The 144,179-nt window shown below is 39.3% G+C and overlaps 3 protein-coding genes and 1 non-coding gene across 5 annotated transcripts; 2 read left to right on the top strand and 2 right to left on the bottom strand.

Moving 5' to 3' along the window:
* Window positions 1-16,951: 16,951 nt before the first annotated feature.
* On the top strand, window positions 16,952-17,039 carry Trnay-gua (transfer RNA tyrosine (anticodon GUA)). The gene is given in 2 exon segments: window positions 16,952-16,988; window positions 17,004-17,039. It is a non-coding gene; the product is annotated as a tRNA-Tyr (tRNA).
* Window positions 17,040-29,037: 11,998 nt separating this feature from the next.
* LOC133520937 (serine/threonine-protein kinase tousled-like 2) lies at window positions 29,038-74,642 on the bottom strand. The gene is made up of 16 exons (XM_061855646.1): window positions 74,148-74,642; window positions 63,773-63,858; window positions 61,378-61,425; window positions 43,490-43,580; window positions 42,606-42,758; window positions 41,840-42,000; window positions 41,275-41,364; window positions 40,887-41,027; window positions 40,209-40,414; window positions 38,999-39,242; window positions 37,139-37,290; window positions 33,181-33,324; window positions 32,497-32,644; window positions 31,762-32,012; window positions 30,999-31,218; window positions 29,038-29,637 (listed from the first exon to the last, which is right to left on the bottom strand). Exons 1-16 carry the CDS (start codon window positions 74,218-74,220, stop codon window positions 29,416-29,418), a joined length of 2,430 nt encoding a protein of 809 aa, XP_061711630.1. The 5' UTR covers window positions 74,221-74,642; the 3' UTR covers window positions 29,038-29,415.
* A 5,416-nt stretch (window positions 74,643-80,058) lies between these two features.
* LOC133520928 (late secretory pathway protein AVL9 homolog) lies at window positions 80,059-98,051 on the top strand. Of its 2 annotated transcripts, none has more exons than XM_061855635.1 (7): window positions 80,059-80,190; window positions 84,460-84,657; window positions 86,626-86,842; window positions 89,123-89,312; window positions 90,279-90,994; window positions 95,429-95,612; window positions 96,683-98,051. In XM_061855635.1, exons 3-7 carry the CDS (start codon window positions 86,650-86,652, stop codon window positions 96,984-96,986), a joined length of 1,587 nt encoding a protein of 528 aa, XP_061711619.1. In that variant the 5' UTR covers window positions 80,059-80,190; window positions 84,460-84,657; window positions 86,626-86,649; the 3' UTR covers window positions 96,987-98,051. The 2 variants fall into 2 exon arrangements, with proteins under 2 accessions (XP_061711619.1, XP_061711618.1); XM_061855634.1 differs by lacking the exon at window positions 80,059-80,190 and adding an exon at window positions 83,237-84,193.
* A 260-nt stretch (window positions 98,052-98,311) lies between these two features.
* LOC133520936 (kinase D-interacting substrate of 220 kDa B) lies at window positions 98,312-142,863 on the bottom strand. Its single transcript, XM_061855644.1, is given in 29 exon segments — window positions 98,312-98,802; window positions 98,804-99,266; window positions 101,070-101,166; window positions 103,594-103,611; window positions 104,186-104,280; window positions 104,486-104,588; window positions 105,658-105,828; window positions 107,107-107,277; window positions 109,517-109,614; window positions 110,138-110,316; window positions 111,665-111,830; window positions 112,651-112,927; window positions 113,367-113,561; window positions 115,911-116,090; window positions 119,101-119,296; window positions 119,740-119,856; window positions 121,165-121,332; window positions 121,518-121,655; window positions 122,863-123,070; window positions 123,905-124,202; window positions 124,755-124,898; window positions 125,550-125,753; window positions 126,434-126,591; window positions 127,532-127,752; window positions 129,746-129,855; window positions 132,606-132,803; window positions 138,641-138,778; window positions 140,767-141,308; window positions 142,777-142,863. Coding segments are annotated over 29 exon segments (5,463 nt in total). The 5' UTR covers window positions 142,835-142,863; the 3' UTR covers window positions 98,312-98,450.
* Window positions 142,864-144,179: the final 1,316 nt, after the last annotated feature.

Genomic DNA, 144,179 nt, shown 5'->3' with positions numbered 1-144,179 from the left:
GGGGCCTGAAAATGCGGCGAAATGGTTCCAGTAAAGGATGGTACGGCAGTGTTTGCTTCGCGTTCGACTTGGCGGGGGCACTGCCGTGCCCCCAAATTCTGACACAAAATGTTCTAAACTGGTCAAAACATTAACTTCTAAGCAGCGGCAGCGGGCAACAGTATGTGTATATACCTACGCTGAATTAATCAGATGTTTTTCACCTAATTAACTAACGCTAAGTGCGTCAAAAATGAACAAAGAATACCTACTAATTTAATTACCCCTCGCTCCGGACAACAAAGTACCTAAATCAAGCTGTTATTCCATTAGTGGACACTGTCCCAACACAACATCACCGAAATAGAATCGAAGGGACAATCTAATCAAATATTAACCAGCGTAATTAATGCGTTTTACATACGACGAGGATTGTTGGGGAGCGGTGTGATGCGACAGCTTATTGATTTCGCTCACTAACGCAACCGAAACTTCGTCTCTGGCTAACCAATACTTACCTATCCAGGAGAAATCTGACCTTTGACTCGGATTAGAAGAAGTAAGACAAATTCGAATTCGTTGCAAGTGAACAAACTAAAGGTGACATTCGGATGGTAACGGATAGAACTGCAGCAGTAACTGCAGTAGTATTTTGCCTACAAGAAAATACCTGACTGGGATGAGTAAGCCACATCGGAGTCCCTTAATTCTTTTCGTCTATTTGAGATTTTAGATTACGCGGATGGGCCTTCGTATTCACCTTCGATGGCCCGACCATTCTACTTTTAGCTACTCTCAATTTGACCAACTCAACTCAACTTGACTTTCCCGTGGATAGACCGGAGCTTAACTCTCGTCTAACTGAAGGGAATACAAGCTCAGATCGATGGGCAGGCCGACTGATGGATGACCATTGTGACCGAGCTACGAGATATACACTCAAGAACGATGAAGAGGGCCACTTTGTGTAAAGATTCCATTCAAAAGTGACCCGTTTTTGTTGCTTTAGAGTATATAAAGCTAAGAAGACAAATTATGAATGACCTTCCTACACGTGCAGAATAACCTATAATTAACTATACTGTGATGGCCCCTTAGTCTCCTTCCCTACATTCCGCTTCACCGAATAAATTAACATCAATAAAACTACTATTTATCGATGCATTTAATTAGCCAATGGTTTTGCTTTTGTAATGTCTCATCTCCAATAAACAAGGAATGGATTTTACTTTGTATTGAAACAAACACTTATAAATAAAGGTCTTTGTAATGAGGGGTCGTTTGTTTGTTTAATATTGTTTTATCTTTGTTTCAATAGCTACATTCAATAGCTGACTCTCACGAGCATTATAAATAGGTAAGTATTCTGAATGTTTTGCTTTATATTATCCTTGGGATTTGATTGAATAGATATACTTAGGTAGTCAAGTAGGCATTTTAAGCAGCAGCATTTCCTTCCCCAATTTTACCGGCCGGCCGGCCGTGACACTGTGAGTCCAAGGCGCTGGGCATCGCGTTCTTTACCCGTGTTTTATTGCCGGAGACAGACCTTGCGGAACGCTGACTTAGGCGAATTGCGGGGCGCTAGGTATATTGGAAAATTTGGTTTCAAGGTATTGTGATTTTTAGGGTTCCGTAGTCAATTAGAAACCCTTATAGTTTCGCCATGTCCGTCTGTCCATCCGAGACTTTGCTCCGTGATCGTTAGTGCTAGTTTCTATTAATCTACAAGCTTAAGAGGATCCATTAAGCTTAAATTACTAATTGTTTTTGGTATTTAAAGTTAGTACCGACTGCGTAATTTGGCGGAATCAGGTACCAAATCAAATTAAGCCCATTCGAATTAATTTGCCCTGATGGGTTCACTATCAATTCATACTATTCGTCGAAATATTTTAATGCAAAATGATTAAATGAAAAAGATGACTTAGGTACTACTAAAGAAAAAATTACCAAGCGCTCCAGTAGCCGAGGCCCGATCGAACCGGCGCGGCGTCTTCATATTTAATAGCATTCATTTGGATTTGATTTAAAATGTTTTACATTTAATATTTTCGTCGCGTTAATGTGGTCAAATTTTTTGTTTCACTTAGTGGCAAATTTGTTTAACCCTCGTGCTTTGAAACCCTCGCAACGCTCAAGGTTCCATTTCCAAACCACTCACCAACCTCGTGGTTCAATTTTGATATCTTCTTTCGCTTGCTCGGGTAATATTAGCACGAGGGGTTAAACAACAACTTTTCCCCCTTGTAAAACAAATAACCAGTGATCGGGGTTTTGGATGCCACACCGCGAGATGTCAAGTAGAAATGGTAATATGGATACGTCGGCGTCGCTTGGCCCGCGATAGCTACTGTTCGATAAATAAACGCTATTTCCGTGTTGGTAATATGTTTATAAAATGAACTAAATTAAATAAGCAGTGTTGATTATGATACCAAAATAAGAATGATTATACAAAAAATGTATAGTTGTACAAATAATTATTTAGGAGTTACATAAAAAAACCGTACCTATGTATTTTAATTTTAACAGTTCTGACATGAGTGCATGATTGATGTTTGCACTTAATAATCAATGCAGCTGCAGTGCAGTTGGGGCCACTCTACACTAGCGTCTTTATCGGTATCTAGTCAGTGCTATAGAAAATAGCGTCGCTGCGCAGTTGCGCCAACGTTCCGTCGAGCAGCAGCCATAGAGTTAATTAGGCAACGACGCTCAGGAGACGCTAGTGTGGGGTGGCCCTAAGTAGTAAACACATTTATTTATGTAATTCGGTTCGTTAAGTTCGCACGTTGTGATTTATGGTTATTTTTTTATTTCGACGACTCTAGCTTGTTTTATGGACTCAGTGATTTAAAGATTATCCTATACGATTTACTACTGTGCCTTTTTCTCAACATTTTTATATAACTCACATGTTTTTTTTTTAATGGAACCGATTTAGAACTTATATGCAAATATGCAAAACGATTTTTTTGAAGAATGGATTTAACAGTTTATAATAACTTTTATTTAACATTTACCCATAATAGCAATTGATTGATTATCACCATATAATTTACCATTATTGATAATAATATGCCATGTATGATTGATAATAATATGTCAAAACACTGTCCTTTATCTAACCACACGAAGAATCCCGCGGCATATCCATGCTAGCATAATGATTGAGGTAATTCACCCCGAGTGCCATCCAAAACCCTGATCACTGCAAATAACTATGTATTGTATTTGTATTTCTAAAGGCGAGCAGAACGTGCACTTGGACCTGTAAGAATTAAAAAAAAATCATTTAAATTATTGGATTCGTCCCCTAGTTTAATACATGAAAATCATACCAAAAAAGAGTTGTTGCCTTACAAATGAGGTAGTTCTGTTTTATATATATATTGGTAGTGATGAAATGGTAATCACAAATCCAAGTTTTCGACCTCGAAAGCCCTTCGGATCATTGTGTGTATAATATACAGTACAGCGAGGGAAATTGTTATAACTCGTATCTCTTGTATATTGTTGATGAATCAGGCTGATCCTCTGAATCCACAGCACTCCTTTTGGGGCCAGCGTGTGTGGTAGCATTTCTTCGTCAACCTGATCAGGCCGGTCGAAATTGTCATTTGATGGTGGAATATCAATGAATGGTTTTTCAATGTTGGCACACATCTCCGATCCTGTATATTCTCGCCGGATTGACCATTGCTGTAGTTGCAAACAGCTGAGCATTTGAATCTTGCTTTCCTGCTACCACAACTGCTGGTACAACCTTTTTTGCAGTTACAGTTAGTTCAAAATTTTGCAAACCTTTGAAAAGCCGTATCTTAGAAACTATTCGGCTTACTAAGACTAAATTATAGTCAATTAATTGCAAATATCATCTTCTTAAAAGTGTGCATAGTGACTTTTGCTTTAACTCTGGTTCTTAGTGGAAAAAAATTACAAAAACTGAAAAAAATCCTAAAATTTAATGGATTTCCATGTACTTTACAATGATCCCAAGGGCTTTCGAGGTCGAAAACTTGGTTTTGTTATTACCATTCCATCACTACCAACATATTAAAAAAACAGAACTACCTCATTTGATGTTAGGTAAAATGTACCAATTCCATGGGCTAGTTATTTCGTGCAGAGCTTTATTTTATCGACAGCTCATTACTGCAAAGACTTGTTTCTACGAAAGTTTATTGTTGGGATGCAATGCATGTTACATAGCTTTGCTTCGAAAATATTCTGCTTTACTTTCACTTTTAATCGACATGTTCGAAATCAAAAACGCCTAAGATTAATCAACCATAGACTGAATAAAGATAAAGATAAAGATATATTTATTTGCAAAATGTAGTGGTAAACATAGTTGGTCTGTAAGTAATTTTAAGTGCGTACATTTTACTTAATGAAGCATGCAAACTTTCCTTATTAACTAGGTACTATAACTAAGTATAGCATATAAAATTTATTTATATCTAAGATTTACAAAATATTATAATCATTATTCATTATTATTTATTAGTTTCAACAAGTTAAGTTAAATATTCATCAATTCTATAATAACACTTATCCAAACAAAATTTATATAATATGTATGTAATCTATGTCTCTATCTAGGTCATATACGGTTATATATTCTATGGAGCTTTTGGATGTTGTGGTTTTTATAGAGTAAACTTTCATCGAGCTGCGCCCAAAGCAAATCTGATAAGGATAACATTGACATTGTGGATGTATAGCGGCAAGGAAAGGTCAGGGGGCAGGTGGTTATTGCACGCGATCAGTCAATTTTGGCGGCCGCTCGGCCCGGTCCAGATTTATGTGCGACGTAACACGAGGTTAGATCGCGCACTTAGATACTTCCCATAAATTGACCTAATTTGTAATCGTTAGTGTTGATGACTGATTGCGACCTAATCGCATATTGTTATATTATATGTTTACCCATCTATAAGAAATTAGGTATTATCATTCCGTTAACACCTCCTAACAACTCTTGATGTGCGTTTAAGTATAAATAAGTATTCGCATGAGAATTCTCAGACAAAACATGTAAAGAAACTCACGCAAAACTAAAAAGAAGATACTAAAATATATTATACTTACTAAAATTATAATATTATTATTTAATAACTTAATGAATAAAATAATTTTAATAATTAATTTTGTATTTTTTTATGTGTGTTGTGTAAATATTGTACAGATACGAGCAAAATAGCTTGAATTAAGAGTACATTATAATACAAGTGTGCTAAGTTGGTCATTACACCCGAGGCGAAAAATAAGAAAGCCGATGTGGGTAATGACCAATGCACACACATTTTTCAACACACTTGCGAGGAAAAAAGCAAAACTTATAAATTACTACATTTTTTTGTCAATACAGTAAGTACAATTTTCAAAATGATGGCTTACAGTTCTAACATCGAATAATTGCATCAAAGCGTGCTGGGCTTGTAGGCACTTATTCGCCACTCGCCAGTTCATTGAAGTAAGCTACCAACACGTTTTCCGAGAAAGACTGAGCGTTTTTGCTGATTTTCCATTGAATAAAAGTTTCATATGCCGCCAATTATTTTTCACCCGATTTTGATGGTAAAAGGCTATCGTTCTCGGCTCTTGCCTCTATTAGTATTACTGGCAGCGTCAATTTTTTATGTTCTTTATTTTCAATGCTTGAAAATCACATTTTCGTCAATATATTTAAACTAAAAACATGCAAAACTATTCCAATTTTATGACAAATACGGAAAATGGTTGGCGCGTTATTTTTTTTACGCACGATTCCAAGGCAAAGGCGCGAACGAAATCGACAAACAGCCAATTAAAAAAATGTCAAAAGCTAATATTTTCGTATTTCTATTCGACGGATGGAGATCAAATCGATAAAATGTTATGTTTATTCATTATTGTAATTTACGAGATAATTTAATCTATAAATTGTTTGGTGTGATAAAGCCTCTTTGAACTAACATTTGAAACCTAATAGTTGGTTAAAAAAAATGTAATACTCGACCAAATTAAGAAGGCTCCGTTTTCATGCATATTATTAGCAATCAGTTACCTTCTTAACTCAGTCGGATTATATAATGAAAAAAAGCACGAGTGTTATAATATGCTGAAACGGCACGCATGTTTAATATCTAGGATTATGAGCCAAAAATCGGTGGAATAAAAACGTCGTTTTGAGCAAGTGTGTTGAAAATTAATATTAATTTAATTGTCCTTGTAGAGGTTGTTTGATGGATGTTAGGTTTGTAGAGTCCTTGTCACTATAAATAGTTCTACGAACTTTACTTAAGTTCCAAAAAGACAAAAATGTAGGTAAAAAAATGTATTAATAGTCATATAAGTATACCCACGATTATGGTAGCAAGTTCATTTTATTATCTTGCTAAACCCCATTTTATTTGAATTCAAAGTATAAAAAGTTTCTTCTTAATTCAATTCCTCACCGAATCAAATATTGAATTTGCCACAGGAATGATAATGTAAGTAAGTATTCCATACCTACCGAGATAAAAGGAAATTCCTTACGGTAATAAATGCAAAATCAAAGTAATGAATTACTCCCCGAATCTACGAGCACCGAAGGGCAAATAAATAGTGCCACTAAACAAACAAACCGTGCACTTTATGTAGATTTTAGGTCGACGACGCTCAACGGCCTAACGGCAAGCATTTGCAAGGCATATAAAGGTCAAGTTCTTGGCTGCCGAGCAGGTGCTCAGTGGGGCACGCTCGGGGGCCCCCAAGGCCGCTGGGGCACATCAAAGCCTCGCAAATTATCCCCCTACACTGCCTCCGCGGGATTGCTCGCTCTGCCGATCGCCTTTTCTAAATATATGCACACGAATTTGTGTCTGGATTTTATTGGATGATAAAGTTTTTGATCGTTCATTGTAGACATAGTAATTGGCCTAAACCCGAAAACTCACGTTTTTATTTTGGTATCAACCTTTCACACGATGTGTTGGCAAACTTTTACGATAAACAGCTTGTAGGTTGTTCCTTAAACTAAACTAAAGTTTTTATTGCAGTGTAGCATTGAGAACTTTAGTTTCAGGAATTACAAAAGTCGCCAATTTTTCATTATCTAGTCTAAATATCCCTTTTTATTTTTTTCGAGAATTATTAAATTAAGAGGTTCATGCGGCATCCGGCTCACAGGCCGATTATGTGGGGAAGGCTGGACTTGATTAAATATCCTTGAAATCAGAAAGCAAATACAAACGAATTTCTAATTAAGTATAACATTTAAAACTTTCGCGTTTTGAACATAGGTATATATTAAATCATATTTATAAGCGGGTCTATCGCAAGTTAATTTTGTTACCTTTATTTACCAACATTTCGGCACGGGTTTCACTGGTCGTGGTCGCGGCTAACTGTCAAAACAGAGATTGTATAACTACCCGAGGAAAACTCTATGAAAAAGTTTGGAACATCACAATTTCAATCTACCCACTATGCATATGTTTAATTGTTGTACCATCTAGCTTTCATCGATAATACGAGTATATAATTATATATATTCGACCCAGAGCTTGCCGATCGTAAATTTAAAACAGTTTGTGTTAAGAGTACCGTCCGCCTGCGTCCATAGCATTAACTAAATTATCTTTTACTGTCGTAATAAACGGAAAAGCACTGAATAATTTAGGAAGACAGGAGTTAATTGCGAGTCCGTCGTAAAATATAAACTAATCTTTAGTAGCTTTGGATCTTCAAATTTCTTCGAGTTGTCGGGTCAACGTAGATAATATAGATTGATTTAAAAATTAAATTGTATTTGCCCGAAAACGGGAACACTAGAGGCAATTAGGTGCCTTGTGTGCTGCGCAGTAGAAATATCTAGAATTTACATCTAAGTCTAAGAGGGATTGGTGGAGTGTATGTCATGCTCTGTAACATATCAATACCACTTTTTTATTTACCGATAAGACCATTTTGTACCACCAGTCACCACACATCAAATGTCTATCAAGAGCATTATATAGATATAGGTCCGGGACTGTGTACCTAAACAACTAGTAAGGGATGTACCGAAAAAAAACAGTAAACTTCAAATGAAAAAAAAAATGCGACTGAGAACAAACTAAGGTTTTTAGAATAACTACAATAAAAAGCGACTTTTAATTAAGATTTTTTTTTTCTGTAGGAGTGATAGGCAGCTTCTTCGTAGCGCATTCAGAGGCAGCTTTTTACGGACCCGTTTTTCATATTTCCCTGCATCAGCCGGTCACCTGCTGGAATTGTTAATGTTTTTGGCTGTTTCATACTTCCCTTTTAATAACTTTTGATTTGAGCCCAATAATAGTTGAGAGAACGGCACTACAGGACGATTGGGGCTCTTAGAATAGAGATTCTGTGACAACTACCTGTAATCATCTATTGATTTAAAGCTCAGTAAATGGGGTTTATCATACAAACCACTGCATCCAGTTAATATTTCTTTGATTACATCGATACACCGTATTAACTAAGATCAAATCGTACATAATATCGGTCGACGGCATTCCGCCAAAATCTAACCGTTCTCTATATAAAACTAAAATGACCATAAACACAACAACCAAAAAGTATAAAGCCCGGTGCATACTACACGTTATTATCAGTATAAGGCCACATACAGGATATTAACTATTGTGATGCTTACAAACCAAATGCGATTTTTGTACGAAGGAAACTGTATGATTTTCGAGTTAGGCCTAGAAGTAAGTAACACACATCTTCTGTAACTTTAGTTATATTAACCTTCGTGCGAAGAACTGAACTGACTTTCATCGTAGTTCGTTCCACTTTAGCCGCATATGTATGTACCCTAGTTTTTACGATAATTATGACAGGTATGCTCCGTTTTCGTAAATCCTATTAGCAATCTTTGTGATGGGCCCGGGGTCACTTGTTCCTAGAGATCTGCCGCTTCGAGGCCTCTATTCAATAGACAGCATACTAAATTAGTTATTTATTATGAAATGCACGAAACTTCGAGGTAATTTTATGTGTTTCGAGATCAGGCATGTAGGGTGTTGCAAATGTTCTTGCTATTTGGAAAATACCAATTTTCAGTGATCTCTTCTATTTACCGGTATAAAGTCGAACAGCGTAAAATCAGAATTATTTATATTGGAATACTAATATAATACAATAATAAGTCTTTTTATTCAATTCAATTCAATTCAATTCAATACTTTATTGATAAAATAAAATTTTACAAGTCAGTTATCGCAGTAAGAATGCCATAGTTATCTTAGAAACAAAATTACAGCGGCTTAAAATTTACAGTTTATTTTCGGTACAGGCCTTAGATAATCGAAAAAAGTAATCAGGTCGACAAATTAATATAACATAAAATAAACATAACGATTACATATTATTCTAATAGAGATGCCCATTTTATGGTCTTTATCCTTTCTTATTTCTTTAGTTTCTCTTTTCATGACTTCTCAAAGGCTCAGTTACGTCCCAGGGCAAAAATTTGTGATTTAATTTCCCAACATGTTATAAAGTAGTATTATGAAAAAAAAAGTATATATCAATATTTTACAAGTATATGAAAGGTAAATAAATTTAGAGCTGCTCTAGCACACGAATAATTAGAAAACTAGATGCGGCTGTTCCAACACGCTCCGTTTCCAACTTTCCAATATTTAATTACTTCTATTTGAGCCGAAAGTAATTAAAACGAACAATACAATTTCAATTAAAATGTCGTTCACCGGGACTAATTCAATCGTTACAATACGATACGAGTATGAATTATTCAGTGACGATTATCTATGTCATATCCCTGCAATCTGGTTATCTATTGAAACGAGGCATTTTATTAAAAACCGATAACAACCGATTCATTGTAGAGTACGTAAGGAAAGTTAGTAATTAATATTTATACACTAATATTCCTTCATCGATATCCAACCGAAAGTTTAATTTCACTTATCTAAACTTAAATTTTGGGCACTAGTTGTCCACACTATAATTGAAACTCAACTGAAAGCCAATCGGGCGCTGCAGTTCATCTATATTCAATTAAATTACTTTTCTTAAGGTAGGTACCTAATTCTATGAGGATTTTATACGAGCGTGAGAGGCCACCGCACCTGAACGGTTCAACCTAAGAAAGCCCGGTTTTACCAGTTGCCTACATTCAAAATTTCATAATTTCTTAAAAACGATTGGGATCAAATTTAGTGCCCATGTTCGCTTAAGACCACAGACAAAACTACAAGTTCTAACTCAAAGAATACAATACTCACTAGGAAAAGAACGATAACTCCATACAAAAAAATGGCTTTTTCTAAAGTTCGTTTATACGTTCGTTCGATACAAAGAACGCGCCACTAGGCGTTCTTTGTATCTCAGTACTAAAATTGACAACCTATTTAGCCTGGTGGGTTTTGGTAGGTAGTGATTCTGGGTTCAACTCCCGGCGACGGAAAGTCTTTTTGTATTTTTTGTTTTTTGTTTTTGTTGGGGTGAGGTTCTTAAATTAGAATTTCACAAATAGAAAAATATTGTCCTAAGAGATAATGATTTCTATATTTTGAAGTTATTTCAATATAAAAGGTAAGATAACAGTTATTATCAAGTTATAAATATTTTTATTCCTATGTATAATGATCAAAAGAGCTTGATCGTTCGAATAACAAAAAAAAGGCATTTTCTATACAAATTTATGTATCGGACAGGGCTTATTGAAGTAACTGTGACACTTGCATATAATATCTACATACTCGTACCTATATAAATTTTATTCAATAAGACCACAGGTCGGTAATTATCGGTTCATTTTTGTTGTGGCTACCAAATAATTAACCTATCCTGTGCGTGTGATTACTATCTTTTGATTTTTTAAGCGTTATTTATGTTTAGGTCACCTATTTATTAGCGCATGTTTTAAATCCCTAATTACCTTGATAACAATAAATAGAAGTCATTAAAAATCTTTATGATAAAATAGTACATTACAATACAAGTGCGAAAAATAGGAAATTCGAAACGAGTGGCGATAAATTAAAACACGACCGAAGGGAGTGTTTTAAATCGACACGAGTTGCGAATTACCTATTCGCACATGTATCGTACAACGTTTTACAGTACATATGGCCCTTTAAATGTTCGACACAGTAACGTAATATGCTACTTCTCGCACTAGTGCTATAAAATAGCCCCATATGTACTGTAAACAATGTTATATACCTAAAACATGACCTTTGGCACATCTGGTTTACTTACTTGTTACTCCACATGTTACATCTGATTACTCCACAATTGCAATTAATGTAAATTGTAATCATATAGCATATATCAGGCCAAAAAACAAAAAATATATGGATATATGACAGCTAAAGTTGTTATTACATCTATCCAATTGTCGGACACTTTTTGCTCCACAGCTCAGTGCAGCGGTCTTGTTGATGGTCACCGGGAAACTAGTCGGAATTATGCGGCGGATCCGTGCCTTTTGATTTTGAGCCTTTCCAAGGAAATTATATGACGGCCAAGGGTTATTTTCTCACGTTCACCCTCTAAAACAAAACAGTCACATTTTAAACAATACTCTAACCAACACTTAAATCGACCGGGATATAAACCGTGATTACCTTTTATATTGTTTTGATTGTTCCGGTTTTTCGACGCAGTTACATATATGCATCTTGTTCACGGATAAGTGTAGTGAAACCAACCGTGAATCAATCAAAACTGATACTCTAACCTCTCTCAATTACTAACCTCTCGAATTGCTACCAGGGGTCTAAATTGCCAGCTAAAACAATGTTAGATATTACATCTATGATGAATTTTGATTGTAATTTTGGACGCGATATAGCGTCCGTGGGACTTAAGGGGATAGTAAGATTAAATTTATGTAACATGTGACATAAATCAAAATATTTGATAAAAATAATTTTATTTGTTCCCAAAGTTGTATAGTCAAAGCCAGATAGGAACAATGTTGCTGTAGCAAAATATTTTTATTTTAATTCCTGGCAATTATTTCCCCAGCATCAAACCACACATGCGCAATTATAAAGCGTCACGTCTTTCTAAGGAAGTCGACAGGCCTATGAATGACACTGACGAAATTTGTATCCGAGTCGTAGGCCAGAATTTATATAATAAACATATGTAAGATATTTATTATTATTTGTGATATTTGTTACAAGTTTCCTTGAAGTTATTTACAGTAATCCCGTTATTTATAATCTGATACCTGGCAGACTCGGTTGGTTGGCAGCTCTTGACAAGATTTAATCACCATCTTCGCTTCCGAATCTCATTTGTCACTCACTTTGGGCGATTTCCTTCCATTAAGCCCACGCTTTCAATCCGTTTACCAAACAAATCAATTCAATTTAGTCATCAATTTAGAGAGAAAATTGATGTATTTATTTGAACGTCGTGTAGCCGAGTGCCGCTTGTGGAAACCAAATTTTCTATGAATTTCTAAACAAAAACCGTGGCAAATATTTGTTTTGCTACAAGATTTTACGTGGATTGACATCTGCGTTTGTAGGAATTAATTGCGACCTTAATATAAGATTCGTAAATTCGCGTGATGCACAGCATGGGCGTCGCCAGGATGGGCTAGGGGGAGCAGTTGATATGTGTTTGATATGGCCTTTGGCCAAAGGGAGGGCATACATTTGGTTACAAATTTTATTCTCTAAGGGGAGGCAGCCGACTCAACCTGCCACCCCCAGACGACGCCCTGGGTGATGCACATTTCAGTTTTGAAAATCTATAAATAAAATAAATATGATAAGACATTTTTTTGAGTCACGGATGTTTTTTTTACATATTATATACATATATATATATATATATTATATCGTTGTCCGAGTACTCACAACTCAAGTCTTCTTGTGGGACTTAGTAAATCTGCGTAAGAATGTCCTTTAATATTTATTTATTTATTATGGGTCTTGTTATTAAATACAAACCAGGAGACCCTGCAAATATAATAATAAAAGTCTTTATTATTACCTCATCTCTGCCTGGTGTTACTCATTGTTAGCTGGAAGTATGCAAATTCAGGCCTGACTTGCTTATGCATCGCCCGCGGGAGATATCAGACACAACATTACTTGATACGCTACGTGATCGTTCTCAGAGGATAGCCCTGGGGGTGATGCTATTCTGATCTACGCGAAAATTGTATTATTTTTCCTTGGATTAGTACTTAATTGTACTAGTGTATGGTCTGTCTTTTTAGGGTTCCGTAGCCAAATGGCAAAAAACGGAACCCTTATGAATTCGTCATGTCCGTCTGTCTGTCCGATTATGTCACAGCCATAGATTTAAAAAGCATAGATTAGTAGTCCGCACATCCTTAGTGAAGCCACTTCAGGGGCGACATTATGTCGCACTCGTTCGAACGGCCGCGGCCCTCGTAGTATTCAAGGTCGAGTCGGTTTGTGTACACCTCCCGGTTGTAAATTAAAAAATACAGGAATGATGGCTGTTTGTGCGTTGAATGGGTGTCACGATTCATCACTAAATAAAAACAAATCACCTGATATTACATTCCACGCGTAAGCATCGAGTTTAATATGATATTTTTACGTAATAGTGAATACTAAAATCCAAACCTTCGTCAGCCGCCATTGCTTATAAATGTTGCCAGTTAAATAAATCATTTTTCCTCCACATGAGGCATGACGTTGACATTCTAAAATAAGTACGCTTACTTTAAGTTCATTGTATTATTAAAGGAAATTATATTTTTCGTTATTTTATTTCAAAATATTTTTTTTTTTTATATTTCAGTTTAATTTTTATTCCATGTAATGATCGATTTAGAAATCCGACACTATAGCGCCAATACTGAACAGGTAGATTACAGCAGCAGTCGTTGCCGCGCACCGCTATAGAACGGGTAATTATTGATATATTTTTATTAGGGTTCCGTACCCAAAGGGTAAAACGGGACCTACTTTCGGCTTTACTTTTGGCTGACTAGCCGCATAGCGACTATATGTCTCGGTGTATTATGTCTGTGGTCACAGCCATTTTTTTCCAAAACTATAAGAACTATACTGTTCAAACTTGGTAAGTAGATGTATTCTATGAACCGCATTAAGATGTTCACACAAAAATAGAAAAAAAATGATAAATTTTGGGGGTTCCCCATACTTAGAACTGAAACTCAAAAAAAATTATTTCATGAAACCCATTATATACGTGTGGGGTATCTATGGATAGGTCTTCAAAAATGATATTGAGGTTTCTAATATAATTTTTTCTAAACTGAATAGTTTGCGCGAGAGACAATTCCAAAGTGGTAAAATGTCTGTCCCCCCCCCCCCCCCTCTTTAACTTCTAAAATAACACAATGATAAAACTAAAAAAAATATATGATATACATTACCATGCAAACTTCCACCGAAAATTGGTTTGAACGAGATCTAGTTTCTGGTAATGCTGACCCCAAGTGCTTTATAAGACAACATTGACAACCAAGCAGATTTGTTTATCAATTATATTTACATTTGCAAGGATCATTATTTATAAACAGCTTATATTTTCACTATTCTTACTTCTATTTATGACAAGCTTACTAAAGAGTATTGATACTGGTTCCCGCGATTTTGAATTGTTATAAAAAAACGGGTAAGCAGTGACAAGCAAAGAGCATATAATCACTACGCGGCAGGTTCGAGTACGGACAAGTTATAGTGAAGACTTCATGGAATATTTTTTGGAATTAGTTGTTATTATGTTTGTAACAAATGAATAAAGTTAAAATATTGATATTGGCACAAGTATTCGTTTCCATCATCAACCCGTTGGGATATTATATTACACATTATATTTGTATTTTTTGTGCAAAATTTATTATAATTTTAGACCTATGTTCACGATTTTTTTCGAATACGAGCGAAAGTCAAAAACTCCAGATTCGAATCGCTGAAGTCCCTAGAGGAAGGCCTCAAGAATCAAGATTGCAAATTCAATTCTTAGCAACCGTATTGTGATCTAAAAAAACGCTACAGTTTTACAAAAGCTCCGCTCTCTGAGCCTACTGCACCTAATTAAAAAAAAACATGCTTATCGGTTTCTCTTGATACTTACCCTACAAGGGATCAAAACTAATTATGCGACAATGGAAGTGTACCTACACACATAGATAAACCTATTAAAACAAAGAACCAATAACATTAGCGTTAATCCCACGGCTTGCACCAATTCCTATCACTGTGTCAGCAATGTCCATCGGAATTAGGTCAGTCGTATTTGCTCTCACAACGGCTGTAGCTGTAACACTGACGGAGGACTCTGTCTCTGTCTCGGGGCGATTCCTCGAGCGAGACCGAGGAATAAATGACGTAACCGACACTTTCTTACTGATAAAACCTGTGCCTTGGGTTTTTGTATTATTTGTTTTAATTAACAATTTTAAAACACAATCGAGGTAAGTAAGTTTTTTATAGTTCATACTATATATTCTTCCTGTGTTTTAAATTATAATTGACCATCATCATGCATAGCATATCTATAGTTTATCCACGTTCTGTAAACAGCAATAACAATAAAACTTGTTACAATAGCGTTTTCACTTGGAAAGGTGATAATGATAAGTCCTAATACGAAGAATTGAATTTAGACCTAACCACCGTTTTTATTAAAGCTTAAGCTATACTCTTATTCTTGGCTCCTGTACCTGTACAGTGCCGGTCAAGTTATTCGTATTTACGAGTTTATGAGGAAAACATCTGCTAACGTCTGACTTAACTACCTATTTTATTTATTAAATTAGCACGTTATTTTATCGCGGACTAGCAAATTATTTAATAGTATTATTGTTCTAATGGTAATGAATATGGATTTCCGCAAAGTAACCGCCTGGATTCAATAAATTATTTAAGTACCTAAGATTTTTTTAGAACGATACCATTGATGAGTTAAATCGGAGGCTAAAATAAAAGTACATATTTTAGAATTCCGTACCTCAAAAGGAAAAAAACCGGAACCCTTATAGGATCACTCGTGCGTCTGTTTGTCTGTCTGTTACAGCCTATATTTGCTCCGAAACTACTGGACCAATTAAGTTGAAATTTGTTACGTAAGTCTGTGACCTTAAGACGGAAAAGTAAAGTAAATAAATGTTTTTTTTTTTGATGAACTAAATGCCAGCTCACGTTCCCACTTAAGTCGTTTTGTAGGAAGATCGCAATGTTCCTTTCCCTGTTCGTACGTGCCTGTCAGACACCCCTTTTCATTTCGCGGTCCATCGCCTCGCCTGCCACTCTCTTTTACGAAGCTCACTTGTACTGTGTCTTGTTATTTTTAAACTAGTATCGAACAGGCTTGGCTTCGCACGGGTTGCACAAAACGTTAACAAATTACATATACCAGGGGTGGCCAACAGGTCGATTGCGATCGTCCGGTCGATCGCGACTGTTAGTCCAGTCGATCGTGGCAAGGAAAAAAATATAAATACGTAGACCAGTTTCATTTAAGGTTTCAAGAAGTATGTAATTGGTAGATCGCACAGGGTTTCGTTAGTAAACAGGAGGTCTTGGGTCTAATCAAGTTGGCCATCCCTGACATATACAGTATACACATAAACCTTCCTTAAGAATCACTCTATAGAAAACCGCATGAAAGTCAAGTTCAGTCGTTTTTTAAGTTTACCACGAACTTATGTGACCAATGTATGGGACGTGTGTTTTCTGTATAGAGAAACAGACGTGTTTGATTATTAAATTGAATTAATTAATTTATCTTATGGCGACCCTCCGGAATTGTAGCGTAGGGTATGCCAAATACATAAATAAGATCAGTCTTAAGCTTAAGATATACATTGTAGGTAGCCATACAATATTTCTCTTAATCAATTATTTTTGTAACTTACTTGTCCATAATAATTGTATCTACTATGTCATCTCATCTTATATAAGTAAAACATTGTCGATAAAATTGGGTGACGTATTAGCTAGCGCAGCTAATACATAATTTCGGCTCAAGCTGTAACCCTTCGATAGCTCAGTTGGTAGAGCGGTGGACTGTAGAGGTAATCGGCTGTCATCCATAGGTCGCTGGTTCAAATCCGGCTCGAAGGAATCTTTTTGTATATATTTTTTTTTTTTTATATTGTATGACAATTAATTACACAATATTTTTAAAATAAATGCAAAAACATTTTTTTATATGCTCAATATGCTCGTATTGTGGCAAAAATCAAAGACTAACAGCAGTTTTTAATACCTACCTACAATAATACTGTACGCAACCCACTAACTATAGCACTTTTGTAAAGTCAAAAATATAACCCACCCCATTTAGCACCTATTTAGCATAGGCAAATAAGGTATTCGAGTAGTTACCTAACAATATTTCGCGAAGAACTGTTTACAGTTTGCTATACTAGTAAAATTGCTGTACCACCAAACCAAACCCCTAAAACAATTCCATTAAAGCAATAAAAACTGAAAATATTGTCGAATTCACACTTTCAAGCATGTAGAGCGTGAAACGAAGTACCACATAATGGTACCTACAATCAACCTGCACTTCGCGGACGCTACACAAATGCAATGCAGCGCGATCCGCAAGGGGGTGCCCTCCCCTCCACGAGGGCCATTCATAGAGAACAAAGACACTCCTTTCCGCACCTGCAAACTATGGAAACAAAACCATGCGTATTTCATGCTAAGCTCAGTGTAATGGATTAAAAACATTTACATACCTAGTCGTGCGGTAACACCGTACTTTATATACTTTATGAGAGTTTTATTCACAACTACAACATCGGTATAAGACAGGAGCGGTACAGGAAAAATTGTGCCTTCCGATAATATCACTGCTACTTTTATTATAATGTTTGAAAATTGTTCCATGTAGATATATACAATACATTACGATACAAGTACGAAATTCGCAATGAGTGGCGATAAATTAAAACACGACCGAAGAGACCGCGGTCAGTCCCTACCATAGCCAACATGCCAATCGCTTACGCTCCGTAGCGATCGAAACGCAAATGTCATTGTCGCACTAATATGGAAGAGTGATAAAGAAACAAAGCGTTTCGTTGGCTAGGCCGGCTGTTTTAAATCGACACGAGTTGCGAATTACCTATTAGTACGTTCTATAGTACAACGTTTTAAATTAAATTTTTTAATTAATTTAAATAATTCTTTTACATAAGAACGTAAAGTGATAATTACCGCACTAGTACGGTAAAGTAGCACCATAAATATAATAAAATGAAAATGAATTAATTAATTTATTATTTTTTATTCTACCATAATTCTGGTTTCACAAATATTACTTGCATGCAAAATCTCTTTACCAATAATATTTTTCCATTTAAGTTCCATTCCATTCCAGGTTTAGGAATTCGAATAAAAATTTCCAGTGTGGCTTCCCCAGCCTTTTTGGGTGAGAGTCAGAATGGCGGGTGTACCTAAATAAAATTAAATGAAAACCATACCATATGTTTGTACCTAATTTGTACTATTAAGTACCTCCTTTAAAAAAAATTGTACCTCACGGTACTTAAAGTTATCACCAAAAAACAGTACACCGCCATCCTGACAGTCAGAATGGCGGGTGTACTTTATTATGATATATTCCCGTGGCTATTGGTAAATTCTGTAAAAGCCAAATTTTTGTATCTTTTTTGTACCTTCATATTCAATTATAATATGAGTCATTTTATTTGTGGTTTCCAAGTTTTACTAATTTATATTTTGCTTGCTATTACACTTTTGCAGGCGTTATAATTTTTCAAGTTATCGATCTCATTTTTAAGAAAAAACGCTAAGGTACAATTATTTTTATTAAGCCAGGATTTAGTACCTTTAATGTTTAATCTGTTAAGTTCAAACAACTCAGAAAATCATGTCTGGTTGACGTAACTGGTGACCGAAGAGCTGACGGCTTCCTCGCACAACGTATCAGTATTGCGATACAACGAGGAAATGCCACCAGCATCCTTGGTACAATGCCTCAAGAGCCTATTGTAGATATAAGCTAGTTATAGTAATCATCTGTATATATCCATTATGTATATTGTTCTTGTAAATAAATAAGTTCCATTATTGTATTTTAATAAATTTCATGGTCATTATTTTTAATAATCTATTTTTCTTTTTAAGTAGCACCATATGTAACTACTATAAAGTTGTATTTATAACATTAGAGACTAAAAGGACACTGGCTCTTTAAGTATAGTAGGTACGGGGCATTGGGATAACTTCGAAAATGGCAAGTATTTATAAAACCAGAAGCATTCTCATAATATCTACTTTAGCAACACCTACCTATACGCTACCGCAACGCTTACCAAGACATCTTGCTCACTGTCACTGGTGCTACAATATTAGAGAGTGCTTCTAGTTTTGTACATATTTATCACTTTTAAAATTACTCTGAACGATAACTTCGTACTTTTTGACTTCTTTGGGATAACCGAATTCACTTAACCTACATCTTGCTTAACAAAACGTAGCGTTTTATGTGTAGGTACCACCCGAAACATAACAGCTAAAAAGTGTTGTCATAAATTATGAACAAAGTTTTATATTCCGCTTAACTAGACACGCGCATACTCGTATTTATGTGCAGAAAAAGTAAAGTTAGCATAGCAAGTTAAATAAAAACACAAATAAATGAAACGCACCGTCCTATCGCTCGTGTAACGTACAACAAATAAAACTGCCGGGATACACGATATTACACAGTGGATACGGTGGACCGATTCTCCAGTTACCTATATAAGTTCAGAGCGCTGAACTTTTCCCTATACTATATACGTTAAACAATCCTTCGTTAACGATCGAGCGCGAAAGTTGCAGTACCAGCCGGAGGCTCGGAAAACTATTGAGCGGATAAAAACGCAGCCGGGAGCCCTATTCCAGCTCTTTGAGCATCCTTAAAGGGACGTTTAAAGGATTCCATCGTAAAAATAAGGTGAAGTTTATTTATGTTGCAGCGAAGGCGACTGACAACGTTGAACTTTGAAAAGAGAAATGTAGTTTGAACTACACTTCGTTACGGATGAGCCTTAACAAAAACCAGTACCTATTGGTTTATATACTCTGTAAACAAGTTGCTACCGAGTGAAACACAACATTTTTCATCACACCAACGCGAGAACATACTCTGTATAAAACATTCCAAATTAAAATCCAAATGAATGCTATTGAATAAGTAGGTATATCTGATTATCATCACTTAAGTCTATTTCACCAGTCAACATGAGGAAACATCTCAATATTTGCATCTAATTACTTTGCCACTGTTGTGGAAAAATGCTTCCTCATAAATTTTAATCAAAGAGCCTTTACGAGCTGGTGTAGTGAAAAAAAATCTACAATGGCTGGAATAGTTACTCGAGCGCCTGTGCGCGCGACCTGAGCTACGGATCTGCAGTTTCAGGAAAACCAATTAGAGAGCTACGAGCAAATGAAAGGTGGTTAGCAAGACCTAGTTTTCAGTGTTTTCACTTAATAATAGGTGTATAATTCTTTGCTAAGTGCATGATTTGCGAAGTGTTGATGAAAGATTTCCTTACGATTATTTTTATAGGTTAATTTTAAAAGTCTCTACTTTATCAGGCCTGATGTTGGTGTCGATAGAGGTGTTTCATCAGCATACAATTTAGGTACCTACAATAAAATATTGCCAACTGTAAGGAAGGTTTAAGTCTTACATAAGTGAAATGTGAAAACAACAGCATAAGTACCTTCAAGAGCTCTCCCTCAGTTCAGTCGCAACGTATTTCATCGACATTATCATCCGATCAACCCATACATACTTATATCAGGATCTAAAGCTCGCAACAAGTGAAGTAAGCCAGTAAGCACGTAAATCCAGACTGAGATATTACGTTTCGAATTGTAGGTTTGGTGGCCTGGTGCTCGGAGACTCTAATTAAAATCGCCGTCTGGTCTCAAAGACCTGCACTGAATTGCAAGTCAGCGATTATGAAAAGTCCCCCGACTGAGCCATGATTTTTTGCTGGCCTAGGCAATACGAGTTGTACTTGCTTTCATTTCATTCCGTTGTGATTGTACGTAGTGGAGCGGTACCGAGTTCGTTAAGCCCGAGTGGTAGGTCTGCTGTAATTTATAAAGTAAATCCGCTTTGCCCTCGAGTTCATTGCCTGAAGAGCTAAGCAAACTGGTGCTAACGAATTACCGCTTTCCGTCAATGGTCAATTAATGCCTTAAGTGCGAGTGGTGTGAATAGTTAATGTTACAAATTGATACGTGGTTGGAATTAGTACTTAATAATAATAAGTAAATATTATGGGACCATCTTACAAAGATCGACCTAGCCTAGTAAGCTCAACTACTATTTCCAACTCAAATCGTCTGAAACTTATAACTTATAACACATTGAGTAAAAGGTTTTTGTGCTTTTTCCATAGAAACAATTATTTTTAGGGTTTCGTACCCAAAGGGTAAAACGGGACCCTATTACTAAGATTCCGCTGTCCGCCCGTCCGTAAAATCGTAACTCACCAATTTTAATTCCAAATCGTCTAAAATTCATAGGTTACCATAACAATGCTGGGCAAAACCTATTTCAATCAAAAAACATAAAAATAACAACTTCGGTTTCTATGTTAATGAGAGCTGAATTTCAGCCCACAGTGCGACGTCGGCCCCGAAGGTGGTTCGACTAGGTTACCCAAAGCTTAAACCTCACTGGATGGCGCCACAATTGCAAATTTTGAGTTTTAATTTTTTTGTGGAGTAGTCTTGGTATTTCTATACTGTAAATTATGTTTAGCGCACTCTTTAAATAAATATTGAACTATTAAAACAAACATTGAACACTTCATTGTACAAAAACTACCCCTTAATGTCGACAGAATGTTTCTTGACTCTATTTCTAAGTATCACTCACACATTCAAACAGTCGTACTGAGATCCTTGTAGTAGACAATTTGGCACAGCGTAAGTAGGCTTCAATAGCGTTGCGGTATGTACGTGGAAATACATGCAAGAGGATGTGGGTTCGAGACTCATTATTTTTTTTTTGTTATCAGTATTATCAAGTACCCATTATTAATAAATTATTTTATGAGAAATATGAGCGTTTTTCCATAAAAATATTAAAAATCTGATTCTCACACATCATGATATTTTTGGGTTCTTCCAACTCAGAATCACTAGCATAATCAATCCTCGTGCTAAATAAACCCGAAAATTTATATTGAAATTTTAGTTTTACACTGAAATTTCTTTCACACTAAAATGTGACGTAATGGTATGGATATTTTAGGATATCTTTTTTTAATGCTAGGGTGGAGAAGATTCTAAGTAGAATGAACCTAAGAAAGTCCAAATTTGTAAGTCAGATTTTCCGGTATATTTTTCAAAAAAAAAAACGCTGTTTTGTTCTAAAATTAAAGCAATCCCTTACTGCCCAGCCTTTAAAAAAGTAGGTACTATTTTACAGTAGAATTAAAACATTTTTTTACGATACATTTAATTAAATTACAGTGTGTTACAAAATTGCATGGCCTTCTATTTATAACCATTATAAAAAGAAATGAGATATTTACCATGTTTGTTTATATTATTGATTTCCCGATATTTTGACACAACTAGAAGTTTTACACAATGCCTAGAGATAGAAAATTATTTATTTATTTTATTTATTGTCAATTTCATTCAACGGATCACATCATATCCAATTTATGTGTTTATGTATTGCATTGTTTTCTACCTAGTTGGTTATTAAATTCTGTTACTGCAATAATCTTTATCTACATAAAATATACCAAAGAAAATTTAATAAAGTATATATTAAAATGAAGTACACAAAATCAAGAATTACATATGACAATATCATTCAAAATCGCCTCCTCTGGCTTTGACACAGGCCCTCAAACGACGAGGCCAGTCATCAATAGCGGCACGCACGATTGTCATGTCTAATTCCGTCACTGTCTTAACTATGGCCCGCTTGAGGGAGTTAAGATTTGTGTGGGGTTTAGCACAGGCTTTCTCCTCAATAACCTGCTATATGGCATAATCCAGGGGGTTAAGGTCCGGGCAGGAGGACGGCCAGTCTTCGTGGGCAATAAAGTCAATTTTGTTCCTTCGAAACCAGGCTTGAGTTGTTTTTGCCTTATGTGCAGGAGCTGAGTCCTGTTCAAAGATCCATGGCTGGTTTTGAAATAGGGTGTGGCTTAAGGGCTTCACTATTGGTTCGAGAACGGTTTCCAGTTTCCGGCTTTCACACCTTTTTCACAGAAATGAATCTGTGTTAGCCCTGAGTATGACACGCCCAAAATCATGTTTGGCGGGTGCCCACATTAGTGCAACGCAATAGTGTTGTTTCCATCTACAAATCTTAGGGCATAATTGTATCCCAATAAATTCTTTTGGATTATAAGAACATGTTAAACTACTTTTAGGGGACCTGTAATGACCATATTTTTGTAAATATTGAATTTAAAATATCTTTTGGCACACGTCACGTGACCAAACTCGAAACGTCATTGAAGATTCTGATGACGTCACAACTCTCGGATTGACACTGTTGACAGTTAGGCCAGGGGTTCCCAAAGTGTGCGCCGCGGCGCCCTGGTGCGCCGTAGAAAGTAAAGAGGGGCGCCGTGAGTTCTATCATTATCCGAAACCACAAATATTCGCGGGTACCTATTTGAGCGCTCGCATCGGTAAATAATAAAACGTCGTGTCACTTTTTTTCGACCGTGATTTTAAATTTACAAGGGCGCCGTTGCAAAATACTAAACTTGTAACTGCGCCGCATGTTGAAAAAGATTGGGAACCCCTGAGTTAGGCGATTAACAACAAATGACAAATATCAGTTGAAAGTTCGTATCTTCTACGTGTGTATGTAGTTATGTGTTTTGGGCGCGAAAGCATCTGTCAAAATATATTTTGTTAATTTAACATATTTAAAGCCGCTTTTAGTTAATATAGAAAGTAATACAAGCGTTTCAAAATATTGGAATACGATTCTCTTTTAGGCCCCAATTCATTATAGATACGACGAGATAAGCGTTATGTGTGGTATATAATTATAGCTCACAAATCCACCACATTATGTCATTTTTTATTTTTTCGGTAGCATTTGTTTTAACGGAAATAAAGAGGTTGCAAATCGAGTAACAGAACTTCAGAACAGATATCATTTGATATTTACCAGTCGCTTTTCGGTGAAGGAAAACATCGTGAGGAAACTGGACTAATCCCAACAAGGCTTAGTTTTACCCTCTGGGTTGGAAGGTCAGATGGCAGTGGCTTTCGTAAAAACTAGTGCCTACGCCAAATCTTGAGATTAGTTGTCAAAGCGGACCCCAGGCTCCATTGAGCCGTGGCAATATGCTGGGACAACGCTAGGAAGAAAGAAAGAAATCGAGTAACAGAACTTAGTAACCAACTAGGTATAATAGTTACGATGTAAATGTCCATATCATGTTGGAGTCATATATTAGCCAACTAATTATTCAAGATCAATACACTTAGCTCCCTTAGGTATTCGCCTAAGTACAATCTCGGGCAAAATTGAGTTTTATAAAAGTGAACTAGTTTCTAGGTCATATTTTCTATGAATTGGTCATTTTTGTAGACTCCAATTACAGTTACACTTTTCCTGGTTTTTCGCGGACCAGAATATCGATGATTTTTGTAACTTGATTTAGACGTTGCTATCATTTTCAATCCAAAAACACATAAAATCACAATTCAGAACATGCGGCAGCGTTGTTTTCTATCAAGTACCTCAAGCACCAGGGCGGCTACCGGGAAAATCGAAGTTCGTCAATTTCGGGCATTTTTCTCTGTCACTCTAATTACGTCTTAGTGAGAGTAAAAGAGAAAGATCCCCGCAATTTGCGAATTTCGGTTTTCGCGGTAGGCCCCAGGTCCTGTCAAGTTTCAGCAGTGTTGCCAGGTGAGCGGAAGAGAATTATCGTACTTGAGTGTCAATATTATTGTACCGTTGAAAAAAATATCGTACGCCAATCAAAAAGGCAGCCCCTAAAAATGTCTAGCAAAATAAGCTTAAATTTCCAATTAATAATAAAAAAAAGACAATTTTGGTCTAAATTGCGCAAAAAATCTGTATATATTTGTGTATTTTTGGAATAGACTCAAATGGTATACAGGAAATTGAGACATTTTAAACTTTAAACTTACACCAAGGAGCCGAACACCCAAAAGATACTAATTTTAGCCTATTTCTGAGAGAAAGTGTCATATTTTGCTTCAAATTACTAGACTTTTAAGGTGGCATCATCCAAGGGCTGAAATTATAGTACTTTAGTGTACGATAATGCTCTTTGGAACATTACGTCATACCGGGGCCCAAATTATCGTACATGTACGACAATTATCGTACGCCTGGTCACACTGAGTGTCAGTGTCGACAGAGTCGGCTAAAAACGCGTCAAACATCGCAACGTCGCGCCGATGGCCGTCCGAGGCATGGAGTGGCAACGCCGCAATGTATTTGTACACGACATTTGTCACACACACATGAGTAAAATTTATAAAAATATAACGTTGATTATTGCATGATTTCTGTATGAAACAAAGTTTTTCTATTAATTTAGCGCAAATGAATATTCGAAAGTAGATAGATGCGCAACTAGTTATGTAATAATATTGTGTAATTAATTAATAAATAGCGATTGTTTTTTGTATGAAAATCGAACGACCTTAAGACTATTTTTCCGTTTCTCTAAATAACTTCTACAATATTTGACATTCACACTTGCACGAAAAGATCTTATTTCATGCAGGTGTGCTGAAGGACAAAGGCCTATTTTGTTCCCACGGGAGTTATGGATTGTGAAAAAAAAGGTATAACTCTCTAGGGAGTTATGTCACTTATTCATACAAACCAAGTAGCATAAATGAGTTTTACTTATAAAATACTGAAGTTTATAATTTAATATTTTTGTTTATGTTTAAAATTACTTAATTTGATTAATTTAACAGCCGATTAAAATATTTTTAGATAATTTTCAGTCGTGGCTGAATGCCGAATAGGTCTGTGCCTTCGATGCCTCACCTGCTAAGAAATTACAAAATGGCGGACGATTGTTTGATATGTCACCGTATTTACGAATTATTTTGCTTAAAATTTAGTTTTTTCTTCGCAAGTGTGATGAAAAACATTGTGTGTAACTCCGGGGGTAAGAATATTATTATCAGTTATCACCCTTGTATCCAAAATTTCACTTACCCCCCTCGTTGCACAATGTACTATTGTCTCTATCTGCCACAAATGTTCAATGTTTGATATCTTTGCATATGAACCATTTTTATACATTTCAAATATTGTTAACGATGTGCTCATATTCCGTGATACGAAAAACGATTATCAGGCCCGACATCGGGACTGAATATCGGTAAGTGTGGATGTAATTGACTTTTCAGTATATCTCGAACACAACGTAAAAATGTTCATTATTTCTTGCGCCACCAGAGGGCCTCGCTAAATGTACCTTGCCCACATAAAATTTTGGTCTTGCCCCGCCACTGCCTCTATATATATATATTGCTGAAAGTAAAAAATCTGGATTAGCCATGTTTCATTTTCGGGCCGGGGTCGGCGAGTCTCTATAGTTTTTACGTAACGTAAGATCACAAAAATGTGCAAAGTGAAGATAATGTACCCCGTGATACCCCGGCAACCTCTGCCGAATTTAACCTTACTATACAACTAACTACGTGTTGAATTGTGAGGAAACTTTGCACATACAATGACATGATGGTACTATATCTAGGACTGAAATTAGTTTATATTGCCATATAAAACAAACAAATAGAGCAAAAATATGTTTTGTAAAAAAATCTTAAATTCGCTGTAGATATTTTTCAAACGAATTACCAAAGAGAATTTGAAATAGAGGTGGATTCTCAAAGAGAACTTTGTAGCCACAGTAAATTTACTGCCATCTCTCGACACATGTTTAAAACTTTTAGATATCAGTGGCGCCACTTTTTTGATATTTTAACACAAGTATTAGTGAAAGAATTAAGATCAAAGTCAAATGGCGTTCTAAGTTTTAATCATGTGTATTTTTTTTTTATACTACGTCGGTGTCAAACAAGCATACGGCCCGCCTGATGGTAAGCAGTCTCCGTAGCCTATGTACGCTTGCAACTCCAGAGGATTTACATGCGCGTTGTCGACCCTAAACCCGCCCCCCCCCCCTCGTTGAGCTCTGGCAACCTTACTCACCGGCAGGAACACAACACTATGAGTAGGGTCTAGTGATATTTGGCTGCTGTTTTCTGTAAGGTGGAGGTACTTCCCCAGTTGGGCTCTGCTCTAGATCTGGAATGACATCCACTAAAGTGTAGACACTGTGTAGAAAGATGTCAGTAAATTTACTGTGGCTACAAAGTTTTCATTAACAATCAACCTCTATTTCAAATTCCCTTTGCTCATAGGTACTTTTTTTTTAAAAGGCGTTATAAATTATAAACTTCACGTGACTTAACAAAATAACGCCATCTGGATTTAATAAATAGCAACATGCTGGTTACGTTACTATAGTAACAGGATTTTGCCTTATTAAACTTGAAGTAACGCCAATAAGCAGCAGCTGCCCTTTGCAACCTATAGTTCCCGCATGCTCTTTTGCGTGTTAGTGTAAATCCGATAGATGTCGGTACGATCTGATGGTATCACAAGTCCAAACAGTCTTAGATACTGCTATTAGACCAGAGATGGCCACACAAGCAAAGCAAAAGCGACAATTCTTGAATAATTATTTGATAACAAGATTCGTGGCTTGCGGGAGCGTCAAACACGACCACAAGCCAAGCAGGTGTAGTTATGGCTCGTTAACTTGCGAGTGTCAACCAGGCTCCATCATAGATTTTATGTCCGTCGAATATCAAGGAGTATTACTGCAATGTTCTGCCGCCAGAGTGCAGCACTAGTACATTTCGTAAACCATAGAGTAACTTATACATACTGGGCTATTACCGCGACAATCGAAGTTCGTCAACTGCGCGCATTTTTCTCTGTCACTCTAATTACGTCTCAGTAAGAGGAAAAGAGAAAGATCCCCGCAATTTGCGAATTTCGGTTTTCGCGGTAGGCCCCTGTACCTTCCAGTTTTTTGACAAGTTTTCACAGATAATAAAATATCACATTGATGCATAAAAGCGGTTTGTTTATACCCTGACTGATTCATAATTAAATTCCATCAAATCTAGCACTGTGTTGCCAGTAAAATGAAACGTTCCATAAATAGTAAATATATTATTGGCGAAAGAATGCACGTAAGTATATAATTTACTACTAATTTGAAATACAACATTTAAATGCTTAGTTCAAATTTGGTTCAAATAATCAAAGTTATTGAAAAAGCAGTCCCATTAATTAGTATTGAATTAAACTGTTTTGAGGTAGAAATGTTCGTTTTGAAATGGAAATACTTCAGGTCTAAACAACATTTGGTATTCCGTTTTAATACAATAACATTATCGTCTTAAGATGTGTATTATTATTATTACTATACCTTAAAACATAAATTCGAAAACTACAACTACAGGATAGTGTAATACGCCGTTATGGTTACCATGATAGATTTATGGCGGCCATGACACTCACTTGTCAAGTTGTCACTTCATTCGGCATCTGACTTCTGTTACTTATAGTATTTGTCAAACAGAAAGGGTAATCAGAACAGATGTCATCTAAATACAATTATGCGAGATTTGGCATTTTAAGATTATAAATTGCAAAGAGCATATAATCACTACGTTATAAATTGTATGGAGATGACACCTGTCACCGTACCCAGCATGTTTGTTAAGTACCAATAAAATAACTTACGTTTTCCTCGTTCAGCGTCTAGTGATTCTGTTGGTTCTTAACATCCCTCGCTATGCATCCTCGCGCATCTCTGGTGGAAACGCAGCCTTCTGCCGTACCATCTACCTACAGACGTTTTCTTGGCGTATGCCTAAAGTATGCCGGATGATTAAAAAGTCGTTTGTTTGGCTTACGCTGTCTAGTTTACAATATTGTGGGATTATCAGAGATCTCAAAAAAAAATTCACAACAAAAAACATCAGCTCGGAAGTTAAATAAAAGTCTCGTGAATATTTTTAACTTTTTTAATAGGGATAACTTATATAATATGCAAGGGATAGTCCCAAGGTTTCTTCTTCTCTAGTGATAAAAGGACAAACCCATTCATAAATGGAGAATCACATTTTATCACCCGCTCAATAAATACAGTCAACAGTAAGCATAATTCTTAAACAATTTAATCCGTAAATGATATTTAGTCATTTTACAACTCTGAATATTAACTGACAAAGTTCAAAACTAAAAAGTACAGTCTATCAAAAGTCCTCGGGCGACACGCACTCGCGGTAGACGGGTCTCGGCCGCACCCTGCGCGGTCCCTCGACACGACAGCGCCGCGGCCCTCGGCGGTCACTGCGCCGCCGGCTGGCGGGGGCGGCGGCGGCGCGGCTAGGAGGACGAGCCGGCCGCGAACATGTTGGCGGCGCTGAACGAGGCCGGCGCCGCCGCCAGCGCGCCGCCCGCCCCCGCGCCCGCGCCGCCCGCCCCGCCCGCGCCCGCCCCCGCGCCGCGCGGCTTGGGCACGGGCGGCTGCAGGTACTCGTGCCGCGCCAGCCCGAACACGTCGATGCGCTCCTCCTTGCGGTACGCCAGGCACGCGCGGATAAAGCTCTGCCGAACGAAAACACAATCAACCTCTGGAATATGCCAAACCACCATAACCTTTCTAGGGTTGATATTGACTCGGGTTTGAAATGGGATAAGCACGACGACAAGTTATGCAGCAGAGTAGCTTAGTGCCTGTTTCGCTCTAAGCCGAGTTGCTAGGACAGTGACTCCAGGGTTGCCCGTACGTGTTACTCTACTACCGTACACTCTCTGTTGCAATATGGGGCTGAACTCTGAGGTCGCTGTGCTGAGTGGGAAAGGATCTTTCGCATATTACAATATATTTATCAATCAACAAATCTAATAATCGTTTGTCCCTTTCCGACGTATTGGTATGATGGAAAGGGACAAACGATTATTAGCGGCATCGTAACTTTAGTACACGTTTATGAATAAGGGGGTTAAAATTACATTCCACCTGACCCCGCACCAGTAGCCGCTAGGGGCTAGCGGTGAATTCTCACGACATTCTCTAAATCAAACTTTTTTTAATATCGATATGTACAGTACTGGCCAAACTGTGGTATCGTTTGTGCCAAAGAGATTGAGATTGTAATAGAGAGGTAAAACCGAAGAAATAACGTGCCCCTTAGTTTGACATTCAAAGCAGATGGCGCTGTACTGCTTCATATATTTTACGGGCACTGAATTGTCAAACGTCAACTTTTGACAGTCAAAGTTACCACAAATTTTATGGATCCGTACAGCGCCATCTTGTTTGCCTGTGAAATTAGAAGAACGAAATTTTCTTAGATTTTACAAGTACTTTAAAAGTCTTACTCAATCTTTGATTTGTGCACACTGACTTGTCAATTTAGTTCGCCTGATTTTGGAGGCAACTTTATTAGTAACATGAGGGAAGCTAACTTTGAGTTCGAATGCCAGAGTTCGAATTAATGCCACGTCAAAAATTGCACGTATACAAACCTGATCATAACCACGACTTGATATAAAGTCGTGGCGTGTGGGGCACGAAATGTAGTGACATATCAAATCAATGGCGGTGAAAAAGTTAATAGCCGGGTCCACACAGAGCGAGCATACGCGCGAGGCAATATCCTCACGCACAAACCGGCCAGTGTAGACGTGCCTCGGCCGAGGCGCATGCGTTTTCCTCGCCCGAGCACGCCGCCTGTACGTGAGGAAATTGCCTCGCACGTACGTGCTCGCTCGCTCGCTCGTGTGGACCCGTCTAATGACCAAAAAATTTGCACCAGCAGTAAACAAACTACAAGCTAGCTACAGAGATAATCAAAATATAGTTCTTAGTATACGCTATTATTTTTTGAACGAACAAGTATTGATGGATTTGTGCCATTATTTCCATTTCCCATCATACAAGGTACAAAGTAAGAAAGACTCACCTTAGCCTCATTGCTGACAGTGGGTTTGTTGGCGAACTGCACCTCGGTGGCCTTGAGGATGGTGTTCTCCTCCAGGATGGTGGCCTGGCTCTGATTGTGGCCGAACGGCTTCTTGCCGTAGAGGCACTGGTAGAAGATCACGCCCACGCTCCACACGTCGACTTTGCTGCTGATCTTTGGTGGGTTTTTGCCGACGACGAAGCACTCGGGTGGTAAATACCTAAGAGTAGAAATAAATTCACATCAGTAAAATTGATAGGCCTTGACCTTCTGACTTTATACTATTCTTAAATGAATATATTAGAAGGGTATAACAATATTCCTACGTTGCGGTGATTGTGATAAGGAATTTTTCAAAATTTACAGGACACAACTAGGCATAGTGTGTAGTCAAATAGAAAATATTTTAATAGTTTGTAGAAAACAAATGTCCTTAATCCTTCGAAGGCCACATCTATCGTATATTGGGTTGTAGCCGCACGCGTCAGTTGACGTCTGTGGCGGACAAAGGTTTACAAGTTCTTTAGCGGAACAGTTTTCTCAGCACAATGTTTTTTGAGAAATTGTTTCTCCAAATTGTGTAAGGGCCACTTGCACCACCCCACTAACCCGGGGTTAATCGGTTAACCCAGAGTCAAATTGTACTGGTAAACATGGTAACTCCAGGTTTAACCGGTTAACCCTGGGTTATTGATCGGTGCAAGTGGACCTAAGTGTAACCGAAAGTCCTGTAACACTGAACTTGAAGATAGAGAATACTGACCAGTAAGTGCCCGCGCCCTGGCTCGTGAGGTCCATGCCGTGGTCGGGGTTATAGTTCTCCTCGTCCATGACCTTGGAGAGGCCGAAGTCCGTGATCTTGATCTCGCCGCAGACGTTGCCCTCGGTGAGCAGGATGTTGCCGGGCTTCAGGTCGTAGTGGATGACGGGCGGCTTGATCTCGTTCAGGTACTTGAGCGCCGACACCACCTGCATCACGATCGAGCGCGCCTCTCGCTCCGGGATCGTTTTGTGCTGGACAAACGATTTTGTAAATTAGTACTAAATATTGTAGTTCTATCGTAAGTAACGTATCGCAATTTGAAAACCCCAATAATACCAGACAAGTCGCCAATAGGTGGAGGTGGACATTTATGAATACACATATAACTAACTATGCGCCATGTTGTGGTATTTTTTTGTTGGTACACATGGCGAGGACCTTTCCGTAGTCCTATTATTGCAAGGCGTCCCATTTCCCATTTTTCAGGACAGTGCGTGCAGCGTAGGAAAAATACCACTTCAAGGAAGCGACATTATCCATTACCGAAACGTTGCACCGGAGGTTAACTATCCAATAACGGCCAAGCACGGTATGGACAGACATTATGTTTCCTTTTCCAAGAAATCAGTTTATTTACAGTTGTTTGTTATGCGATCGCACATGACGCACAAGTGCCTCAAATATAAAAATTCAATGCAAACACCAGCAAAGTTGCTGACAAACGCTGCCTTTTACCTGTTTGAGATAGAAGTCGAGATCATGGCCGTTGCAGTACTCGAGCACGGTGCAGAAGGAGTTGCCGTCGATCTCGAACACGTCGTACAGCTTCACGATCCGCGGGTGATCCAGCGCCTTGTGGATGTTGTACTCTCGCAGTGCATGTCTGCAACAATGCATGTACTTTATGACTCACTACTTACTATTAGAAACTGCGAACGAGCATGCCAAAATAGGGGAATTATAAAATATCTCTGTTTATATACTCTCTCTGTCTCAGTATAGCTGCTTTAAGTCCACGCACGGAACACACACTATCACAAAATAATGTCCGTTGCAAAATTTTCGTCATTTGGGTTACTCTGAAGCTCAATGTATTTGATGAAGCTTCAAACAATTACTAGTTTTATTTTGAGATTAGGCGCCCACGGTATTTAAAGGTTAATCCATGGTAACTACAAGTAGTTAAGACTTTTAGCAAAACAACCACGTTAAACATGTATAAGCAACAGTTATTAAAACAAAACCTTTTAACACTCACTTCAAAAACATAAAAACACTGCATGCAAAGACATTTTTTCCAAACTTAAAGGCATTAAAAATAATAAAGGTCACCATGAACCTGAATATCAAGTACTATTGCGAGGTCTGCTCAGTAATGACACCGATAAGACATATGGCGTGTCGTTCATACGGACTCACTTAATATAGTTGGCCTTCTTGTCCTCCTTCCAGTCCTTGTTGAGCTGGTGCACCTTGCAGGCCGTGTAGCGCTGCTCGCGCAGGTCGAAGGCCTTGTGCACCTCGCTGAACCCGCCCTTGCCCAGCAGCATTAGCAGCAGGTACCTGGTAACAGGAATAACTCATTCAATATTGCTCATTTTAAATTGGCTGTATGAGACTACAGGTCGGACTACCTAGGACAGTCAAGACAGAATCAAGAAAGATCAATGCTCCGCAGTGGGTGAAGGCTGAAATTATAATAGCCTGAAAGTATAGCTAAGTCTTCTGAGGCAAGTGCTGAATTACTCAATCTTTACCTGTACAGAGAATTGCTCTATCTATAGCATTGAGAATTGCTAACTTCAACTGTTGCAGCCGCAGTTCCAGCAACATGATCATTAAAAGTAGGTTTGTATTATTGAAAAGTAGGACTCTATTATGATATCAAATATCAATGGGGTTGTCCGGTTGTATATCACAGATGGCACCAGTATAGGATTGCCCTGTCAGACCTACTATAGGGAGCGTGCATGAACTGTAGGAGGCAGCACAGGAGCCGTCAGATTTTAGGCGCGAGGCGTAAATGTGATGTTGTTTGTTCCGATGTAGCTCACAAGATGGCAGAATCTATTATGCACAAGAAAACACGTGACGTGTACATGTACACGTTTATGGTTCCGATTCAGGCCACAAGATGGCAGGCCCTCCAACGCGCACGGTCCCTATAGGTAAAAAACTTAAGTAAGTCACCTGTTGTATGTAGTTGTGACGTGTTCGAATAGACATTTGTTTTGTTTGTGTGTGTCTTTTAAACATGTATTGTCTATCCGAACACGTCACAACTACATACAACAGGTGACTTACTTAAGTTTTTTACCTATAATAATGTTAAATTCTTGTTTTTTTTTAGTTTTATGACCTGGAGTTTTACATGCCATAGAAACAGGGGAAACCTATGCTGGCGCCATCTACACCTACAGTTTCCATACACATCGCCTACAAATAATTATTTTTTTCCTAATATTCCTTTAATCCTAATATTAAAATAATCAACAACATCATGTGGGCTATATTTTGAATACCAAGCAATAAATCAAATATAATGAACGTTTCTACGATATGTAACAAGCATTAGAACGACGTCGATCGAGAAAAGGGGACATAAGAGAAAGGGCAACCTCGTGTTTACAAATACGCCAAACCCCAGCCCAGCTTCCAAACACATTCGTGTCCTTGCTACTTTTGCCTTTGTGTAAATATTTATAGACGCGATACTTGTACTTCAACCACGAGTACGACGTTGGCTATCAATTCGGTGTATAATTTGTAAACTTACATAAATACGACTAATAAAATGATAAACCCTTTCTTCTGACTTTTCTTTGACGTAGTCTGTTAAGTTTTGTGAAATAGGGGGTAAACATTACCCCTACTATGTTGAAACGCGGCTAAGAAATCAATTCTGACAGTTTTGAATTGATCTTTTTAAATATGACACTAACGCTATCGGTTAAACGGTAGGTCTTAGCTTCGTAAATGTAAAGGTCAATTCATGACTGTCAGAATTTACTTTACAGTACATATGGTGCTACTTTATCGCACTAGTGCGAAAATTAGTATATTACGTTACTGTGTCGAACATTTAAAGGGCCATATGTACTGTAAAACGTTGTACGATACATGTGCGAATAGGTAATTCGCACTTGTATCGCAATTTACTTTATAGCAGCGTTTCACTATAATGTTTCACTGTAAACCCACTGAGATGAAATTTGGTACGGATATGGTAGTTTGTATCCTGGATAAAGACATAGGATAGTTTTCAAATTAACAGCCTACTTGGTCCTACACAGTCCAAGTAGGATGCAGAAGTATATCTAAATGTTAGGGGAGATCATATTTAAAATTGCAATAATAACTTAACAAGGCTGCAGTAGTGAATAAACATCAGTAAAATACCTAATTCCTAATGTTCAGTGCAACACTCTCCTTATCAAAACAACCGCATATCGCTGTTCAAGGATACTGTTATCTACGCAGCGAATATTAGATTCAGTTGCAAAACGTTTCGCGACTTATTTCCATCGACGTATAAGCACAGGGCCGATTGTAAACAAGACACGAGTAATCATTAACTATGAAGCATCAGGCTAACTTTAAACGCCAATTTTCTAAATTGCATTTGATTCTTTAATTAATATACTCTTTAAGGATCATGTCTAGCTCAAGTGATATTTGTTGCTACAATGTTTATGATTTTATATCGCTAAAATGAAAAGTGTAAACCCAATGTTGTTGTTCTAGATTTGTATTGGTATTCAGAAATATTTACTGGGGCAGTTCATATATCACGTAAAAGTGAAGTCACGTTTTATCATAATATCATATGCCAATTTCTATTGTAAGTTACCTTCCTCAGTGATGTTACGATAACCTATTCATTTTCTAATTCCCGTTTTCTTCAGGGCTAGTTGCAATCGTAAGATAAAAATGCTCAATTAAAAAAGTTTACGCTCAGTTTTCTTACTACTATTCTAAGACTAATGTGCGGCAAGTATGAAATATGTAGTTTACGAAATACATTTTTAACGCGCCAGGCATAAACCCCCGACCTCAGGATATACATTTAAGTTATCTACATTAATCATATGATATGATACAGCCGCTGGATCAACACTAAACCATAGAGAAATAAGTAAGCATAGAGTATTCACTCCATACATTACAGGGTTGGGCAGATAAGTGTCCTAGTTTTGTACTGCCATTTTACTTAAATATACCAGAACTTTTTAACTATATAATTTTTTATTAATCGAGGATTTATGCGTCTTTATGATTTCTAGACGTCAGCTTGATATCTATTGTTTTCAACATGGACGCGAAACGCCAGCTCGTTGTAAATTTATACCAGCACAAATTTTGACCGTGCGAGATATTTAAGAAGCTGAAACATTTAGATATTAATGTAAGGCTCATATCTCGGACCATTAAACGATTAAAAAAAACAGGATGTTCAAGAATCAGGTCCAAACATGGTCGAAAATCATATGTTCGTGTCAAAAATATAATTTGCGGCAAGACGATTTGACGACCAGTCTGGCCTAGTGGGTAGTGACCCTGCCTATGAAGCCGATGGTCCCGGGTTCAAATCCTGGTAAGGGCATTTATTCGTGTGATGAGCATGCATATTTGTTCCTGAGTCATGGATGTTTTCTATGTATTTAAGTATTTATATATTATATATATCGTTGTCTAAGTACCCTCAACACAAGCCTTATTGAGCTTACTGTGGGACTTAGTCAATTTGTGTAATAATGTCCTATAATATTTATTATTATAATTAAAAGCGTTCGTGAGCATATTCGGCGTAATCCAGCCCAAAGTGCAAGTAAACTCCTAAAGATATGAAAATATCCCGACGATCAATGAGTCGTATATTGGGACATGATCTTGGATTGAAGGCCTACAAAAAACAAAAAATCCATCGATTAACAGAAGCCCAGAAACAAGCTAGAGTTAAAAAATGCAGGGACTTGTTAGCTTGGCATGAGGGCGATGAAATTAATTTTGTAAATATAGACTATGCTTAAAATAAAAACAAGTTTAATATTCAGATTTGAAGTTGTGTTTTCATTTTATGGCTATTTTAAACAAGGACACCTTATCTGCCCAACCCTGTAGTTTTCTTACTAAAACGCTTATTATTTTCGTAGTCGACATCTATCAGTAGCAGTAATTTCGACATAAGTAACGGTTTATTCACGATCCCATATGACATATTGCAGGTGTAGGTGGTTAGGCCCCACCCCCTCTTGTTCACTAGAATGAGCTGCAAGAGTCCCACATATCCTTTACGATTGGGTCCACGTCGGGACTGGGGGAATGATGCATAACTGCTGTCCCACAACGTTAAAAAAGAAAAAATGTGTGAACTGACCGCTCGGAGAGCACGGGATGCTGAGAGAAGCGGCTCTGGTCCTCGTTGTGTATCCGCTTGAGCTCGCGGATGTGCAGGTTGCGCTCGCGCTCCAGCTTCTCCATCTCCAGCTGCAAGTCCGCGTCCTCCTTCTTTAGCGCGCTTTGCCGCAGCTGCAAATAATCGATTACATGCACTTTATTCAAATCAGGTTGTTTTTATATAGCTGCACTCAATCATAGGACTAATCAGATTAGTTGTGAATGGTGAATTGGTTCGCAATCATTACGAATATGCCCTGACGTCTCTAGCATCTCGTTTGGATTGCTTAGCCCTCAAGTGAGGGGTCGGTAGGTACCGTGATTTACGTGGTTATCATCATTTTGAGCCAGCAATAAATTTCCAAATAGTCATCTATTTCACTGTTGCAAGTGAACAGATACAGCATACAGCACTAACGGGTGCAGCAGAAGGTAGATAATGTAATATCAATTTGGGTTTATCAAAGGCATGGTATAATCAGAATGATGTGTAGGGTCCATGCTTCTGCCCCAAATAGACTACAAAAGCTGCGTTCACCAATGAAATCAAATTCAGGCGCCTTTGTCGGCCCAAAATTGTCCCAGAATAGTGTAACGTACCTTGAGTATCTCGTCGGCCTCGTAGTACTCCTGCCAGGTCATGCTGGGCAGCGGGTCGGGCTTGAGGAAGGTGGGCGCGTCGGTGCCGTTGTGCAGGAGCGGAGGCTGCGGAGTGCTCGGCGCCGCACTGGCCGTGCGCTTGTAGTGTAACGTACCTTGAGTATCTCGTCGGCCTCGTAGTACTCCTGCCAGGTCATGCTGGGCAGCGGGTCGGGCTTGAGGAAGGTGGGCGCGTCGGTGCCGTTGTGCAGGGGCGGAGGCTGCGGAGTGCTCGGCGCCGCACTGGCCGTGCGCTTGTAGTGTAACGTACCTTGAGTATCTCGTCGGCCTCGTAGTACTCCTGCCAGGTCATGCTGGGCAGCGGGTCGGGCTTGAGGAAGGTGGGCGCGTCGGTGCCGTTGTGCAGGGGTGGAGGCTGCGGAGTGCTCGGCGCCGCACTGGCCGTGCGCTTGTAGTGTAACGTACCTTGAGTATCTCGTCGGCCTCGTAGTACTCCTGCCAGGTCATGCTGGGCAGCGGGTCGGGCTTGAGGAAGGTGGGCGCGTCGGTGCCGTTGTGCAGGGGCGGAGGCTGCGGAGTGCTCGGCGCCGCACTGGCCGTGCGCTTGTAGTGTAACGTACCTTGAGTATCTCGTCGGCCTCGTAGTACTCCTGCCAGGTCATGCTGGGCAGCGGGTCGGGCTTGAGGAAGGTGGGCGCGTCGGTGCCGTTGTGCAGGGGCGGAGGCTGCGGAGTGCTCGGCGCCGCACTGGCCGTGCGCTTGTAGTGTAACGTACCTTGAGTATCTCGTCGGCCTCGTAGTACTCCTGCCAGGTCATGCTGGGCAGCGGGTCGGGCTTGAGTAAGGTGGGCGCGTCGGTGCCGTTGTGCAGGAGCGGAGGCTGCGGAGTGCTCGGCGCCGCACTGGCCGTGCGCTTGTAGTGTAACGTACCTTGAGTATCTCGTCGGCCTCGTAGTACTCCTGCCAGGTCATGCTGGGCAGCGGGTCGGGCTTGAGGAAGGTGGGCGCGTCGGTGCCGTTGTGCAGGGGCGGAGGCTGCGGAGTGCTCGGCGCCGCACTGGCCGTGCGCTTGTAGTGTAACGTACCTTGAGTATCTCGTCGGCCTCGTAGTACTCCTGCCAGGTCATGCTGGGCAGCGGGTCGGGCTTGAGGAAGGTGGGCGCGTCGGTGCCGTTGTGCAGGGGCGGAGGCTGCGGAGTGCTCGGCGCCGCACTGGCCGTGCGCTTGTAGTGTAACGTACCTTGAGTATCTCGTCGGCCTCGTAGTACTCCTGCCAGGTCATGCTGGGCAGCGGGTCGGGCTTGAGGAAGGTGGGCGCGTCGGTGCCGTTGTGCAGGGGCGGAGGCTGCGGAGTGCTCGGCGCCGCACTGGCCGTGCGCTTGCCACGGCCGCCGCCGCCTTCGCTGTTGGAGGGCCGCTTCTTCAGCAGCAGCTTCTTTTGCCGGTCGATCTCCTCCTTCTCCGCCGTGATCTCCTCCTGCCGCCTGTCACAAAACTGGAACGGTCTAACACTCTGCCTGTACGTCAGATTCTTCCATTAGCCGAGTGTGGGAGACGACTTGGTTAATTGAGCGAGGTTGACATTTATTTAATGAGAACTATAAAAAGATGAAGGGGTAGATGAACCGATCCAAAATACAGTACCGGCCAATAATATATCACCTCCATGTTTTTACGGTATAACTTTTATTTATGTTTGTGAGTGACTTCCACCTCACTACTTTAAGTAGTCTAGAAGTATTTTGTACGAGCGATGAGAAAAATTGGTCTCATGTAATGGTTTTTTCATAGAGGTTTTTTATTTTAATGTATTGTCAACATCACTTTTTTACCATATCTTTTTTGTAATATGCTGAGTTTCCTATTGTAATTCACAGAATTTGATTGCCTAATCATCATATATTTGTATAAAATTACTAAAATTATGCAATCTACAAACTAACCTATATAGTTTACTCTATACAAGTTCATACAAAAACACACAAAGGTGATATATTATTGGCCCATGCTGTATATTTGTAAATTGTAAGAACATATGTTTTCTTTCTCTAAATTGGCAATCGTGTAGCAAATATAGCAAATATGAGGTTCTAGCAAATATATAACTAAACATTAGAGCATCAAGAACCAACCAAAGTCATCTTTAAGAGCTTACCCCTCTGTCAAAAACCGCAGTCAATGGTCATACTCTCGTCATACTTATTGTATGGACTGACGTTTATCTGACATACATTTGACGTCCCCTCCCCCGCAAAAATCGAGAGACTGTGATGTACAGAAAATTACGGACTAAGCGTTTTCAGTTGATTAAATGCTCTAAGAACTAAATGATAGCAAAAATGATTTAGTTTTCCCTTCTCATACAAAACGCAGTAAATATCAAAACTCAAATTAGGGTATGGAAAACCTAGAAATTCCTTTATGAGTAACAATACACAATGAACAATCACCTCGTTAATTCCTGGAACGCATATCCATCAGTCCAATTCTCTTGAAACGTGGCACCGACGCGCTGCGTGACGAACTGGCCGAGCCTTAGCCGGTTCTGCATACACCGCTGCCGGGCTTCCTTCTTCTCTATAGTACTTTTCTCATTTAATAGTTTCTTCACAACATCTATACACTTATTAATGTGTGACTTATGTTGCTCTATTACCTGTAACAAAATTTAACCGTACAAGTCTTTCTTTATATATATATATATTTCTTTATATATTATATTTGTTATATATATATATATATATATTATATATATATATTTTTTTTTTTTTGTTATATATAACAAAAAATTAACACATTCACTGCCAGACTAAAAACGGCGCACTACCCCAGAAACCGGTGGTCTATAGCTGCGTACAAAACAACCCGCCCAGCGGGTTGTCCGGCATCTGAACAAAGTTCACGAGCGCCCACCAGGTGGGTTCCCGGCAGTGAATGTGTTAAAAGAACTTACAACTCACATAAATAATAATATAGTTAACTAAAGTAGTAGGCCTCAGTAATCATTGTCAGTCTTTAATACAGTTGTCTTAAAAAAGAGACTCCACTATGAATTCTAGCAAAACAAACTATTTCTGAGGCAGAGCCACCATACATATAAAACATTTAATGCCTTAAATTTCACTTACTTTGCTCTGTGCTTGAACTTGATGCTTCAGTTCTTCATTATTCCTTGTTAATTCTTCTATTCTATTATTCCTTAGCTCTAAGTCAGACGACGCTTGAGTTTCTAACTCTTGTATCCTCTGGCATGTCAGTTCAGTTTGAACCTAAGACAAATAAGAATCACATTCAAGGGTTTCAAGGATCTAAGACAAACTAGGTAGGAAATTGATTATGGATAGTAGACGTAGTGGCGAGGCGTCCAAAAAATAACATACAGCCTAATTAAATACATAAGCAACAAATCCTAACACGTGGGTTACCGAAAGATACGTTTGACGCCGCGCCACTGATGGATAGGTATAGTTAAGTCATTTCAAGAAAAGTATTGTTTGTAATGTATTTAGTATTAACCTGTTTAACAGATGTGTGAGGCCGCTGCTGAGAGGTGGAACGTAAAAAGTCCGCTCCCGAAGGCAGCAATGAAGAGGGTGACGGTGGGTACTGTCAGAGAGACACAACTTTTGATATAACAGTCAGGACCACTAGAGCCTGCTATTATAGTTAAGCTTATATTAATATAGGGGTTAAGGCATAATTTGCCACATATGCGCGTATTTCATGAAGCAATTCTATTATGAAAGCTGTGTTCATTCTTGTCTCATTAAAAATGTTTCCCGGTTAAAAGCCTTAAGTCTTGATTGTTGCTTTTTATTAAAGTAATGATTATATTTTTATGATGAACACAAGTTTTCTTTTTATTTACTTATGTTTTATATTTTTATTTACATAATTTAACTTTACTGTTTAGTACCCATAAAGAGTTTACTTGTGGGACCACCTAGGTTAATATATCGCCCAATACTAAATTACAAATATGAATACTCTAAAATAATATGACAGAATCACGCAAAATAGGTGCCAGTCTTCGAGTTGCGGAAAATCGCCCGTATACAATACAATATGACAGGAAACTCACCATAGGATAGTTGCCGCCCTGAGGCGAAGGGGATTTAGCGCCAGTAAGCCGCACAGGACTGGAGGAGGGGTGCTTGGAGAGGTGATCCCGGATGCTCTTGTCCGAGGAGTTGTGCCTCTGCTTCGCTCCCACTCCTCCTCCCCCACCAACACCTTCATCCCCTGAAATGATTTACAGATATCTTTAAATTCTTAAATCCATATCCCTAAGGGTCTTTAGGGTGTAATAATCGAGTTAATCTTTGAAACACATTTAAACAATTTGCTTAAACATAAACTAAAGCTAAGGAAAAATCATCTTATGATTATGACATCACTAGATGTAATTATCAAGTGGCCTCCTTTTCATGAGTAATTTATTAGTAGTATAAAAATGGCTCAAGAGTAATATATAAATATGACCCTGTTTATCTGTGTATATGTATAATACATATGATTAAGATTGCTTTGCAAAATATTTGATTGAATGTTTTTACTTTTTGCTAAAATATTGTACTAAAATAACATTTTAATCAACAAGGATTACAATTAACATCCATGCTATTAAAAAAACAATTTATTTGTGTTTGTTAGTTGTTTCCAATAGTACTTTAAGGAATAAAACATTTCGCAGTGCCAATTTGGAATGAAAAAAGTAATAACTACTGAGTAAGTGGTAAAATGAACCAAATTTTTATTTAAAACTCAACAACTATATTGGTAATGTCCCATCATTTTCTAATTTGAAGCAAACTGAGATACATGCATGATAAATCAGTGATACAGACCTTTCCGTTTCCTTTTCCTCTCAGGTACAGCTATTGTTGGCGTGGCTCCACTTGGCGGGACCAGCGCTATGCCTGGACCTACAGCAGAGCCTCGCATAGCTGCCGTTTTCTCAGGAGTTAGTGCATCAATTTCCTTATCACTATATGATGACCCTGAAAAGTAGAGTATCCACATTCAAGCTATGGTTATATTTACATTTCAACTCAAGTGGGATATACTTTAGGTAACAGTATCCAAATCATAAAAAATATTGTTGAAATTTATGACTTGTTTTAGACAGGTTTCAATAACAAATTGTCCCTGGTATGGTTTTGACAATTTTAGTAAAACTAAAAAATATTGCGATCCCTTTGGAGTTTGAGACATTCAACAGTTATCAAAGTATGTATGTACTTGAAGTAAATAGACATGACAGATTGAAAGAAACCTGTTTCAGTGTGAATACTTTTGTCTCTATTAATTGGATATAAACATTGTGGTACATTCTCAATTTTGCACATGCAAACATTACTTGAATAAAGTAACTCCATAAACAGTGAACAGAAAGTGGTTAGGTGGCAGAACTCACTTTTTGACAAGGAGCTCAGTAGGCCGACGTGGTTAATGATAGCTCCACTTTTATAGTCATGCATTTTGGCACACGGCAGTCTTGGATCTCGGAAGAAAATACAACACTTTCTCGCTTTCTGTCCGGCATAATACACAGCAATGTGACGTCACGGTCCTTCGTTCGATTGCACTTTTCCACATTTATTTATTTCATGCCTCATAAGTTCGGGATTAAAGGTTACACACTGATGAACAGGCCGGCATATCGTAAACACTGGGGGCACTGTCGCGTCACCACTTTTCACTGCACACGAAGCACTAAATCACAATTTACCTGTGCTCATATTGGAGTCCTGATTGTGTAGTGGCTGCCCCGTGTTGACAGTAGTTTGTGGTGCCATTTGAATTTGTGCCCCAGCTGACATCTGTAAAGAAAGATGGCGTCTTTACATATGAGTCGCCCAGTTAACTTAATTTCACTCACGTACACAAAATTTTAACTAACTGCACACTAACATTTATACTCACTAATTAAATGTTATAAAATACAACCATATTAATGGTTTTTTATACATATTTTCACTTTATTAATCGGAATAACCTAACTAGTTTGACAAGTCGTCGTAAACTCCAGTCGCGACAATCCAACGGAACGGACGGATACGCATCCGCGGGGTGAGGCGAGGGGGTGCGGACCGTCACGAAGTTTGCTCCGGTAATAATAATAACGACGGGCGAGGCGCCATTTTACAAGGATACAAGGCCAAAAGAATTGTTACCCTACTAAAAAATAATATTTGTCTGAACATTGATCACGAAAATAAGCACAACCGTAGAGCGCTAAGGATTTCGCAAGCTATTTAACGCGAAACAACGTTTTGCTCGTAGAAAACTAAGCGGCGAGGCGGAAGGTCAATAGCCCGCGAATCCCGCGATTGCGATCGGTGCTAGCTGTTGACCAATGTGAATTTTGCGCAAATTAGAGAAGGGTCAGTGGGTAAAGTGTATGTGCAAACCAAATTTATGTTTTTTTTTTCTTTGAGATTGGAATCAATGTAAAGTTTAATATGACAATATGACTCTTTATATTGGTTTTAGATACGGAAATAAATTGACTGATTCTTCCGACAAAGGTTGCGGGCGGCATGCCACCGACCTGCGGCGAACAAGAACGTGATATCGGTGCTCGTGCCCCACAACAAACTGCTTACTGGACGTGTTACGTAGGTAGGCGTCGGCGTTGCCGCGCTGAACATATAAACATAGGTATGTGTACTTACAACTGATATATAGGTAGGTATAGAATCAAGCATCGCGCGCGATAAACTTGTGTAGGTACCTACGCCGAGCAGGCAAGGCAATGCTGAATATTTTATATTCAATCTTGGACATGAGTTGCTAGTAGCAGTTTGCGGTTCAATGTAGAGATGTCCTTTCAAAGCAAACTAGTTATTTCTAGCCTACATGATACACATTCATATCTAACTTTATTTAAATGCAGACCAACTGTAGTGTACATTTTTAACCCCCTACGGAAAGGAGTGTTATACGTTTGACGCCAATGTCTTTCTGTGACATCATAGCTCTCTAACGGATGGACCGATTTCGATGCGGTTTTATTTTATGTAAAAGCGAGTTTACTTGTGGTGGTTCTGAGCTGTATATAAAAAACGATCCGGCAGTCTGAATAGTATCAGCTCTTGTCCAAGATGATGCTGATGATGATTAGCGTACTTAGCGTAGTGGCAGTAAAGCTAAGGTTTTTTTTTTTTCAATTAATAAGGGTCTTTTGACTAGAATCGTCACATTAATGAGTATAGAGAATCACGTGATTCATGCACAACCAATTTTATTAAGAACGTAGCTATGACTATGTCATGCTAACGAGTTTCACCAATTGCTGACAAGGTTATCTGACGTAATGTTTGTTCCATTTCCAAACAACCAGATAACAATCATTAGATATAGGAATCTACCAATTAAATCGAAACTTGATTCCCGCATGTACCGATTATTAAGAATTGAAGCAGAAAAATGGTAGAGTAAAAAATATAAAATACCTCTCAAACAATTTACAAATCAACCAATGATTAAACGGCGCATTGCTTATTGTGTCGCGTCTATTTTTAGCTTACCCACCTAGCATCCGACGAATGGAAAGTTAGCAAGTTGGCAACCTACGGATACGGACGCCAGCAGGTAGATGTGTATTCAAGTAGGTACGTATTGGGAGCGTGCACGACTGTCACGCAACCTAGTGTCCGCAAGTCTAGGGGAAACGTCAATTCACTACATCTTATAAAACGACTCCAAAACTAAAAACTACTGTACGGATTTTCATACGACTTTCATCTATCAATAGAGTGATTCTTGAGGAAGGCTTAAGTATATAACTTGTTAAGGTTTTGTGTAAATTGTTTGAAATATAACGATGTTGTCGGACAAAATCACGCTGGCTAGGAGCTTTCATCGAAAACGCTTCTTAATCCGTTTGAGCTATAACAACACAATGTATGGTGGGGTTGTTTCTCATTCATAGGTCTACAAAAAAGTCCGCGATGTTAAATGTCTATCTTTTAAGGATAACTTACTACACATATTCGTAACTTCTAGAAAAAGATCACGTAATATGTGGCATTTGCAAAGCTTTTTACATGGATACATTATTAACAATTATCAAAATAAATACGTTAGTTATATTAAGCATTTCATACAGCTTACAATGGTCCCTTACACCATACAATTTAAATGAATATTTCAGGAGCAATCGTAAATCAAAGTTTCATTTCGAGCCATATAATTGTACGAAATGTTAAAGACGCTATCCGCAGTTAGTTCAAATTTTTACCACCTTATGCGCTGGGATCGCTTTACTTACCCCCACCACGCACTTCGCACGGTCCCAATATAATAATATTAATAATATTTTACAGCGAATCATGGATCGATGCGAGCGTTATGTTAGCAACATTGCGTGATTGTGCCGTACCCGTTTATGTTAGAAAAAAAATCTCATATAAGTAATACAATTATAACAACTACACACAGATTTAGGGCAATGTTACAACGAGCCGCACGATTACAAAGCTAACGTATGCAAACTGTTCAATACAATTGTCATGATCATAATTCTAAATATAAGCAGGAAATAGCATATGGCATACTCTGCTTAAGCTTAAGAAAATATATTGGCAGTAATTGCCAATTATTGGTTATGTATGATTAAATTAATAAAGCTTAACATTTTAACGATAATTTTACTGTAATTAGCTACCAGTGTTTTACTGTCCATCCTATCTAGACTACACACACTAACTAGCAAAGTTTAATATCGATACGACTTAAAATTATAGGTTTGCAAGATTATAGATTCCAGTATGTAAGTAGTTAGTTCGTTTTACTTATTTACAATAAAAGTGTGTTAAGAAGCCCATTATTACTGGGTCGAAGTGGCCATCGGCAGGGCCAAACAGGATGAGGCTTCTTGTAGGTATATTTTCTGCGCCTACTAACTTAGTTATTAAGTCAAAATTGTTAGTAACATCCTATGGGTCATTGAACTGCAATAAATGATTTTTATTTTATTTATTATCTACACTACACTAGTACCTGGGCCGATCAACTTGTTTATGTTATTGAAAAAGATTAAAAGAAAAACTTGAATTCTTATTTGTTTTAGGATATTTGACGTAGAACTATAATTAAATTTTTGTATGCGAATACGAGCCGCGCATAAATATTATTATTTTGACAAAATTTGCTGTTTTTTGACAAATGTTGCGATGACTCAAAAATTGTCCCCTACCCACGATATATCTAATACTTAATTTAATCGAAAGAAATTATTGTCTACTATATAAAAGAACACAAACGCTTTTCTTCTGGTAACTCAAGAATGGGGAGATCCTGTTTGATTTTAAATAACAGTACTTCTCCTAGGTCACTCTAATGACAAAAATCGCCAGAAAGTTTGTATATTACTTAAAAAACGCATTCAAGCATGTTCTATCTATCTTAGTGATATGTTAATGCAATCAAACATTCATAAAAAATAATAAAAATCCAATTTATTTATTCCTCTCCTTCAGAAAAATACAAAATGTACGTAAAACTTTTAGGTACATCGTAGTTTTCTCAGAGACAAATTTAGTTTGCCAAGAGACATTTTCAGTTATTTGGGGCCTGTACTAAAATTCTAATATAATATGATAAGCACTTATTAACGTTGGGAGTGCACTGCAGCATACCAAATTATTATCGCAAAATATCAAGACAGAAAACAAGAAATTAAATTTCCATTCACTTCCACTCATCACTCATCAGCAAAGTAATAAATCAAAACTTACATATAATTTTATATTACAAAATAAATAATTGCAATACAAAGGAGAAAAATAATCAAAATGTATACAAAAACGTCTCCTGAGTCACCGTAAATGTCTCTTGGGTCACCAGAAATGTGATTCCGGAGAACGGTGACCCAGAAGACATTTGATGAAAAAAAAAATATTTTGTACTATCCACAAAAATATTTCAATAAACTAAGTTTCTATAACATATTAGACCCAGGGTAGATCTATTTCAGCTTCAAACGAATATAAACGACTAAATTACGTTCGAAATATCAACGGTAGTGGACCGACAATTAAAACATTCTACCTCTTTTCGTATCCCGGACGAAATGGTCGGCGATAAGAACGTAACCGCAGTGCTGGCCACTGTCACGTGATACTTAGATCGGCTGCCTATTGAGTTAGCGATACCGCGTTGTACCCTTGCTTTCGTTGCAATTGTATTGTTTGGTAAGTCAGAAAACTTAAAAGTTAGCCATTGTTTTGGGACACAAACAAATATTTTTTTAAATAAATACATTTATGTTAGCGGACTTTTAGCATTGAACTGGTAAATTAGATGTAAATAACTTTTAAATAAGTGCTAATATGATACATGGTAGACTATATTCTTTACACTGAACCGAACCCGATACGCGATTGGGACATGACATGCTCTTTTTGTATGGGAGTCTAAATTGTTCTCCTGGGTCACTAAGAAAAATCGATACATTTCAAGAATTCTGTTTGTTTTTAAATTCGAGTTAGATAGACTTGATAGTGGTTGATTCATTATAACATACCTGATACACAGAGCCCGGAATTCTCGTAGCATTTTTGAGCTGTCATAGGGACTTCTATCGATAACTACAGAATACAATATGTATTGTCAATATGTGTTGACGAACGGTCAAAAAATCTTGAAATTCGTGTGACGTAATTTATAGATGACCTCTTTTTAGTACAAAAACGAATCTATCAAGGTTTTTACAAACTTGCTCAATATGCTCCTTCCAATTCAAGTGGTTGTCTACGGTTATTCCTAAAAATTTCAAGGTGCCAACTTTCTCGACTTCTGCATTATTAATGATTAATCGTATATACGAGTAAATGCGTTATATGAGGAAAATTGCATACATTTAGTTTTACAAATATTTATTTGCTTCATTTCACTTGCACCAGGTAATAATGTCCTATAATGGATTATTTATGTCACGTTCAAAATCAGTTTTGTTATTGCAATTGATTATCAAAGTTGTGTCGTCACTACCGTCAGCAAACATTATTATAACATTATAGTAGATCATTAATGTCAGTCATAACAATCAGGGTAGCGTCTACAGATTTTTATAAATAAAAATATCAGGAGTTACTCGAGCGCGTCAGATATTGGTAGTTTTAGTCGCGTAACATGTCTCTGATAACAAGGGTATGAGTATGTTAATCTGCTGGTTTACATGATCGGGGTGGTCATATGGAAGAGTAGAAAATTAGGAAAAAAAAACTCGAGCGCGTCAGATATTCATAGAGGATGTTAAGTGGGCCCTACAAAAGACTGACGATTCGGAAGTGACGCAAGCTTGTAGTGAATTTTTAAAGCTGCATAATAACAGCATCTTGAAATACTCGAGAGTGGCCATTTAGTTATTATTACTATAGAGAAGCCATACCAAACAATGAAATTGTCGCAATCGCAACCTGTACCTCGCGACCACCATGAAATTTACGGCGCCTACGCGTATAGGTCGTGAGATTTCAGCTTCTATAGTTTGTTGTCAAAACAACAACAAAACATAGCGCTAAATACTGGTTCTCTGTACCGGTTCTATACGTAGTAATAGTTCAATGCGCGTGTCAGATTAAGATTGATGACCCAGTTGTGTAAAACCTAAATCTAACAATAAAGTGGAGCAGTATCCTTATTCCGACGGTTTGAATTTTTATTTTTTAAGATAATTACCAATATAATAATCTAATCATTCCAATCTAATCTTAAAAATAACTGGCTGGATTTTCAGCTATGGCCTACAGGGTACAATTTTCTATTTGTTTTAAATAGCCATCGTCTTCCGAGGAAATATCGTTGTACTGCACTTCAACTAGATCCATTCGGTCGTCGATATTAGATTCAGCCTCAATATATCTTACAAGAAATCATTATTACACTTACTAAAACTTCATTTACGATTTTTGCTACTTCGGCTAGTGCAAATCGGCAGATTTTTTATTTCGTTTTTCTAACATTATTCCCTTCAAAATATATGAAACATTCGACCTCGCTTGAATAAGTCAAGGTAACTTTTTGACCCTGCCATTCGCTTACGGATCGCTGAAATCGTCAGATTATTGAAATGGGCACTTTTTAACAAGTAATTAATCCACTATACCTTAGGGTAAATCCACGGTGACTCACGTTACTTTGTAGTCACTATTCCTAACAATCTTGTCGTATATTTGAGATCAAGAGCTTTCTACCTTGAAAACTTGATAATAATATCACAGAGTACATTACTGCGAATGAATTGTCGAAGTACTTTTTCTCCAACAAATTATGGAAATTGGAGAAAAGTAGAAAATAACTCTGTGACTCACGTTACAAGAAATGGACACGGAGATTTTCGCCTTTTGTGTTTATTGATTTCCCTTTGATTATTGAATGAATTTGTTTTAACAAAATAACAACACAATTACATAAATAATCAAGCTTCTTTAATAGTTAACCAAATGAAATCAAAGATACACACTTATTAAAATAAACTATAAAACCTCACGAACTCACGTTACAGCGATTTCGTGAATCACGTTACTTGCGACTACCTAGAATATTTTGATATTTTTTATCATTTCTAGCAAACAAGTAGCATATTTTTTACTTATTATTATTAGAATTAGATAAAATAAATTGTATATTATATTTTTTTTATTCAGCTAGTGGGTTTATGTCATCTTGTTTTTCCATTTCGGTATAATGTATAATTTGGGGTTAATAACCTGGTTTTTCTTTTACACCTTTGTCGAATGCTTGAGATATTTGTGCTTTTTTCAACTTACCACACTGCCAATACATTATATGACACTTTGATATGCCAGTGACGGCAAGCCTATGTTTTTAGGGTTCCGTAGCCAAATGGCAAAAAACGGAACCCTTATAGATTCGTCATGTCCGTCTGTCTGTCCGATTCTGTCACAGCCACTTTTTTCCGAAACTATAAGAGCTGTACTGTTCAAACTTGGTAAGTAGATGTATTCTATGAACCGCATTAGGATGTTTACACAAAAATAGAAAAAAAACAATAAATTTTGGGGGTTCCCCATACTTAGAACTGAAACTCAAAAAATCTTTTTTCATCAAACCCATACGTGTGGGGTATCTATGGATAGGTCTTCAAAAATGATATTGAGGTTTCTAATATCATTTTTTTCTAAAATGAATAGTTTGCGCGAGAGACACTTCCAAAGTGGTAAAATGTGTGTCCCCCCCCCCGTAACTTCTAAAATAACAGAATGAAAAATCTAAAAAAAATATATGATATACATTGCCATGTAAACTTCCACCGAAAATTGGTTTGAACGAGATCTAGTAAGTAGTTTTTTTTTAATACGTTATGAAATTAAAAAAAAAAAATTTTTTCATCATACCCATACGTGTGGGGTATCTATGGATAGGTCTTCAAAAATGATATTAATGTTTCTAATATCATTTTTTTCTAAACTGAATAGTTTGCGCGAGAGAACCTTCCAAAGTGAAAAAAAGTGTGTCCCCCCCCCCGTAACTTCTAAAATAACAGAATGAAAAATCTAAAAAAAATATATGATATACATTGCCATGTAAACTTCCACCGAAAATTGGTTTGAACGAGATCTAGTAAGTAGTTTTTTTTTAATACGTCATGAAATTAAAAAAAAAAATTTTTTTTCATCATACCCATACGTGTGGGGTATCTATGGATAGGTCTTCAAAAATGATATTAATGTTTCTAATATCATTTTTTTCTAAACTGAATAGTTTGTGCGAGAGAACCTTCCAAAGTGAAAAAAAGTGTGTCCCCCCCCCTGTAACTTCTAAAATAACAGAATGAAAAATCTAAAAAAAATATATGATATACATTACCATGCAAACTTCCACCGAAAATTGTTTTGAACGAGATCTAGTGAGTAGTTTTTTTTTAATACGTCATAAAATTTAAAAAAAATTTTTTTCATCAAACATATACGTGTAAGGTATGTATGGATAGGTCTTCAAAAATGATAGTTAGGTTCCTAATATCATTTTTTTCTAAACTGAATAGTTTGCGCGAGAGACACTTCCAAAGTGGTAAAATGTGTGTCCAAAGTGGTAAAATGTTGAACAAGATCTAGTAAGAAGATTTTTTTTTAATACGTCTTAAATTGTACGGAACCCTTCATGCGCGAGTCCGACTCGCACTTGGCCGCTTTTTTCTTATACTCTTCATACTTTTCTTCGTCTTTCAGCTTCTGTCTTCCTCTTTTTGCCCTTTCTGCCGCTGATAGAGGCATTGTAGCTCCAAAATACATTAAAATATTTAGTTACTCTCTTTACAGTAGCAATAACGCGATTCACTGTGACTCACGTTACAAGTATCTCAAGTCAAGTATTTCTTTAAAATAACACTTTTGCGGAGAAATAAACCGCGAGAATGACATCATCTAAGCCAAATCATATACTATGTGTTCAATATAAGTTCATTTGTCCAAAGCTTCAGTACAGTAAATGAAAAATATTGTTTTTTGCGTTACTCACGTTACTCAACGACATGAAATTTTCATTCTCCTCTTACATAATTTTCTTTCAACTTATGATAATTGTAATCAAAGTACCGCGTGAATAATTTAATAGACAACAGATAAATAAAGGTTACTTACCTCTTCTTTGCGTAAAAATCAATTAAAGTCGTAATATTTATAATCACTTATTTTACGTTCGTAGTTGATTCCGCAAGCAGCACTTACAATGTCGGAAATTATGACAACCGTTGACTTATTATTGACTTAAGGTTATAAAATTTGTTCTGCTACCCTCATTTTTTATTCTACATTCAGACACATTCTAAATTCAATAGTTTATTTTTTCGTTGTCATGTCCGAGTTACGCGGAAAGACCCCTTAGTCTGACGCGCTCGAGTATTTCTGACGGTCGATTTTTTAAAACTATTTTGACGAGCTGTCCTGGACGCGCGCGCGGCTTTATTTTAAGGACTCATACATGGAGAAGTGAAGGTAGTCACAGAAGGTAATCTGACGGGCTTGATTAACTCCAAAAATTCCCTCTTAGGCTCTCCTATCATAATGTACTCATCGGGCTGGTACAAATCCGAACTTCTCACGTTATTACTTGATTTGATAGATGAGAGTTATTATTTGCTATAGGTACTATCATTCTTACGGAAAGAAGGATAGTATGGGAAACTAACTTCCAAGTTTCGTTGCTCTCATACTCATTTTCCGGGGCTACCTTTCATTATCATTCTTTAGGGCTAGCTCTCCTTTAAAATTTAGGTAAGGACATAAGTCGCACTCGCATCCACTCTACAGTGCCGTCCTCGCATCGGTTTTAAAGCCAACAATGACAATCATAACAATTGCGTAGTAAGCTACCAAAGAAACGGCACGATTGTGATTATTATTGATCAAATGATCATTTGTCCTCTTTTAATACAGGGAAAATCTTTGTTGGTAACTAACTCGGTGTTGGTACTTGGAGATACAAGGAGGTATCTTGTCTTCATACTTTGTAATGTAAGCAAATTGCTAACTCAATTCGTGTTTTAGTAAGGAAGTAAAAATTTGAGCAATTGCGAAATAAAAAGACAACGGCAGTAATACATGTTAACTTTCTTTCTTCAATGTGGATTTCCTATAAAGTTGAATGTAAGTAGTCTATATAGTGACAGTGAGGCGTATCTATTATAATAAATTAATAATTCGCGATTATATTTACTAATCCCAAGAGCACAAAGAACGTTGGGTACGAACTATATTGGTTGATAGGTATGTATACGGACTTATGGCGTCGCATGAAACTTGGTTTAGGTTCGAAGGACAATCAATACTCAGTCACATCTCCGTCCCGCATTCGTTGGAAGCGCAGTTCCGCGGACGCCCAAAATCCCCTCTTCCGGTGCGGTGTGCAGCCGGTTGCCGCGTGCTGTTTAACCTAATTTTCTAGTACGAGGGGTGCAGGTCGAGAGGTGAGGGGGAGGGCTCAGCGCAACTTCAGCCGCAAGTGTGCAGCGCCGACGAGGCGCCATGAGATTCAAACCCCTAGCTTGCAATATTGATTATTCCTAGTGCCGACGCCTTTCCTCATACAACTCATGCTTAACCTATCGAAAACAATATTGGGGTGTGCGTAGTTCTTTATAATAAAACAACACCTGTACGACTCTAATACAACACAAGCGAGCGGCTTTGATGAATTCAAATTTTTGTTCAGTCCCATAACATAATATACTATTATTTATAGAATTTGGATTTGCAAACATAACCCCCGGGGGTTACTAAACGGGTGAATGCCTAATTTATTTGAAAAATATTTTGAGGAAGTGCTTTAATTTAATACATTTTGATTGTTTTTCTGGTTATTTGGTAGCCGGTAGTCGGAGACCTCTATCAGACAATCAACAATATTATGCGTCGAATAATGTCGTAAGTCTTCGTCAAATATGTATCCATCCAAAGATATTGGGCAGACATAAACGTTCTGGTATTTACCCCTGGATATTATGTCAAAGTTCTTGGCCATTTTTTCCATTAATTTAAAAAAATTTAGGCAAGCTCGAAGATGTTTCTCCTTGATAAAAAATTAACCTAGTCATTTTATTCTGATGAATGTTTACAGACTCGAGAGCGACAAGATCTCACAAAAACAAAGAATCTCTCTGAAATAGTAAAACAAAACTAACTCTCAATGAATGTGAGTAGAGTATAGTATATGAGTATGACGTACCTGTCTACACAGTTATAGAGTAATGAAAAAGTACTTAATAACAGCAAGTAAACGAAATAGTAATAAAATAATATTTATAATAGCATGTATCTTACGCATGCGCAACGATCCATTCACAACGTGACGTGTCGCGCCGGCATGACACCGCTCACAGTCCTAGCAACACTTCAAAAACAACCTATGGTTTATTTAGTGAGAATGTTATATTCGAAGTTATGGTGGTTTGTCATAGGGTGGTTGCCAGCACCGCGCCGGCAGCCGCAGTGGGTCAGGCTGGCGCGGCAGGCGGTTCGGGCGGACCTTGCAATGTCGCGGCGGCGTGACGCTCAGCTGACTGGCCGCCCGCCGCCGTCGCGCCACCCGCGTTCATTGCCTCCGCGGCGGCCGATATGAACGGTCGTCCCGTATGTTTGCTGCTAATATAATTTCTACGCTACTAAATACGAACGTTGGAAATGAAACGAATGTGTATTGTGATTATATATCAATATTATAAGTGAGTGCGCAGATATATATAAATTTAGTTGGAGTGTAGTGACGACCGGTGCGAAAGGTCGGGCTGTGTAAATATAACTGCGGAACTGGGCGGTGGAATGAGGTTTGACGGCACATTGTAGCCGAGGCGGGGCGAGGCCGTGTGCGCCATGTTATTATTTCCCTTAGCATCGAATGTGCAAACCGACTGACAACACTGCGCTTTGCCTACTTCTCTTTCTCTCAATGCGCAATGAGCATATTTGTGAGAGACAAGTCGTCTTCCTCGTCTCAAGTCATCATCGGCCTTATTATGCGATTGTCTGATTCGGCCTGAAACTGCACGCTGCTTGGTAACAGTGGATTGTTTAGTGATGTATAATGAAACAAAATTTAACACGTTGATTGGCTAGGTTTAAAGCTAATTTTAACATGCAATGATGTAGCCTTGGATTATCTAAATCTATAAATTTACAATACCTACCTTTTGGATTTCGCTGCTTGGTGAACGATAATTTACAAATATTAGAAAGCACTTGGCAAACTTGGGTTATAAACGTTGGGTATGTTTTAACCCTAAGCCTTTGACAACAAAAATCTCTTGACCGTGTGTTTATTGATCAATGAACCAGGATCACAAATAAAAGATGCACTGGGCACATCCACAAAAATGCGTTGAATTGATATGAATAAAAAATGTCACCTGCTCAATTCCTAAGTGATCGAGACACGTAAGTACAGTCAGCAGCAGAAGTAGCTAATTAGGTAAAGGAGTCAAAATGATCTGCATACGCCCTGTAAGTAACACACGCCTTTACTCTTTTAAAATTAGTTTGTGCTCAGATCATATTCTTTCTGTTGCTAATACTATCTGTAACCGTTATTGCCATCTGGTCATCATCAAGCGTTATAATGTAGCAGACTATACTAAAACTCACGTTCAGAGCGGATTTTTCAGAATCAGGTAGTCCACAGCACCTTATCTACTTACTAGAGGTATACGGCACGTGATTTCTTGCCAAATTACTTTCGCCAGTCCACGTACGATTGTGTAGGTAAAGGGGCCTATTTAGGTTGTGCGTAGTGTAATAGATAAGTGCGATGCCGATTCCGCGCCGCGACTCGCGCCCGCGCCGTGTCACTGACCCCGCCCCGCTCACGATCCTAACTTGCTGCGCATCCTGATGTTTACCGAGCCAAACGCTCTGGCCAACTCGCGTGATTGTGACCTCGAGATCCGTAACAGTTATGCATGATAAGATAGAGAACTTATACTGGTTAGTCAGCGTTTGACGCAGCGACATAAGCTATTGGATTAACACTTGTTATTCAGAAATTCCCGACCGCTACGCACACGTAGCTAGTATAAATCTGACCCAAGATCGCGTGTATTTGCTGCGAGTCTCTGGGTCAAGTTATAGCAGGAGCAAGCCAAGCTCTCAGTGGAGACAAACAGTTTTGTAATAGGCAGCTTACAATCTGAACAGGCCAAACAACCAGCCTTCCGACCAAACCGTTCGCATCATCATAATGACTGTAAGCTACCATATTTAATAATAGTAAAAGTTGCTGTATTTCACAATCGTATAGTATGATAGCATATGATAAAAGTTCTTGTCAGTAGGTAACTTTAGCACCTACGTACTTTGGCAATAAAACAAAAACTGCGAGGATAGGCCTCAATATATCACAATAATTACATACTTAGAATCGAGTCTACGCATTTTAGTTAGGTTAGACCAATGAAAACAGTACGGGTAATTCCGAAAATTATATCATGTTTTCGCAATTATCCGATATTCTGTAGTACCCGAATACATCTTACGGAAATTTGTGACCCAATTTAATTACACTCAAGTCAGTCATTGTTTATTCCTTTTTTACTACTCGTCTACTTATAATCCTCCAATTAGTGAGATATAAATCAGATTAAAATGGTATGCTTTTTTAACCGTAGTTGGTAAGTCTATGACGCTTATGTCTGAGCTGAAATGTTAATTAATACCTATAATTTAATCAATGACTTCGATATTTAAATATAATATTCATTACTCTCTGTATGGAACAAAAGACATCAACGAGCTTCTAACCCAACAGGCCTTCACTTCGTTTTATGCAAGATTTTGAATTTATCTACCTAATTTGAGTAGTTTGTCTACAATAATGACATAATTAGCTTTTATAATCTTGTACTCGTATTCGTAGCGTCATCTAGTAATAGCAGTAGACTATTAAGGGCCACACTAGCGTATTTTGGGCGTCGGCATCGGCATCTAGTCGGCGCTATGGCAAATGACGTCGCTACGCAGTTGCTACAATGTTGCGTCGAGCAGCAGCCATAGAGTTGGATAGACGCCGACGCGCGACGCTCGGGATACTTTAGTGTGGGTCTAAATGCTCTACGTTTTGTCAAATTCCTATAAATATTATCACCCACAATTTTGTTAGAGTCAGACCAAGCTATGTTGGCAGCGATTTTGATAGCCCTGCCTGTGCAAGTGTTAAATAAACGTCATAATTCCATAGATTCTTGACGTTTAAAATAACACTTACACTGTCTAGGTTGTTAAAATCGCAACCAACTTATCTTGGTCTGGCTCTACATCTTTTACAATACACTAAGTTTTTGAAACTAGTTTCAATTCAAAAAGAAAATATCAATAAAATCCAACGTTTCAGCCGCATATTTAAGCTATCATATCTACAACATGCCACGTACTTCATTATTCATTAAACATCAAGCACACCGATAGGTGCCGATAGCGATCGATCATGCAACTCGTCGTCCGTGTACACGTAGGTAAGTATTAGGTATATCCATACGACAGTGCCGTAAGTACTTAAGTTAAATAACTATAAATTTGGAAAAAAGGACATGTGTAATAGCTAAGTATTAGGTAACTAATGTCACGTGAATGCCACTAATGGTTGACGGCATACATAATTGTATTGTTTTCATGCCAAAGGCGTCACTTATCAAGAGATATTGAGACCGTTTTTTTTTTGTTTGTATCGCAATTATCTAATGATTTTTCTAATTAAACTTTCATTTCAAGTCAATACCTGGAGCCTTTAGCATAGACGAGGCGAAAAATGTATGCATGTTTTTGTAGAGAACTGTACCCTAGGCGTATACCTAATTTAATATCGAGCGCGATAGGGAACGTATCGCGGCCACAAATAGGTATGTACGATAATGAATGTTATTCTGTACGCGCTATTTATAAGCTATTTATGCTGGCTGTTGTAACGGAGCTCACGGCGATAAACTCAACTAAATGGAATAAGTTATAACTGGATTTATAAATATTATTGCTAGAAAGTAGCGGTCACGATAACATCGGCAATCATCGAGCCTAATCAGAGCTACGTAATAAATGAACACGAGGGTGAATCGATACCGATATCGACTACACGGGTGTTTGCTGTCAAAAGAATAATCGACATCAAGGTGAGCGGAGCTATAGAGGTAGTCTTTAAATGATAAATGCGCTCCATTATATTTTTTTCTGTTAAAACAAGTTTGTTAAAAATTAACAAAGTAGGTCTAACTCAAACCGAATTCTACTACATGCACATATCTTAAATTTATATGAAACTGGTAAGATATTATTTTCTTAACTTTTGCAGTGGATTATTTCCTGTTAACATACAATTAAGGATACTCTAGCATTGAGTCATTTTATACATACATACATATAATCACGCCTATTTCCCGGAGGGGTAGGCAGAGACCACGGATTTCCACTTGCTACGATCCTGACATACCTCTTTCGCTTCCTTCACTTTCATTACATTCTTCATACACGCTCGTCGGTTTAGGGTGCTCATGACCTGGCCTTTCTTCAGGATTTCCCCCGATTTGATCAGAGAAAGTCCGCCGAGGTCTACCCCTTCCAGCTCCCTCTTCTACTTCTCCCTTATACACTCTCTTTGTTAACCTTCTTTCACTCATTCTTTCGACGTGTCCAAACCATCTCAACATACCTTTCTCAATTTTTGTCACTACATCTTCATTCAGTCCACACTTTTCCTAATTCTATCTTGTAATTTTACACCACACACACTTCTCAATGCTCTCATTTCCACTGCATTCACTTGACTCTGATGTTTCTTCTGCTATACCCAACTTTCGCTACCATACATAAGTGTAGGCACCAACACCCGTCTATGCACAGCCAACCGTGCTTTTTGCGACACCTTCTGGCTGCTCATAAAAGCGTTGAGTGCTCCATTCACACGATTTCCAGCATTCACTCTCCTGTCAATGTCTTCATCATGTTTACCGTCCCTAGTGAACAAGGTTCCCAGATACACAAACTCTTTCACTTGTTCAACTCTTTCTTGACCAATCAAAACTTCACAGTTTGTCATACTTTCTCCCTTTTCAAATACCATTTGAGTCATTTTAAAATAAGATATTTAAATATATCTTTAAAATATCATTATAGATCGTGTCATTCAAGACGACACGTGCCTTGACTCGTATTGCCATGTTATTAAAGATTAGACTTGACAAATGGATGACACGAATTATATCATTGACTCAGTTTTACATCACCTCTATCGTCGGCGGAAAGTCTTATTAATTTATTGGATAACATAAAACTCTTGTAAGATATTCATATCCCTTGACGCACATCACGTTGTTGTTATACGTAAAAATGAACTAATAACGTATAATGTTACTCTATCATCGGCCGGAAAACTTATTAATTGATTTCATAACATAAAACTCTTGTAAGATATTCATATCCCTTAACACACATCACAACATACGTACAACTAAAGTAATAATTTATATATTTTAAGTTTAATGCTTAAGTGAAAGTTAAAGACATTCCTAACTGTTTAATTTTGTGTTGTTTGGTTTTTAGAACAATAAAAAAATGGGAATATCAAATGTGCTACATTTATAAATCAAACCAATGACGCGTCTTAATAATCAATCGCAACTCTCTTAAATCTGAAAGCTATTCTAGTAATTATTGCAGAAATAAATATTAGGTGCAAAGGTGCAAAGCTGAATCAGTGGTCCTCTCTATACATCTTTTCAATGATTCAGTTTGCCGCCACGCCGTTTGTTCACAATAACTGTCTGTAAAATGTATTCGATCCAATCTGTTATTTACTTATTATATATCCAGGTAAATATTAATTTCTATGATTTAAGAGGCTGTCAATACCTAAAGCGCGCACACTGTCTATTTGTATCGGAGTAAATGAGATAGCACTAAGCATAAGAAAAATATTTAAATAAAAAAAAGTAGATTATTAGTGTAATATTTTACTCAACCAAGGTTTAGATATAAATGTTTTGAAATTATGATTTTAATTGCAGATCCATAAGTCAAAACAATAAAGACATAAAACCGTTTAATTGTGATTTTAAGACCAATCTTAGCAATTATTTTCTATCGAGCCGATTTCGTTCAATCATGTATCGAGTACAACCACGGTCTTTGAAATATAATTAATATGAATATATATTTTTCTTACTTGACTAAAACAAATAGTCTTTCTTAAAAAACTGTTTAAGTAACATCAATTTCAAAGACATTGGGTGTTGAAAGCCTCTTAACAATTTTAGGCGTTAGGTAATTTTGGGGGTTATAAAAGTAAGCATTTTATAGTTTATCCTTTAGCGTAAGTAAAATCATTCAATCAATCAAATAATCCTGCATTTGTGGACTCATTGTGAGAGCTTTTCATAATCTGTAAGTTTGTTTAAACGTATCAATAGCCGTATCAAAAGTCGATATAGAATTAATCACCTACCCACCAGTGGCGGCGCGTCACAAATATTCGTAGGGAACCCGGAGCTGACTTTGCTTCCCTTTTTTCCATGAGCCGATCGTGAAAGTACTCAACGGGCTAAAATTAGACAAGCCGGTGGGAATCGAGTTCTTTGAACGGTCCGCCACTGCTACCCACATAACTATAGATATCTGATAGATCAAAAGAAGGTAAGTAAACTGAGTAGGTACCTACGTGTATCAGTTGATATTATGAAATGAAACATAACAAGCTTGCTCTAAATCAGGAGTTCCGTAGCCAACCAGCAAGGGATGTGCACTCTGAATGAAGCTTATCATTTGTACTAATAAAGAAAAACCTTTTCATTTTTTCGTCTATGACCTCCACAAAATTTGAGGGGCCGGCGGAAAAGTATCTACGCAAAAAAGCTCAGAAACCCCTGCACTACATTTTTTTTCTTAACAAGAGCTTGCTGTACAACAGGACACTACATATTCGTAGAGGATATTTCATATTTTCCTAATTTAAAAGGCAAGCTCACTAACAGACATGCTGTTGCTATGGCATACGGCGGCGATACCAAGTATACCAACCCTCGGGTATAGCAACCCACCTAACAAGTCAAAGGTATTTCTCAATAGATATAAAATGTAGCTTACAGATGGGCTGTAGATATGTAAATAGATAACTCACCGCCTTGTAATCGGGGGCCCGCTGGGTTTCTATCTCCCCTGCGCTGACCTGCAAACAGGCGTCACTGCGCTCAGTCCACGCTTGCAAAATGCAGCACATGATTCATACGCCTACCCATAAAATATCATGAGTATTTCATTACCTAATTACGTATACAATGTATCATACATAATATACATGTCTACGTATTACGTGGCACTAGTGACAGAAACAATAGATAGTTACTTTTGGTCGTACCCCACCCCACCCAACCAACCTGATCAAGGTATGTCACATAATGTCAGATCCGCGCTAAACCTCATCATCATTCCCTTGTCCAATCCATAACTATCAAAAAACCACGTACGTAATTTTAATATGATGATAGTCAAAAACTTGAAAAACAGATTTAAAACTAAGGTGCCGAGTTACCGGTAAAGTTTTTGTAGGTCGATAAGTCAGAAATGTATATTAGCTGGCAGGCAGACTATTTATGTCTGCCGCCATCTTGTCGTTCGAGTGACGAAATGCTAGCTTACATACCCACTCGCATCGCAAATCGCAACCACCAATGCAAGCGATCAATAACGCGAATCAAATTAGCATTTGTTACTCCTTAATGAGGTATAAAATCGTAAAAACGATGATTTTATTTCAAGGTGACCATGTTTTATTTTAATTACAAGTATCACGATACTGACAAAATCTTTAAGAACAAAAGAAAAACGTGATCAATAACGAAGATCATTTGAATAACAAATACGTAAGTCGGCGAGTGGTAACAATCCGATAGCCTGACTGAGCCTGGCCCGGCCAAGTGTCGCCACGCAGGACGAAACGGGGAAATGACTGGCGGGTGGAAGGGCGGAGGTGAGACATAATGGAATTACATATCTACCACATCACAAACTGCCCTGATATTACCACAGCATACTTCAACCATCGACTCAGACAAACCAGTGTAAATGTTATCTCGAGATCGAGTACAACTGTATGAAATTAAAGATGACACATAAATTGGTTTTCCCGAGGCGATGTGCACGGCACGGAGAAAAATGAGAATACATGGCTTGAGATCACAATGCGCACATAGGTATATACGCCGCAGTATGCTTCGAAGCGGCCGTGTCGAAGCCAGGTGGGCTAACACAATCTAAACCTACTGTTGTGATTTGTGCATGATCACGGTTTTCTATCTGAGTTTGAGAAATATCACCTGCTAATTAATTGGCATGCCTGTTTACGAAAGCAACAAGACCAATGAATGTAATTTACTTGGAATGTATGACCCGATTCATTGTTGCTATTGCGTTGCTTGAAGTAGTTTGATGGTATGTACCTACCTATTCAAGAATAACAAATATTTGCAATCTGCTCAGGCATATGGGTAGTGTTGTCGCGAATCGCGGCCATTTTCATTTATAACACGTAAGCGTAAACGCGGGGCGGCCATGATCGAGTGACGTTAGCCAGTTTTTAATACCGACTGATAAACCAGATGGCATAACTGAATTACTGAACCGATATAACGATCGGAAAAAATATAACAAAGAAATTGAATAAGATTTTACACAATTCAACCATTTTACACACAAGTCGTGAGTGTAAAAGTTAGTGTGCACTCACGTCGGATGATCGAAATGTCATCTTCCTCATTGAAGTACACAAACACACCATACAGACAACCATATACAATACAACTTATTCCATAGGCATATTAAGTATTGTTGCTAGTGAGTAGTTAACGGGGCTCTTTGGGATGCACTAATACATTGACAACGAGACCATGCTTTTATTTTGGATCTTTTTAGAGACAAAGACGCTTGTTACGCACAAAAAACCCCTCTGGAGTTGCATACATTACAGTTTAAGATGCCTGCTCATCAAGGGCCTACCTAAAAATTACTGCCATCTGTACTTCTGGCCAAAATAAAACTAATAGCCTTCTTGGCATTATGTACATACAGCCATACACTGATATTCAGAATAGTAGTGTTTTGACGTTTGCGGGTGAGCTAAGAATTTCATAAGACGGTATGTTATCAGTTATCAATCTATTAAGTTTTAGTGAGTTCAAATACTTTTATTTTCATGGTTCTTCTCATAAACATGTTCAAGGTGCCCAAATTGGAAAATATTCATACAAGAATTGGAAAGTCAACAGTAACTGTAGGCCTGTTTTCTCACGATGTTTTCATTTACCAACAATCTAATACATAGTAAATGAATACCTATATCAAATATTCCTTAGATTTGACAGACGTTTATGAAGAACGCCATCTTTTAAACCCTATTATGGAAATCAAAAGACTAAAAATCATCGGCGTAGCATTTTCAGAAGAGTAACGTTTGTAAGTGACGTAAGTAGTACGCTTTAGAAGCATAAAAAGTGTTGATCGTAGTAGTTCTATCTAACCTTGGCGCCTAGGAAGCGCGCTTCCAGCAGCTCCTGCTTGCGAGGATCCAGCGCCGCCTGGAAGTGCTCCATCTTGACGCCAACACCTGCAACAAAATTATGGCATAAGTATGTTATGTATACACTGCAATCGACGCGTACATCGCATTTGTAACCACATTATAATCACTATACGAAAATACTTAATTACTCAATTAAAGCTTTTTGTATCAATACGAATTTGAAGATAATCTACTACACAGCGTATTAAACCTTAGATGAGTTGGACATTTGCGAATCTACACAGAAAGTAATGTCTTCTATAGAGATCTTCTGTAGAGATTCTACAGGTAGAGAAAGTTCTAATGCCGGCTGTACACACCCGTTGAAAGCCTCTCACCGAGAGTCTTGGCAACGTTCTGATCCAATTGGAGAAGCACTAGACGAGACGAGAAAAAGCCAGAGAAGAGAGCTGCATGTACTCACTCATTCTCTGGCCGAGTCTCGGGGTGTCTTGACGAATGTGTACAGCCCGCATTATACTTGTATTCCCCACCCTATCCTATCATATCCTTCTATTTTTAAATCAAAGGTACTTATGTAGTCCCTAATGACACGTATATAAATTTATATAGAAAGTTGTTGACATACTTATTACCATGTATAAGAGAAGCGGTAAATGTAATTACTGGTGCATAGGTACTTTGCCTCTCTACTATTAAGTAGTAGTACAGGCGTAGAAGCGTAGAACTGGTGCAAAACCCGCAAAGATTGGTATGACATGGCATATGGTACAGTCAAGTGTAAAAATATGGGTGCACACATGTTACGGCGACTTGACGCAGTCGGCCATTACAATCTAATAAAAAAATTGATGACAATGGTTTCAACGTTATTTATTATTATTAAAAAAAAAAAAAATAAGTAATCTGTAAGTATATTAATCCCACCAAAATCATTTTCATGTAAAATGTTGCAAAGACGAAACCATACGGCTCGCTCTGTCAAAAAAATATCAGATCTCATGAAGTTTTAAGCTTCTAACTCTACAAACCCTAACTTCACAAACTCTACACCTTAGTGAGAATTTTGCCTTGGCCATGAGGCAACTGTCACATCGCATGGGCGTTAGGTGAAAGAAATATTTACTTACTGTTCATTACTTTTCTTTGATACAATAGTTCTTTTAGTAACCTTGTGTTAGCCAGTATTAATCGAATTATAAAGATTAATTTGAGGACCATTTCAATTTAATACGCTCTTGTTTTTTCTGGGCCGAATTGCTTAATAGTTGCGTAACTAACGTAACTACGACCAACCTATAACAAAAAGGTGAATAGTGAATAAAATTTTCACGTTACGCCCATGTGAATGTGACTGACATATTTACATTTAGCCTGTTTCACCAATTTGACCAATTTACGAAGGACAATAAAGAATGTGCAATCAACATTTCATGTGTGTTCTAGTATGTGCAATTGTGTAGTGTGTGATTCTATTCCAAATCCTTACAGCTCATAATGGTTTAACAAGACAAGAGTGAAAATTTATGAACCATCCAAAAATCGTTCAATTAGCAAATGAAAATGGTAAATAAGTTGACATTAAGCTGATGTGAAATATGATGATAATTAAATTATTTTAACGCAGATATTAAGAGTTAAGTAATGAGATAAAATAACCAACTCGGCATTTGTAAGATTGTCGTGATAGTGCTCAAGTAATCTGATCTTTTAGTGTTAAACTAACATACTTACATAAATTAATTAAGATAAAAATTAGTTTAGCAATTACATTTTGATGAGAAAATGAACGACGTGTAAATCGGATGATTATGCTGTTAGTGTATTTCGCGCTGGCGATAAAATTAATACTATAATTTATTAAAGCTGACACAGAGGCCGATAACTCGTTAAACCAACTCGGCAGGTTTAACCGCATGAGAGCTACAATGTTTTCACAAAATAATCATTGTTTTCGCACTTTAGCGGCAGTTTTGCGTTAAACAATCGAATTGATTGTGTTGAGCGCAAATGGAATTCCGTAAACGATCGCAAATGAACACAGATACTGATCACAGTTATCACTTCAGCTCTAAGTGTACTGGAAAATTTTATTATAGTCAGACCATGATAAGTTGACAGCGATTTTGACACCCCAGATAGTGCAAGTGTTATTTTAAACGCCAAACTTCTATGAAATTATGACGTTTACATTATTTACGTTTGCATTAACACTTGCACCGACTGACTGGGCTATCAAAATCGCTGCCGACTTAGCTTGGTCTGACTCTAGTAATAAAACTAATCTATAAGCAATAGATCGTAACTAAGTTTAAGACAAGAAAACGTTCCTTACAGATTGGGGTTAATTAAGAAATGATTTTCCGAAAATCAGCAATAAGAAATAAAAATAATTGGATTTTCGATTGGCTTCATCCAGAAATCCTGTGACACTTTATAGAGGCCGGAGTGGGTCGGAAAAATATCACCTATGATCATGATCACGATGGGAGATGGGGGGGTGACATAATATCACGTATTTTTTTGTACAAAGCACAATTTAATTAAGAAAAAAGGAAAAGTAATAACTCAAAACTATGAAACTATTTAGCACTGAGTATAGTTTATGCAAATGAAATGCATTGTGGGTGAATTCAGTGTTAACATAGTACTACATGGTGATTGGTCACCGATGGCGACTCACATGTCTCCAATTTTATTTATTAAAATGTATAACAATTATATACATAAACGCAATATTTCAGGGTCAAAATAGCAATTTTCCTGATCTTCCATACATACTAATGTAATGTAACGTCACATTACAATATCATTTTGTTATATTAGAGGCGTTTCAATCGTCGAGTGCGAGTGGCAGACTTTAACTCTCATTTCTGACCTTTGTGTTGCCTAAATGCCATGAGTCCTATATAGTTATATGATCCACAGGAAAATCAAGATCTATTGACATTATTTACAAAAAACTGTCAAGTAGCCAATTCTAACGCTTACCTATATGAAATATTTCTACATTATATTCTATTCACCTTACCTGGTGGTGTTTATCTACATTATAACCTTATACTGCATGTTTGTAGTTTTTTAGCGCTCCACGTAAGTTGACAATAGCGATAACGTGTCAACAACTACTCAAATGCATTCAGTGATTACGTGATGTTTAGCATAGTCTAAAAGGTTATTTATAAGGTTGTGTATACCGTCATAGAGGAACGACTTTATAAAAATATGATGTTATAGGTATTATATGCGATAAATATATAAAGGTAAGAGCGAGCGAAATTATTTTCCTAATGCTAATATCGATAATAATGCTTTGAATTTAGTTTTAAGTTTCTGAGTAAAACGAGCTAAAATATTGACATTAGGGTTACGGTTGGTATTGAAAATTAATGAGTAGAGTTCTTTTGTAATTCGCAATTTAGCGATGCAATTGCGAAAAAAAAGATGAAGAAATCTGCTTTTTTGTATCGGTTATCAGCTCTAATCAACGAATTCTTACGTTTTCGGCATGTTAATAAAATAATGTAAAGAAAGAATTGCGAAAGCGGGTTGCGGGCAGAGGGGCCGGGGTTTTGGCGCAGTATCTGGAGCAGACAGTCGAGTTGAGAGTTAGGTAGGTACCTACGATTATGTAGGTATACGTATGTATATGTTCAATGTACATATCGATCGCCTCCCCGGGCCACTCGCCACTATGATCTCACCTCCATCCCCCGTCCCGCATCCCTCAGAAGCCTATGCCCTAGCCAACAACGAATGACTGTCGTCGACGAGTACTGCTTCTACACATTTCGCGGGATATGACGCCTTTATTCTCAACAAAAACGCGGACAAAACACGAAGCATTTTATCTGACAACGGTGTTTTTTTTAATAATATAAACTGAAAAATGTATTTTATCTATACATATGTTGTTTATGTTCATTAACTGTGCTGTAAATTGTCGTTTCTAAAAGCACACAGCATACGTGATAAGTATTAAATCAGCATACGTACTACCTACCTACTCTTTATGCATGATATTTTGTACTGTTGTTTTCCTATGTCAAACTTTTCAAAAGTTAAACTGCAATGTAACATTGACGGTTTTTTTTTTCTTTTCGCTGACAACGTGCACCTAATATCTTTCCCGGTTACATCGTTTAGGAGCCAGGGATCTATGTTTATGGGAACCTAAATCACAAAAATAGGCGTAGGCACTGGATTTTACAATATCAGGAATAGGCAAAAATATGGTGTTTGAAGATGAGTCCGTTTTTGCGCGATGTTTTCCTTCCTCCACCGAAGAACAACTTGTAAATATTTACTAAATAGCGCAAAGGATATCTAATTATTTATAGTTTATTGCACAAAATAAAGTGACTTAATTATGTTTTCAAAATCATTAAATATTTATCACGTCGTTTCTTTGCGGTATGGTACCCAAAGATTACTAGGAAGAGTTAGCTATTTAGCGATAAGACCGTAACATACTGATATGTATTTTAATATATGTATGTATATGTATTTATATATCTTTTTTATTTATATTTGTATATGATAATTATATTGTTTAGTTTTGTGTTTATTCTGTGTGTATTTTTTTTTTTAATTCCGCTACCTAAAGGTTGTCTGGAAGAGATCGCTTTTTAGCGATAAGACCGCCTGTTGTTTACCTCTTCTTTATGTGTTGTATTATTTGTACTGTTTCTGTATTGAGGTGTGCAATAAAGTATATTTGTATTGTATTGTATTGTCTGGCCAATTAAGTTTTGTGTATTGTTCTTCCTTTCATGTGAAATTCTCAGCGGAAATTCCTAGGCATATCGTGAAACGCCGCCTCACGCAGGCGGAGGCCGTATCACTGGGTTAATGCTTCCTAAATGTTGTTGATATTATTACTTATTATGTGACCTAGGAGAAGATCATTTACTTATATTGTGTACAATTGTAGATCTACATTATCCACAATATCAAGCTCCATTAGGTTTTCACTTTGAATAAAATTTTAGGCTGTCAATATTATTTACTTTAAAATAGCAGATAAGTATTATCGTTTCCAGGCTCGTCTGCTTGATAAAAATTTGTTTGAAATAACAGATTTCCAAAGTGGCCCAAAAGACAACTAACTATAGTCTTAAGCCACGAAAAAGGAAGGTTGCACTATTATGTATATGTAGTTAATGTTCCAGTTCAAGTGCATTTGTAAGTATATTTCAGACTATGCACGGCGCGAGGAACGAAGCGCAACTTTAACAAGTCTCAAGAAACCCGACTCCGGTGAAATCAATACGTTAGCTTATGGCGCAGGTTTTATGGCTAACGTTTACTTCGAGACGGTGCTGACATTGAGGGACACAAGGAAAAACAAACTCCTTTCTAAGGAATGTTTTCATACATGTATTTTTGTGAATTTATATGCGACGCCGAAAACTTATTATTTCATTCTAGTTAGCTCAAAAAAAATATAAGTTTAAAACCCTTTTCAATCAGTTGCTTATTATCTCCACCAAGATGCTATACGAAGAGGTAAAATAATAAATAACCGATTTCAAACTTTCCATACTATAAAATTTAGAAAAAACTCACCAAAGAGGACCAGTGCAACGCCGCCCTAAATCTATATTACCCAGTCATAAGCTTTACTTTTTGACGAATATGGTAACTTATTGTTTTTTGATGGGGTACGTAAACAAGCCGTGTATAATGCGTGTATATAGAATGCGCTCTTGACATCAGCTACTGACAGTGATCAGTGATATGTTTGCATGGCGATGGACGGCTGTATGCAGTAAATGTCAGAGGTTTTGTGAGAGATTGGATGATAGTTGTTCAACTGTATGTAGTCTTATAAATGTATAATAATACTGTAAATGTACTTAACTTTCATGGCGCATTAGTTACAAACTGTAATGTCATGTAAACGTGTTTTCAATAAATAATGGTGATAAACTTACATTATTCAAAACATAGATTAGATTAAAAATGAAATAAGATAGGCCCATTGTTTAAAGCTCATGGTATCTCAAGTCTTAACTGGAATGTACTACCGTGGTATTTATTATTATTTTATGGTATAAAAAGATTTTGTTTGGAGTCAGTACAGTGAACCCTGGATAACTGAGACTTCAAGGGACCTGTCAATTTGTCTTACCTTAAGAGGCCACCACCCAGGTTCCACTTACCCAGGTTCTCAGTTAGCCAGGTATAAATAAATTTCTCTCTCATTTACAAAGGGTTCGATTAATAGTGTAAATATTTTTTTCGAATTTATTTTTAAAGATTCTACAAAAGCTATATTTTGTCACATCAAATTTGCGTCTCACTATTTTAATAAATGGAAATAGTTTTTCATGTTACTTATCAAGATTTAAGCCTTTGTTTCATTCGGTTCTTATCTGCTTTAATTTCTTGTCTTTTAATTATTCATATAAGAATAAGAATTCAAGTTGGAGACCCTCTACATCTCTAAGGATAATTTAATGTTTTTTTTTTTTTACATTTTATCTCTGACACTTAAAGACTTATACATCTCTAAAGAATTTTAGTATTTGTTGGTTTTATTTTTTATGATAGTTTTTTTGTGTAATTTTACATTTAGAGACACTATACATCTCTAATAAAGTATATATTATTTCAGCCATTCCATATTTGTAATTGTACTCTGTAATTTTTAATCGTTTGGAAAAATTGACATGTAAAAGTGGCACTGTAGCCTATTTGCTTAATAAATGTTTGCTATTTGATATTTTAGCTATTTAAACTAAGACAAAAAAGACAATAAATCTTGAAGACCTTTAGACACAATTAATAAAATACGGAATTTGTGGGTAAGGATGGCGTTCCACCTGTCCAATTTCTTGGTCCAATGTTTGCACATTGGATAAAGAAATTAGACAGGTAGAATACCATCCTAAAGTAAGAATGAGTAAAAAACGAGAATTGATCTGGAATAGTCCTAGTTAAAGAGGTCATAGATTGACGTTATCACAGATACAGAGGTCGATTTCTGTAACATTCTAAAAAAATCAATTGAGCAAAAGTATTCTTGCAATTATAGTCTCAGTAAAAGAGGTAAAAATACACTCTTTGTGTAGGTAAATGTGACTTTAAAATCCAAAATAGTAATCTCAGTTATAGAGATCTGTTTTGTCTCACTAACAGAGGTAATTCACTGCTAAAGTGTCCGGACCGCACCATGACGTCCAGCTATGGAGGTGTCTCACTTATCCAGGTCCCATTTAACCAAGTTTCACTGTACTAGGTACACTGTGTAGGGTACCTATACTTGAAATAATGAAAGACTTAAACATAAATGCAAACTAACATCAGTATAATACTTAATGTTAAATTAAATTATAAACAAAAGTAAGGTTATTCTGTAAACTGGCGGACATCCTCAAACCCGTTAACATTCCACAATGCCTGAAAACTCGCCTCTTTAACCAATGTGTCCTGCCCACCATGACCTACGGTGCCGAGACATGGACGCTCACTTAGGAGACTGTGCATAAAATTCGAGTGGCACAGAGAGCCATGGAGCGCGCCATGCTCGGCATCAAACTTCAAGACCGAGTGAGGAATGTTGAGATTCGACGTCGCACCAAGGTGCAAGACGTCAGACACGTCATTACCAAATTAAAATGGAGCTGAGCGGGACATGTTGCCAGGCAGAGTGATGGCAGGTAGGCCAAAATGCTAACGGAATGGTGGCCGCTTTCAGACGAAAGGAGTGCCTGGCGTCCGTTGGCTCGTTGGGTGGACGACATTCGGAAGACTGCGAGTCACTTCTGGATGAGACTGGCTCGGGACCGGGATAAGTGGCGTACTAGAAGAGAGGCCTATGCTCAGCAGTGGGCGATAAAAGGCTGATATGATGAAGGTTATTCTAAAGAACTTCGAACAAAAATAAATATTTTTCTTATTAATCTTATGATCTAATAAATACAACCTCTGCTATGCTAAACGTATAGTTAACTTATTATAGATAATAATAATGATTTTATTTTATTTTTACGGTGAGTGCCGCAAGACGGGCGAGGATCGGGTAGGCCCAGACGGAGATGGCGGGACGACCTGGACGCATATCTCAACGACTGGCCGGATATTGCTCAAAACCGAGACGAGTGGAAATCGAGGGGGAGGCCTTTGCCCAGCAGTGGGACACCGTATAGGCTTATAATAATAATTTTACCTCTAAACCTCTTGATCTCCCTCGAATTTCTACATGTGCTTTTTTGGAAATCTTTTTCTTTTGTTATTTAAAATTCATTAAACCCTAGTATGATAATATTTTTAATAGGTGTATTTTACCGATTATTGTCGAACAAATACCTTTATGATACATAGCTGTCTCACTCTAAATAAATATAAATTAGATACCGTGATTTTTTGTGGTGTCTCCCGAGAGTGTTACTTTTAGTGACATCGAACATGTTAAAAACTTCCAAGTCAATAAAAAATTACGCGATTTTTTTACTGTACTGTCCCCTAAATACGAAGTGTATGTAATATGTTCAAACGATTATTTTTAGAATGTATTCAACAGCCATAATATTGTTATAAAATTATTGCAGGTTTTCTAGCACTGTTTATTAACACACCGTTTATGGTATTAACGATTCATATAGATAACTCGTATACTTTAATCATTTAATGTTTAGGATCACATATTTTAATGAAGGAAACTGTAAGTCTATAACATAAGTAACTACTATTGTATTTAATATAACAATACAAGACTGTTTGTTTCTGAATAAAATAAAAAAATATGTTAGTGATGTTATACATGTCATAAATTTCATAACTGTTGTCTCCTGGGCCACGATGCAAAATAACAACTAGCTACTTATAAGTTTTTGATTTCAAGGTCCGCTGTAAACATTCGAATTTCAGTATTTATCGAACTCAAGCACAACCAATAAAGCTTAACCATAAGAAGTAAGAGAACTATACATACATACAAAAAACTATCTTCACACTACTTAAGTTGTTTTAAATGGCTCTTACAATAGCGATAATAATAACAATGCAAGAAGTGGATGAGCTCACGATGCATTAAAGGACGACCGATACTCAGGTAGAAATTTTCCGATAACCACAAAAAATACGTAGGTCATTATGTAAAGACATGAATGAAGTGCAGACCAAAGTCGACGGCAAACCCAGTTTGTACATCATTCCGGATGACTTGCCTGTATGATGTTTTATGTATTTTAACATTAGGTAATAAATTGTCTTCTCTATTGTCCGCAACGTAGGTATTATTTATTGCATGTTCGTAGTTTACTAGTTTTACAACCTTTATTTAAGGTGGTAAAATTTATTAACCCTAATTTATTAATCGTGGTTCTGTTCAATGAGAGGTTTTGCATGACCTGACTATAATTAATATGGAAACAATGAGACGAGACCTAAGTTCATGTAATAAATAAAGCACTATAAGTAACAAGTGAGCAGGAGTAAACTCTACATCATTATTGGATGGTTAATGGAGAGTTGTAAGCACTAATAATGAATGCTTAACGAACTGCACTCTCTAGTGCTAAGCTGGTGTAAATAGGGCATAACGGATGGAAACGCACATTCAGGTAACAGTTGCCAACTACTACCTTAAGCCTTTCTCCACAACTGTATCTTTATTTGTTATAAGTAATAACATGTACCGTTTCAAAGCATTTGAGAAGGCAATTAATAATTATTGTCGGTTTTTAGACTCTTTTGGTACATAATAATAATATCGCGCAAAATAAATACCAATCCTGGACAAATATTTATTTCCCATACCTTGAGGTCTCTCTACTAATATAATCGTTAAAACCTATTTACAGGCGTTGATCATATCCCATAAAACAAACATACAAGTCCTAAGCCCGAATCTTTGGTTTACCTGTCGCATATCCAAATGTTAGTCGCTAACAATAATATTTTTATTATTTTTTAAAATCTACGAAGCCAAAGGTCCGCCAAATACCTATTCACTCAAAAGCAGTTTTAATTAACAAAAGTTGTTAAATACTTACTACTACGACGTAGTAAGTATCAAGTTATGATATCTAATAACATAACAAACGGTGTATAAGTGCCGTGTCAGACGGAACAGCTGATCGCGAGCATGTTTATTCAGATGGAACCAGCGTATCGCTCGCCGACGTTCACACACATACCAATGCATGACCATCAATAAAAGGTTATGGCTCTTTAAGCAATTGATATTTAGGGTCTGATTAGTGGGCTAAAGTTGGAAACGAGCAACGCGCGCAAGGTGTTTATATGACGGTGTGTGGTGTATGCGTGTGTGACGCGTGGTGTTGTGTTTGTGTTATGGTGACGCGTGCTGGCGCGGCAAGTGGCAGCAGCAGGCAGACGGCCCGCGGACGTCCACAGAAACCCACCCCTGCAGCGGGAGTTGCGGCGGCCGCGCTCGCTCGGACGATCGTTCATCGTGAACGCCTCCTTGAAATGCATCTTCCAACACCTCTCCGCACCGCATCCACATTCACGTGTAGCATCAGCACGCCAAAACACAATCCGCTCACTGTCACCAACACCCGTCCGATAAACAAGTAGCGACTACCCGTCAACCGCCGTGATCCGCTCTGGTTACATTTCCCGGAACGAGTCGCATTTTCATTTTCGAACACCGGCGACGAGCGAACAAAACGTTTGATAGGCGCGAACCGACGGTCGACCTCGGGCGCGGACTGGCGCGCGATGCGAACGGCCGTCGCCGCCTCCGCGCGAGACCGGACCTCGCGTCTCGGGGCGAGGATGCGGGAATCGGCTTCGGCGCAATACCCGTCACGAAAATAATAGGAACAGCGAGTGCACCTCAGAGTGGCTCGGAGGCGCGACGCGACGCGGTCGGTGCGAGCGAGACGCGGATAAACACCAGACTGTTTACTTACGGCGCTCGAACGCGGGGTGCGGCCGGCGGGGGGCCGCCTGCAATCCGCGCGCTGCAATTACTGCCTGTAGCCGCTGACGATTACATCCTAACTCCCATTGCAATTAAATAATATTACAAACCCAACCTGCAATCCCTCAACCTCAACCCATACTAACACTTATTTTCAATCTCAACGTTCATGAAACTCACACGAAACAGGAAGACCTACTTTTTCGTTCCCAAATATTTCAGTCCAATTACTGTGCTTTATTTTTAACACAATGTTCTATTTCCAACTGAAACTGTTGCTAGATTTCGTTATAAGCACAGAAGTATATAAGTGCCTAGTTTTTGCATAGCAAAGTAAAGTAGCAATAACTTTCAGTAGACAATTTTCAGGGTCACCGTGTAAAATCAGATAAACAGGGTCAAATTTTTAACAGAGGTTACGTAAATTTGAACGGCGTCTTTAAATTGATCGTTAATTCTTATCATTTTAATTGACTTTAGGGTCATCACTATCAATAGTAACAGGTCGAGAGTTAGGTAGAGGGGGTATTGTTTTACATGTAGAGCATGGAGTCCGTGGGAGCAGGTTGACGATCAATCGTCGAGCAGAGCTCTGCACCGGGCGGTGGTGACTGCATTCCAACACCCCGCCCGCTCGCGAGCCCTCACCCCCCGTCCTTCCGGAGCCGTCACGTGACGCGGCGATTAGCCGCCGAGTGCGCCACCGCGACCGAAATAGAGCGCACACACTACATCACACATCTCGTTCACCTCCACTAAACCATGCTAAACTCTCTCCGTTTTTTCTGATAGTCGGCCCGGCGTGTGAACGCAGCGCAGCCGTATCCAGAGAACCTCGCTAATGACCACATTCTAAGCGATTGTTAACCTAACGATATTATAACGGCACACAACTCGCTTCAATGCTATCCTAAACTTTCATCTGAGACATTTTTGGATGTTAAAGTATGTAGATCTGAGCAGGTAATTCGTCTACATAACTGTATCAAAGTATCACCTTTAGGTAGAGCCTTATGTAGAGAAGAGGCGCACATAACAGTTATATTAACAGACTTGAAGAAACAAATTGAACAAGGCGTAGGTGTATCTAACAAGGCCAATATGGCACTATTACCATCAACGTGTAAAGTGTAAACCCCATTGTAAAGTTGCCAATTATAAATGAGCTACTTAAAAGATCAATCTATCCGAACGAGTGGCTCGTTAAGTAACAAAATACAAGTAGAGTTAACTGAAAAATAATAATACCTCGTTTCAGTTAGCAAGGGAGGTTACAGTTTAATACAAATAAATAATTCGAATAATTTTCACAGTCCGACAAATGTAGTACGAGTGGTCTGTAAATTGTCGGAAATCACGCAGGGCTACCGCATTTAACAACAAGAAAAAGACGACACGATCAATACAGGCTGCAAAATGTACACGTGATCGCGTCACTATATAACTTCCTCCCACCACCCCGCTCACCCCCTAAACACTCAGCTCCTCCCTCGACCCGATGTCGACACTAAAGGATTTTTCTACCCCTCCTTTCCCAGCTTGTTAGAAACATCACTTCGCCTACATTATTATCATCTCGGTTTGTTTACTACGCCAAAGTTTCTCTTAAATACGACGATTACTAAAATTTGCCCAGCCATTCCCGTACCCGTTTACATTTTTGCAGTAGCGAGATGACAAAAAAACGCGTCGTCAAACCAGTTCCCTCGGGCGAATGTGAGCCCATTGCCGCGGCGGCGGCTAGGGCCGCCTTGGCCGCCTCATTTGTGCTAACGTACGGTCAAATACTGCCCGCCTCTCAAAACTACATTTACCTACCTAGGAGCATGCCGGTACAGAAAACTTAACTCATAATTCCGGCATAGCTCAATTGCCCAGTATCTAATCGTCGACTACAGGTATGCTTCAATAGGCGTCAGTGATGCCGCGTCAGTCAGTAGTCTTAAGTAACGCTTTAACTCGAAGCCGCAAATAATATTAGCACTTAACATATAGTTACCGATCTCTTTGCAATCATGTACGCCGTATGGCGAGTGCGGGCGAGGCGAGGTAACCGCAAAGTGGAAATAAGGAAACTTGATTACTTAAAGAAAAGTCGATTGTAGAGGCGTGGTTTAGTCGAGATGTCGGGATCATTAGCGTGGCTCTTGAATAAGTGAGGCAAGGGTGGGTGAGGTGAGGCTACCACCACAAAGGGTTGCGAATTGCGATCCGGCGCGTTCGATCGATAGCGTCCGCGAAAAATACCGCAGCCACCGCACATCTCCTGTTCGAGGGCGAGCCCAGAAACAAAACCGGATTGTGTAACCAACAGCCGTATAATCGACGCTCGCAAACTCCAATAAACTATCGTTCGCTTCAAATAGCGATCGGGTACAATTTCCCTTCATACCGTTAGATTGCGACGTTAACCAACATCGTTTTGAACGCACTCATTATGATGCATGTAGACTTTCTATTGCTAAGTCAACCTCGCTGGTACAGTTTCTCTGGTACACTTTTTCAATTTGCTGGATGAAAAAGTGGTGCATCGAGTGGTTAGAATTGGTGGTGGCAGCGATGCGCCGCGTATTTGCAACGGATGCAGCGAAATGAACATGAACAGTTCGTTGACCTCGAGCGGCCCGGGTTTCACTCGACTCGTAGAGCAGCGCCCAGTTCTGCATAGCGCCAGCGCAATCCACAATGCGAATCAATTGCCTGAACGCACATACTTAGTACGTAAACGTGGCAACAACGCAGCTCTGTCCACGGCTAGCCGCACTATTGGACACCTCGGCTCGGCCCGGCCAGTTCTAATATAAACACTATTTACATCTACACATTCTTAGTAAGCCACTGACATCGACTGGAAATACGCTGGAACCAAATAAGACGAGATTCATACACCGCTCTAGCCTTTGCTATATTCCTTTCAATGTGATTTAATTATACCTTTGTGGCAAAATGTAAATTTATGCGACATCTACTCCTGTATAATATTACTGAATAATCTTAAAATCTTAATTAATATCTGAACCTTTACTCATAAATAGTTTCAATTCTTTCAATAAGTATGTACTATTCAATGAAAACGTATGAAAACATCGTCCTCAGTTCTGATTTGATTAGTGAGGCTTGAGGTAAGTAAGTTCAAGTCATGGAATACAAGAATGAACATTGCTTTACTTCCCAGTTAAAACATAACAAAAAACATTTTCATTATGAAACTTACTGGGGAGATAAATGTAACTTTGCTAAGCGTCAATTATTCACAATAAATTTGCGCCTTCCCAAAACGGTTAAATGTAAGTATTCAATCCAGCAAAATGAAAATACAAAACCCCAAAACAAAACAATCTTTCTATATTTGTCAACAATCGCCGTATTTTTCCAGAAATCCAAAACCGTAAAACGCGTTACGTAAAATATATTCGGTGTTTATTGGAATGATTATCAAAAGACTAAGAGGTGGGCAAGGGAACGGGACGGGTGCCGACTCCGGCATCGATCCATGTCTTATGTACTTACGCGCTTTACATACATGCCGCCCGCGCTATGTGGAGATTCAACCGCGATGCGTCAACCGATGCACATGCACCGCGCCACCGACTTATACGTACGGCTATTGAGCCAATCTCTTTATAAGTAGCGCTACCCTAACCTTGAAACGATGACCTTTTCGAAACAAGTTTAATATTACGCGTGTCATTTCACCACAATAAAGGGGATAAGAGATGTGACTCAGACGTTTTCATTTTAATTTGAGTCGTCGTGTCACTTATATTGGATTTCTAATTGTTAACGAAACATACTTGATTCAAGATTTAAGTTAACTTTCTCGCCGTCTTACGCTTTACCCTCTGTCGCCTCCATGTATACCGCAAATTTATTAGTACGAGTGAGAAGGAGCACCCGCGCCGGCCGTGAGAGATTATCCCGGTCGCCGCTGGGGGAATAGATTGGAGGAACAAGTAGGTATGAATTGGGCTCTGCTTAACCGAAATACACACGAGTTCGGCCCCTTTAGTAACACCCCGCGGGCCATGTTAGAACTATAATTAATTTAGTAGACGCATCTTATTCATGTCATACTTACTAGCCGATAACAGAATGCAAATGAGTTTAACGTTTACCTTGTTAATCCTAATCAAAAAGTCGACGGACAGATGTCCATATACAGGCTGCCAAGGTAAACAATGTTTGCGCGACACAAGATAATACTCAATATGTGCATGATACTGCAACCGTCTGGTTATACGGCAAGACAATGGATGTTAAATTAGCTTTTATATAAATCGAATAAATTAAACCGCGCTGTATTAATAATATAATGCCTATTCGAATAGGAGGGTAGCCATTGTTCGGAAAACATGTCGGTTGGCAGCTACAGCTTGCGTGGCATAATCAAAGCGGGCGGTGAGAGGTAAAGCGCGGGGGAGCGTCTAAACTCCATCAGGCGAGGCAGATTCGTCGTGTCGGGTTGGACTGACCTCGAATCCCTATTGATCTGGTGACGGCCCGTCTATGACGTCACACCGTGCTCTAACATGGCCGCTGCTAGTACAGAAAACTACGCCGCCTACGCAGTTCAAACACTGCACACTGTACGAGCCTAATCGATATAAATAGGTTCAACACCGGCTCCAACGAAAAACTCTTTATGCGCTTCATTAACTATTTTTAACTCACGGCTCATTGGTAATTGAACTGCAAACATTAATGATTATAATCGGAAAAAACCCAGGATTCTTTGTTTATGACTAGGTAAAAGGATCCTTTTTGTTCGTTCGTAATCGAACTAAAAAAAATAGCCTACATGTTGTATCTGAAAACAACTCTATTATCAAAGTCATAGAGGCCTGAGTCCTTAGTTAAGGTATTTTTTACATAAACAGAAGTTGAACTATACAGGTGGCCCAAAAATACGTTGACAAAGACTTGCAAATTGTGATAATTATGACAAACGTGTGCGTTAGTGCATCGCAGCTAAAGGATATTATGAAGATAATTCGTTATTTTATTCTTAAATGTTACGTTTTACCCTCTATCAAGCTGTGAAGCAGTTTTGTTAAACAAGATCAATTTGAAACCAATAAGTTTTTTTGTAGCATATTCCTTTTCCTAAAACATCAGTCTTTAAAACAGTCAAAACAACTATAATTACGTATTGATAAATTAATTCCCTATTTCTTAATCCGGTGTAAATATTTTACGACGTCGACTTTTAAACGCAAAATTACTGCTTCATAACATTGAATTTGATGTCTAAAATTCCCCAACATCTAAATCCCATAAAGAAGACACGTAGTCAACAGTCAAACTAAAATAGATTTTACGATAAGTCATTAAGGTTTATTATGATTCAAGCAAGGGTAACGCAACAACCTTATTTTCTGCAAAAGCTTACCTGGGTATAATACTTTCTCCGTCATGCCTGCGGATCTAACAAGCTCTCCATTGAATCCTGCGAACAAGAAACAAGTTTTTGTTAGGAACTTGTGAACAACTTTTAAAACTGATGCAGAAGTTAAATTCAGGTAAGTATCTTATATTTGGAATACAAGCATATCACTTGTTAATAATAATCATTATTTAAATTAGTTAGCTAATGTTACTGAGTGCACCTGCGGTCGCAATTTACGTCTCAGTTCTAAGTAGGGGGAAACGAGCAAAGGACAGGCGCTGCCGCCCCTACGGAGTAACGGAACTGCGCAGGTATAAAAAAGATCGTAAGCACAAATAAGTCGCGTATTCACTTAGTTTTGAAGGACAACTGTGTACCTACTCGGCCTGAATAGGCGACAGACGCAAACTGTTTATTTTAATATGCGGCGTGTCATGTATACTCATACTTAACCACGAATATAGAATAATACGGCGCGCTATAGATAGGCTTGTAGGTAGATAAATGTGACTTCATTGTTAACACAAACAACTAATGTCATGGCTAGGTAGGGAAATACCAACGATGCTAAACAGAAAGTTTCGTAATTTCGATACAGTTACAAAAAACATTCCTATAAAATGGCACTCAAATATAACTAACTAATGGAATGATTACGTAGTCAGTAATAATATCCCACGTAACAAAGATCCTTTATCAAATTGGAATACCCAAAAATAACTTCATAGTTCATACATATCTCACTTTGGTTTTTCCAACCAGATTGAGCAATAAATCTAGAATAAATGTTTGTTTTGTATTTAAATTTTGAAAATAAAATCTTAAATCTCTGGAAGGTATGGTATCTTTAAGCACAAATTCTGAGACCAATAAAAACTTATACCTAGTTAAACAAATACCTAACATTGGCCATTCATGAAATATACGTAAAATCTAAAATAGTAATGTAATCTATTTTAAACATATAAAACAATCGTAATTTACAAGTTTCAATTCAATACTTTAATTGCCTCTTGTTTGAGGACCTGCGAAGAAAATTTACTGGTAAAGAAAGTGACATTTAATTAATTGTAAGGTCACAGGTCAGTCTATTATTAGCTGACCTTTACCAAGCGGATCATTATCAGCTCCTCTGAATATTAATTAAATAATGTAGAATAACTTCTAAGTAGAATTCACCATGGAGCGCCTCAAGACTGCATATTTTATTTTTTTGTTATCACGATTGTTTGAACCAAATCTCAAGTAGATAAAAATATTTTAAAATATAATTAATAAAATAAGTCTGTTTATTTGACAGTCACAAAAGTGAAATAGCATTTTCTCTTAATTTTCCTTTGCCAATTTTAGTATTTCTCCTGCTAGCATCCTCAACTACTGCCTTCGAGTCCAGGGCCCACAAATCTATAATAAGGAACATGATTTTTACTATACATAAGCCTTACTGAGCTTACTGTAGGGATACAGTTGCTATGTGCAAGATTATTTCAATAAAAAAATTTTTATTTCCTAAATGATAGTTAATTTTCACAGAATAAAGGTGATTGAAACATTTTCCACTTCACCTTCTTTCAACAGCCTTCTTCAATAACAGATTGGCAGTGGAAGTTGACAAAAAAAGGCTAAGTATGTATGAAAAATGTGTTCCCAAAAAGTCCCCATGTTAGTTCTTGGAATTGTGTTTGGAGAATACATGACAAATAAGAAGTCCATAAACAACAATTCTACCAATGTATACATGATAATTAGATTTCCAGTATCTCAAATCATGCTTCATCTACTTTATAATGTAAGCAATATACCTGGAAGTGGTAAACTTGACATGGTGCGCACATCTACCTCAATAAAAGTTAAGTATAGCAATATCAACTTTATTTTTCAAAATCCTAAATATTGGATCAGCATCACACATATTTTAGGTAAAAATATATAACATTGAACTGATTCTTGAAGGCACTGAATGGACCAAATTACATAAATATAAAACTGTTATATTGTGACTAAACAAATGAAGGTGATATCATCCAGGTAGTTCCGAAAACCTCTATGCATGTTACATATTAAAAAAAACGGGTAGGTGTGGATAAAACATCTACCATGTAGGTCTTTAACTTGTCAAAACCTATTAAAGGTAATTAAGTTTACATGTTTAAATGCTAAATACATTAAATATCGTGGAAGTATCAACATATTCAAGTACCTGAATTATGAAATATAACAGGATCATAGCAAAATATTGTATATTTTTATACTAACCTTAAAATCCAGAACTATGAACTCGATTAAATTATGTAGTTCCTGCAGTCAACAAGTTGCACAATATATGTACGAGTTCTTTCACCAATTCAATGATATTTCAGTGCATTACGTGCGAAAATGGCGACGAAATGGTCAATTTTCATTAGGGAAAATTTCCTCTGCAACACTTCAATGTGTAACAAATAAACATTAACTTATGTTAAGGCATCTAAATACATATCGTTTTTGCACTATTGTAATTGATAACGCATCAAAAATAAAACAATTAACAGTTCTGCACTTAGTTTCAACTCCAATTATTATAGAATAACAGAAACAGATTATCAATAGAGTCAATGGTACTCAGACGTACACCGAAAATACACAATAGACAACATAATAGGTTAATGCGACCTCTTGACAGTTCCTGTGTGAAATTGTCAACATATGACAATCAAGATCAAACAAGAATGATACCGGAAAAAGAATAAAGACGAAGTAAGCTGCAGTTTGTTTAAATATTTTTAATTTGTTACTTTTAAATTTATTAATCATTGTAAATGTAATGGGTTACATGTGTTTATTTCATGTTTATTCATTATTTGATAATAGTATTCGGAAGTAGTTCAATGTTGCCAAACAAAATTACTAAAGAACAATTAATTTTATTACAGTCTGTCAAGCCATTCACTCCGTAGAAAAAGGCGGCAAATTTAAAAAATGTACTGGCGAAGGAATAACGTCTTGATTGGTCTTGATAACGTCCCATAGCAAATTTGAATTTCGTGCATTTATCTACCGACAAAGTTGTTTGACGGGCTATAATTTTCCGGAAATAAGTAATTCACATTTGGATTATTTTTGTGTTTTAATTTGAATATATCGGTTTTTTTGAAAATATTATGCAAAAGATTACTCTTAATTTTGCGGGACTATACGTTTTTAGGGTTCCGTAGCCAAATGGCAAAAAACGGAACCCTTATAGATTCGTCATGTCCGTCTGTCTGTTCGATTCTGTCACAGCCACTTTTTTCCGAAACTATAAGAGCTGTACTGTTCAAACTTAGTAAGTGGATGTATTCTATGAACCGCATTAAGATTTTCACACAAAAATAGAAAAAAAAAACAATAAATTTTGGGGGTTCCCCATACTTAGAACTGAAACTCAAAAAATATTTTTTCATCAAACCCATACGTGTGGGGTATCTATGGATAGGTCTTTAAAAATGATATTGAGGTTTCTAATATCATTTTTTTCTAAACTGAATAGTTTGCGCGAGAGACACTACCAAAGTGGTAAAATGTGTGTCCCAGTGGTACAATGTTGAACGAGATCTAGTAAGTAGTTTTTTTTAATACGTCATAAAGGAACCCTTCATGGGCGAGTCCGACTCGCACTTGGCCGCTTTTTTTTTTATTCATTTCTTTGACGACAGCTTACATTTGATTAGTAGCGACATCTTTTGTCTTTTCATTTACAATAAAAATAAATGAGGTTTCCAAGCGATCATCGATACTCGCATTTGGAGCGCAAATCACTCGCCAACATCGTTAAGCCGCTAGGCTTTCGCCCGCGATTCATACAATAAGATTGAAGGATATCTTTTGATGTATGTGATGAAATGTTGGACAGTGTAATAACCGCTTTAGCATGTTAGGACCTTTACCGGCAACACTGACTTATGATCGGGCCAAAAAAAAAGTTATCTGTGCTGCTTTGCTGTCATTCTTTGATTGTGCGACGAGTACTAAATTCCTTGTTTTTGTAAAAAAAATACATCTGAAAATGCCCTAATCATCAAATCCCCATGAAAATAATAGACAACATCATGTCCTGTATAAATGAGCCAGTGCTCAATATAATAGTTGTGGGTTTTCACCATAAAAGAGGCTGCCAGGTAAGTGTAGGCGTCGAGGATTAATCAATAATGTTTTCGTGAAGAGTCCTTGATTAATTTAGTGCTCTAGACGTTTAAGGACTATGCTTATTAATTATTAATGAAATCCAAGATCACACTTGCTGAAAATCACTCCCTTCGCGAAGTCTGTATCTGCCAAGCTTCAAGCTTTATGACGGAGTGTTTCATACTTAGTTTGGGTTCACTGGATTTTAAGTTCAGACCCAAGTTATCATCAGGATGTATGGATATATTTTATTTTGTAGGTGGAGCACTGTTACCCTGAGTTGGTCCCTGGCCGACCCAATGAGCTGCCCTCGGCATGGCGGCATCTTCCAGCATTGGCGTTGCCTGATGGTTCACATAATTACCTATCTGACACTATATTTTTCCACCTACCAGGGCTAACTGAGCCAGCCCATACTGTGTATGCAATATCCTGTTTCCGGCAAATCCCAATAGAGGTATTTACTTCCTCTTCATGTTAATACTCACTGTGGTTATGGTAATTAAGGTCATCAACAAATAGGTTTTTAATTTGAATTTTATTTGTTATGTAAATGACATTTACACTGATTTTGTACATGCAACACTGAATATAATTAACTTCATTCATTCTCATAAATAATATTATTTACACCCAATAAATAATAGAGAAGGTTACCCTAGTAGTAGTATATTACATACATTGTAAGAAGATTTTTTTATACACATTTTTTTCCTCAGTTTAAATTAAGTTAATTTCACAAAGACAGGTATTCTAATTAACTCCATTTTGAAGTTAATCTATAACTTATCTAATGTGGCCTTTACAAGCATGTACACTTGTCTTAGAGCCTGATTCCATATCGATTTGTGTTAAATATGAGTTCATATATTTGTCACCAAACTTAAATACAATCTCAGGCTAATAATTTTCAAAATTACATTAATATATCATAGTTTTCATTTGTTTGGTTGAGTAAGATTATAATGCCAGTGTAACATAAACGCTATATGCAGCATTTCAAAATAAAATTAAAAATGTATAAACTTTAACTACCTAGTTGGTCACTAAATTCTTTTACTGCAATAATCTTTATTTACATAAAATATATGAACGAAAGTTGAATAAACTATATATTAAAATGAAGTACACAAAATCAGGAATTACATATGACAATATCATTCAAAAATTCTAAAAACCCCAAACACAATTAGGTTGTGTTGTTTTATCACAGAGTTCCTATGTCCACTTCTTGTCTCTATCGTCAGATCAGCTCGATGGTACCATAATATTGCATTGTCACCCGACTTACATATGTATGCAAATTTTCAGCTCAATCGGAAACCGGGAAGTGGATCAAATTTAACTTGCAAGATTTGATTACAAACAGACAACGGTCAGGTGAAAGTAAATAAAAGCTTGTAAAATGGCCTCCTCTGGCCTTTGCACAGGCCGTCAAACGACAAGGCCAGTCATCAATAGCGGTACGCACGATTGTCATGTCTAATTCCGTCACTGTCTTAACTATATCCCGCTTGAGGCAGTCAAGATTTGTGTGGAGTTTAGCACAGGCTTTCTGCTCAATAACCTGCCATATGGCATAATCCAGGGGGTTAAAGTATGGGCTGGAGGATGGCCAGTCTTAGTGGGCAACAAAGTCAATTTTGTTCCTTCGAAACCAGGCTTGAGTTGTTTTTGTCTTATGTGCAGGAGCTGAGTCCTGTTGAAAGACCCATGGCTGGTTTTCAAATAGGGTGTGGCTTAAGGGCTTCACTATTGGTTCGAGAACGGTTTCCTGGTAAACTTTGGCCCCAGTTTTCACACCTTTTTCACAGAAATGAACATGTGTTAGCCCGAGTAGGACACACCCAGCCAAATCATCACATAAGAGCAGAAGCTCTGAGTACTATTGTATCTATTAATTGTGCGATAAACAAATTGTTTGTTGATTTTTAGGTTTTCAAGCAACTTCAAAATCATGTTTGGCCGGTGCCCACATTTGTGCAATCCAATTACTGCGATACAATTCTCTTTTAGGCCCCAATTCATTATAGATACGACGAGATAAGCGTTATGTGTGGTATATAATTATAGCTCACAAATCCACCACATTGTTATTTTTTATTTTTCGGTAGCATTTGTTTTAACGGAAATAACGAGGTTGCAAATCGAGTAACAGAACTTAGTTAACCAACTAGGTATGTCATTTAGTTTCCTTAAATTTACAGCCATATGCCAAAAACACAAAGTTTTATAAAAACACCATGTATGTCCCATTACACAATCTTGTAATACTATCTAGCCACTCACTTGCTTCATATTTTTCAGTGACTTCTATTATTATAATAAAATAAGGGTGACATCTGGTAACCACAGTTACCAAAAGCAAGTGAGTGGCTAGTAAGAATAAATATTTAAATAAAATGATACAATTGTAATGTTTCAGCAAGTAGTACAAAAAACAGAAGACATGACCAGGAGTTCAGTTCAAAAGAGTGTCTGTGTTGTGTGCCAATCCCCCCTGTTTGGGCGGCTGGCGGTGAAGATGGAACTGGTAGTGAGAGCATGGTTCCTGCAGGGAGACTTCTCACAGACCAAGCTTCTGGAAGATGCATACAAGCACCTCAACAGCTGCCCTGTTCAGATTGATCAAACACTAGAAGGTAAGTTCACATTGGTTATAATGGTTATTATATTTGATTAAAAACAGTGGCATAATTGAGGACTTCAACTTCAATATTTATTCAGCAAATAGGCCACAAGGGCACTTTTACATGTCAACATGGAATTTTCATACAAGCAAAAACAAGCACATAACCAATTATACAATACAGTTAACTGAAAATATTAATGCAAACTAAAGTATTGTTATTACTTAGAGATAGTAATTCCGATTATAATTCCGGCTGTGGAATGAGCTCCCTTCCGAGGTTTTTTCGAGGGTCTACAGTATGGGGTTCTTCAAAAAAGGAGTGTACAGGTTTTTAAAGGGTCAGCAACGCGCATGTAACACCTCTGGAGTTGCAGGCGTCCATGGGCGGCAGTGACTGCTTACCATCAGGTGGGCCGTATGCTTGTTTGCCAACGTCGTGGTATAAAAAAAAAAGAAGCTGTATAACGGTTCTAAATGTCGAATTACAAAAATAACTTAACAATAATAATAAGAAACACAAACAGATACAAAAAAAAATCTAAAATTATCAGAGGTCTAAATATCTCTTAAGTGTCAGAACTAAATGATTGTATAGTTTATCAAATTATCCTTAGAGATGTATAGGGTCTCCAAGAGTCAAAATTATGTATATTTAAAACATTCATTAAGATAAAAGACACATACGAGAACCCAAATGAGCAGTTTCACTGACTGTGGCAAACCCCTTAAATGGGGGCATTGGGCTCAGGATATCCCTCTTTGCCACCTTATAGTTATACTACTATTTACAAAACAGAACCCAAATGAGCAGTTTCACTGACTGTGGCAAACCCCTTAAATGGGGGCATTGGGCTCAGGATATCCCTCTTTGCCACCTTATAGTTATACTACTATTTACAAAACAGGTTATTAATATAAAACAGCAGTCTTACGACACTATCTACTAAGCTAAAACTTACCTAAGAACTATTTATGTATTACAAATCCTTTACAGAAAACTGTAAATTAACGAACCAATTGAAACTTTGTCCACCTTCTGTTCTGTTCTTTTCTTATCATAGGTAATAAGTTTTTGTCATAAATAACATTTTTGATACAAGCTTTTATTGCCGACTGCACTTTTCTTTCAACAGTCAACGAATACTCATGGATACAAGTCAAACATCCCTAAACACAACAAGGTTGCATTATTTTATCATAGAGTTCCTATGACCATCTCCTATGCCCATCAGATCAGAGGGAGCAGCTTGGAGATAAGATAGCATTATCAATTTACCACCAACAGTTACATTTACATATGTATGTGAAATTTCAGCTCAATTGAGTAATGGGAAGTGGCATAGAGTATAGTGAGTATGGATATCGGTCTAATTAACTCAAGATTTGGCCTGAACAAACATATGTGACGTTATCTATGGAAAGGGACCTTATTGTCGATGGCGCTTCCGCCGTCATAAACGATGCTCCGATACAAATATGGATGGCGTAAGCGCCATCGACAATAAGGTCCCTTTTCATAGATAATGCCACATATTATAAACAAACATTGCAAGTTAAATAAAAGCTTGTAAAAGGAAGTAATGTGTTGTTCTCGTGTTAAAAGTGGCTTAAATATATTTATTAATCTAAGTATATCACATTCATGAAATATAGCTGGCATTAAAGCTAGATTAAATGGTAATTTGCTTTTCCTACACATGACTCATTCATGATTTCAACACGTAGGTAAGGGAAGTAATGGCTAATGTAATTCAAGCATGGTTAGGGATACAAAATATTTTGTGATAACATTGCATGAATATAATATTTTGTATTTATTTACCTATCTAATCTGTACACTTGTACAGTTCACAATATTAAAATTATAGTTCCATATTATAATTATAAAAGTTGATCAAAACATGGTACTTTAATGTCATTAAACATTTTATTGATACATTTATAATCATAATAGTTTTTGGGAATATATTACAATTAATAACATACAATTCAACATTTAGGAGTGTCTAAATTATGGTATTTTTGTAATAGCAGCAATTAGTTTTGTGGTTGTTTTACTTTTGTTTGTCATATTAAGATAAAGATGCTACAGGAATATTAAATTTGGTCAACATTAACGTTTTTATAGTCATAGTTACAATAAAATATCACAGGCAATTTAACAACTGCAGCGATACCATTGTACGGCCACATATGTTATGTGAACACTTGAAATGTATATATGTTGTATAGTGTACAATAATTTACCACGGGCATGTCGGGCATTGTTATAATAAATGTATGATTTTAGGTTTATCAGTTCTCCGGCTAGTGGAGTCGTGGCGGCACAAGGCGTTGCTGCTGTTCAAGCTGCTGCTGCTCCGGCGCCGGGTGCTGGTGTACGGCGCGCCGGCCGGGCCGCTGTCGGCCGCGCTGCTCACGCTGGTGTCGCTGCTGCCGCGCTGCCTGGAGCACGGGCTGGGCAAGGCCGCCAATGTCGTGTGCGTACACACTACAGAGCATCCCTCATGCGGCAGGGTGCAAACACACCCGGTCATTAACCTAATGCGGTCGCCGAATCATAGTATGACGTTGACAGGGCAACCTATGTTTTTTTCATGCGAATCTATTAGACCCAGTTACACCAACCACAAACAACAGTCTGATCTGATACGTAAATCTGCAAAAGGCTATTGAACTCAATGACATCTTTTACGTTCCACTACTGAGAGTTTGGCGCAAATAATCTTTGATCTTAAAAAACCGGACAAGTGCGAGGTGGACTAGCCCACCGAGGGTTCCGTACAAATTTGAAGGTACATTATAAATAGTTAAGAATTTATGATTTCATTACAAATGTATGGTTTTAAAATTATTCCCTATACTTGTAGTATAAGACTGTATTCCTTGCCAAATGTCATAGTTATAGGGGAATGGAAAATACCTTATCAATTTGATTTGCTTGAGAGTGTCCAAATATACGTTTTTTGCGGCATAAACGGCCGCATCTTTTTTTAACGTTAACTTACATAGCTTTCTTACCTTTTCACAGTGTCAAGAGACTTAGACCTGAGTATATGCTTTTAATTTCGAATCGATACCTCCACGCGTTCCTGAGATAAAGGGTCTGGACATACAGATGGACAGACGGACAGACACAGAGACAGACAGACTGACGGACACCAAAGTGAAATGGCTTTTGGCCCTGTAAACGTAAATTACTGATAATCGGAATTGTGCCAGGTGGCGTGGCACACCACCGCTAAGCAAGCTAAAGTTGCTAGGATAATGTAGTCGAAAACTTTAGGAATACATTTCAAGTGATAGTTCTTTGTTTGCATTCTTGTAAAGGTGTACATTTCAAAATCTATTGCTTGATTTACGCACGTAACTCAAACAAATGCGTCATTTCCAATGTTTGTTTTTAAATGACTTACATGAATTATCAGCCATTCTTATCTTTTCAGATTGTCCAGGCCATTATCTCCCATCCCTATGGCCCCAGATAACAAGTCGGAAGACATTGTTGACACCGCAACCGACATCATGAACGAGCCGTATGTAAACGGTTCCATTCAAATAGATGACGAACTTACGTCTAAAGAATCAGAAAATTTAATGGAAGAAAAGGATAGAGTTAGCCGGCAGAGTTTTGATGAAACGCTCCTAGCAGATGTTGACAGACAAGACTTAGCTAGCAGAGAAAAATGTCACAGCGTTGGAGAAAAGTACAAAACGCAAAAACCACTAGTTGAAGCCCAGCAAAGTCCAACTATGGCTAGAGATATGAGCGTAGATGGCTTATACAACTTAACAAGTCAGATTGACCAAGCTGAATGCGGGCTTCCATTATCACTTTTCGAGGATGGTTACCTCTGCTTACCGTACTTATCTCTACAATACTTAGACCTTTTATCAGATGCAGCCGTTCAGGGTTTCGTAGTGGGTGCATCTAATGTTTTATTTAAACAGAAACGTCAGTTGTTCGATGTGCTCGTGGAGCTGAATGAGATGAGGATAGAAACAGGGGATTTGATGCTGCGAAGACAGTTGGCGCTCGGGACGGAAGACCTGAGGTTTGCTGACCACGTGGTGCGGCACGGCGCTTCGCAGGGCGACGCGTGGATACGAGACCAATTTGCCAGCTACTTAATTTATCTTTTAAGGACATCTTTACTGCCAGGTAATTTTAAACTTGTACATATTGTGTAGATTTACCCAATTGCATGTTAGATTGTCCGTGGTCCGTGTGCTAAATAAAAATTCTTAATAACGCTTATATATCAATATTTTTCTTAGGAAAATGACACCAGACCAGTACAAACATGTTTAGTTTCAAAATCTCGTGGTAGATGGCGCTGTTCCATCGAGCTTAAATTCTGAATCGCGCTAGCAAGATTTTTCGTGGGATAATGACTACAGATTCAAACTATATTCATTTATTAATCTTTTGCTAGATGGCATTGTTTTATTCAGTAAAAACCTTAAATCGCGCTAATATAGTACATTACGATACAAGTGCGAAAAATAGGAAATTCGAAACGAGTGGCGATAAATTAAAACACGACCGAAGGGAGTGTTTTAAATCGACACGAGTTGCGAATTACCTATTCGCACATGTATCGTACAACGTTTTACAGTACATATGGCCCTTTAAATGTTCGACACAGTAACGTAATATGCTACTTCTCGCACTAGTGCTATAAAGTAGCCCCATATGTACTGTAAAGATCTTTTTTGGCATAAAGACTTTAGTTTACTTGTTTGATTTGCATCTCCTGCTAGATGTCGCTGTTTCGTCAAGCGAAAATCCTGAAACGCTCTATTAATATTTTCTTGGGATAATAACATTAATAACCCCAAATTCAAACTTTACTTCTTTAAATTACCAATCTTCTACTAGATGGCGCTGTTTCATTAAGCGAAAATCCTAAATCGCGCTATTAAGATTTTTCTTAGGATAAGGAGCGTGCATGAAGGCAGCACAGGAGCCGTCAGATTTTTGGCGCGAGGCGTAAATGTGATGTTTTTGTTCCGATGTAGCCCACAAGATGGCAGAACCTACTATGCACAAGAAAACACGTGACGTGTACATGTGCATGTTTATGGTTCCGATTCAGGCCACAAGATGGCAGACCCTCCAACGCGCACGTTCCCTATAACCCCATTGAAACTACTTCTTAAGTTTACCAGTGTCCTGCTAGATGTCGTTGTTTTGTTAAACTAAGTCTGAATCGCGCTATCAAGATTGGTCTTAGGATGATCACTAACTGTACTTGTTCGTATAATAAATCTCCTGTTAGATGGCGCCTGTTTCGTTAGCGGGAATCCTCAAACGCGCTCTCAAGTTTTTTTTGAGATATAATTCCCAGAAGCTTAATAGTTTTATTTTGTACAAAAGAAGAGATGAAAGTTCGAATTTAGATACTGTTGCGAGTGTTGCATGTAGTATACTAGTATAGTCGTTAGGTTTGTAGCTGACCCCTACTAATCTTTTGTCTAATTGTTAACTAAAGCCGCGCGTGCCACTCAGTGCCGGATTAACCATTAAGCAAAATAAGCACTTGCTTAGGGCACCACGTCTAGGGGGGCACCAAAATCATAGGAAAAAAAAACGCGCAGGCTGCATCAGCATCGCAGTCGTAGTGTAGTACTTATGTACACGAAACTTTTTGATACGTGTGCAAGTAACCATCTAATAACGAAGGGTCGTAAGAGAGTGGGTACACGCAAGCACATCTACAACCTTACGCGGAGGCCATCAAAGCTCATGGCCAAAAAATCTTACCATCGGGCTTGTGGCCAACCGATTTTCTCGACGTAGATTACCGATTTTGTAGCGTATTTTGGTCTCTTGAACACCAGATGTGTCGGCCAGGCCGAGTTGCTGCAGAGCCGCGATCCCTGCGACCTAATTGTCAAAATGTAATAAAGGGCCCTGCGAAGGCCGAAAAACAAAAGCATCTTATCAAGTTGCGCTTTCGAGTTAAGGCAAAGGCCGAGCAGTAGGAGGATCGTGATTACATAGGTGCGATTTCAAGCCACTCTTTTGCAGTTCGGCGTTAGGTCTTATGCGACGCCAGGCCTTCTACTTATTGCAAACTGCCCCACTTTCGCTTGGCCATGGATCCAAATCCATGCAGTCCTCTTTCGCAGCTGGGCTGCCTTGCTCACACCTCGCCATTAGTGTATTATATGATAACGCGCCGCGATCGGACGCTCCGGACGTCCAGCTATTCATACCTCGCCATTGGTCAAATTCAAGCCTTGCTTTCTTCCAGCTCGACCTTTGGCCTCATCCGTAAGCGCTGATCGAACGCTCCGCGCATTCAGCCTTAGACTTTGCCTTTAAAAAACACTGATTTAAACCTTAACGATTTAGGCCAATCAAATTAGATCCGAAAATAGCGTTTTGAGGAATTAATTCCCAGCAAGCTGGAATTTGGTCCTAAATGCGTGTAATCCCAGTTTGCTCTATCCCAGGAGGTGTGCATACATTTTGGGATCCTTAGGACATAATTTTTTCCTTTGGATTGCCAAACCACTCGATGTAGCAGAAACCCACTATCAATTACAATAGCACTTGGTGGATCAGACACTGGTAAGAAAGCGTTTTCGGATTATTAACCTGATTTTACCAAAAATAAAAAATGTCGACCTTTTTTACAATTTAGGTACTACGAATACATATTAAGGTACCTTAAATCAATCAATCAATCAATATATTTTATTGCAAGAACATAGTTAACACATTCACTGCTAGGAACCCACCTGGTGGGCGCTCGTGAACTTTGTTCAGATGCCGGACAACCCGCTGGGCGGTTTGTTTTGTACGCAGCTATAGACCACCGGTTTCTGGGGTAGTGCGCCGTTTTTTGTCTGGCAGTGAATGTGTTAAATTACATTTCGGATCAGATATCAATTTTAATAATACTTGTAATTAGAACAAATTTTCCGTCGGCCGTACCGTTTTTGATTTACAAGCAAAAAAACTGAAAAAGAGGAAACATTTATGCACACCTCCTGGAATGGAGCAAACTCGGATTACACGTACTTTTAGGTCGAAAAAATCTAATTGTATTGGCCTAATTGTGACACATTATTATTTAAGAAAACGGGACTTATTCGCTTTTGATTAAGTTCTAAAATTACCTCCAACGTCAAAATAATAATGTCGACTTTACACAGTCTTCTCCGAGACCATGGGGACAACGCCGTCCTTGAAACGTCGGGTAAGAGGTAATTTAAAAACTTACCCTATTAAGTCCCGTTTTCGTAAACAATAATTTGGTAAGTATTTAAGACATTTGTGGCCATTGGTACTTGTTCTGACAAAAACCAATGGCCAATGGCTAAGCCCCTACTGAAGCTCGGCCTTTGCCCTCACATGAATGAGCTCGCAGGAAAGCTCTAGAGGTTGCAAAATCCTGTGCGGAATACTGCCTATGTCTTACGTCTTCATTTACACTTGGACCATGGTTGGCTTGGCCTCCGGACTGATGCGAAGCACGGTCTTCGAAATTGCTTACACTTGACCTTACCTACATCTTGGAACATTACTACTGCAGTTCTGTCAATTTCCGTGATAAAATGATGTAACGGATTGAAAATTATATTCTCAGAAGTAATGCGGCAATAAACGTCACTCAATTTACCAAGAAAATTCAATGTAATCTTGATGAGGGGGCACCATGGTCTAGAAATGCTTAGGGCACCAAAATGTCTTAATCCGGCACTGGTGCCACTACCTGAAAAAAAGGGTCGTATAATTCTAATTAGCATCAGAGCGCGGGCTAGTCCAACGCTCAAAAAACCAGTGTACGTACGCTCTCCGATAACGCGCCTTTGTTCCGCATATCGAGGACATATTTTAGACTGGTTTGGTAGCGTTCGACTCGCCGGCACTCGGTCAGTAACCGTAGAGGGACCACACAAGCATTCGCAAATAATTTTTCCATTTGTTCATTTTGTATCCTATTTCAATTACCATAGGAGTTGTAATTCAATAACCGGTTAAAGTGACCGGACCATTTTATATGCAGGTAGTGGCACGCGCGGATTTAGTTAACAATAGACAATAGATAAGCCGTTGGGGGCCAGCTTCAAAGCTAGCAACTATAGGGAGCGTGCATGAACTATAGGAGGCAGCACAGGAGCTGTCAGATTTTTGGCGCGAGGCGTAAATGTGATGTTTTTTGTTCCAATGTAGCCCACAAGATGGCAGAACCTACTATGCACAAGAAAACACGTGACGTGTAAATTTACATGTTTATTGTTCCGATTCAGCCAAAAAGATGGCAGACCCTCCAACGCGCACGGTCTCTATAGAAATGGCAATCCTTTGTCGCTCTGTCAAGATTTCTCAGACGTTAGCACAGTGTTCAAGTTATGGTTAACTAACTGCCTATGCCTGTAATTTCGTCTGCGTGGAACGATGTCTTCCCCGGGTTTCAAAGTATCTCTCCATACCATATTTCATCTATATCGGTTTAAGCGTGAAGAGGTAACAGACAGTAAATTTTGATTCTTTTGAATTTATAATATTAGTAGGGATTCACTCTTAACTTCAACTTTTTATGACAACTTGAGATACTTCCAACATGGTTATTTTTTACAGAGGGTAGCCGGGAAATCGACCCGTACAATGCTCAGTTCATGTCAGCGTTCAAAGCCACGCCCGCGTACCAGCAGTGGCTGAAGACGACCAACAACGGTGACATTGAGGCGTTTGCCAATCTGGCGCCGATCCATCCATTCGCCGGGCAGTTATCCGTGGCTGACATGAAGTTGAAAATCGCGCAGTAAGTGGATCTACTTAATTACTACATTTTTACGAATAAGTATACTTAAAGTATGTTTTTGTTTACTTCAATCTTTCTGCGAGCTGAATATTTAGGCCAATCAGGGACATTGCATGAGCTGTCCTGTCCTGGACAAACGCATTTTATTTCGTGCATTACCTACATTTTTACGTTTCGTTGGATTTCCTTCGTTATTTTACTGAGCAGTTTTCACATACATTGTGACAGATAAAAAAACCCTATACCTGCAAATCCACTTCGCAGAACATCTAGTATTAATAGTATATTTAATTTGAAGAAATAAGTCACCCATTATTGAGGTTGATAGGATTCATTGAAGAGTTGGGCTAACATGACTAGCCACCCCGTCAATCGTCGAGGCGTCAAATAGGCGTCAATCGTCGAGTTTCGTAAAGTAATCTATTTCATTTCTCTTTCATAAGATGGAATTATATTAAAAAACTGAGATATTCATTTCAAAGTAAATATTAGAGTCAGACCAATCTGCAGCGATTTTGATAGCTCAGACTATGCAAGTGTTATTTTAAACGTCACCATTTCATAGAAGTTAATGTTAAAAATAACCCGCGCACTGTCTGCTATCAAAATCGCTCCAGAGTTATCTTGGTCTGAGTTTATCTGTTTCGGATAAAGGATTCACATAAATGATAAAATAACGTTTATATATTATCCGAGAAACACAAAGTATCATGAGTGCTTTGCTGAGACTTGTCGCTCTGTTCCTTTTTATTCGCAAAAGATAGTTTTACCATTGATCGGTGCCATTTGTACTTCGTCAACAGATAGGCAGCAGATAGACGCTGATGTATAAGCTGATCTAGTGTACTATTAATTATTATAGTTTTCGCGTATGACATTTTTAGGGTTCCGCGTTGCGCAGCCAAAAAGATAAAAACGGAACCCTTATAGTTTCGCCATGTCCGTCCGTCCGTCTGTCACAGCCATTTTACTTCCTACATTTTGCGATTGCAAGATTTAAATTAGAAGTTAATAGCTGGCGTAGACTGCATTTTTTCCTGGGATAATTTAGAATGGTTATGCATCTCCAGCTCAATGTCTACGAGCGAGGGCGGGCGGAAGGTGTCGGCGGCGGTGGCGAGCACGGGGCGCGCCGTGGCCACCACGTCGCGGGCGGTGGGCGGCGCGCTGTCGCAGGCGCGCGGCGCGCTGTCGGGCTGGTGGAGCGCGCTCACCGCGCCGCCGCCCGCCGGCCTGCCCGCCGGCCTGCCCGACGGCCTGCCCGCCGGCCTGCCCGACGACCCAGGGACGCGAGGCCGCGCCGCCACGCCCGACCCTCCCGACAAATCTATAGAGGACGCCTCCGCCGCCCTCAATAAAATACAGGTCATATAATCGGAAGCGTTTCTACGCGTTGCGATTATCGCTTGGTAGTATTCTAGATATCGAAATTAGCTCTATTGTAAATATACTTCCGTGTAGTATGTTCCTTCTAGCGGTATATCCGGTCGTCGAGTTGTAGCGATGGTGGCCATTAGATTTTTTTACAGTGATGTGTTTATTTATATTCGACGAGATTAATCGTAGATAGAACCGTAAGCAGACTATTTGATCGAAGAAATAGAGGGGCAGCTTTTTCTAGGTTATCATTAATTACGCTTTCATTAAATGAATGCTCTTATTATCTGTAATTGTTTTCAAATAATGTATAATTTACTATGAACTAATATATGTATATGTATGTATTTCTTGTCATGTGTAATCATATTTTTTCGCTCGAATAGCTGCTTTCCTTGTAAGCGCAATGTGATTTTCAAATACGCACGAAAATTCTTGCACATTGAATTTATCTCGTGAAAAAGTTCAAGGAAAAAACTCGATCAGTAATTATTACATTATAGTTTTATAACATTTAACTATTTGTATTCAATCAAAAATCAAAAAAATACCTTGGATATTCATGATACGAGTTTATACTTGCATTGCCTATTAAAATTGATAGAAATATTTTGAAATATGTTTATCTTAGTACAGGTACTAAAAAAATGTTGATAATAATTACTGGTACTTCAACTTTGATACGATTTGTGATCTCTAAAAACACTGATAGTTTTAGTATGTTGTTGATATTATAATAGATTATTATTATGGACGTCAGTGTGGAATAATGTTACAGTGAAATCGAAATAAATAATATTAAGATGCTATTACTTAATTTTTTTTTTGCTTGTCGTTATTTATTTATAATTATAATCAATGAAATCAGCAAGGAGGCTCTCTATGTACTCAATGAAGAAACCCCTGAAGCAGGGAATTATTCTGTTAATTTGTACTTCCCTGATCTATTTATTTACATTCTTTTATTTTAATGTACGGTTTCAGGTTGTATACTTGCAAAAATATACGCATACCTAACTGTTTTATAGCTGTGACCCATTAAAATAAAATAAAATAATTAAAGAGCGTTTTACTGAACCTGTCTTAATTTAAGGGTTAATTAAATAAAACAACCAAGAATTTCGATTGACAGCAAATATATTTTTAATATCCTTACGGGTATAATATCACAATTCTGGGTAGTCATTTTAAATGCGATATAATTCGTGTAATCTCTATTTGTGACATTAAGTACTCAATTGCGTTTCGGAACTTGTTCATATTAGCTAGAATTAATCTAAGTCGAGGAAGTCAAAATTTCTAACTACATTTAACATACGATAACTAATGGAATAAAGTCGGCGTCACGTAGCGCGGCGCTCGAGCATACCACCGGTGAGGCGGAGTGTTGAGCCTCGTCTCCGAGGCGGTCGTCGGTCTCTCGGACGGAGTCAGGGGCGCACTCGGGGCTCGCCGCCGGAGTCACACGGCCGAGTCGGGCTCGTCCCACGGCCAGGGCGGGCCCGCGTCCAGCGCGTCCTGGCGCCACAGCGCCCGCGCGTCCGAGGCGCCGCGCGCCAGCAGGCGCAGGTTGTACGGCTCCACCATGTTGGACACCTCGCCGCTGTCCGCGCGCACCAGCCGCGCCGCCGGCGCGCCCAGCTCCGCGTCGCCCTTGCCCTCCGGCAGCAGGTCGAACGCGGTGGCGCCCTCGCGCGGCGACTCCAGCTCCGTCACGTCGGACCGCGGCGAGAAGTCCGTGCTGGCCGACACGTCGGGCAGGCTGCGGTCGCCGCACATCGACGCGGAGGGGCCCGGCGCGGCCGCCGGGGGCCGGCGAGCCGGCGGCCGTGGTCGGCTCGGACGCGACGAGCGGCGCCGACTCGTCGTCGCTGCCGGTCTCCTCGCGCGCCGGACTCCGGTCGCGCGACAGGATCTTGTCCTTCAACCGCGTCAGCTTCTCCGCCGAGCTCACCTTCCTGAGAATGTCGGCGGTCTTGCGGAGGTTGCCGAGCTTCGGGTCCTGGACGGGCTCGTCGCCGGGGTCCGGGGCGCCGAGGAGGGAGAGCGGGCGCGCGCTGAAGGTGATGGGGCGGCCGTCGTCGTCGTCCTCGTGCTCGACGTTGAAGGTGACGTTGGGCGGCGCGCGGCGGTCGCGGTCGCGGGCGCGGAGCGAGGAGGCGGCGCGGCGCGCGGCGAGCGGCGTGGCGCCGGGCGAGGCGGGCGCGGAGCCGCTCCACGACGCGCCGCTGGCCCGCAGCCGCCCGCCCGCGCCCAGCTGCAGCGACGCCTCCTCGTCTGTAACAGGACAGCGCGGCTGTAGTGCGCCGGCGGGGAGGGCGGGGGAGACGAGATTCACCTGGGGCCGTCGCTCCGAACTCGAAGATCCGCGCGGCTCGAAACGACCTAGGATCACCTAAACTATATGGGACTGAAATCAAACAAAGCTTCAAACTTTTGTATATTTATTATCTCACTGTACATCTCAGTAATGGTATTGTTACTTCTTGTTCTTCGAGCAATTAATGAACGAGAAACTGATTAAGAAAATCTAAATTACTCTATCCCTATCACACTTAAACCTGTGGCAAATCTAAACCTACTATAACAACATCTATCGTATAAGTACACATACCTATAAGTCTTGGGTCGCACGTCTAAGATATGTATATAAACTTACGTTAAATATAAAATGTTATACAAATTTAAATTACCGTTTCTGAATATTTTTTGATTTATTATTAGGTAAACAATATCCTCGTGAAATTAGTGTTTTCTGAAATGTCGAATTGTCAATCAATCCTATATTTTTTATGAAGGACAGTTTCAAGTGCCTATTATAAAGCTAACAACAACTCACAACAAATAACATTACCCTAAACTAATATGGCGTTCACATAAATTATAGCTCAGTTAAATTGCTTTATATTGTATTGTACCACATAACTATCAAATGATAGGCACATCTTGTCTTTATTCAATATGCATCACATAAGCCTACGACGTGTTTAGGAATGTAAATTATGGTGGTTGGAGCATTTTAACATCTGAATAATAAATACATATAGCACTCAGATTGGCCTTTGAGCGCGTGTTTAAAGTAATTTAGTCTACTTTTTAAAAGTGATAAATTAATACCCACGTAAATTTAAACAGTATTCGAATTAAATTTTAGGAATGATCAACACTTTTACAAACTACGTCTTTAATGTAGGCAAATAATAGGAAAATTTTATACTTAAGGTTATATAAATACTTTTATCACAAATCATTTCTTAATACTGGAAATCAATATCTGGAATAAGTCAGTGGAATTGATCTAACTAAACTAAAATTGTTATAAGTTATTCAAATTGTCTACATTATCACTATTGTCTTTTTATGATCTCTGTTTACTGCAGACATAGTAAAAAAAGTAGTCCAGCTACTTTTATTTGTTGTCGCAATAGATGGAATAATTTTCTAATGCACAAAGAAAATGTCAAAACATTGATGTAGTTACTTATGAATACTAAATTAATCAACTCGCGGTAGGTGAAATTAAAATTTATGTCGAAGACTGACATAGGAGTTTCAGAGTTTTGCAATATACACATAGTTCCGGCTCCAATGCATCAACATAATTATATTATTGTGCTAAATGCAAGTTAGGTTACAAAACGATTAAAATTCTTGCACTGAAAACCATGCATTATTGATAAGTTCGGTAGTCAGAATGTAAGAGATGAGATGTGTCATCGTAACATTCTACACATGCCTATTACCACGAAGTGAATAACAATTAAGTATTAGGACCGAGCGTTCGGGGTGTTGGGCGAGCACGTTTAGATTTTAAACACGCGTATACAAACAACAACGCCCACGAATGCATGAATTTCTTTGTCTACCCACTGCAAAAAATACCTACTACAAATTACATCTTTTATATTCTGACCATCAGTATCTAGACAGATGTAACGTAACGCCCGATTCACATGAAGACTTCATCGTGCACGGTGATGACGACGTCGCGCGGCTCCTCGTCGTCGTCGTCGTCGGAGATGGCGATGGCGGGGGGCTCTGCAACGAGCGACTGTTCGCGGATGGTGGTGAGAGGCTCACCTGGGTGGGAGGGGGGCTCGGACTGGAGGACGTCCTCCATGGCCTCCTCGTTTAGCGTTTGGAGCGCGCCGCAGATCATCTGCTCTTCCAGCGTCACCTGGCGACAGAAATACTGTTAAGTACCTACCTAAAATAATGGTTAAGCGATTTTTAGCCCTTAATACCCTACCGTGTAGCGATTTCTGCCGTTGACATACAACGCCAAAGTACTTAAATGTAAGAAATATATCGCTATTTTCATATAAACGAGTAACCCTGAAACTTTCCCTATGTTCGTCTATACGGGGCTTATATCAGTGGACATTAGTGCTAGTTTTTTTTGTCACGAATATAAAAAAATATTCAGGCATTTTATAACAAAAGGTTAAGGTTTTATTTTCCATGAACTTATCAAAATGAACAAACATTAAAAGGTTAGAATTACTAAATTTATAGATATATCTACGCAGCAGCGTTATCATGGTCGTGTTTTTGTCACTTGTCATATCATGCGTCACGTTCGCACTTACATATTTATTAGAGCGTGACAGGTGGGGTGACAAATGATAGATAGCCGTCCATCTTAGCCCTGCAGGCTTACATTTGTTGGTAACGTTACAATTTAGCAATATGATCGAAATTTATTTGATGCACGACCTGTCTGTTAGTGCATTTTATCCAATTAAAATTTACCGAAAAGTATATGACATGTGTTTTTAAGCAAAAAATTGGCTATAGTTCGTGTCATCCACAATGACGCGCAGTTTTTGTCAAATCTAACCATTAATAACATGAAATTAGTAGGGATTGCAAACCGGATTGAATTTCAATCCGGCCGGATCCGGCCGGATTTTGGCCATAACCCGGCCGGATCCGGCCGGACCGGATCCGGTTTGGTATAGCGATATTAAAGTTAATTAAATGGCATATTTATCTAGTTTTTTGCATAATACGTATTCCTAAAGCTATAATTTAAGTTAATAAATAACTTCTTAACAATAAAATAGAACTTAGTAGTAAAAAGTGTGACACTGTCAATATCACTTTAAAAACAAAATATGAAATCGGTCATTTATTATATTTAACCATTCACAAGTGCTCAAATTTTCGTTTACAATTGTAAATTTGATTAGTTTTCAAAGCCCGGTAATGGGATGTGGGGTGGGAATTGGAACTACTTGAAAGGACAAGTTTTCATAACTGTTGTTTGATTGAATTCTTTGTTACGTTGACATGCATTCTAGTAAGAAAATAAGATATTTTACTATTAACCAAAAGAATATTAAATTTCCCCTTATTCTTTTTTCCGAGAAAGTAGGAGAATGTATTATTTATAAAAATTAACTTTTTCTTAATTTACAGATAAAGATAGTTTATTATTCAAGTAGGCATATTACAATGCGCTTATGAAACAGAAAACTATATTGTTCAAATTATAGGAAATGGAGCACGACACGACGATCTCATGCGAAAAATAATAGAGTGTAGGATTGAAATCCATCGTGGAAAGAGATTCTCTAAGAATAGTTACATGGATCAAATAAAGAATTGGCTAGACGTAGAGTAGCATGTACCAGGAGATGAAGGAAATTGCATAAGATTGGATGACATTATAAATACAAAAGGTTCTCTCGTATAAATATATAAAATAAAAAAATCTCTCGTATAAATGTATAAATGAATAGAAAATAACCAATATTTTATATATATATATATAAATATCCGAGCAAAATATCTGAAAAAAAAAATTAAGCAAACTTAAGATCATATGTTCATTCACACATACCTATAACACATATTGATTAGCCCAACTCTAGTCGGTTGAGTACCGCCGACTTAATCCTGCTCCTTTGTTTACTTTTAATCTCCTATCACAACATTAACCTTCTGTTTAGAATAAATTACAAATGCCTTCCATAGCATCTCCATTCTTTTATTTTTCCTTCTATAACAGTATTTATGTAATCGTCATATCGTGCCACCAACATGAAAGGCAACTTCTGTTCCCAGTCATCGTGATATATATTTTTATTTAACTAAATTTAAACTTTTTTCATTCGTTTTACGCTCTGTTCAACTTCATACCTCTCATCCGTCGCCTTTTCCTTATCTAAAACGCACAGTGCGTGCTGTATTTAGGCGTTTTATTTTTATTTTACCGGATCCGGTCCGGATCCGGCGATTTTTACCGGATCCGGTAGCTCCTGAAATGTGCCGGATCCGGCCGGATTACCGGATCCGCCGGACCGGATTGCAATCCCTAATTACGAGTCATGAATAACACGATCTATATGTGCATAACAGTGAACAAGTTGATATTAAATTACATAATGCCATATTACAATAGTATGAATGTTCACATTAAATAAACAGGCGGACGCTGTCATCGCGTTCGCGTTTATTTCCTCCACCTTGAAGTTTACACATAACCAAACATTATACTTATAACACAAGTGGAGGAGCTGGTTCTATGTGTGGGGTGCACGTGTTACGTTGTAGGTACCTACGGGTGCTAAGATAACATTAAGTCACTATTAATAATCACCTGATATTCCGCGTATGGCTGTAAAACATAACATTATCAAAAAACTGACTTTTATTGCAATATTTATTAAATACATTTCGCGTGCAGTTCTCTACACATCAAGACGGGATGAAGGACTACAAGTAAAAGTAGCAAAGTCAATTCCTTGGTGTTTTTTGTGATGTGCAATAGGTCAGAGAAAAATGCCTTTTAATGTGCTTTTCAGATTAATGCTAAAATAAGGTTTTGTCAAAAAAATCAGTGATTCGTACAGGTTTCACACTAATAACTACTACTCCTCTAAACGTTTAGAAAGAGCCCATACTTAATGAGGTTTCGTTAGTTAGGTATATTACCGGAGATGTACAAGATGTTTGATGTTTAAAGTCATCTTCGGTCTAATCGGTCTCCATTACCAGGCCAGCCATAAAATTCACTAAGCTATCTATATTTTTTCGTCATCGTACTACGTAGGTATGCTAAATTCTAGTTCAACAGGACATATGGGCAAGATTAGACATATAGATAGACGTCACGAAGACAGTATATCACGTGTTCTTCGCAGTTTGGGATTTCAGACTAAGTGCATGTATGGAAAATCAATACAACATACCTGTTTTTCCACATTGGATGGACGGCTGCGCTGGTGTTCGATGGGTCTGGGTTTCACCGTGTCTGGTTCACTCTCCGTATTCTTTTCTGCTATAACTGTTAAACAAATTAAATAGTTGACTCGAGTTGCAGAAACCTGCCCGTGCTACAATAAAATATAATACATAAACTCTATTACAAATTTAAAATATCACTAGTCACATTCGTTTTACAGTTAACGGATAACTTAGGTCTCCTTTTTCAAGCACTGAGGCCGTTCGCTTTGACGGCGCGCGTGCTAACCACCTTTGTTTTGACTTACCTGTGACAGCAGGGGCACTGCACGGCATATTGGCTTCCAACTCACGTAGGTTGGTGATAAGCATTTTGAATAACTCCCAGTCTCCAAACGGTAGGTCCATGAGCTGTGTGAATACAATTGACTGTGTTACAAATAAATCAATATTGGAGACGATCTTACACAGATCGACCTAGCCCCAAACTAAGCAGAGCTTGTACTTTGGGCCCTAGGCGACGATATACTAACGTATATAGATAAATACATACTTATATACATATAAAACACCCATGACTCAGGAACAAATATTTGTGTTTATCACACAAATAAATGCCCTTACTGGGATTTGAACCCGGGACCATCGGCTTCATAGGCAAGGCCATTACCCACTAGGCCAGACAGGTCGTTAAACATGATCATCCAACACGAGTACAAGCAAAGCATTAGTAGCACGTAAAACTAGAGTCGAATCAAACCAACTCTACATGCCATATGTAATGAAAAAACAGTTGCAAATTGAACTTATATATTGTATTATAATTTATAATTAAGCGACTCTGTAAATGCTATACGAATAAATAAATAAATGAAAAACAGTGGGAATGTCACCATAAATGTCAAATTTCTATGAAACTATGGCGCATATAATGACACCCCATACTTCGTTGTATTAAAGTGGGTCCAGAGTTAGCTTACTCGGACTCAACTCAAAATACGACTACCGATAGTACATATTCCTTTCATATAGAACTTTTTATTTTCGAAAGTCTTTCGAAAATTTCTTCCAGTAGTTGGGTAAAAATAGACTTTAGGTATCTATCTATATTCAATTTGTTTTGTCAAAATTATAGAAGGCGACACAAGCACAAGCGTCTAGTTCTAGCTACTAGTCAATCAGAAACAGTATCCATAGACAAAAATCAAAAGACGCACAAAGTTGTACGAAATAGATAGATAGGACTCTTTATTGGCACACCTCAGATACAAAAGAAAAGAAACAATTGATTAAATGTGGGGCAGACAACAGGCGGTCATATCGCTAAAGAGCGATCACTTCCAGACAACCTTTGGGTTGCAGAAACAGATAAATTAATCAAAAAAGTAGGTGTTGCAAAAACGTTATGAAGCCTAATACATTGATACAGACATAGTAGAAGAAGTATTTGCATGGAGCCCCGAGGTGAGGGCCAGCGTACCGGCTTGAGGTCGTCGAGCTGGCAGTGGCGCAGCGCCAGCCCGCACACGCGGTGCCGCTGCAGCGCCGCGCAGCACGCCGCCGCCCCCGCGCCCGCGCCCAGCGCCGCGCCCACCACGCCGCACACGCGCTCCACCGACAACGTCGACAGGCGGATGTTCGATATGTCCACCTGCATACAAAACTTTACGTAACGTCGATGACTAGATTAGATGACTGCACGGTCGAGTTCACAATACTACATTGTGCAACGAGGGGGGTAAGTGAAACTTTGGATACGAGGGTGGTAATTGCAATTTGCAATATACTTACCCCCGGAGTAACACACAATGTTTTTATCGCACTTGCGAAAAAAAAAAGTAAACATATCAAACATTCATCCGCCATTTGGTAATTTCTTGGCAGGTAAGGTATCGAAGGCACAGACCTATTCGGCATTCAGCCACGATTGAAAATTATGTAAAAACATTTTAAACGGCTGTTAAATTAATCAAATTAAATAATTTTAAACATAAACAAAAATATTAAATTATAAACGTCAGTATTTTAAAAGTAAAACTCATTTATGCTACTTGATTTGTACGAAAGTGACATAATTAAAGAAAAAAGCTATAACTCCCTAGGGAGTTATAGCTTTTTTTCACAATCCATAACTCCCACGGGAACAAAATAGGCGTTTGTGTGTATTCAGCACACCTGCATGAAATAAGATCTTTTTCGAACAAGTGTGATGAAATAGTATATTATTGCAGAGGCCGGGAAAGGGCAATTCGTGGATGAGTTTCGATTTTAAAGTAGACAAATCCACGAATTGCTGTTCCTGCCGAGGCATATATAGTGCTTTTCTCCAAACATGCGAGGAAATCAGGTAAAATAATCATAATTTAAACATGAACCAGCACTCAAATCCAACTTTCACATCAAAAATGTAAAAAACAATTTCCCTCTTTAATTATTTTTTTAAAAGTTAAAGGTACAACTATTCTGCCATTCAGTACCATTACATATTCGCTCATTCAATATAATTGTGCAATATAAGCTGTATTTGCACGCATGAGATCCTTAATAAAATATAAAAGTTATATGTATAGTCTTTGATTTTATTAAGTAGTATTCGCACGATCATACACGTCGGTCTTACACGACTCTATCCTATAGCTTCAAATGATGCTGACCTGGTCGTGTAGACGTAGCCCGCAGCTATATTAGTTGGCTGTATGAGTTTTTCTTAGTGGATACATGTTTTTAAAAAGTAAAAAAAACAATACAGTAATAACTTTCCCGTCCGCTAAAACACGACAATAATGGTTTTTTATTTATTTGAGTTTGACCATAACGAAGAACTTCCCTTACTATTTTTGCTACAATAAGGTAAACATTTCCGAGCATATTGGAGAAAACATATTTATACGTAACGGTAGACCGTTTTGTTAATTCAGACGAGACTTACCAAGGCCGGAAAAGCGTTCCTCAGCATAGTGTAGGGGTTAGGCGCGCCCGCGCCGACGGCGGGCGGCGCGTAGTGCGGCATGGGCTGCGCCATGAAGCCGTTGCCCGTGTTCACCCAGCCCACGCACATAGGCGAGTGCGACGCTGCGGCCTGGCTTGGCGGGGATATGCGCTGCAATGACAGTTACGTTTATATTTTAACTAGTGACTCTGTGAGCTCTAGACCTAGAGAGTCTGTCTATGCATATATATGTCTAAATAAATGTATGGCTACACCCTTTATTACACCTAATCGGTTAAGATGTCCGACGTGTAGAGAACAGTCGGACATACAAATTAATTTTTGCCCAAGCTGAATTGGAGGCACTCAGTCAATAATCCTTAAAATCACAAGTTAAATAAAACGTATTAGTAATTGTACACGATGTAGGTTCTCCCACATTGTGGTTCTAAAACTTGACATTGACGCTTCAAGTCCCGTCAATAAGCAGGTGCCAGCTCCCTACAGTTCAATTTTTTTATGCGTTGGAGAGGGTCTGCCATCTTGTGACCTAAGTAGGAATACTTAAAATTTACACTTTTACCCCCTTATTCGTCTACTAAAGTTACGATGCCGCTAATAATCGTTTGTCTCTTTCCATCATACCAAAAGGGACAAACGATTATTAGCGGCATCGTAACTTTAGTAGACGTTATGAATAAGGGGGTAAGTAGTTACTCTAATATCCCCCCAATAATGCTCCTGCCCCGTCTTGCCCCTCTACAAGTCGCTCATGGGCTCATGTACCCTTTAGCTTAATTTACAAAAGTATTCGACCAATAATAATAACCTTCTAGGTTCCTATAACCGAAGATACATTGATTGAGTAAGATGCGTAAAATCTAAGACAATTTCGTGCTTTGAATTTGACAGGTAATCGAGATGGCACTGTACAGCTCCATACATTTTGCGGCAACTCTGATTGTCAAAGGTTGACGTTCGACAAGACAATGACCAAAAAACATATGGCGGAGTAGAGAGCCATCTGTTTTGGATGTCAAACTAAGGGGCACGTTTTTTTTTAGACTTTACCTCTTGATTACAGTCAATTCTCTTTGGTATAACTTAAATAGACAGATAGTTTGAAGTCAAACAATATTTTTATTAAATTAACAAATACAGTATACCACTTGTACATTTGGACATTGGTAATTTTACACGTGGTTAGATACCAATAGGAAAAAAGAATGATTTTAGATGGATTGGGATTACACATATTTCTAAGTACCTTGACCGAATCACGGGATTGTTTAGTCTTCTTTTAAAGTCCTGATGGACAGACTACAATTCAGGTTCCGCGGTTGTAATATCGCTTTCGATATCGACACCTCTCAGGATCTTGAAGAAACCTTTGTCCCCCCAGTGAGTGTTCCAAGAGTTAGCACACAACCAGTACTTTACGCAGTTCTCAACGCCCCATCCCAAAATTCTGACAGCGTGACCACCCTGGAAAGCTCCATATACGTTCGAGTATACGCCGCTTTTGTAACTAAAGAAGTCAGAATATATAGTCATTGAAGCCGTAACAGTGCCTTTAGTATACAATTCGGCTTTAATATTTTCTTCTCCCTCAACGGCATAAACGCTTCTGCCGCGCTGCTTGTCTTCGTTATAGTCTGCATTATAACCAGGTTCGCATTTTTTGACGCATGACGGTGTTTTATTAGAATTATGGCACTGAGGCCCGGGTATGTGGACGCTGTGCTCGAAGGGTGGAATCTCGTAAGGCATGTACCCTTGAGAATCTCATCTCGCCAAAATTCAAAAGGTTTACTGTGCATTCCACTTGTACAATCCCCGCAATACTCGCAGCAACTCACCACATTCTGAGCTGAAAAGCGGAATTGTTTGGTTCCATTTGAATGAATGCAAACTATCCGTCATAACATCGACAACTCCGAAAGCCCAGCAGCTTCCACAGGAGCCTTGGTCACTGATTTCATTCAAACTCGGGCAATACGGCCATTTTTCTCTAGGATCGAAATTTTCCGGTAAACCGGCAATTAGATCAGCGCCGTGGGTTTGTGAGGGGAATTTGGGTAGTGTTAGTGTATAGTTATAAAAAGAGTATTTAAGGATACTACTAAGGTGAATAAAGGAAATAAATATCCATAACAGGATTTTTATTAACTCACCAGCGATTGACCCTAGTCTCACTTCACGGGGATGCACAAGAGGCCCTAAGACAAATCGCTTTTAAGACGCCTAAGTTTGTATTTGGGAATAAAGACGACTGGAGGGAATTGCACTTGTTTATAAAACCTCCGCGTGATATGTCAAGTATGCAATTGCATGCGACAACGCAAGTTATGCTAAGGGTTGGGAAAATATAAGGAAGACTGAAAACAATGCACTTCTCATCTGTACTCACATGTTTTCTGTGAAAGAGCTTGTTGTGTGGTTGCCGTGTGTGTGGCGTCCAAATAGCACCGTTCAATTCATCCTCCATGCCCGACTGTAGCTGCTCCTCTGTAAACACATCAAAGTGCACCTTGTTACCATAGCTATTCATTCAGTTTAATTTACTCTAGGCCTAAATTCTTAAAATAACAATTTTAATGCAATCGCTGTGTTATTCCCCCGAGTCTAAGAAACGGAGAAGTTGCAATGTTTGGACGAGTTTTTGTTGATTAAAAAAATGGAAGCACAAAAACAGTTTTCACTGTCAAATTTTTTTTATCAATATGACACAACCTTATTATGGCAAGGAATTCTGTTTTCCAATTGTGAAACCATTGTGCAGAACTTCAGGTCGGCAGCGGTGAGCGTAGACCGGTAAAATCTGAGGAAAACCTCCAACTTGCTCCATCAGGGAGCTCACGTAACACAGGTGTTGTATACCTTTGATGACCTTCTTGATGTAAGGGTCCAGGTTGATTGTGAATGGCATGAAGATCTTCAGGTCGGCAGCGGTGAGCGTAGACCGGCGGAAGTTGAGGAACCCCCAGCCGGCTCCATTAGGCAGCTGGCTCACGTAACAGGTTTTGTGTACCTTTGATGACCTTCTTGATGTACGGGTCCAGGTTGATGGTGAATGGCAGGAAGATCTTCAGGTCAGCAGCGGTGAGCGTGGAGCGGTGAAAGCTGAGGAACACCTCCAGCTTGCGCTCGTCGCGGTCCAGTTCCATTAATGAGCTGGATTCGCGAAGACCGTTTAAGTGTGGTTTCACTCTGAAACAAGCATTTTTATTTTTTTAAATGTATTAATATCACGTTAACACGAGGTGCGGAACAATTTTCGTTATAATTCACCTATTATTACAATTGACACCAGGGGCCTTCGCGAAACATTTTACGACTCGCGTAATACAAGCCTCTTTCCAACTATTAGACATTTGCCATTTGCATTTCTATTTGCCTTTTGTACAGTGTTTTCTTATGTGCAATAAAGATTAAATAAATAAATTACATACGCTTATGATATAAGTAGAAAATTGCTAACCAGATAATTTTTTTATACTACGTCGGTGGCAAACAAGCATACGGCCCGCCTGATGGTAAGCAGTCTCCGTAGCCTATGTACGCCTGCAACTCCAGAGGAGTTACATGCGCGTTGCCGACCCACCACCAACCAGAACCAACCACTTACACACAACCTCTTACAGAACCAGATACTTAGTTATGAGTTACGTAAATTTATCTGTAGAGTGAGTGGAATATTAGCTATGTGCGTGTTTATTACACTCGACGTGACAACAAACGTGAACTGTATGGAGTCAAATATTCATACCATTTGACATAGCTGCCAAAATAACGTGTCCCATAACCTACGGAAGGTGGAGATAAGGAACGAAATCTCCGTGTACCAAAAAGTGTCAACAAAAAACTTTAAATAGGTGGCGCTACAATACCTAGAGTACTTGAAGAAAAAAATCAAATCATAGACAGCGCAATTCACTCCGTCAATAACGCCTAAGTTCTTAGCTACTCTGGAGAGATTTGGAACTATTATTTATAGCTGACAGTGTCCAGCACTTGCAACAGTTCTACCATAAGAGATGCCACTCCTCTTAATTCCACACTCCATACCCATAACCGACAGGCGGACGCAACTATCGCGCACTAAAGTAATGAAAGATGAAGTGAAAAGGAAAGGAACTGAATGTAGAAATAATGGAAAATAGTGTGAAAGAAAAACATGTTACGCCAACTCAAAGCAAATATAACTATTGACTCTGTGAGCTGTCGACCTCGCGTTAAGCTTAGAAAACGTAAAAGTAAAAAATACTTAGTTGAGTCGTTATCACAGTGAACTCGCAATGGTCTTTAGCGCCATAGACGCTATTGGCGCTTTAGTATTTTATGCCAACTTCCACATATTGAAAACTTTCCTATAACTGGATCGACAAAAAAACTATTTAATCATATAATCTAGTCACAAAATTTCTCGAGTCTGTTGAGAGTTGCGACCTGTAGAGGAGATAATCCATACATATAAAGCAAATTGCCCGAGTCAAAACGGAACCCTCAGCTATCGCTACGGTCAAAAAGCGTACGATAATGTGAAGTGTGAACTCACTTCTCGTAAATGTGCTTGAGCGACTTGCTATCGTCGATGTGCTCCTCGTACGTCTCGTGGTGGTAGATGATCCACGAGGTCCGGAAAGGCCACTGTTCCGTCAGGTTAACCCAGGAGGCTAGCTGGTACCAGTTGAACTCGATTTGGAATGCTTTCATTAGACGTCCTGGAATAAAGACATTGTTGCTAAGGTACATTTGAATACATGTTGTTAAGTATACAACAATACACAATGTCCCACTTTAAAAGTCGAGATTTTTCTTAAATGTATAACAAAGCGCGTTGCATTTTAAAACGAGTGGAATTATCGCTGTATTTTTGATTAATGTTCACCAACAGTGGCAACAACAACTTATAGCCTAATACAAGTAATACACTTGCGTACTATTTACTTACGATTGCGCCACACACACACACAGGTGAACACGGCATGCAGTATTCTACTCTAAACAATTTAATAAGATAAGAAAAGATGGTCATTTGTTTTGATCTATGTATCTTCAATTGGGGTCGTCTTAAAAGTCAGACGGGCTTTCACCAGAGAAAGTTCGAAGATATTAAATCGAATGTAACTCTTACATTCACGGTAATGGCAACCGATAACGATGCGCCAGTGATATGGATTCTGTAATTATTAAGTCTACTCGTAACTAGATTATTATTTCTCATAGACATAATTTTTAAGAAAAAAAAACCGACTTCAATGTGGGAGACCGGGTGAAAGAAAAATCATTGTTGATTTTGGGTTTCATACAATGAAGTTAAAAAGACAGCTGCCTACGCCTAAATATGTAGAAAAGGAGGTTAAATGATTTTTTTGTCACTGCCTTTATAAATAGATAGGCATACTCCTCGAATTGACATCGCTGAAGTATTCATCAGTCAACAACACTGCTCGGTGCAGGCCCGAAGCTACCGAGAACGGTATGGTCTCAGGCGGAGACGTGACGTAGTCATCATAGCGGCGGGATTTTCTGTAGACTTACCAGTAACATACAGCACGTTCATTAGCCGCCGCATACTCCTCGGATTGACATCGCTGAAGTAGTCATCCGTAAGCAACACTCTCCCAAGATCTGCAGCGGTGGCGGTGGGCGCCGCTCGGTGCAGGCCCGAAGCCACCGAGGAGGCCACGGACTCGGAGGGCCGGAGGCGGCGGGCGCGCGCCGCGGCGGCCGCGCTCAGCTCCTTGGCCGGCTGGTTCTTGATGCGCTCCTGGCTGGACATTAGTTCTGATGTCGAGGACAGACGGCGGGCTGATACCTGGGAAGGAAGGATAATATAAGTAGCACAGACGTCAAAAAATAGTTTCATAACGGCCGATATTTTATACATTTCGACCAAACATGATATTTTATACAAATACATAGATAAAAATACATGTAAAAAATAAGCGCTATACCTTTTCATGATAGCAATAACAAATCATGATACTTCGCATGTAGCATTTCATCAGGCGTAACGCCTGAAAAGCCATCAACGGATTACGCAATTTACACATTACGCTTACTTTGCCGCACATAAAGCGGTAAGGCGCATATTTTTTACATGTTCATTTTACAGCTGACGGTCTTTCCACCGCAATACAACCGGCTGAAGGTTTTTTTTTAAATTTAAAACATCTAAACTATATCTGACAAAGTATTAGCCGGGAGGCGATGACTGACGAAATAAGCTCTTGGCCCGCGGTCTATACACTTACAGATCGCTGCATGCTCGCGGAGAAGTCGTCGGTCGCGATGGTTTGCATGCGCTTGGCAGCAGTTTGTTGCGCGGTTTTGACGCGGCGCAGTGCTGAGTTTTGAAGGTAGAACGGCAACTGCACCATGTTGCGGAGGTAATCCCATCCGCCGATGTTGCTTTCGGAGAATGCGCGACGGCTGTTCACTTCCACTGCCTAGATGAAAGCAGATTGATAGCTTTAAGGGCGTCTATAAGATGTTTATATGAATTTTACAATAATTACAATATTTTTTGTACATATTCACGCTCTGTATATATCAGGGTACACAGTAAAAATACTATGGACAGAATTGACCCGTATTTTTAAACCTCTAAAGTGCTCAAACATTTTTCTTTCTTTAACTTTATCACACATAACATCAATCTGTCATATGGTTTTTTGTTTATATATGTTGCTCTGATTACACATTATGGTTTTAGTGCGCAATAGCACTGTGAGATATTAGGTAAACACACAGAAAACGCTTCACCAGTATAAGTCCTCATATAGTGGTGTTCAAAAATTGGGAATTGAAAAAAGAAATCCATCGCATGGGGTTGGTATTATATTTTGACAATGGGCAAAATTATGTACATGTAACGAACAAAAACATTGTCACATGTACCCTGGTATGAATATACATCATCATCTATGTGTATTAAGAGTTTTGTTGTCCATTAATTATTTTTGATAATAAAAACACGCCAATGCATGCAACATCAAAGTATCAATCAAACATATTTCGGTCGTCATACCGATCCCATCCAAATTTAAATTCTAACAACTAAAGATAAACACATAACTTGAAATAGAAAAAACAGGTAATATGTATAAAGGATCAAAACAGCTTGTTGAGTGTCAAGTACAGTCAAGTAGCCTTGCCACGAGCTTGTCATTGACATACACGCTAGCGTGTGCGTAGCTTACTTTCTATGCATCTCGCTCGTACACGGCACGTACGGCATATTAGCGCGAGCGTGATTTATAGAAAGTAAGTTACGCAGACGTTAGCGAATATGCCAGTGTCAGGTCAGTGACAAGCTCGTCGTAGCTGTATAGTTCACCAACATATATTTTTACATAATGGAGTCACAACACTATTATCGACGCAAAAATCGTTTTAACCGCATTTTCGCGTATTAAGATAGCATCCGGTAGATACGCACTAGTTTTTGGACTACATAGTTTGAAAAGGATACAATGTAGATCTAGTTTATTGTATTATAAATTGATACACCTTTCCACCAGAGAAATAAGGAAGTGTTGCGATATACTCCAAATGTGTTCGATTTTATAAATTCTAACCGATCTGATGTGATTCTGCGGCGTTAAAGTGTGTTGACTCCCTTATATTACTAAGAAGAAAATGTACATGGTATAATAACTAAAAATAATCATGCAAAACTTCAAAGGTTTGCACAACACCGAGCTAACGGATACTCCATCGGCTGACTAACCTCCATCCAAGCAACCTGCACATACGAAGCTGTTAAATCTATCTGTACCTGTCTACATGCCGGGTGAGATCATTAGTGAGATGTGAAAGAGAGCGTAAAGTAACTTCTGCATTTCCGTTATTATTTAGTGAATAAGCGTGGATAGGGTCCTATCAGGGCAATCAATAGTATATGGATTATTTGATTTAAGGAATCTATTTAATACGGTGAACGTTGACCCTTCAAAAATTTAATTCCTTCTGCATAATAGTGCTTTGATTTGAAAAAAGTTGTTTCCTAATTGTTAATCTTAAATACAAACTAAACGTAAAATAAAACATTGTGCAACATTTGGAGTTTTTTACTTTTTCATAAATTTAACTTTAAGCATCTTATAAATATAAATATCTAATATCTGTCGCCTAAGTTACACTACGATCTCTAAGCGTAAATCAACTTTACTTTTGAACTAACATAAGCATCAGGATGGAAAGTAAACGATTCAACACTAACTATACTTCAAGTGTCTACAAGTTTGATTCCTATATATTGTGTACAAGCATTACATTTGGGTATAAAAAACGTAGACTCTAGCGTTTCAACGATCAGAATTTACATACAAATATAGAAGGCGGCCACCAGATTTATTAGCACGATCGCTTTTACTTCCAATATAAAGAATTCGTTCATTAGTAGAGTACGAGTGAGATAGACGATTTTTATATCAGACATAGGAGCGACCGCTAATGATATCATTATATCTGGTCTGATAACGGTAATGAACACTCGTAATTTTTGATTCGGAGTATTTATTACTGAGAATGACCTCAAAAATACCAACCAATTAAAGTTATAAATTTAGAATGGAATGTTGATTATCAATGCGATATTGTGCCCGAGTCCAGGGTTAATATTATTGTACCAATAATTTATTTATTCTAAATATTCGATATAACACATTAGTTATACACGTTTTTTTCGAATATACCGAGTGAATTACTCAACTATTTTGAACAGTCGTAGAAACGCTAGAAATCCCCGTTCACCTAGAACCAACTCTATCACAACACCACAAAGCCCAACTCACCTTGCTAATGATATGCGGATCAATGGCTAGCAGCAGTATGAAGGGGCTCTTCGGATCGGAACAGAGGGCGTACACCGCGTTGAGCAGGGCCAGGACTTTCTCCTGTTCGCAACTGTCCAGGGCGTCTACGACGACGACAAGGCGTGTTTGCTGGCCCGTGAATGCGTCGAGGCATGATACCTGAAAAAAAATTAATTTGAATACTTTGATTTTTTTTTAAAATGGGGCTTCATTTTCGTAATGCGGTTTAAACCGTCCTTAATGCTTAAAGCATTGGCTTCTCTTTGCTAGTTAAAAAAAAAAACAGATATCTGGGGGAGCCGCGGGCCCGCGGGGGGAGCAGCAGCGCCAGCAGCACGCGGCCCCGCGTGTGCTGTCCCCGGCACTCACCGTGTGCGTGAGAGTTTGCACCTCCGGCCGCAGCGCCAGCGTGGGCGCGTCGCGGCGCAGCGCGCGCGCGAGGCGGGCCCGCGGGGGGAGCAGCAGCGCCAGCAGCACGCGGCCCCGCGTGTGCTGTCCCCGGCACTCACCGTGTGCGTGAGAGTCTGCACCTCCGGCCGCAGCGCCAGCGTGGGCGCGTCGCGGCGCAGCGCGCGCGCGAGGCGGGCCCGCGGGGGGAGCAGCAGCGCCAGCAGCACGCGGCCCCGCGTGTGCTGTCCCCGGCACTCACCGTGTGCGTGAGAGTCTGCACCTCCGGCCGCAGCGCCAGCGTGGGCGCGTCGCGGCGCAGCGCGCGCGCGAGGCGGGCCCGCGGGGGGAGCAGCAGCGCCAGCAGCACGCGGCCCCGCGTGTGCTGTCCCCGGCACTCACCGTGTGCGTGAGAGTCTGCACCTCCGGCCGCAGCGCCAGCGTGGGCGCGTCGCGGCGCAGCGCGCGCGCGAGGCGGGCCCGCGGGGGGAGCAGCAGCGCCAGCAGCACGCGGCCCCGCGTGTGCTGTCCCCGGCACTCACCGTGTGCGTGAGAGTCTGCACCTCCGGCCGCAGCGCCAGCGTGGGCGCGTCGCGGCGCAGCGCGCGCGCGAGGCGGGCCCGCGGGGGGAGCAGCAGCGCCAGCAGCACGCGGCCCCGCGTGTGCTGTCCCCGGCACTCACCGTGTGCGTGAGAGTCTGCACCTCCGGCCGCAGCGCCAGCGTGGGCGCGTCGCGGCGCAGCGCGCGCGCGAGGCGGGCCCGCGGGGGGAGCAGCAGCGCCAGCAGCACGCGGCCCCGCGTGTGCTGTCCCCGGCACTCACCGTGTGCGTGAGAGTCTGCACCTCCGGCCGCAGCGCCAGCGTGGGCGCGTCGCGGCGCAGCGCGCGCGCGAGGCGGGCCCGCGGGGGGAGCAGCAGCGCCAGCAGCACGCGGCCCCGCGTGTGCTGTCCCCGGCACTCACCGTGTGCGTGAGAGTCTGCACCTCCGGCCGCAGCGCCAGCGTGGGCGCGTCGCGGCGCAGCGCGCGCGCGAGGCGGGCCCGCGGGGGGAGCAGCAGCGCCAGCAGCACGCGGCCCCGCGTGTGCTGTCCCCGGCACTCACCGTGTGCGTGAGAGTCTGCACCTCCGGCCGCAGCGCCAGCGTGGGCGCGTCGCGGCGCAGCGCGCGCGCGAGGCGGGCCCGCGGGGGGAGCAGCAGCGCCAGCAGCACGCGGCCCCGCGTGTGCTGTCCTCGGCACTCACCGTGTGCGTGAGAGTCTGCACCTCCGGCCGCAGCGCCAGCGTGGGCGCGTCGCGGCGCAGCGCGCGCGCGAGGCGGGCCCGCGGGGGGAGCAGCAGCGCCAGCAGCACGCGGCCCCGCGTGTGCTGTCCCCGGCACTCACCGTGTGCGTGAGAGTCTGCACCTCCGGCCGCAGCGCCAGCGTGGGCGCGTCGCGGCGCAGCGCGCGCGCGAGGCGGGCCCGCGGGGGGAGCAGCAGCGCCAGCAGCACGCGGCCCCGCGTGTGCTGTCCCCGGCACTCACCGTGTGCGTGAGAGTCTGCACCTCCGGCCGCAGCGCCAGCGTGGGCGCGTCGCGGCGCAGCGCGCGCGCGAGGCGGGCCCGCGGGGGGAGCAGCAGCGCCAGCAGCACGCGGCCCCGCGTGTGCTGTCCCCGGCACTCACCGTGTGCGTGAGAGTCTGCACCTCCGGCCGCAGCGCCAGCGTGGGCGCGTCGCGGCGCAGCGCGCGCGCGAGGCGGGCCCGCGGGGGGAGCAGCAGCGCCAGCAGCACGCGGCCCCGCGTGTGCTGTCCCCGGCACTCACCGTGTGCGTGAGAGTCTGCACCTCCGGCCGCAGCGCCAGCGTGGGCGCGTCGCGGCGCAGCGCGCGCGCGAGGCGGGCCCGCGGGGGGAGCAGCAGCGCCAGCAGCACGCGGCCCCGCGTGTGCTGTCCCCGGCACTCACCGTGTGCGTGAGAGTCTGCACCTCCGGCCGCAGCGCCAGCGTGGGCGCGTCGCGGCGCAGCGCGCGCGCGAGGCGGGCCCGCGGGGGGAGCAGCAGCGCCAGCAGCACGCGGCCCCGCGTGTGCTGTCCCCGGCACTCACCGTGTGCGTGAGAGTCTGCACCTCCGGCCGCAGCGCCAGCGTGGGCGCGTCGCGGCGCAGCGCGCGCGCGAGGCGGGCCCGCGGGGGGAGCAGCAGCGCCAGCAGCACGCGGCCCCGCGTGTGCTGTCCCCGGCACTCACCGTGTGCGTGAGAGTCTGCACCTCCGGCCGCAGCGCCAGCGTGGGCGCGTCGCGGCGCAGCGCGCGCGCGAGGCGGGCCCGCGGGGGGAGCAGCAGCGCCAGCAGCACGCGGCCCCGCGTGTGCTGTCCCCGGCACTCACCGTGTGCGTGAGAGTCTGCACCTCCGGCCGCAGCGCCAGCGTGGGCGCGTCGCGGCGCAGCGCGCGCGCGAGGCGGGCCCGCGGGGGGAGCAGCAGCGCCAGCAGCACGCGGCCCCGCGTGTGCTGTCCCCGGCACTCACCGTGTGCGTGAGAGTCTGCACCTCCGGCCGCAGCGCCAGCGTGGGCGCGTCGCGGCGCAGCGCGCGCGCGAGGCGGGCCCGCGGGGGGAGCAGCAGCGCCAGCAGCACGCGGCCCCGCGTGTGCTGTCCCCGGCACTCACCGTGTGCGTGAGAGTCTGCACCTCCGGCCGCAGCGCCAGCGTGGGCGCGTCGCGGCGCAGCGCGCGCGCGAGGCGGGCCCGCGGGGGGAGCAGCAGCGCCAGCAGCACGCGGCCCCGCGTGTGCTGTCCCCGGCACTCACCGTGTGCGTGAGAGTCTGCACCTCCGGCCGCAGCGCCAGCGTGGGCGCGTCGCGGCGCAGCGCGCGCGCGAGGCGGGCCCGCGGGGGGAGCAGCAGCGCCAGCAGCACGCGGCCCCACGTGTACAGGTTGGCCAGCAGCACGGCGCCGGCCACGGCGCACGCACCGAACATCAGCCCCTGTTGGATTTCACGCCGCCTGATCGACGACGACCCAATCTCACTGAGTCGTCAGTTTAGCTTCACTTTTTAAAATACTAAGCAAAATGTGAGAGAGATTCTAAATTATACAAAAGGAAAACAAACAAAGGACCTGACGCGTATGGCAGCTACCTTAATAACAAGCTGCTCAAGTTGGTATATAGTATACCGTTGAATTAATAGTTAGGTGGACGAAAGTTAGTTTTCACAAAGAGATCAAGCATGTGAATTGGTCAGCAACCTGAATTTAAATGAGCAGCTAAATTGCTCGTAAATACTGAAGAGTCTAGAAACCAAAACAGGCAATTTTTTATTCTATAACATAGTACATCAACCTAGCGCAGAAAATTTCTAGACATGCATTAAAATGTGACAGTATAATTGAAAAAAACAATCTAACTTTAAACATAAAGAGAATCATAAAATCCATCGCTTGCTTACTGTGCATCGTAGTTGGCATCGGTAAAGTACATCACTAGAACACATAACCCCACGAGGATGCAAGTGAAGCAGATCTCGAACGTCACGATGTGAGGGATGCAGCACACTCGACGCCATCTGTAATGAGGGGTCAGGCTACTGAAATGTGATTTTTGAACCTTAAGTGAAAAGTAATGGAGTCTTATTAATTATAGTTATTATTTAATAGATGATAGATAGATGAGTTTTTCGGAACTTATGTACGAAATATCATTTGATATTTACCACTAGCTTTTCGGTGAAGGAAAACATCGTGAGGAAACCTGCATACATCTACGAGGAAATTCAAAGGTGTATGTGAAGTCCCCAATCCGCATTAGGCTAGCGTGGGGACTATAGCCCGAGCCCTCTCGCACATATAGGCTGAATTATTATTATTATTTAGATGCCAGCAGTAACATAGTCATTATTACAATCTGTAGTTTAAACGCACATTCTCTAAGGATTACACTCTGTCTAGGGATGTGGAACCAATAGAATCACTTCATTTGTTTTCCTCGCTCATCGTGTAGTGATTCTAATGGTTCTTAACAGGCACATCCCTCGCAAACGCATCCTCGCACATCTTTGGTGGAAACGCAGCTTAAATATGATCGTGTAATATAGCTCTAAATATAGCCTAAATATGCTATATGTGAGATCCTATAATTGGCTCTGTGTCACTATTTATGTTGTTATTAGCATAGTTATAGCTGTTGGTTCTCCATGTGGTTCTTCAAAAAAGGAGTGTACAGGTTTTTAAAGGGTCGGCAACGCGCATGTAATGCCTCTGGTGTTGCAGGCGTCCATAGGCTACGGTGACTGCTTACCATCAGGCGGGCCGTATGCTTGTTTGCCACCGTCATGATAATTTTTTTTTTTTTAAATAAATAAATAAAAATAAAAGTAATAACATTTGAAAGTCTCTACCGAGTTTGCGATCATTCTACAATGACACTTCAATATCGTCGATTTTAGGCGCGGAACATAATATTTATATATGTTCTCTCTACTTTTTTTTAAATTATTGTAGTTACTTCCAATCCAATGTAGGTCCTTGTCTAAAAGCGCGCGCGTGATACTAATGCGCCCGTATTGACACACGAGCGCGTCGGCCAAGCTCGCGACCATTTGCACCACCATCGCCTCACCCTCTTGGCTGCCACTTTTCATGCTCTCTGTAAACCAACTTAGTTTCTTCGTAAACATGTCATACTTACCTCCATCCCGACGTAGAAGAGACGGCTCTTGGCCTAAAAGCACGCGCGTGATACGAATGCGCCCGTACTGACGCCCGTAGGCTTCGGCCAAGCTCACGATCATTTACACCACCATCACCTCGACCTCTTGGCTGCCATTCGTGCTTTCTATGAACCAACTTGACTTGATACTATAAGCCATACTTACTTCCATCCCGACGTAGAAGATACAGGTTTTGGCCTAAAAGCGCGCGCGAGCCTGGTACAAATGCGTCCGTACTGACACTCGAGGGCTTCGGCCAAACTCGCGATCATTTGCACCACCATCGCCTCGCCCTCTTGGCTGCCGCTCTTCATGCCCTCTGTGAAGTGAAATCTGAAACAAGTGTTCTGTATTATAACCACAAATTTAAAGTGAGTCCATATATTTTCGCGTCATTAAAAATTGTATATCTAGGAAGAATATTTATATGACAGAATACCACCTGCAGCACCAGCAGCAGCGCGCCGAACTGTCGCCCCAGCGCCAACAGCCGCCCACCACCAGTATCTACATGTTACCTTATGGGCGTGGCGGGCAGAGCCCTCGGGTCGTTGGGCCCGGGCGGGTGGCAGAACACCACCTGCAGCACCAGCAGCAGGGCGCTGAACCGCCGCCCTAGCGCCGACAGCACGCCGCCCGCCCACCACCACTCGTATCTAAACAGTAAAGGTATAAATTAATGCAATAAACCAGAAGTTCCTACTAACTACACTCAGAACCGAAAATGAAAGGTATCTCAATGGAACAGTTCTGGTCACCGTAAACGGACACGAATTCTTTTTCCATGCGCCTAGTAGAGCGCGCCGTAGAAGGTTTTTTACTACCACAAAATTTAAACGCGGCTGATATGTTTGCAACTATGACGCGCTTGATGAAAAAAAGTTGAAGAACCTTTGCTATTCGATAAGTACAGACAAAGGAATTTGAAAAAGAGGTGTATCGCAATTTGCGTATTGCGGTTTTCGCGGTAGACCTCCTGGTTTCACCAACCTTTTTCTAATATGCTTCTTTATATTGGCCAACATCATGAATAAAAAAAAAGCGTATTGCGAAAAAACTTATGTCGCCGACTGCACTTTGTTTTCAACGGTAAACTAATATTGAGACAATTCTAACGAACTGAAAACAAAATAAGGTTGCGTTGTTCTATCACATCCTTTAAGACTAGTCCGTTAAATCTCACTCGAACAAAACTAAAACTCAATAAGGCAGAAATCACCACGGAGCAAATAGAACAGACGTCAGATGTCGAGTGAGATTGACAAATCATGGTGTCACAGCTGGTAGCCAATAAAAATGGCGGGGATAAAAATCATAAAGCGAGCTAGACACCATTGTGCTGCGATTTTGTCGATTAGCTCGATGTATGTAATATAATAAATTACAACTGAGTTCGTTCTTAACTTATTTATAAATTATTGCACCAAATGTTATGAATATGAATACCCGAAGTGTTACAAGTACAATACCAGCTTTGCAACCAATATCACGGATTTTTAAGTTTTTATTAGGGCGTTTTGTATTTATTTAAAAATAAGTAAATAAAAAAAAGTCTTTAAATCATAGACTATTAATAAATTATTTATCTTAGCGAGTTTTTTTTGTAAAAAAGGAATATACTATTGTACAAACATTTTACTGCAGTGGCAACATTGTAGTGGTTTTTTGGTCTTAATTCCAATTTAACTCCAGAACACGTACAACGCCATGTCAGAAGAGAAGACGCCGAAACAAACCGCCACAGCGACGTAAGCAAGCGCACCGATGAGCTCGATGTGCCATGCGCGCCCCACCCATGACCACGCCCAGCAGGGAGCTTTCTCATACAATAGGGTAAAATTTGGTAGGCAAAGATGGACTAACTTGTTCCCAAGGCTCCAGAACATGTAGAGCGCCAGGTATATAGCGGCGAAGAGGCCGAAGCACACCGCCACCGCGACGTAGGCGGGCGCGCCGGCCACGGCCGCGCCGGCGCCCACGCCGAGCGCCACGTGCCACGCGCCCCACGACACCGCCCACGACCACGCCCAGCCGGACTCGCTCCATTGCCGGGCGAAGTTTTTCATCTCCTCTACAAAAAAAAGAAAAATGACAACGAGCGAGTCAATCCACTAAACAATAAAGTATAAGAGTGAATTGCAAAAAAAATTGTACCTGTAATTAGTCTAAAGTTAATTGATTCCATTCTGTTACGATTTATCTATTCAAGTTATATGCATGAAAGTGTTTTTGCGTATGCTATAGATGGACTTATATCGCTGGCACAATATTACAGGGTTCTTTGTTACATTTTCAAGATGACAATGTTCAAATTTCAGTTCGATAAAAGTGAACCATAGAACCCTGTAATATTGGGCCAGTGATATGTGTATTAATTAAGTACAATAAATACAATACTTATTTGGTTTTCGTAACACAAATAAATCAATTAATTTAAGGCTGATCACAGCTTCTTAACTACGCTTAATTACGTACATTTTTTTGCAATTTACCCGTAAGTTAATATAGTTCTACAATATATTTCGAAATAGTTTTAAATCCAGGGTAAATATTTTTTTTAACGCCATCTCAAAATTCTATGTTTGAGGATCCGAAAGAATTCTTAATACGAAATTAGGATCAAAGTCAGAAAAGTGGGCGCTATAATGAATTTCTTCGTTTAAGGTCCGATGGATGGTGTTACAACTGGATAGTTGGTGGTTCCAGTTGTCCTCGAATCAGTTATCAAATTCAAAAAGTGTTATAGCTCGCAAGAATGTCTGGCTGTCCGACTGTTCCAAGTTCCAAGATTTTGGTGAAATTTTATAACATATACTCAAATATTTTGAGAGTGGCTTCATATTTATATAGTAAGATAAATAAAATGTCTACTGAAGTAGAACAGTATTCAAATGTTAAAACTTACCTTTTAATTTACTAAGCAAAAACGATTTTCCAGAACCCCACCTCGCATATAGACCCACCGTAATGGGCACTGACAAACTAGGCTCCGACAACATATCGGCTAAGGCCGCACTATACAATTCATATCCCAGCATATTTTCATTGTCTTCATTAGTATTGAGCTTTCGCGCGCCAAATATTTGGCCGAGTATTGTCTTGTTGTAGGACATATCTATGTTGTACGGCGTCTCGTTTAGTTTGTTTGGTTTGTATAGTAATTGACTGTTCTTTGGATTCCGGAGGAGTATTTCGACTATTTGCTGAAAAAGAAAAATTTGTGTCAGGCTTCGTTTTTCGACGTCATGGTCAGACAGGAAAGGAGAGAGGGTGTGTTAAAAAAAAATGGAACAATTGACAGCATTCATGTCTATGAATTCAAAGGTAACGTGATATGAAAACACAGTGGAATATATTACCGCTTCTTTTTGGATAAGTGAGGGTAGCTACTAGATCCCGTGCTGATACGAGAGAACGGTTTAAGAAGATTTTTCAAATTAATGAATTAGGCGTTTACAGATTTTAGAAATACCATATCCCATTCCTATCGCGGATCAAAAGCTTGTATGGGACCAAAAAAAATCCGGCTAGGAAAGCCACACTCGCACCCTGTATGTTTTTTCCAAAATGTAAACGCCAATCTTCATTATTTTGAAATCCAGGGACGGCCTTCTAAGATCGTTTTAGCGTAGCAGCACGGGATATGGTAACTGTCCTAACTGACCCAAAAAGAAAATCCATTCTGTATAGTTTTAAGTAATGTGGGCATTCTGGGCATTAGTAAAATCTATCCTCCCAATGTCGGAACGGATTACCTTGGAGCGCGCCCGCATGGCGATGTGCAGCGCGGTGTCGCCGCGGTTGTCGGCCACGTTGACGCGCACCTTGCGCTCCAGTAGCAGCTGTACCATTTCTGCGTTGCGTGACCGTACCGCGCGAAGCAGGGGCGTATCACCGCTCTATAAAAAGAGAGAATACAAGCTTTTTTATACTACGTCGGTGGCAAGCTTACGGCCCGCCTGATGGTAAGCAGTTACCGTAGCCTATGGACACATGCAACTCCAAAAACTCAAATTCTGCAGCTAAGTCTGTCTTGGACTGACACAGCGTATTTCAGCGTTCAATACAGGGATTTGGCCTTGTCAGTTTTTAACCTTTTGAACGCCACGCCTATCGTACGCGGCGCGTAATCGTGAACCTTGTCGGTACGTATGAAAGTTGATATTGGGCTGTAGCCGCGCACGTCATATGACGTCTTTGGCGGTCAAAAGGTTTAAAGGACAAGAATTATCAGAATAATGGGCAGTCATAATCTTCCTCGCGTTGTCCAGGCATTTTGCCACAGCTCTTGGGAGCCTGGGGACCTTCCAACCCAGAGGGTAAACTAGATATTGGGATTAGTCCGGTTTCCTCACGACTTTCCTTCACCGAAAAGCGACTGGTAAATATCAAATGATATTTCATACATAAGTTCCGAAAAACTCATTGGTACGAGCCGTGACCCGTGACCTCCGGATTGCAAGCCGTACGCTCTTACCGCTAGGCCAGCAGCGCTTTGTCAGAATAATGGGTAGATTTTGTTCTTTACGATTCACTCGAGGCCTACTTACACTGGTACAATGTTCTAAGTCGGGATTGGACGCCAGCAACAGCTTCAAGATAGCAACGTGCCCTTTTTCCACTGCAGTATACACTGGGGTCTTTTTCTCCTTGCCCGACAGGTCCACATCTACATGTTTTTTGAGCAAAGCTTCTACGATGTTCTTGTGGCCACCTTTGACGGCATGAATGAGGGGGGTATCTTTTGAGTGGTCCTGAAAAAAAAGAATGAATGAATGAAGTATCTGGGAACGGTAATAAGAATTTCGATTGTAGCTTTTGCAAATCACACTTAAGAGGAAAGGGGACGACCACTATTCCATACAAACATAGTCCACATTTCCCTGTCTGGATATTGAAATGATGGAAAATATCTTTATATAATTTGATGTATATTTACCCTACATTTGATTTTTTTTGATTAATATTACAACTTTGAAATGCTCCTAACTCTTATAATAATTAAAAATTCGAAAAAATCAAACGTAGGAGCATAGCTGTGATATACAACAAAATTGTGTCAATATATTTTGAATAATGTCAATATCCAGAGAGGAAAATGAGGGCTACGTTTGTATGAAAAGGTGAGTTCTGACGAGTTCTCCACTTTGGTCTTAATACAAACATGAAAATAATCATAATAATCCAACAAACGTAGGCTAACCTAGTTGGGGAAAGCAATGAAAGCAGCCCAAACAAATCCTCTTTACAATAAGTGAGGGGCGTATGCCCAGTAGTAGGTACAGATGAGTACAATAATTTTTAAAAATGCGAAACACGGCACGATCTCGGTAACTTTGCATGTCATAATGGAAACTTTCTTTATTTGAACTAAACAACCAATAAAAGCATCAATATAGCATGAGTACTAGTGATAATTAATTTCCATACATACCTGCACATTGATATAAGCCCCCGAGTTAATGAGTGCCACCGCTATGTCATAATATCCCTCTTTGCAGGCGATCGCGAGCGCGGTATAGCCGTCCTTGTCTAACGCGTTCACATTCGGCTTATGTTCTAACAACATCTGGACGATCTCCAAGTGGTTCCCTGCAATGGACGGAACATTTAATGGCTTACTTTCAAAACAACCTAAGTCACTGTTGAATACATATAAATATTCGTCTTTTTAAAATTGAACATCGAAACGGTGCGAATTTAACGATGCGAATGACATTTAACGCTTAATATAAAGTATGTTGGGCTAGTGGCGTTTAATGGTGACTGAGTTAAACATGTGCTAAATGACTACAATTTGGCAACAACAACGCTTTCTCAGAAAAATAACTTTACTAAGGAACCCAAACACCAGACAACTCAACGTAACAAGATCGTTTAGGAAGACTAAGTTTCTAACAATTTAATTATAACTAGTTCTGCCATAATAAGTAGTGCGGCGTAAACGTTAATGCCGACGTAGCGTACTAGTTGTATGCGACGACGTACTAGTTGTACGGAACACGCTCGGCGTTTACGTCGACCACCATAACTACATTGGTTAACACATTCACTGTACAGCGTAAGCTACGCGGATTTACCCGTTTGTAGCGACAAGTGCATACGAACAGAGAATTGTACAAGCACGTTAATAGTTATTTGTTTTATAAGGGGGCTTTTTCGAAAAGTGCAATTTTGAGCGCTGCGAGGGTTTCAAGGCACGAGGGTTAAACAAGCTTTGCCACCGAGTGAAACACAAAATTGCTCAACCCACCAACACATGGAAAATACTTACTGAAATATCAAACCAAATTAATTTAAAATGAATGTTATTAAATATTTATCAGTTAAAATCATGATTTAAAAGTCAAATTTTACCAGCCAAGATAAGGAAACAACACAAATTTTGCATTTGATTACTTTGCCACAAATGTGGATAAAATGCAACTTTCTTATCAGTTATTGAATAATCAAGAAGGCCTTTACCAGCTGGTGTGGTGAAAAACAAATGTATGGGAGGTCGACCTCGAAGGGCGGTATGCGGTATACTTACCGTGGGTGGCCTGCAGCAGCGGCGTCCAGCAGTACATGCCGGCGGTGTTGGGGTCGGCGCCGGCGCGCAGCAGCGCGGCGCACGACACGGCGTCGCCGGCGCGCGCCGCCCACGTGAGCGCCGACGTGGCGTACTTGTCGCCGGAGTTGGCGCGCGCGCCGGCCGCCAGCAGCCGCTGGACCACGCCGCTGTGGCGCCGCCCCGCCGCCCATACCAGCGAACTGGGAAAGACCGGATAATGAGCCTGTCAACATTTTCTTGTGAGCCTTAGGGTTACATGTGGTTGCGTCATAGTACAAAGAGTGGGGAAGTAGGTTATCTTCATACAAACGCACCGCGCGCGGCTTGTATGTGTACGCCATAGTATCTATGCGTCGCCCGCCGCATGCAGACTCAAACAAAATCTCGACCCGTTTCTCAGTGCGCTAGTCGGGGCTTTTGTTTGAGTGTGCGTGCGGCGAGGTAAAGATACTATGATAGATATACACACATACAAGCCGCGAGCGGTGCGTTTGTATGAAGATAACCTACTTCCCCACTCTTTGTACTATGGTTGCGTTTTCCGTCGAGGAGGTTATTTGGCCATCTTTCGCTTTCATCAACGTATTACCAGCTCAGTTCCATGATAGTAACATGGTATATTATTATACATCAAATGTGATCTCAATTAGACACCGGGAAGTGCTTCAAATTTAGCTTAAGCACAAGAATTGAGTCAAATATACGCAGTGAAGCTAATAAAAGCGTGTAAAAAAAAGGTTTATATAGACAGTGTGAATTTCGATACATTGCTCTCACACCGTCTAACTTAATAAGCAGACAAACAAAGACATTGAACCGCATTACACCAAGTAATGAATACAAAGAAAAGCAGCTTTACGGCAAACGCAAAGGCTAACCACAATATATTGTTATTCCATGTAACTATTATACCGACTATTAAACTACGAGACCTTCAAAAAGACACGTCGAAAAAGTAATTGCGTCCATAACGCGACCAGTATCTGCATATTGTCACCACTAATGTCGCTGTTCAATTTTATTGTCAACTTTACATGTCGATTGTAATGTACTTTATATGTTACACAAACGACACTTATTGCTGCCTATTATGTTTATAAGTTTTAGTTGTTAGTTGGTAACATGAGACTCTTCCTAATAGACTTAACCGAGCTTCAAAAGTTGTTGTTCAAGTACTTCAAGTTTCCTGACTTTCAAAGGTAATTTGTAAAGTGTTCGAAACTTTGAAGCCATCGTTTTTAGGGTTCCGTAGTCAACTAGGAACCCTAATAGTTTCGCCATGTCCGTCTGTCTGTCTGTCTGTCTGTCTGTCCGAGGCTTTGCTCCGTGGTCGATAGTGCTAGAAAGCTGAAATTTGTCATGGATATATAAATCAATAAAGCCGACAAAGTCGTACAATAAAATCTAAAAAAATATTTTTTTTTAGTGTACCTCCCCTACACGTAAAGTGGGGGTGAAATTTTTTTTTCGCTTCAACCCTAGAGTGTGGGCTATCGTTGGAAAGGTCTTTCAAAACTAATAGGGGTTTTCCAGAAACATTTTTTGATAAAGTTAATATATTCGGAGATAATCGCTCCGAAAGACAAAAAAAATGTACCCCCCCCCACCCCTCTAACTTTTGAACCATAGGTCCAAAAAATATGAAAAAAATCGTGGAAGTAGAGCTTAAGAAAGACATTAAATGAAAACTATAGCGGACATGATCAGTTGAGCTGTTTTTGAGTTATCGCAAAAAGTTTTCCCTTCATAGTAAAAATACTTACTTTAATTAGGTACTGATTATGCAAATTTGCCTATTTGTTTAACTCGGGTGAAAGGTACCGTTTCATCCCTTGGTTAACAATTTACTATACTTTAGCTTATTGTGACGGAAGAGTAACTACGGAACCCTACACTGAGCGTGGCCCGACATGCTCTTGGCCGGTTATTTATTATAGTTTTTAAATTGCGAGCGATAGAAGCAGATCGACGTTAAACATATGTTTACCCCTTTGCGCGTTATGCCTTTGTAAAACGGCAAAAAATATAAAGATGTCTTTGACGTCAGCTTTTCTTCGATAATCAATAAGAACGACTTTTTTGTTTCTAATTGATTTTGGATGCATTCTTGTGGATTATGGAATTATTTATGACAAGCGTCTATTGGCAATAGAGAAACCTTTTGCCCGCCAAGGATGCATTTGGTATACTTACTTTATATTATAGTTTCCGTGAGCGTGTACATCAGCTCCTTTCTCCAGTAGTAGCGCGACGATTTCTTCGTGCCCCTTGTAAGAGGCCCACATTAGAGGCGTCCATCCACCCTAAAATATAAACGTTACAAATAAATAAATCGACATCAAACAAATTTTTAAACAAAAGACTTCTACATTAATAACCTTTTTATATCATAAATATCATAATCATCCATACTATATTCTATTCGGATGATCTTAAAATACTGTAAACATAATAAACACATTATTTGGTTATTCGCCATAATTTTTTCCCAGTTGATTTATTTTAACATCCGAATGGAATAGACTATATAATGCGTTGCGTTCATTGAAATGTCTCAGAAGATTACTGGAGTTTAATCACCGGTTACTCGTATCTGGAAAAGAAAAGACAAATTTGGTTTTCCTACACACGACCCATTAGTGAGAATAACATTGTCATTCGTCCGACGTCGTTTGTGTTACTCTGCACAAACCCTACACCAAATGCATTACACGAATATGAAACGAATGATTAATGAACACACGGTAACTCATTGCAATCATATAACTATTTATACGTTCGCCCGTTGTTTGCGTGTTCTAACTGTTAACGTTGGCGTCGGTCTCTAAATGACCCAGCACATTAAGAAGTAAGTCATTGTTATTAATAACTGTGGTTACACTAATAAAGATAGCACTCCTATTACCAAGCATGTCAGTGTGTATTAATTCGTTGATTAACAAACTGTAATTTTATTAAAATGGTTTAATTACCAAAAAAAATTTAGGATGATTAAAAAAATGAAAGTTTTAATTTTTTCAATCTCACCCCATAATTTCATCCCACCAACTAAAATAAAAATTATAACTGAATTTGAGAATTTTTTATTAACATTTAGGGGTTACTACCACCAGTACCACATGCCTAGTTTTACAAATTATCTACAATCACGTTCTTACTGCGATGTGTGATATGGTTTGTTTTCGTTGGGCCATGACAATATTTACCTATTGTAGTAGTTTAAATGTGACTGGTACATAATAAAAAGCGTCATTTACGATAATATTGCCTTTGTTTAATTTCAAAAAATTTCAAATGTCGGTGGCAATCTCAATTTAAATTTATGTAAAAAAATCTGGAGTGTTTTCTAATGTCATCTGTGGTGGGCGTAGAAAAAAAATTTTTTTTCAGTACTAGTATGAATCACCCTAAAAAACATATTTTAGAGCAGTACAAATTTCGATGACCATGCCACAACTTAACACGGAGTACAGTAAAATAAAGCACAGGGCATATTATTATTATAGGCAAAACTTAATGCTAAGATTATTAAGTCTCATTCTAAATATGTACCTTTGATTATACAAAGGTTAGGAAATTATAAAAAGGCTACGGAAATCAATTAACCTATAAGTATACGTATGAATAATATACTTAAGGAGAATTAGATAAACTGCAATAGGTACAATAAAAATAAACTACAACGCGAGATCATAACCGCGGCAGTAACCTGTATTTAACCAGATTTAAGAATGTAGATACAGTGGATGTCAGTGACATATTTGGCAGAGTTCCACGTCAAGTATAAATATACTAATTTTAAGTGCAGCGTCCAGAATACATTTTAGCGGTCTATATGAAAAAAACGAATGTGCATTGTGCATCTGCAATAAAGTAGGCACTCGTTCTATTAAGGAACTGACTAACACGCATTGACTTAAGATAAACTATAGTCTGAACGCTTCATATGACATGTCCTGACTCATTAAAGAGTTCTAACATTATCTTAAAGATAAATACACACGACATATGTAACAGATAGTCATAATGTTTTTTCTCGGAAATCTGACATTGCTGGATATAATTGTTTTAGGTATGCTTATATCTTAGATCGTTGATATCAATAGGTATTATTATTGAACCACCAGCAAAAACTAATTGTCAACAGAAAAATATTACGTACATTGTAAACGCGCTGTGCTATTTCTGGCTGGACAAGCAGCTGTTATTTTATTTTGGAGTTTGGGACGTCTGTCGTGCAAGACATCATATGTCACTAGTCAACAATAACACATTATAAATTCATGCGTCACAGGATCTCGAAGACATTGGAACAAAATAAATTATAACTAAATTCCTTAGTTTGCTGCATTGCCACTGCAGTTGGTGGGAATGTGCGTAAACGATTATTACGGTTATACATTTTGATGACATAGTGTAAACCAGTTTACACACAAGGTGTAAAGTAAACAGGCTTTAAGTAAAATTACTAAATAACGGCAATTACCAGCAATTACATTTTAAACCTGTATGCTGGTGGTAGTAGCAATTGAGCGTTTCAATCTCATAAAATCTTTAATTTATAGTTCAACTTCCACCACGTCCGGGAAAATATTTTATTTCCTAGTACACCGGAATGTAAAAATAGATCCGTAAAGTAAACATTGCGACCTCAGTAATAGGTCAAACGAATCTAGTTTGTTCTTATTAGATTCAGTATAAAGAGTGAGTGCCAGAGACAGTTTGAGTCGTTCAAGGGATGATAGTAAACACTCAGATCCCAATGTGTTTTGTGAATAGGCATTGGTCTGCCGTTCATGCCGAAGACCTTTTTAGAGTCGTATATCGTAGGCCAGTTCAGGATGGTAGTATAATATTCCTACGATTGGTTTTCCATTGAGGAAATGTAGAACGTGACGTTCTGTGAAGAATGTGGCGAATTGCAAGCGTAATAATTTGATGTAACAGGTAACCTACGGCGTGAACCTGGAACGAATATGTGTAAAGTACCTGGAATCCAGTAAATCCAGCCGAGTTACGAATGGAAGTATAGGTAAGCAGACTTGCTACTCACACAGTCCCTCGAGTCAACTTTAGCACCAGCATCTAGCAGCTCTCGAACCACCGTGACGTGCCCGCCGCGGGCCGCGAACGCGAGCGGCGTCCAGCCGTCCGCGTCGGCCGCGCACGCGTCCGCACCGCAGTCGAGCAGCAGTCGCACCGCAGCCGCGCGACCATGTTCGGACGCGCACATGAGCACTGTTGTGCCATTCTGATGGAAATAAAAAGTTTGGTTACACATATGACAAGTCAATTGTTGTATATTTTTTCATGTAGTTAAGTAGACAGATGAAAAGATGTTAAAGATCTTATCTAAAGTCTCTTAAAGGAATGACTTCTATTTTAAAAGTAAATGGTATCATTAGATTGTCTTATGTGTGGGAATCACATACATTAGGTACTATCTCGATTTATCTTATCTAATGGATCATTATACTATAATAATAAAATTATTTATTCATTCAATAGTAGTTAACAGTATATATATAATAGTTGTGTGTAGTAGTATATATGTAATTGGTACCTCTTTTTAAGTAAATCATTACCTCTTAGGGACTGCTCTTCTCTTTATTGGTAAAGTTATACTAGACGAAATCATCTAAATAACTGATTGAGATTGCAATCACTAGCTACTCTTAGTAATAAATTTGAGTCACAGACAGCACCGGATCAGCAAATTGAATTGGGTGCAGCAGAAATAGCGTCTGTAGCATCTGAATAGTGCGCTCATCAGAATCGCTTTAATATTCACATAGAGTGCGAATACAAATTCCTCTCACGAGCTTCGTTTAATAAAGCTTTGTTATTTATACGTTATGTATTGTTTGTGTGTAGGACTAAACTGAAATTCCATATCAAACTATAGCCTATCACGTACATCTTAGGGGGTTGGTAAAGAAGTTGCGTGGTGATTTGCAGTAGAAGGCAGCTTGGTTTTGAGACTAAAACTAGTTTATATACATATTACATTTTTACTACAATATAAAACAGCTTCATTCAACCAGTCTATAGCTCACCAATATAATTACTTACTAACCGCCTAATTGAGGCGACAACGATTGAGTGTACACCTATATAGTTTAACATAGATGGTACGCAACATCAAATTTTATGGGAAATCAAATTAAATGCTGGCAAGGTCTTCAAATGTGAGTAATCAATATTTTAGGCCAGTTACGTAATTTTTGCATCACCATTATATTATATGTAGTTGTAGTACCTGCGTTAGAGTGTGAAAATACACTTTAATACCCCACTCAGGCTAATCCCTTAGTAACCAATAAATTTAAACGCGTTATTTTTTTAATGCGGGCACTGAGAAATTATTTCTAATTTGACATTTAAGTCATAAAAATGCATTTTCTGGCAATTTGTTAATCTATAGATATAATGAACAATAAACAGATAACGTATATCATAGCAAACATTTATTACGCTTAAAATGCTTGGTAAGTTTCATAATATTTTTAACGCACTAGAGCTTAAAATTAAAATTATCTTTTAAGAAAGGCAATCAAGACCGTCTGCCACCCCCGCTAAACAACCCCGGCAGCAAGCCAGATTAAGCTACGAAACTAAATATAAAATAAATAAAAATAAAATAAAATAAAATTCCTTTATTTCAAGCTTCAAGGCTCATAATCAGTTTTAACATGTCTTAATTCTAAATTGTATAAATTTCTGTCATAAAATATTGTACAAACATATAATAAATAATATGATAACATTGCCTTTACTTAATTTTTTGATTGTGTCTTTTACTCACAACTAAAGTTATAAGCTAAATGAACCTACAAGTTGCGAATAAGTCATTTTACCCTTGACTTAGCAAGATATCAATGTCTCGGATAAAATATTCGTCTACAGACCTTGTTGTATACTGATTCTATTGTTTATTGTGTCTACCTGTTACATTTACCTAAACTTATTAGCCGTAATTAAGGAAAGTACTAGTTTAATGCAAGAAAAATCCGGGAAACCGAGCTTTGCAGAGCAGAGATAAGACAGCTAGATCGATTTTTCGCCCCCGAAAACCCCCATATAGCAAATTTCATCGAAATCGTTAGAGCCGTTTCCGAAATCCCCGAAATAGATAAGATAGGCAATACATATTATCGCATGAGTTTTAAAGTTATTGGCTGTTTTTGAAACGCTGTCAAAGATTATAAAATATTATTAAGACATAAACAAAACTGCATACAAAATCATTTGTAGCTAACGACCAAGTCCGAGTTTATGTACCCAATCCTATGAATCACTGCGAATGACCGACTGTCTGGACGCTCGGATTGTGGAAACCGTCCAAAATTGACAAATGGCGGGAGATGACCCACTTCCTCTGCGCCAATATTCCACTATGAAAATATAGCATATGTCAAAGTTCATATTACCTCACCATAAAGTTTATTATGGCTTGGTTCAGCCATCTTTTATCTTGCTCGTCCTTCTACAACTATGTTTTTGTAGTAACGGCTGAGAAAACGTTCCGAAGGGCGCATTATAATTAATGATGTTGATTTCGGTTAAAATAACTTTTTATATTAACATGTATTAGAGTAATTAATTAACCTTGAACGTTGATGCGACTGACGGCACAAGGTCCCTTTAATCAACTTAACATTAATGCACGCGTAATATTAGTAAGTAACCACGGACCACTGGAGAGATCTTATTACCTAAAATATTTCAGAATGCGGAAATGATACAGTTTAAGTATTCCTATCATTGCTAGGTACTTGGGTAAGAATAACTACTACTAAAGAGGAGACGCTTTCCAGATAGATTTGCGTACATTGACCCGTCTGTTGGTATCTCTATTGCATCACGCGCATAATTATATTGCTGTCAAACTCGCACCGAGACATTGACAATCGGCGTCATGGGCGGGCAGCAATATAATTATGCGCATGCAATAGAGATAGCAACATGCAGCTCAATGTAGGAAAATCTATCTGGAAACCGTCCCTGATTTATACGGATATTTTTTATGAGTAATGCATCTCTTAAAAATTATAAATAACCGAAACAAATTATAATATACCTTGTTTCGGTTATTTATATATGTATTCAATAATATTCATTTGATAAATATAATATTCATTTGATGAATGGTTCTGCCTCGAAGCTGGCAGTCCTAGGTTTATCTTGATATGGAAAATATTTCTGTTGTGAACATTAGTATTTACGAGATTGGAGCTTTTGAAGTAAAATCTGGCCATTATGGTTGGCGTCATAAAACCTAGCCATTGAAATGAAATAGGTTTATTAACATGTTTAAGATTTCCTTTTTCTAAGAAGTACACGTGTCTCGCTCAATATCTAGCTAATCTAGATATGACTATTTGTACGAGTCAGTGCAGCGTGACTTGACTTACTAGGTGTAAGTAATCAATCCTTAACGAGTAAGAGTCCTGAATTAATATAAATTGTGAATTTTATTTGCCTAGGTTTTTCAACGTAGTAGCGGTTTTGGTTATTAGCATTAGTCATAGCTTTTCTCATCTCTTGAGTGACGTAAAGATAAACTATACGTTTACAAAGCTCCGTTAGAATGTGTATATATCTAAAATAAAAGTAATAGGAATTCATCCTATTAATACTCGTATAAGATTGGACAACAATTTGGTCATTTAACGGGTGATAACAAAAAAATGAGAATTATTTCAGAGCTGTGAAAAAATATTCATATAACTTTTTACGATACTTTGTTATTATTAGGCAATATATACATGATAATTATTTACAATAACATTAATGGATGTTAGAATAGGGCCTGTGGTCAGCTTTTTCACCTAGTTTAGATATAAAGTTCGAATAAGACCTTTGGACACCGTTTTTGTCCATTTTCGGAAGACAAGTCTAAGTCATTTTATTAGTTGGGCACAATTTTCAGCGCTCCAATTATTTTTAGACACTCAACTACTCGAAAAGTCAAAAAAAAAAACTATCAATCAGCTGACACTGTGGAAGGTTTGAGGGATTTCGGACTTACATACAAATGGTATGTTATCGGAGTCCTAAAATTGTAATGTATGTCTGCTCAAACTTGTCCATAATACATGTATTTGATATTTCCTGGTATTGTATTATTGCTAGTATAGTATCAACCATTTCCAGGTATATCAGTTTTGCCAATAGGAAATTAACTTTCATCATCCAAACTGAATGATTTCCCTTTGCAATTTCGAGTCATCTAGCGACACTGAGACCATTATGGTCGATTTTTACTGATCAGTGTATTGCGGGGCTCTTATCTTTTAGTAGCATTCTAGAACATTTTTTTTAATGATCGACAAATATACGGTTGGTACCTAACACTTAAAAAATTTGGCGACATCTCGTAGGCTCATGGAATTCATATAATTAAAAGTGCTTTGGACTGAATTCAGGCTGGCCAGCCACTACCACTTTTGCGATTTATAGTCAAGGATGCAAGAATTATATAATATATAATTCTACTATATATTATATAGTAGAAACTGGTACATTTACTGTACTAAAATGACCCACTGTGACCACTGTGTGTCCCTTTTCAAATGTTTAAGTTAGAATTTTTTAAATGTACAACACGTTTTCGCAGTTTCTTGTTTCGACTCCAGTCTAACAAAAACAAATGTTTGAAGAAATAAAAAATATGAAATTCAAGAATCTCAAAAGAACTAGCAACAACTTTATTAACAGCATTTTTTGTTTATGTAAACAGTTTTATTTACAAGTCTACAGAAAATCATTCTAATTTTTTTGTTATCACCCGTTACATAAATAGTCTTAAATATTACAGTGTTCTGTTGATTATTTAATGTTCAATTTGGGTATGGAAATAAACACAAAATTAATATAAGTCTTTTAAGATTGTAATATATAAATAGTTTTTCATCTAAACGCGAGTTATGCATGCAAATAGTTCTTTAAAGTTTTAACGATTCAGAAGATACAACCCTCTTACGAAGCACAGACAGAAAGAGGAAGGAAGGGATAGCCGGATAGGCAATAAAGCCATGATACCGTAACTTTAGCGACATTTGGTTATGGAATCCTAAATAAATGTTTTATAGAACCCAAAATACTATTGATTATTTTCCTTATTTTTTTTAACTAATTGGTCATGTCTCGCATACGTAATGAAAACGACGCTTTGGAAATACTCGTTTTTCAAAGTTACTGGAAAATAACTTGGTCTGAACTGACCAGGCAAATTGTGCGTGAGAAACGCCTTGGTAAGAGGTGCGAAGGTTTGAAATTCTTCAGCAATCTGGTATGTGTGAAGCTTCATCATGAAACATAGCCAAGCCAGTGTTATCTGCAGCCAAAGGTGAACCATCCCTGATATCTGGTTTTGTTAGTAAGCCCTCAATCAAAGGCGTACCTTACAATTAATACTCACCACATCTTTATCGTTGACGTTGACATTGGTGGAGATGGCGAGGTATTGCTGGAGCTCGCCGGGCGACTCACTGTTGACTAGATGATACAGAGTCCCGAAGTACGCCACAGACAATATGGACTCGCTGCGGTTGAGGCTCTGTGAGATAATTACGATGAACAATATTCACCTCATCTCTATTGTCGACGTTGACATTGGTGTTGTTGGCGAGATACTGCTGGAGCTCGCCGGGCAACTCACTGTTGACCAGCTGTTGCAGAGTCTTGAAGCACTCCACCGACAACATGGACTCGCTTCGGATGCTGTGGGATGAACGATGAACAATATTCACCTAATCTCTATCGTCGACGTTCACATTGGTGTTGTTGGCGAGGTACTGCTGGAGCTCGCCGGGCGACTCACTGTTGACCAGCTGTTGCAGAGTCTTGAAGCATGCCACAGACGACATGGACTCGCTGCGGTGAAGGCTATGTGGGATAAACGATGAACAATATTCACCTCATCTCTATCGTCGACGTTGACATTGGTGTTATTGGCGAGGTACTGCTAGCGCTCGCCGGGCGACTCACTGTTGACCAGCTGTTGGAGAGTCTTGAAGCACGCCACAGACAACATGGACTCGCTGCGGTGGAGGCTCTGTGGGATAAACGATGAACAATATGCACCTCATCTCTATCGTCGACGTTGACATTGGTGTTGTTGGCGAGGTACTGCTGGAGCTCGCCGGGCGACTCACTGTTGACCAGCTGTTGCAGAGTCTTGAAGCACGCCACAGACAACATGGACTCGCTGCGGTGGAGGCTCTGTGGAGTGAACGATGAAGATTAGGTTACTCATCTCAAAAATACTGCCTGAATGGCGTTATTCAATGAAAAAAAAAAACAATTTTGAAAGTATTCATTAGTACACAGTAACTGCTGTTTTGTTGTCACTGTTTGACCTACAATTCGTGCCACTGTTGTTTTTCGTTATAATAGTATTAATTATCACCTCCAAGAAAGGACCATTATTAAAAAATTGGCACATTTTTTCGTAGTGTCGTTTATATTGGAGAAAATATTGCTACAAGTAGTTGCCACAAGCGTTTCTTTATAAAACCGTTGCTTTATCCCATTAAGCTAAAATCAAGATTCATTTTTAATAGAACTGTTTAAAATATGGTTTAAAGAAATACGAATACAATACATGGACTTAATAGAATTTCAAATAACTATAACTCTATACTCATAATATTTATGCTATTGCGGCCGAAGTGTGATTTTTTTACGTAACAATAGTTATTTATTAAACAAAAAGTAAGTAATAAAGAAATGTTAAAGTAAGTGAAATATTGAATTATTTAACAAGTGATGACGATTTAGTAACATAATAAAAATACGCGAGTTTTTCTCTTATATTCAAGAGACATAAACAAATAATATTAATTAGGTATATTTCGTAATTCATAACGCTCATGCAATAAAAATAATCTTAATTCTTATGTTAATTGAATGAAAGAGTTGCTAATTGTTATACCCAAGTCATCGACTATCTAATAAATTAAATGAGTTATATATTTTGTAGAGCATTATATTTTGTTAATTTTTTTATTTGTATAATTTTTATTCATTTATTTGGCCAGTTAAAATGGGTAAGTTGGTCTCCGAGGCAGGTCCCCAGCATAAAAACTGCGTGACTGATGACGATGACAACAATCATATACTTAATATAAGGAAACGAATAATGATAAATAAATAATTAATAAGACCAAAATTAAGATATTCAGTTAAATTTTAGTAACTACACTTATTTTATATGCGAAACGAACGTAAACAAATTGTTTCTGTAGCTAGATTTTAATTGCGTAAAAAATGCAAGAAGAATGTTTAAATCTATCTTAAAAGTGTGTTACTTATACATAATTAGTAAAAGAAAACACAAGATGCGACTATACGGGTAAATTATTTAGTTAGTTAAACACTTAAAACGGTAACGATAGCAAAAAAATACAAACAAACAACCTCACTACTTAGGGGAGAAGTCCACCGAATCATAATATATCTTCCAAAGGTTTAATAATCACCTATTCTTTCAAAAATACACGCTGCTCTCACAGAAGCCGGGAAGCGATTGCAATGTATAACAAATTGCCCTCATAAACACTATAGATATAATGATAAAGAATGATATCACAAGGTAGTTCAATAATATACATATTCTAGATATAGTAAGACGTTCTAATAAAGGTTATTATACCGGCAAAATCGTGTCGCCTAAATTACATCTTATACGATATTTCTTTATTGTCAACATTTGATGGCGGAAAATAATACTTAATATTCAAAATATATTTTGACAGGAATGACAGGCTCATAACGAACGAAAAGTTAATTATTAAAATATCGTAAATCTAATTGAACTTGGTCGTTAATGTCGTAATATCTCTTGTTTGATCACCTGTTTTTCATAAAGTGTCATAATATTATGACATACATTTATAGTGTACCTACTTAAATTATGGTATATTGATATGACGTAGGTACTTAGGATTCAGATATAATATTTACAAATATAATTTATTTGACTCACGAAACGACTAATTTGTACCAATGAAGTATATAGGCGAAGACGTAGATAACGTAGATTCCTTTGCAGTTTGCAGATAATATCATGCATCATGTTAAGAGACACTTCATAATCACAACGACCATGCAATTGGTTAGGTGTAGGTACCAGAATTCCTAACACTGGCATATGGAAAACAACACAGTTGAGTTACTTTGCAGCATCACACTTGCAGGCATACGCAGACCGTGTTAGAATGTCGACGAAGAGCGAAACCGTGGAATGCCGAGAAGCCATGGCTGATGCGGCGGTTCTCGCCCGGCGGCGCCGTCACCGACAGCCGCGGCACGCTGAGATGCGCGCCTGCCGACAGCGGCCCCGAGTGGAGCTCGTGCCCGCCGATGTGCAGATGCAGGAACGACGCCCGCCGTCGCTTCGGCTCCGGCGGCATCAGTGACGACGCCCCCGCTATACTGTTGCTCTTCGCGCGCTGCGGCGTCACCTCTTCCACCACAGTATCTCCCAACACGTCGGACTTCTCAGACCCGGACCGACTCCGATCCGATTCCGACGTCGCCGGCGATTCCTCGAGCACAGCCAGCTTCGGTCCTCCTTCCACCGATATAACTGGACCCACGGGCGGCCTGCACACATTCTTCGGCGTGTGTATATTTGCGACGAGACTTCGTATGTGGACGTACTCGTTGTCGCCGGGCTTGCCGAGCGTAGGACGCGGCGGGTGGGACATGATGTCTCGGCCAGCATAATAAGTCGAGTGTCCACGGTCTCCTGTGACAAATGCGTAAGTGTGGTGACTGCGCGTAACGAGGTGAACGCGTGAGGGGGGCGGTTACTATTTGCGTCGCGTGGTGCAGGGCGGGCGGTGCGCGGTAGGCGGCCGCGATGAATGAACGCAGGCGCATACGTACTAGAGAGTAGGTGCTGTAAGTGCGTAGGGAGAGTCGTTTGATGATCGCGGAGGCGGTGCGATGCGCCGTGCGCTCGGGGGGCAGCATGTCGCGCGGCGTCCGGTCGGACTGTGAGGAAGGCCTGAGATCGACGCCGGGCTGCGCTCCCCGCCGCCATAACTTAACATTCTTGCTATACCGTATCTTGCGTTAGGTCATTATTAGTTATGACGTATTTGAAAAACGTAATTTTCGGTAACATCCTTGGCCATGAGTGAAACAATCTATTTGAGTTCATTTTCTAACAAAGCATTAACAAAAATAATAGTGCAGAAATAAAAACTTTTGCATTTGTATACGAAGAAGTTATATTTGCAAGAAAAAGATACTAGAGTTAATCTTGACGGTTTATCTTAATTCCAAAGCAAATTGCCAAATTAAAACTGAACGGTTAGGCTTAGGCGTTTTTGAAAACGTTATATTTTGTGAACGGGGCGTGTTGTATTCAGACAGCAGCGAATGACTTCAGAAAATAATCCTGAGCGTAGCGAGATACCAATTTGGTATACGTCAATTTATGCTGTTTTAAGATCAGTACTTTCGATGCTACCACTTGAAAGTCGAATATAAACAACATACACAGGATTCCTTAAATCGTCTGTTTGGGCGTAGCCTATTATATTATATTATAGGTACATTGGTACTGGTCTACTGGTACACTATTTTTTTCAAGTATGAGACTTTGGTAAATATTTTTTTAGCTTCGATAAATAAACATGGAAGCACTCGTAGGATAAATCACACCTATACCTACATCTAATTTGTTCTCAAATATAATTAGAACGTTACCTACTCTTGGATAAAATACACGGAAAATTCACCATTTGATACTCAGAATGAATGCCGATGCTTGTATTTTGCACACAGGCAGTTATTAAAAACGTAACCGCTTAAACTAAAAAGGTGAAGCTCCGCAACATAACGAGAGCAAAAAGAATAACGGGGTTACAGGATTCCTCCCAGCCGTGCCCGCTGCTCGACCGTGATTCGTTAGCAGACTATTTAAAATATGCCTTTAGCGAAAATCGCCTCTTCGTGATCATTTTGAAAAATTTCCTGACAAAACATAACCGGAAAACTAAAAAAAAAGTGTCTTTAAAATTCAGTATTTTTCCAATGTCTCATTCCTTTTTCCTAACCGTTAATTCACATTAAAACGAAGAGTGCATAAATATGGTTTAACAAAACTACAGTTTCTAAAGGTTTCTTTCACTGTTCCCGATTTCCAAATTATAAAAAAGGAAGACCACTAAAGGCATGAGGCCATGACACGACATACAAAAGCGTACCTGGCCTGTATACGTCCTTATAAACGACGCTGCACGAAGCATCTTGACCACACACCATCAGATTCGCCAAAAAAGGATACAAAATCGAACCTCCTATCCTTCAGACTTTCGCTATAATGATTACCGTCTACCGGAGTTACGCTCTTATATCGGATCAAATTGTGTGTTAAAGATTAACTCTCGGTTAATATTAGGATAATACCGTTGTTCTATAAACAAAAAGATTTGCTAGATAACACAAGAATTACGATTTTGTGCTAATGTTAACGTACCATGCACTATAAACTGTGAAAATGATAGCAAAGTTTACATTTAGCCGTTAGAAATAACTACGAGCTAAATGAATCAAGGTCGTATAAGGTACATTCGTTTTCGCTATGAGGACTGAGGACTATATAGTTTACCTAATAACTTGGTATGTGCATTTAACCATTTTGACGCCCATGACGGATGTATTCGCACCATAGGTCCAACGCCGAAGACGGATTAATCCACCACAGACCAACATAGAGATAGTGCATTTCGTGGAGGAGCTAGGGTGGTTAGGTTAGTAGCAGTAGAAGTTTTGATACTTCGGTGACGTGGCTTTCGAGTGACAGCTTTTATGTTTGACACGGTGTCGAAAAGGTTAATCGTGGTGTATCCATTCTCGGTTAGTTGTATAGGTATTTATAGCAGTTCATTGCCATTGAAATAGTTCCGGATAAGGGGTACTGTCGTCTGTCTTGCATTAAGTAAGGGTCGGCTGGTTTTATGGTTACTACGTAGTCATCTAGGAAACTTAATAGTTTGTCAGTCTGTCCGTCCAGCTTAGCTATGGCCGTCAGTCTGTCCGTTGTTAACAAAGAAGAAATGAAGCATTTCAATGGGGTAATAAATAACCAAATGAAATAGGTTTAAGTATTTTAAGTCCTTCAAAGATGCATTGTAATGAGTATTGCTAATGAGTGCTTTCAGATAATTATTCATGTAGAAAACCTTAATGACTGTAATGAGATATTATTTATTTCATATATAACTCGTTTAACACAAATAATTACAGTAGTCATTCTATAGCTACTTCATTATTACCTAGATACCGTTATACGATGCGACTTGTTGAACTAGGAAGCAAGAGGCATTACAATTATACTAAGCAGACTGCCGTGTGTGGTATTTGGGCGATCATCTCAACGATCAATCAATTAGCTGCCTGACAATAGACGTTCGCGGCTCGTCGGCTCACTCCGAGCCAACAATCTCGCACGACACAATGTTAATCTGAATGGACCCGACAGCCAAGAGTATGCAACGCGGTAGTCAATGCGAGGCGAAAAATAAATAAATAATATGAAGTTTGTTTATTTATATATTATTTGTTATTAACATAAAAAGATACATCTTACACAGATACGGAGTCTAAC

This window comes from Cydia pomonella, chromosome 9, assembly GCF_033807575.1.
Source record: "Cydia pomonella isolate Wapato2018A chromosome 9, ilCydPomo1, whole genome shotgun sequence".
In the NCBI taxonomy this organism is placed as follows: domain Eukaryota; kingdom Metazoa; phylum Arthropoda; class Insecta; order Lepidoptera; family Tortricidae; genus Cydia; species Cydia pomonella.
This window is presented reverse-complemented; position numbering and strand designations above follow the sequence as displayed.

Excerpts from the sequence above, each read along its gene's own strand:
- LOC133520928 (XM_061855634.1), top strand. The coding sequence starts at position 84,104 with ATGAAAATAATAGACAACATCATGTCCTGTATAAATGAGCCAGTGCTC. Across the intron at positions 86,843-89,122 it reads GATTGATCAAACACTAGAAG|GTTTATCAGTTCTCCGGCTA; the intron begins GTAAGTTCACAT and ends GTATGATTTTAG. Across the intron at positions 90,995-95,428 it reads AAGGACATCTTTACTGCCAG|AGGGTAGCCGGGAAATCGAC; the intron begins GTAATTTTAAAC and ends TATTTTTTACAG.
- LOC133520937 (XM_061855646.1), bottom strand. The coding sequence starts at position 74,220 with ATGCATTTCAAGGAGGCGTTCACGATGAACGATCGTCCGAGCGAGCGC. Across the intron at positions 41,365-41,839 it reads AGGGCGGCAACTATCCTATG|TACCCACCGTCACCCTCTTC; the intron begins GTGAGTTTCCTG and ends TCTCTCTGACAG. Across the intron at positions 29,638-30,998 it reads CTGTCAGCAATGAGGCTAAG|AGCTTTATCCGCGCGTGCCT; the intron begins GTGAGTCTTTCT and ends TTCGTTCGGCAG.